The sequence below is a fragment of the Mauremys reevesii genome, linkage group 6 (genome assembly GCF_016161935.1).
Source record: "Mauremys reevesii isolate NIE-2019 linkage group 6, ASM1616193v1, whole genome shotgun sequence".
NCBI lineage: Eukaryota > Metazoa > Chordata > Testudines > Geoemydidae > Mauremys > Mauremys reevesii.
The window spans coordinates 61,868,367-62,012,545 of NC_052628.1; the positions used below are offsets into that span (position 1 = coordinate 61,868,367).

The 144,179-nt window shown below is 40.7% G+C and overlaps 2 protein-coding genes across 10 annotated transcripts; both read right to left on the reverse strand.

Annotated features, from left to right (window-relative positions):
• Positions 1 to 408: 408 nt before the first annotated feature.
• LOC120407428 lies at positions 409 to 61,729 on the reverse strand. The gene is made up of 13 exons (XM_039543066.1): positions 61,675 to 61,729; positions 53,135 to 53,227; positions 49,459 to 52,005; positions 44,972 to 45,163; positions 37,193 to 37,360; positions 36,199 to 36,300; positions 30,230 to 30,340; positions 24,682 to 24,860; positions 9,297 to 9,454; positions 7,195 to 7,237; positions 3,701 to 3,887; positions 1,381 to 1,516; positions 409 to 663 (listed from the first exon to the last, which is right to left on the reverse strand). Exons 2-13 carry the CDS (start codon positions 53,190 to 53,192, stop codon positions 564 to 566), a joined length of 3,981 nt encoding a protein of 1,326 aa, XP_039399000.1. The 5' UTR covers positions 53,193 to 53,227; positions 61,675 to 61,729; the 3' UTR covers positions 409 to 563.
• A 1,271-nt stretch (positions 61,730 to 63,000) lies between these two features.
• NUDT12 (nudix hydrolase 12) lies at positions 63,001 to 93,474 on the reverse strand. Of its 9 annotated transcripts, XM_039545334.1 has the most exons (9): positions 93,287 to 93,328; positions 92,325 to 92,387; positions 90,211 to 90,424; positions 80,032 to 80,609; positions 78,202 to 78,369; positions 72,385 to 72,498; positions 70,078 to 70,122; positions 69,337 to 69,536; positions 63,001 to 65,828 (listed from the first exon to the last, which is right to left on the reverse strand). In XM_039545334.1, exons 3-9 carry the CDS (start codon positions 90,414 to 90,416, stop codon positions 65,718 to 65,720), a joined length of 1,422 nt encoding a protein of 473 aa, XP_039401268.1. In that variant the 5' UTR covers positions 90,417 to 90,424; positions 92,325 to 92,387; positions 93,287 to 93,328; the 3' UTR covers positions 63,001 to 65,717. The 9 variants fall into 9 exon arrangements, with proteins under 9 accessions (XP_039401268.1, XP_039401266.1, XP_039401264.1 ...); XM_039545332.1 differs by lacking the exons at positions 92,325 to 92,387; positions 93,287 to 93,328 and adding an exon at positions 93,332 to 93,474; XM_039545330.1 differs by lacking the exon at positions 92,325 to 92,387 and having other exon boundaries at positions 93,287 to 93,439.
• Between the last annotated feature and the right edge of the window lie 50,705 nt (positions 93,475 to 144,179).

A 144,179-nucleotide genomic window follows, 5' to 3' on the forward strand; every position in this document is an offset into this window, starting at 1 on the left:
GAGCAGGGCCAGGCTGTGACTTTGGTCAGTTTAATAGCCGGGGGGGGGGGCGGCCACACAGGACTAACAGAAAGGAGAGGGGAAAAAAGGAATGCAGCAGGGGGACAGCTGTAACAGACACTGCATAGTAAAGTTTCAAAGCTGTATTAAGTCAATGTTCAGTTGCAAACTTTTGAAAAAAACACCATAATGTTTTGTTCAGAGTTACAAACATTTCAGAGTTACAAATAACCTCAGCTCCTGAGGTGTTTGTATCTGAGGTTCTACTGTACTATGATGCAGCAAGAAGTGTCGTTTATCAATTAAGGCAAAATCCCTGTTCACTGGTAGAAATCCAAAGTGACTCTGCTTAAGTTAGGGGACCATGGACCACAAATAGAAACATAAAAAGACCATCCACAATGCAGGTAACATAAATTAGCTTTTATTTACTAATGTTTACAAAAGATGTGTGGTACATACCACTGCAAAAGGTCACCTGCTGCTAAAATATCATCTGTGTGGGAGATATTGTCTTGAAATGTATTATAAAGAAAAGTATGAAGAAAAACTAGATTTTTTTTTCACATCTTTGTCTCTTCCAGGGGTCGGTTCATGAAGTCTTGAATGGCCTGGTGTAGGGTTACCCATTTATTAACTGAGGTTTTCAAAGCAGTAATCCATCTGAAAGAAAGGAAACACCAACAACTGCCACTGAATGGGTGTCATATGTTCACTTGGAAGATAAACTTCTCCTGAAATTGGTTTTTATAAATCTGTTGTACTGTCACGTCACTAAAAATGCTAATAATAAGTGGACTGGAGAGGTGGGAAGGGAAGAATTGGCTGTAAGAGCAACATATCTGGGCACAAGTTTCCAAATTATTTAATAGCTTCTCATTATAAGTCAAATCCTACAACTTTTAGTCTTAGGGACATCAGTGTGAGTTTTTTTCTGCACCAACACTACAGAATGTAGCCTTTAGAAAATGACCTCATAGGCTATTTTTTTAATTATGATGATCAGTGTTGGAAGTAATTCATCTGTGAGAACTAGAAGTACCTACTTTTCACTTAGTCTGACCTATCATGAAAGGCACTCAGGTGCTTCCATTTAGTATGGTCACCCAAACATCCTTATGTGAGATATCATGACAAGGTTCCTTCTTGAACTGCCGCAATTCAGCCTTGCTATAACTCCAGTGATGACAATAACAGAATTCATGACTCACAGGTGCCAGGATATTTTGCTGCAGTGCGACTAAAGCTAGTGTTACGGAGAGATGAAAGCACACAGGTGAAAACAAAATGGAAAGATGTTAGCAAACATTCTTGAACCACAGTGTTCTTACTTGCTTTAAGAGTTTGGCAAAGAGAAGTGAAACAAAGATCTCAATTTACCGTTTGTTTTCATTTACATTCTCTGCACATAGGTAGAAGGTTTGAAACTCTTCGGATGGGGGTTTCATTTCAATTACAGATCTTCTGGAGCCAAGCGACTGTTCACTTACAGTGTAACCTTGCAGGTAAATCCCACCTAGAGAAAGGGAAACAGCACAAATAGAGAGTTGCATGAACCACTTGTTGGTCTACTATAAACTGCATATGTGCCAAGTTCTTTCCTTCTACTTAGCAACGGAAAGGTTTTTACATTCTCTTTTCAGAGACCTAGGCAGTGATGCTCCCAAAAATCATGCAACAGAGAATTAAAATACACATACATAAAAAATAGTTTGTGAAAAACCATTAATGTCCATTTTTACTTTGAAAAGTGACTGGAGAAATGGCAGTTCCTCAATTGCAATGATTTCCAGATCAAATGTATTCGGTTTACAAGTAAAACAAATATTTGTTTTTCTTATTTGCCAGCCCTGCAATTCAACCTGAGATATGAGAGTCAAATTGAGTTCTTTTAATTTTGCACAGCATCACCTTCAATGAAGGTTCTACAAATCTTTGGATGAAAAACGCTATACAACTGCTTAAAATTTTTTTTATTACAGTCCAAATTTTGCCCTCTGTTACACCTGTGCGCTCCATGGTGTTGCACAGATGAAACTGATCTGTCACTTATTGGAACTTAGTAAATAATTTTGTTGCTACATGAAAAGTATTGAAATCCAGCTCAGTCCCTTCTGGCTGTATTGACTCTACAGGGATAATGGAAATAAAAAGCATTAGAAAGGTACTTATGTCACTTAGGTCAGCAGATATTAATACACAGATAGCTGTTCCTTTGAGTAAGAAAATGCTATTTTTACATAGTCACTTTTCAAAGTGAAACTGGGCACTAGGGCTCTGACTTGAAGTGTCAATAACAGAGATATAAAGTTAAGACTTAAAATGATTATGAGTCTAAATACTCAGAATAGCCTCAACCCATGTTCTACATCCATACACAGAAAATCATTCAGCTAGCTTTCTAAACACACAGGTTTGGGCAAACTTCAAAATGTGGGTGTGTAATTTTGGTCATAAGAATTTAGAAGTTGCTTTTGCAAATGTGGCTCATTTTGTCAAGCACTTTAGACACATCATTTTACCTGCTTTCAAATACTTATTACCTAGTGACATTTTTCAAATTCATGTTGAATTCACCAAATTGTTTTTTCCAACTGAAATACCAAACCCAAACATTCCTTCCCAAAATGAAAACCTTTCATTTTGACATTTTTTTAAACTAACAATTTCAATTGATTTAAAAGGACTTTTCATTTCAAATTTTACTTTAATTTTATTTTAAAAGATTTTTAAAAATCCTCAAAAATGAAATGTTTTGTTCAACCCAAAAGGAAATTTTGAGATTTTCAATTTGCTAGAAAATTTAAAAAGTTTTTGTTTCAGGTCAACCTGAACTGTTCAGCTACTGAACTGAAACATAAGTTTACACAACTCTACTTAAACGTCCCAGGAAGCTGATCCAAAGTTTATCAAAGTTTGTCTTCCAAATTGTGAGTCCTACATTAATAGTCCTACTGACATCATATCAGGTACCAAGGAGACACCAGTTATTACAGTGATAGTGGACACTGTGTTTGTAAGGTACTATCTGCAATAAGAGTGGAACAGTTCAGAAAAGGAGTTAAGGTAGCAAGAGAAGATCCACTACAATGTCGAAGAAAGCTGGTTTGGTTTATTTTAAACAATAGTGTATTTAAAGACCAGAAGGGCATGATGCTGAGCAGTTAGACACAGAACTGACCTCCCAAAATACCTGATAACTAATTCTAGTTCTGCTATTGATTCATTGTATGACTTTGGGCAAGTTTCTGTCTCAGTTTTCAACCTCAGAGAGATGTTGTAAGCACTAGTTATTTCATTGTTGTACAACCCTTTGAAGCTAAAGAGTGCTATATAAATGCTAAAGATGGAAGTTCCACTCCTCCAGTGGATAGAGGTGTTTCCCTGCCTACATAATTGGGAAATACCATAATCACAGGGAAACCCGCTCCAAGCAATAACTCAGGGCAGTTTGCAGCAGAGTGTGCTGTCGGTGCGATGAAGTTAAGGAGCTTGAGCAATTTTTGACCTGCTCTGGCAGGGTGGATCTTGTCACTAACATTCAGCCAATACTGCTTCACTCTCCAACCCTCCAACCCCAATATGCTTTCTGCCAGTAAGGGCACTATTTCACCTTTAGAATAATAAAATACTTGCATTAAAATAGTGTACACTCTTTCATGTTAATATGAATCATTTAAAAACAAACAGTATCACCTACCTATGGCATGTGTGGAGCGAATGCCGGCATAAAAATACAAACAGCCATCCTTCAGAATGCAGTAGTGCTGAGTCCACATGTCCCTGCTTTTATCCAGTTGGTGGAGGAGACCCAGACACTCTGGGTTTTTGATAGCGAGGGGTGGAAGGCTTGTGTTGTGCAGGGTGACATCTACCCATACATGATTCTATAGAGTTAACACAAAATAGTTTCATGAGGAGCATGCTTTTATTCTGCAAAGACATTAGCCCCAAATTCCCTATTCTAAAAATAGCTTTTATTGCCACAGTGATTTGGAATGTCAAGGGTTCTGGAAACGCAATTAACAAGCATATATTTTATAGCAACTACTCGTTTCCTTCTCATTCCTTCTTAAAATAATTATTTGTCTTTTTCTGCACTTCAAGTTTTGCTGGTACTAACAAGAATGGACCAAAGCTGTACTAAGAGGACTATCATGCTAGCTGTTTGGAAGTTGCCTGACTTAATTTCTTCTTATTTATTACTTCAGTTCTCACTGTTGCCAAAGCTGGAACTACCAATCACATCCTGTCCTCAGATACTTGCACATCAACAGGAGTTTCACAGAAGTATCTGAGAACAGAATATGGCAATGAGACTTGGATGAATGCATGACCATGTGCTAGATGTCTGTGACATTTCTAGAAGATGTAAATGTCCAGGTGCTAATATTATAGAACAGGCCAAAGAAAGATAGCAGAGCTAGTAAAAATTAGGAGGAAATATAGAAAAAGGTATTTAATAAGGCTGAACTGCCTAAAATGAGTTTAAACAGGAACCATGTAATTTCCCTCCCTCCCTCTTTTTTTTTTTTCAACTTCTAAAGGACATCTGGATCCAACTTCTACATCTAAACCTAACATGCTTTGTTTAGCTGCAATATCTAATGTTGCGTCAACCTATGTCATTGTCATCTGAATTCCTTGGGGAGAGTGTCTGCAATATCGGTAGCATCCTGCTCTGTTTCTATAGGGGTTTTCTTTTTCACTCAATTGTTATTTCTTTCTCATCCTTGACAAGCCAGAGAGAGAGAGAAAAGAGTTGATGCTATATAGCTAGCTATATTCTTTACTGTGAACAGGAAACCTGCTGGGACTTACTGCAGCAGAGTGCAATAGATAAATGTAGTCTTACACCGTGCATTAGTGGAAAAGATATCGCTATCTAGATTCATTAGGAGGACAGTGTCGGTGTATTAGTGTGTTGAGCCATTGCATTTGAGATGAAGTATTACAGCCCTGTAATATGTTTTTGCTGGTGGTTCTAAAAATTCAGGTACAGCACCTTGAATAGCATTTCAGACAATGCAAAAAAAGCTTCTCTGCAAAGTTCATTTAAAAAAATGGGAGAAAGCAATTAGCTGAAAACAATACTTACTAATGAAACAAGTTGTGCAATGAAATCAGTATATAACCCTCCTACCCAAAAAAGGTTATTGTCTGCTTAGAGACCAAGCTAAAGGTCAAATCAGTTAAAATAAGCACCCAGTAACTTAGAAAACAAGTCTAATAAATGGCTAATTATGCTGTTAGTGGCTGAATCAAAGTAAGGTCTTTCGATTGCAAGAGGTAAGATGGACGTTGATAGCTTAAGGGCTTTTTTTATTATTATGATGTTTCCTATCAAACTAAAGTAAGATTTTTTTTCCTTTTGCTTCTATGGCTTGTTTTCTAAGCTATATTTATTTTTTATTTCTTTGGCTTTGGGTGCATAATTATAATTTTTTGTATTTATTTAATTGACTTTGTTTTCAGGCCCTGTAGATTAATTTGCATTCACACTGGTCAGATTTATTTGGCCCCAAATGTAGGTTTTGTAATAATAAGCTCCTATAACCCCTGAAACCAATAGAAATGTTTCTATTATTGATTTTATTCTAATGGAGATAATTTAAAAAGAAACAACTAAACATTTCCCTTTAATGTTTGCAAAGCCATCCCTGTAGCACACTGATTGGCGAAATGACTCATATGGAGAAATGGACTATAATCTAAAGCCTAACTAACTAATTTAAACTGTGAAAAATAAACAAACAGCATGAATATTGAAAAGTAAATTAGATTTTTTTAAATTCTTCCCTTTTTACTGATCTAGGATGTAATTTTTAACCTAAATAAGAAAATTGTTTTAAATTTTTTATTTATTTTCTTGACAGTGTCCTTTTAAAGACATTTAGATTTTTACCCTAGGCTTAACCCCCAACTTGTGGTCCACTATGACCCCAGATCCCTTTCTGCAGTACTCCTTCCTAGGCAGTCATTTCCCATTTTGTATGTGTGCAACTGATTGTTCCTTCCTAAATGGAGAACTTTGCATTTGTCCTTATTAAATTTCATACTATTTACTTCAGAACATTTCGAATTTTAATCCTATCCTCCAAAGCACTTGCAACCCCTCCCAGCTTGGTATCATCCGCAAACTTTATAAGTGTACTCTCTATGCCATTATCTAAATCATTGATGAAGTGAACAGAATCGGACCCAGAACTGATCCCTGCAGGATCCCACTTATTATGACCTTCCAGCATGACTCTGAACCACTGATAACTACTCTCTGGGAACGGTTTTCCAATCAGTTTTGCACCCACCTTATAGTAGCTTCATCTAGGTTGCATTTCCCTAGTTTATTTATGAGAAGGTCATGCAGGACAGTATCAAAAGCTTTACAAAAATCAAGATATACCATGTCTACCACTTCTCCCCCATCCACAAGGCTTGTTCCTCTATCAAAGAAAGCTGTCAGGTTGGTTTGACATGATTTGTTTTTGACAAATTCATGCTGACTGTTACTTATCACCTTATTGTCTCCTAGATGTTTGCAAATTGATTGCTTAACTATTTGCTCCATTATCTTTCCAGGTACAGAAGTTAAGCTGACTGGGCTGTAATTCCCTGGGTTGTCCTTATTTCCCTTTTTATAGATAGGCACTATATTTGCCCTTTTCCAGTCTTCTGGAATCTCTCCTGTCTTCCATGACAACTCAAAGATAATTGCTAATGGCTCAGGTACCTCCTCAGTCAGCTCCTTGAATATTCTAGGATGCATTTCATCAGGCCCTGGTGACCTGAAGAAATCTAATTTGTCCAAGTAATCTTTAACTTGTTCTTTCCCTATTTTAGCCTCTCTTGATCCTACCTCATTTTAACTGGCATTTACTACATCCAATTCTATACAACTCTGTGAGGTAGAGAAGGATAATGGACACCATTCCACAGATGGGGAAACTGAAACCCAGAAAAAGCAGCAAAGAGTCCTGTGGCACCTTACAGACTAACAGACGTATTGGAGCATGAGCTTTCGTGGGTGAATACCCACTTCATCGGATGCATGTCTTGATACTTGAAACCCAGAGAGATTGAGTTGCCTGCAGCCCCCATTGTGTCAGAGATAGCAGTATCACTCAGGAGTTTCTGTTTCCTAATCTTGTGCTGAATTCACTAAATTAGCTTGCCACCCGAATAATAAAGCATTACCTGATGGACAGGATGCACAGCTTTATCCATAGCCTCCAGCCACCTACAAAATGCCAGAAAAAAAAAAAAAAGAATAGCTTGGCTTGGTACAATGGAATAAATATCCTTCACAGAGTCTTTTAGTTTGCTGATACGGACATCTTTCAAAGACATATGCAGCACTGAGGACCATCCTAGGGCTTGAAAATATATATATACATGCACAGGCTTTGAGCATTATTTACAAGATGGCACTTCTAACTAGCAGCAGAAATAATTTGCCAGCAACAGACTAGGCTTATTATAAGAGCAGCTTATCTGTAGACAAATTAACAATACTTTCTGTTTCTTTGTTACTAGGCTGGGTAGGAGTTGGAAGTAAACTTAAAATACTACAACAAACTGGGTATTTTAAAACAAAAGAAACCGATTTCTGACCAGGTTTTGCAGTTGTTTGGTATGACCATCCCACCACAACTACGCTATGCACACCACATATTGTTGTTATTTCTAGATATATCTACTTGGGAGGTGCTCAGATACTATGATTAGGGTGACCAGAAAAATCGGGATGGGGTGGGGGGTAATAGGAGCCTATATAAGAAAAAGACCCACAAATCTGGACTGTCCCTATAAAATCGGGACATCTGGTCACCTTAACTATGATAACAGCTTCTATGTAAGTACAGAGCTATAGATGGATGAATGGATGGATGGATAGGGCCGTCTCCAGACCACAGCGCGCCAAGCGCGCGCTTGGGGCAGCATTTTGCCGGGAGGGCGGCAGGCGGCTCCGGCGGACCTCCCGCAGGCATGACTGTGGAGGGTCCGCTGGTCCCGCGGCTCCGGTGGAGCATCCGCAGGCATGCCTGCGGGAGGTCCACCAGAGCCGCGGGACCAGCGGACCCTCCGCAGGCATGTCTGCAAGAGGTCCCCCGGAGCTGCGGGACCGGCGACCGCCAGAGCGCGCCCCGTGGCGCGCCGCCCTGCTTGGGGCGGCGGAATTCCTAGAGCTGCCCCTGGATAGAGTGTATCAAAGAATTCATCCTTCATCTCTTTACATTTCTGGAAATACAGAAGAAAGCAAAAAAGCAAGGAAAACTGGTTTTAAACACATCCTAACTTCTCTGACAATAGATGCTAGATTGGCCTAAAATGAGTCAGGCTGTTTGAAAGTGTTGCTTAAAAGAAACATTACCTACATGCTGCTTTTTAAAAACAGTTTTAAACCCTGGGTGGCAGCAGAAGGAAAGCAGTAGATTTCAAAAGCTCCCTAAGATTATATCTATACTGCAGCTGGGAGTGTGCTTCCAAGCTCAGGCAGACAGACACACGCTAGCTCTAAGCTAGTGCACTAAAAACACAATGTGGACAGGGATAGCATGGACAGCCACTTTGCTAGCCATCCGAGTACATCCCTGGGGGAGACCGGGTGGGCTAGCCTGAGCCGCTGCCCTTGCTACCCCCAGCCTCACTGCTATTTTTAGTGCACGACCTTGAGCAGAGCTAGCACGTGTCTGTCTACTTGAGGTGGGAAGCACTCTCCCAGCTACTGTGTAGACAATATTCCCTAATTGAGAGACAAAACCAGTGCTATGGGCAGTGAGACCCAACAGACTCTTGTGGTGGGTTAAAAGTTTTAAATTGGGGTAAAAAACATGAACGCGACAGGGCAAGCAGAGGAGAGGGTAAGGAAGGGACTGTGCTCTTATTCAGTGCTCTGCTGGCCAGAACATTGAGTGACATTATACTTGGGTGTGAAATGATGTATAAACAAGTACAAATCCATGAGAGGATTTACAATTACATTGAAGTAGTGGGATGACAATATGGGGGTAAGAATGTGCGTGCGAGCGTGTGTGTGTGTGGGGGGGGAGGCGGATGATTCTCTCTTAAGGTCACAAAACTCAGGCATGTTTTCACCCAGGGAAATCCTGAATGGCATGAGGACATTATTTGTTCTGAAAACCTGTAGAAAGTGAGAAAGCTGAAAAGTAATTTTTGGGACCTTTCAAAATCAAACCCTCACTTCTATAGGTGTGACAGGTGTCTTTTAGAGAAAATTTTGCACAAAACACCCCCACAAGCTCTAGAAAAAAGAGTTACATAAATAGATTGCTTACCTCTTCATCTCTTGGTTTGAAGTTGCACAAAAGTAGAAAATCTTGTTTCCGGTTTGAGGCACGCATTTAAACACAAATGGTTTACCCAGGCTGCTGTCAACACCAATTTCTGCACCTTCTAACTTTGTTACATCTAGAGGTTTGCACTTTCCTTCATCCTGTAATTGATGAGATAAAGGTGAAGGAAGTTTTGCCAGGTCTGTAGAGCACAATCTTGGGGAATTGAACTGTTTCCTGAAATATAAAAACTGTCACTTTCCCAGGGCCTGGGATAAACTCACGCAGACATTTCCAAATAGAAGTTTGGTGTCAAACTGACATTTGTGCCTCTGAAAATATTCCCCTAATTTTCATATATTGTGGCAGCTGGAGGTTCCAAAAAACCTTCCCTGTAGATTCACTCAAGACAAAATTTTCAAACGTGGCCTCTAAATTTGCCCCTGCAATTTTGCTCTCGCAACCATTTTACGTTATTTCTGCATCTTTGAAACTCTAACTGTGCAGATCTGAGGTACCAAATTCTTGCGCTCTCAAAATCGCGTGCATAAATTAAAAGGGTAGATTGCCGTGCTTTTGAAAATGTGGCCCTTAATGTCAATCTCTAAGTCAGTAGTTTTCCCCATTATCATCAGACAACTTTCAAGAGAGCCCATTTCAAAGTCTTCTGGAGAGTGTTTTAAACCGCTTTGCTTTTTAACTATTACTGGAGCACTGGCAATTGCATAAGATTTGCCAGTGGCAAAATGGAAGCTGACAGTTACTTTTGGAAACATGGGCAGCATTAGTGCTATTAGCATAATGCTCAAATAATGGGATTTTATAAACTAAGAATGCATGAATTATGATGAAATTGCATGACCTTTATCAATAAGGGACAATTATTCAAAAACCACAGAAAGTGCTTATGTTGCATCTGAAAAATATACACTCAAACAAATTCTGGCATGAGCAAAATATCCAGCTATGTGCATAAAATGAGTATTTGTGCATGTAATAATCTCTGGGCACATGTGATTACTCATTTCTACCTGTGCATGCCTTTTTCTGCAGGAGTAAAATAACTACCTAATTTTGAAAAGTAGAATCTAAAAGCATACTCATAAGCACATTTCCCAAATCCTTGTGCTTTTTCCCCTCTCTTTCATAGCATCCAAAGTCAAAGCCAATACAATATCTGAAAGGCATTCCCAACAGTCAGTGCTGTGTGACCTACTTTATAAATAATACTCTCAATCACAAAAACCACACTGAAATATCAGCATAACTGAACGATATGTTCAGGCTCCAAACCTCACCCCTGAATAAGCAGACTTTGCACAAGGAGTTCCACAGGAGTCAGGGTGATGGAATTCTGACTTCAGCTCATGGTTTGTGTCCCCTGTTTCAGCCCACAGGCTAATGGTCTGTACAACTGCTGTGGTAGTGGGGGATAGGCCATAGGATCCATACAGTGGCAGATTCACACCATCCCTCGTCCAACTCCTTTTCTGTGCTATCACAGTGAGCCCATGCAGAACTCCTTCTCACTCTCAGGTGTATGCCCTCTTTTATGGAACCTTGATGGCTGGCTCCCAAGCAATCATTTTCACTCCCTTTCAGCCTTATGTGCCTATAAAGCGGGTGGGTCAGATCTGGGGTTTACGATTCAAAGTAGGATCAAATGTCCTTTGTTACCTCCTAGTTCTGTTTTTGATTAGCCTAGTCCTCCAGCACACAAGTTTTACTGTGATGGTTTCCTTCAACAGTAACTGTAGCATGACTATGCCTCTTTTGGGGCAAATGTATTTTGCCACCGAAGGCACCAATGGCTTATTGTTAGAAAAATATCTTGATATCAGACATCGACCATACCTGGGCCTGGAATTGACCCCACTAATGCTTACTGCAGCAGTGACACATAAACATAACTGCGGTTATGACACATTAACATAACTCTACTGGTAGGTAGAGGTGGAAGTTAAAGGTTCTACCGTTTGTGTTTCATTGAGTTTGTGGAGGGGGGAAATTGTACGGGGCTGAGATTTATGTTCATTCCATTAAGTAGCCAACAGCTCTCTGCAGACCACCAGCAAATGTTCCATAGACCACTAATCCTCCACAGGACATAGTTTGGGGTCCTCTAGGTATAGGGCAGAATGTGTATTCCATGATGCAGGTGAAATAACCCCTCTTGTGGTTATTTATTCTTAGTTGGCCTGAGTTTCGAGGGAACCATTTCACCAAAAAATGAAAGCATTTAGCAAAGTGTATCAGTCAGTAAAAGCAAAGGCTTATTTGAGTCTTAGAAAGAGACCAGTAAAAAAAAAGATGGATGTGGTATCTAACACTTCATTGAATTAATTGGTCAGTAATATAGAGTGCACAGCTACATGTTCTCGAACCAGCCCTATTTTATTTGGTGTAAATACATCCAGTGAGTAAATGACATGCAGAGCATTTTCCAAGTGATTTGCTATGATCAAAGGATTTTGTTTGAATAGAGTCAAATTTACTATTCTAGTTAAGCTGCTTTGTGTAAGAAAAGGAAAGAACTGGAGAGCTAAATGAGCACATTTCATTGCATCTGCAGCAAGTGAACTCAAAATCAACAAAAGGGATAAAAAAGAAAAGATTAAAAATAAGCTATTCAAGAGAAGGCAAATCCTGAGGAGATGGTGCAAAATTAACTTTACAGAGAAAGAAATCGAGTCCTAGAGAAGAAAATATGAAAGGGAACCTGAAATGCAGTCAAAAAATTAAACAGCATTAGAAAAAGGGAAAGTGAGGGACTGGGTGGCTCAGGAGACTAGCAATGAGAAACGTAGGCAGTCATCTCCAGGTCATTGGATCAGATTTGGCTTAGTGGCAATTGGAAAGTACCTTTGCCTGTCATCTCCTCCTAAGTGTCCTCCCATTTTCTGAAACTCAACATGTCAGAAACGGAACTCTTCTTTCCTCCTCAACCATTACCCTTCCCCTCTTTCCCATTATAGCTGACAGTTCCCACCTAGTTCTGCACCTTGGGGTCAGCTTTGACTTCTCCCTATTTTTCTCCAACTTCCAGAGTCTCTCGCTGACTCCTGTTGCTGCTCCCTGTATAACATCTCTAAAATCAGTCCCTTCTTCTTTGCCTTTGCTGCCTAAAATTTCGATTTGAATCTCAATAATTTCTTGGCTGTAGACTCCTCCTCTCTCACCTCCTTTTATCTCTCTTCTATAGGGTGGGGCACACTTTCTGGGAGAGCATGAGACCTACGTTTTCTGTCAATAAATAGAAGACTTTAGTCTCGAGAGCTGTATGCGTGGCACCTTTCACAAATATTAATTTAATGTAAAAATACTTAATTTTTGAAAACAATGGACATCTAAAAAGATAATAAATCTGAGTGAGAGGAAAAATACCTGAGGCAGGCCAGGAGAGAAAAAAAAGGTGAAAAAGTGACTCCAGTTTTCAATCTCCCATGTATACCACATATGAACCATAGCTGCTGCCATCCATGGATACAGACAGGCAGTTTTGTTGCTGTCATATAAACACTAATACGATTAATCTTCAACTCCAGTTTGGGTCCTTTTGCTGCTATTTTTCATGAGGTCTCTGTGTAGCATCAGCAAAAGTTAACTAATGAAAACACTGTTGATTGTTTAGGTTTCCTGTAAGGATCAACTGCAGGATGCATTACCTCATAAGAAGTAATCAGCATTTTACCAGATCAGGCTCAATCAATGGACAGCATTTGGGATAGTCTGAATCAGGACAAGTTATGGATTCGTGTGTGTGAGACTAGTCTCTGGGTAAGAGCATGCAACCTGCTGGTCTGCCAAATGCAACTTATGCATCACATCAGTGAACAGTATTTTTTTTTATTTATCAATGAGAGGAATTCAGAGGAAATGGAGGAGACCAGGGAGTCAGTAGCTTTTTAAACATAAATTGATAAATATGTCCTGTAGCAGTGGGAGGCATGAAAGGTGCACAGAAAGAATCAGATTGTATGCTGTCTGTAAATAATGTGGCAGCTCCCTGACTGTGATGATAAAGCTCTGAGCAAGAATGAAGAACAAATACAAGTGGTATCTCTACAAGCAATGGCTCAGACCTAAATCTATTTATAGCTAAGCCTTTTATATAAAGAGCTTATGCTTAGCAATGAATACCCCAGGCCTATATAAAAGAACAAAGGACTGGATGTTTATCAGACTGAAATGCTGTGAAAGGTCCACACACAGTAAGCAGAAGATTTCTTTCTTGTTACAATAATTGGAATCTGAATATACCGCTCCTCCCCCCCCCCCCAAAAAAAAATTTAGGATAATTTAAAGGACTCTTTCTCTCATTCTGATGCTGTATTCAGTGTATGTGCAATCAACAGAGACCATGTACAATATTGTCTGATTTTCAGATTTCTACAGTTGTACAAACCTGTCATCTCTGTAATGCACAGTCCCAAAATGGAGAGGCGAGGTGGAGGCTGTTTTGGCATTTTGGAAAGTAGAGGGCTACCTATGTTAAAGCTACCTGAAAATTGCTCTGTCCAATTAGGAAGTGATTTCACTTTAGCTTTATTATTCCTAACTGCGTAATTTTCCCCTGTTCTGTACAGCCTGGGAATGGAGTGATGTGTCAAACTCAGATATAAATAAAGCAAAAGAAAGGAGACCTGCATTCATCTGGTCAGAGGCATGTGTCTGTCTATGTGTAAACGTTGCTGATATTGAGCATTGTTCAGACCATAAAGAAACAGAAATTGGATGCTTTTGGAGATGATTTAAAGACAAGTGGCAAGATATTCTGAACAAGAAAGATGTTGGGAGGGTAAATCTACTAACACAGGTATCCCGTAATAAAGACAGCTGCACACTGGCTAGCAACAACCATCCAAGAAACAAAGCAAAACCATTCCACTGAAGAAACCACCATGAATGAGGGGGAGACCTAGATTAGGGTTCTCTCGGTTGGAACAGGTGCTTTATAATTATCTATATGGCATCTAGCTACCACAGAGTTCAATGCATTAAATATATCTTACGTAGGGAAGAGAAGATAAAGATTGAACTATTGAGATGGATTGGCATAGGCTTTGTAATAGAGACAGACATGATACAACATCTTTCACTCAGGCAAGGTGATGCAATACTTGTTTATTAGACTGGGCTCTAATCAACTTTATTGGCTGGAAGGAGATTCTGTTGTTGTGAAATGCACAATCCACTCTTTCTGCTCTCCCCCCCCAATACTCAAGCTGTCACTCAGTCACCCTGTGCCTCAGGGCTTCCTATAGGCACTAAACCTGGGAGCCTACAAAATGCAATTTTTTTTAAAACTGTGCTATATATAGCCATGGTGACTGATACAAAGTGTATTGTCTTCCCCTTCGCTGAGATACTGGGAGTTCAGAGAGACTCCTTAGTGAAGGCAGCAGTGTGCCTACTGCAGGTTTCTCTGTAGCATGTTTCAGAATATTACAACTGTGAAAGAAATATATGGAAGGCCAGAATTGTGAGGTTTGGCCTGCATGTGCCAGAGGATTTAAATGGAAGAGTGGTATCAGTTTTTATTCCTCTGTTTCCATCTTTACTCATGTCCTGGCCCTCCCTAGATCATAGAATTATAGAAATGTATGTAGGGATCAAGATGTCATCTAGTCCAACCCCCCACGCTGAGGCAGGATTAAATATACTTAGACCATCCCTAACAGTATGGGTGCAGCACCCCCTGTCTTGAAGTGGTTTCCATCATATACAGGGTTTACAATTTGGTTCAATGGCTCTCAGCACCTCCACTATAAAAATTGTTCCAGCACCCCACCCTAACAGGTGTCTGTCCAACCTGTTCTTAAAAATCTCCAGTGACAGAGATTCCACAACCTCCCTAGGTAACCTGTTCCACAGCTGAACTATCCTTATAGTTATATTTTTTTCTTAATATCAAATCTAAATCACCCTTGCTGCAAACTAAGCCAATTACCTCTTTTCCTACCCATGCCACTTGTCTTTAAATCATTTCCAAAATTTGTCCCTTTGTTCCAGTCCCAACCAAGACATTAATCCATGTTTTGGTAATTTCCTAGCCTAATTACAAAAGCCTCCTTCTCTCCACTGTCCATTCTGTCCATTTTCCCACCTCCTGTCCATCCAAAATGTTGCCATCAAGATCATCTTCCGTATTTTAAAAAGTCTGATTACAAAGTTCCACACCATTCTGAACTGGTGGCGTTGAGAAAGCAGATGGAATAAATGAAAAGGTAATACAGTATGAGCAAGTGAAGGGCACTAACTCACTCTGGACTATAAATCAAGTGGTCTGTAATTTCTGGAAATGCCAATTAGTTTCTTCTGGAGACATATATAAATGCCACACTTTCACATTTGAGGTCATCTTTGTATCTCCCAGTACACTGCAGTTTGAATTCGTTTGAATTCAGTCTCCATTTCAATTACCTGCCTGTCTCTCTCTCCCTCCTCTTTTCCTACATGTGCTGATGGTAAAACTCTAGGCAGTAGCTATTAAGGACATATCAAGACACTATATATTAGTGTTTTAAGTTCTCTATTTTTTTAAATACATGTTTTCTGTTGGTTTCTCGAAATCCTATAAAGTCCACTCTTTTTCTTTCTAGAATCATGGCACCACATGCTCTATTTTCTTTTAATCTTTTTTATTCTGTGACAAATTGATTATAAGCCCAAATTGTCAAAGTCTTGAATTTGGAAGCTGTTTTCAGTAGTTTAGTAAATTCTTGTATGATCCCCCATCAACATTTTGTTTGTATTCAACTCCAGTGTGTTGAGCTTCTTGTATAATAAATAATTGGAATGACTTCTTCAAATCTGTGAGATCTGTACTCTATTGTTGGTAGAAACCAAACACATTTTCATGATGGGGAAGAAGAATTCCATCCCATCACTTACCCAGGGAATCAAAAATACTGTGTATGTAGTTCATTAACAAAAATATACCAGCTATAAATAGAGGAATACAGATTCCACAGACTTAACATCCTCTGGGATATGTGTGGGTTAATTTGTGCCTAGTACAGTGGGGGAAGAGAGAGTTTAAGGGTCAGATTTGTAGAGGTTTTTAGGTGCCTAAAGATGCAGGTAGGAGCCCAGAGAGATTTTAAAAAGCACTCAGGTGCCTAACTTCCCAGGGGAAGGACCTGGAAGCAATGGATCAGGTTCTCAGCATAAATAATTATAACTCCATTGAAGCCAATGGAGCTGCAGCAATTTATGCTGAGCATCTGGCCCAATGTTCCTACTCTGACCCTGATACTGCAAACATGCCCATGAATAGTCCCTGCTGAATCCAATGAGATTACCACTTGTATAAAGCTACTCATATACATAATTGCTTGCAGAATGTAGGCCAGTGACATCTCTCTGAAGGGAAGACAAAATGGCCTTGCAGGCAATGTGACTGAAATCTATTGCAATACATATAATTTCACATATGTGTGATAGGCGAGAATAAATCTTCAACAACAACCATATGGGCAAATTATTAAATAAACAACTGCATGAACATCAGGGCAATTAGTTTAACTGTTTTTTTAAAAAAAAATTCTGTAGGATGGAAAAGCAAATTTCCGGTTGGATAACTTCAGTATTTGACCCACATGCCTGTAAAATAGAGCTGAAGGAGGACATCAGTGTTTGCTGATATGAACTAAAACAAGAGCTGAGCTCAACAATGCAATCTGTACCCCATCTGGTGTAAACAGAGGATCCGATTCTCTTTTCACTTACCCTGCTGTAAATCTGGAGTAAACTAGTTGAGGTCAGAGGAATTACATCAATGTAAAACTTATATTTTTGTGATCAGAACCTGGCCCTAACTATACTTAGAAATTGGTAAATCCAACTAATTTGTTGGAAGGAGATATGCAAATAGGCCCCAGAAAGTACTTTTGTCCTCTGTGTATTATTTTAAAGAATTCTTACATCCACTAAGTAGAAGAATCTGTCTTCATCAGTGAGCTGAGGCTGAGGACATAATGTTTCATGCTTTATCTTATAGTTGACATGGACATATAACTCTTGAGTAAAAATGAGAGCATAATTTGTAATTCTCTTGGAAAAGAGAGAGGGATGAGCCAGATCTATCTATTGTTCTTCCCTTCTCCTGGCAGAAATAATACCCAGAAGAAATTACACTGCCAAAAGGCCTTATTCAGATCCCACTGACTTCATTTAGAAACTGGATCTATCAAAAAGTGAAGAAGTGCATTATTAGGAACACCAGATTGAAAAGGTACCTATGTTAAGAGCTCTTCAAAGGACCATCAGACCACAAGAAGCAGTTGAGAGGGATTCATGATTTTTAGGTGTTTAAAAATAGTTTAAATAAATAAGTATTACAACATTGTACTTTAAGGTGTTCTTTGGAGTAAAGAAAAAGAGGGAGAGCTGATGGTTGTCAAGAACTGTATGAACTGATGCATCATGTGTCTCTATGGTAAGAAGACTGCTAAGGTAAGAAGATGAATAATAATTATTAATACGAAACATTCATGTGGTGCTCTAAATTTACACACCCTTTCCTAACACAGATAAAAGCATGTTTCCTGTCCCAAAGAGCCTACCATCTAAAAATAAGGTTTGGATTATTCAGATAAGCGTTTTCTTTGAGGCAGTAAACAAGGCAGGGAGGGTTGTGAAAAAGGCAACATTCTTTAAAATAAATCAGGTGGTTAGAGGAAAAATATGGAGTCTTTATGTGGTCAGATACAAATGACAGTAAGAATGAGGTACACTTTCTTGTCACTAGCTCATGTTAGTTAGAACTCTACCTGGTGGAGCTCCCAAGGAGTACTGAGTAGCTGGTTGAGTGAGAAAAGAAGACTGTGTAGAAGCCATGACTACAGTTTCTTTAGTTCCAAAGGGTAGAGATGGGTGAACTGGTTTGGATGAAATAAGAAACTCTCCACATAAAAAAAACAACTGTAACCCAATAATAGTACATAACTCAGTTCAATCCTGGTGAAGGTTTTGATATGGTTTGATACTTTCTTTGTTTGAGGCCAGAAGAAATCATTGGAGGAAGGCTGAGATACTTCTGGATTCCCCTCAACTGGACTAAAGTGGAGTCAGTCTATAAGCCCACCCCAGAAGATGCAAAAGGGGCCTACTAGCCATTCCTGGAAGCAGCGTGGGAGGGTCTATACTGGAAAGCAGTGACTCTGAAAAAGATTTGGTAGCTGTGAACTACCAATGTGATTCTGTGGCCAAAAGAGCTAATGTGATCCTGGGATGCATAAACAGGGGAATCTCAAGTAGGAGTAGAGAGGTTATTTTACTGCTGTATTTGGCCCTGGTGTGGAATACTGTTCAAGAGTTCAAGAGACACGTTCAAGAAGGATGTTGATAAATTGGAGAGGGTTCAGAGAAGAGCCTCTAGAATGATTAAGGGATTAGAAAACCTGCCTTATACTGATAGACTCAAGGAACTCGATCTATTTATCTTAACAAAGAGCAGGTTAAGGGGTGACTTGATTACAGTCTCTAAATATCTACATGGGAAAGAAATATTTAATAATGAACTCTTCAGTCTTGCAGAGTATAACGTGAGCTAATGGCTGTAAATTGAAGCCAGACAAATTCAGACTGAAAATAAGGCATCAGTTTTTGACTGAGGGTAATTAACCATTCAAACAATTTACCAACGGTTGTAGTGGATTATCCATCACTGAAAATTTTTAAATCAAGATTGGATGTTTTTCTAAAAAATATGCTCTAGAGATTATTTTGGGGAAGTTCTATGGGTTGTGTTACACTGGGGGTCTGATTAAATGATCACAATTGTCCCTTCTGGCCTACAGGTCATTGACTGACAGGGCAATGGGGAGGGAAGACATCCTCCCTCTCCCAAGAGCTAGAGAGGGCCTACCATGCTGTTACCTTCCCCTGCTAGATTATTATTATTATTATTTGTATAGTGATGGCTTCTGGAGACCCCAGTCAGGAGAGAGGCCCCATTGTGCTAACAGTTGTACAAACACATAGCTTGACACCCTTCTCCCATGAGGTAAGAATCTATTATGCAAGAAGCAAGGATAACAAAAGAACAGGGGCTCATGAGAGGGTTAACAAAATAAGATCATGCAGTTACATAGGTGAGCTATGTATACAGTTTGATGGGTCAGAATCATTTAGAAGTTTTTTGTTTTATTAATAATTAAATAAAGTCTGCTAGCTCTAATTGCCCTCTAGTGTAACCATTACTAGTTGGTTAGTGTTTGATAGGAATCTCAGTGGAGGTGGAGAAAAAGGCCTATCAGGTTGCCTATTGACAATGCCAGGAGAAAGAAGGTACAGAAGGCTCTCCCTGCAATTGTCAGAGGGGGTAGCAGGCTGCTATAGCTCACGACCAAGAAAGCAGGATCACATAGGAGGAGCCATTGCCTCTTGGGGAAAGGAGTTTTGTGGGGAGGAGGGCTGCAAGACCTTCCAAGGCTGGGATTGTTCAAATGATTATCCAAGCTACAAAAAATAAACCTGGACTCAGACCCTTTTTTGAAGTTTCCCCCCTTACTCTCTGTGAGGTTTGTTCAACTTTCTTCACCGAGAATCCTACTTTATATGCAAACTTCATAAGGATGGTGAATGAAGGTTGTTGCTCCCTTAGTGTAACTACCAGAAGTTAATCAGTCCTGAATAGAGAAATGAATCCTTTCTAGAGTGGTGGCAGCAAAGAGTGGGTGGTTGACTCTGAATATGATCAGTTTCAAATATGAATTTTCAGTGAAAATAAAAATAAACTCTGCTCCAGATATTTCAGGAAGTCCATCCTTTTTTCTTAGAAGCATAGAATCACAGAAGATTATGGTTGGAAGAGACCTCAGGAGGTCATCTAGTCCAACCCCCTGCTCAAAGCAGGAACATCCTCAACTAAATCTTCTCATCATCTTATACTTGTGTTTTGAATGTGAACTCTTGTATCTATGGTGAAAATTTTGAAAAATGATTTTTTTTTGCAACAAGTGCCTGCTTTCCATGGATTTTTTTATTTTTTTTTTGTCAAAAAAAGAATACCTGAACACCAAAATATTTCAGTTTGAATATGCTACCATGGTACCTCATGGGAGTTGTAGTTTGGTTTCCTCATGTCTCCATTCTCCTCTATGGGCTGTGCTTCTCAGTTGAACTATATCTTCCATTATGCACCATAGCCAGGGACTCAGGTTATATATTGCCTCTGCTCAACAAGATGAGAGACTGTGGTGCATTATGGGAGATGTAGTCCAATCCTGAAGCCTAACCTATTCAAATGGAAGCAGGAGGTACCACCACAGCATTTCTGAATCATAATATTTTGATTTCCCCCCACCCCTCGAAAAGGAGAAATTTCCACAGAAATTACTTCCATTTTCTATCTAGGCCTAATATTAATGTAAAAAATGGCTAAACAATAAAGTATCAGAGGGGTAGCCATGTTAGTCTGGTTCTGTAAAAGCATCAAAGAATCCTGTGGCACCTTATAGACTAACAGACGTTTTGCAGCATGAGCTTTCGTGGGTGAATACCCACTTAGTCGAGTGGGTATTCACCCAAGAAAGCTCATGCTGCAAAACGTCTGTTAGTCTATAAGGTGCCACAGGATTCTTTGCTGCTTTTACTAAACAATAAAGTAGACATGCAACATCTTCTGCTACTGCAAGGACAGGTATCAAGTTACTATTGTAACTAGGGTGACCAGGTGTCTGGAACACCCGGTTGAAAAGATCCTGGTGGCTCCGGTCAGCACCACTGACTGGGCCGTTGACTGTCCGGTTGACTGTCTGGTAGCAGGCTCCCTGCTAGCATCTATGCTGTGCGGCTCCCAGGAAGCAGCCGGCATGTCCCCACTCCAGCTCCTAGGCATAGAGTCAGCCTGGGAACTGCAGCCAATGGGAGCTGTGGGAGGGGAGCAGCACCTGTGGATGGGGCAGCGTGCAGAGCTGCCTGGCCCTGCCTCCATGTAGAAGCCAGAGGGGTGACATGGAAAGCGCCATCTGGAGCCTGCACCCCTGAGTCCCCTGGCACCCCAACCCCCGACCCAGCCCTAATCTCCCTCCCACCCTCCAAACTCCTCGATCCCAGCCCAGAACCCTCCTTTACCCCACAACCCTCATCCCTAGGCCCACATCAGAGCCTGCACCCCCACCCAATGCCCTCACACCACTGCATCCCAACCCCTGCCCCAGCCCAGAGACCTCTCCTGCACCCTGAACCCCTCATTTCTGGCCCCAACCCAAAACCCGCACCCCCAGCCCAGAGCCCGTACCTCCTCCCACACCCCAACCCCCTGCCTCAGCCTGGTGCTCCCTCCCATACTCCAAACCCCTTGGCTCCACCCCCAGCCCAGAGCCCCCTCCTACACCCCAAATACCTCATCCCTGGCTCCATCCCATAGCCCACACCCCCAGCCAGAGCCCTCACCCCCTCTTGCATCCCAGCCCACTGCTTCAGCCTGGAGCCCACTCCTGCACTCTGAACTCCTCATTTCTGGCCCCACCCAGAGCCTGCACCCCCAGCCAGAGCCCTCACCCCCTCCTGCACCCCAGCCCCCTGAGCCAGCCCAGTGAAAATGAGCAGGGCCTAGGAGAAGGGGTGGGGCACGGGTGGGGCCTCAGACGAGAGGCGGGGCAGGGGGCAGGGCAAGGATGTTCAGGTTTGTGCGAGTAGAAAGTTGGCAACCCTAATAGTAGCTGTGGCTATGCAAATAAGATAACGTATAGTTAATATGCTAATACTTGTGTTAAGCATGCCCAACAGAGGCCTGAGCAGAATCAAGCTGAGATGACAGCTCATGTAGTTAATAGAAGTGATGTGCCCCTCTCTGACCAATCTACTTCCTGAGTGCTAACTAAATGTTACAACTACTGTAAAGGGGCATTTTAGTCCAGTGCACAAACTCCATTATAAACCTAGATATACAGTACCAAAATCTGTTCTGAGTCACACCAGTTTACGTTGGAGTAATTCAAATTCTTTATGCAAAAGCATAATAAATATCTGCTGTCAGATGTTACCGCATGAAGGTGCAAACTGCACTGGGACCAATGTCCACCAGGAGAATTCAATATAGGTGGTATTTCTTCCACTTGGGGCTCTATGGGAGTTCTGCTAGCTAGTGGAGGCAGCTGAGGAGATGTGCTGATTCATAGCATCTCTCCATCCCCAACTGCTTTGGCAATACGCCTTCCCTGGCCCGCAGTGTACATTTTTTGGCTGGTGGCTGAGGGGTTCTGGTGCTATGTGCTGCTGCATTCCTACTCCCATGAATTGACTTTCCATTACAGGGGCCTATGCCAGGACTATGTTGGTGGAAGCTGGCACAGGCCCTAGAATAAGTTCCCAGAGAAGACTGATGAAGCCTAAAACATAAATTAGTACAAAATGGAGCTAGATTTGTTTCCTTAGAAAAACCAGATTAAGGGTGGCAATTATGCAAGAGAAAAAACCACCTACACAAGAAGATACAATTACGATAGACCAATTAAAAGCATATATGTGTTTGGAGCAGTAGGCTTTTTCCTGTTCCTAAAAGTTCTATACCGTGGGCTCAAGTTAGAATGCTGCAAAAGGGACCACAGTTTCTGGGTGATTGCTTATCTGTCTGAAGCTGACATATTAGTTCTATGTAAAGGACATTTTATAAAATATTTGAGAACATTAGGAACAACTGAGAACATGAAGAGTTTAATTCATCCCTGCTTCATTCCAGTTTTATGTCAGTAGTGCTCCAGTGATTTATCATTCAGGAGGTGTGTAACATACATCTGAGAGAGGGTGCACTGGAGAGGGGAGAAATGGTAGTAATAGGAAAAGCAACTGAAAGGAGGTTGTATGTTAGAGAGTGGGGCTTGCTGTATATTGTATCTTACTATTATTTTCTGCCTGCTATGCCTCTCATTGCACCCCTTACTGTATACATTACACTTACGTTGCACATCCATTGACTGCCAAGTCACTGCGAATTACTCTGATTTATCCCTTGCATCTACTTACAAATATTTTCTGGCCAGCTGACACCATCATTTATGTTATTTGGCCTAGAGACTGCCCTGAGAGTTGGGTTTACTCCAGAGTGAGGGATGGATAGATTCTCAGCTGGTGTAACTCAGCATAGCTCCACAGAGCTAAGGCTCTAGCCCTGAATTTGACCCTCATATCTTCCTGCATTTAATTTTGCTTTAAAAGTGGGGAAACTAATGCTTGAGTTAACTGACGTGTATCTTTTTATAAGCTATGAAGTGTTTTACTATAAAAGGCCAAAAATAGACACACTTAGAAATCAGTATATTTAATTTTGGAAGCATAACTTTCTGCTTGAGTAACTTTGTTGCAAAGTTATATAAGGGAAGGGAGTGGTAACTTGTCATTATATGCAACACCTACTAAAGCGCCTTGCAAATTGTGCTATAATAGGATTGTGTAACAGATGAATTCAGCTGCTCTTCTAGACATAGCAACTCTGAAAAATATCCGTTATCAAAATACTCCATCTGCTGGATACAGGTTGAAATGCAACCATTGGAACCTTTGGGAACTGTCCAGCAGTATTTAAAATATAGAACTTCTGTTATGGTGGTGCTCAGGGTAAGCAGATTTAAAGGAAAACTATAATTTATGTTAAAGATTTTTGAATCTCTTCATATAATTACAAAGAAGAAGAAACTTAGAAGCACTCATATATTTATATTTGACACAAACAGTAAGCCATCATCTTGCCAGTCTGCTGATTTACGCCTAGATTATGCCATTAAGAGACAGCATGTAAGAGTGCGTACAGAGGTCCACACTGCGGTGGAAGTCTTGAGAGAATTTTTGGCCAGTTCAAATATTATCCCTTATGGGGCACCATCTGGCTTTCTTTTTTGGGAGCCTAGTGCTAACTGTGACATAAATCTTGTGCAGTACCTGTACATCCCAGCCTTGCTGTGGCTGGCCCCTCCACAATTTTGCACTTGTGTGCAGAAGTCCCATGCTCATGGCTAATTTTTAAACATATTTATCTCAGTAGGTGGGTCTAGAGCTCCTGCACTTCTAAAATTACCACCTCACTTAATGTCTCTCTGAGCCTGTGTTCTGTCTTTGTTCATAACACACTGTAGAACCCTAACCACAAGATAGAATTAGAATCCACCAAAGCCTAACATTGCTATTCTTGAAGTAATGTCTTCAAAGGAGTTGCATGGGTGTAAACAAAGGTAGAATTTGGCCATGAGCTTGAAGTGAGGGAGCCTCCTGTTAACATCTATGCAGAAAATACCCAAATTCTACCAGGTGATAGCAGTCCTCGGCATTAGATGTCAATATATCTGAGCACACTTCCATTACATGTCTGAGTACAACACTGCTGCACCTCTCCGTTGTAAACTATGGCACTGTTTGCTTTCTCATCACACCCTCGTCTCCTTACCTTCTTGTGTTTGTAGTAGTGAAGGCAGCCATCATGTTTCAGCACAAACCATCTCTTCCTCCAGCCCTTCAGTATCCCTGAGTGAGTTCGCTTGTGCAAATATCCTCGACATGTTGGCCTGGGAGTGTTGGGGCAGCGGCTAATGTCTGATCCAACCAAGAGGGTCAAGATATCAGGGCCTGAAATTTTTCATTACAAATATTTGAGAGTGGAGAAGAAATGGAAATAACAATTAAACTAAACTAAAAAGTGTATCCTCCTTCCTTGTAGAAATGTAAAACAAGGAATGAACAGAAACAAAAAATCTGAACTCATTTTGTACTGGAGACAGCACTGTACCTTCAGGACCCAGTTTCCAAAGAAGCCCCTGAAGTTAGGCCTGCACATTTTTCACGTGTACCTCAATGAGGTTGCAAAGCCTACATTTGAGGGGAAAAGCTGGTAACTGCATATATACCTGAAGGGGACACTTCTAAGTCCAAATCCAGATTTGTGTGCACAAATGTTAGTTCACACAGAAATGTTGTGGGTGCAGCTTAGGAAGCTCCTGTGAAACTTTAGCTTTTAATCTCTTAAATACGTTCCTTGGGAATTCTTTCTTTGCATGTAGGGGTCCTCCTGGATTGCCACAACTTCTGTCTCAACCATCCTCCAGGCTATGGAGTACTGGATATGTGCCCTATGTGCACTGTCCCTGCCCTCCCACCTGCTCCTTAATTGGCTGATGGGAATTGCTCAAAAGTGATGTTAGACTGCTAGGCTAGCTGAAAATACATGTTCATGATCAGATTCTCCTATGCTATTCTATGATACTATTTTACAATAATCATACAATACCTTGATGCTATCAGCACATGCACAAAGACCTGAAATCCTTATTACACAGATGGAACTTCTAAGCAGCACCAGGACAGACAGCAATCCCTAAAAAAACCTTGAAAGCTATGACTATGACACATTTTCATTTGCAAAATGTTTGCTGTTAAGCCTGCATCTTTTTATGGTGACAGTTGATGTTGGAAATACTGCTGTTAAGCCAAAATTCAGACCATGGGGAGTTTTCTTGGGTGAGTTAAACACCCCTCTACCCCATGAACAGGAATTTATCCAGGAAACAGCTGGTGCACACTTAAATTTAACAGTATGAATCAGTCCTCTATATTTAAAGAACTTGCCATGTGTCAAGATAATTTTGACACTGTTTTGTAAAAACATTTCAATTTACTGAATTTTCCTTGAGCCCCTATAAAAATCATATGTGGGAGAATTAAAAAGACTACAGCAGATTGACTCTCAACATGCAAACATGGATGTATTTTGATTTTAGTCACTACTGCTACAGGAAAAATATGAATGATTATTATCACTGACAATTTGTTTCTGCAAAATGCTGTGCCCTGAAGTAACCTTTCTGCTGTCCATACTAGATCTGGGTCCCCAGTAACAAAGATATTGCTAATGGGTGCATAGAGCCAGACTGTGAATTTTCCCCGTGAGGAAACATCAGACATAAATAGCATATTGGTGTCTCAGAGGCCCCTGTCAGCAGACATCTCTCTTTGAGGCATGAGTCCCAAAAGCCATATCACAGAATGTGCTCTTTGTCACATGACATTTTAGCTCAGGTTTTAATGATAGTAGAAGTAGATAATATTAGCATCTAGAGCAAGGATAAAATTGGGGTCTTTTATCTAAACCATATCTTTATCCTGTCATCAGGATATCTTTATTGTACCATCAGGTTCCAACTCCACTCATATCACATCCCTGATGTCAAACTCAGACACCCATAGAAAGTAGAGATAGAATACAAAGTTTGTCTTCTTTCTAAATATTAGGAGAATCAAGCTTGCAGTGTTTTCAGACATCACAGGAGTGGAAATTTTAACACTTGTCTGAGTTCCTTTCTGTGATTTGCTACCTCTCTCTCTCTCTCCTTTTAATTACAGAATGCACTCACTAACAATGAGACATTTGCAAAACATTCTTCTGAAGGGCATAAACAATGCAGACATAAGAACATAAGAATGACCATATTGGGTCAGACCAATGGTCTATCTAGTCCAGTATCTATTTTATGACAGTAGCTGGTGCCAGAGGCTCCAGAGGGAACAAACAGAACTAGGGCAGTTAGTGATCCATCCGCTGTCATCCAGCCTCAGCTTCTGGCAGTCAGAGATTTACGAACCCCCAGAGCATAGGGTTGTGTCCCTGACCGTAACAGCCATTGATGGACCTATCCTTAATAAATTTATCTAATTCTTTTTTGAACCCAGTTATACTTTTGGCCTTCACAGCATCCCCTGGCAACAAGTTCCATAGGTTGACTGTGTGTTATGTGAAGAAATACTTCCTTTTGTTTGTTTTAAACCTGCTGCCTATTAATTTCATTGGGTGACACTTGGTTCTTGTATCATGTGAAGGGGTAAATAACACTTCCTGATTCACTTTCTCCACACCCATCAAGATTTTATAGACCTCTCTCATATCTCTGTTCAGTAGTCTCTTTTCCAAGCTGAACAGCCCCAGGCCTGGTCTACACTAGGTGTTTAAACCGATTTTAGGAGCGTTAAACCGATTTAACGCCGCACCCGTCCACACTAAGAGGCCCATTATATCGATATAAAGGGCTCTTTAAACCGGTTTCTGTACTCCTCCCCAACGAGAGGAGTAGCGCTAATATCGGTATTACCATATCGGATTAGGGTTAGTGTGGCCGCAAATCGATGGTATTGGCCTCCGGGCGGTATCCCACAGTGCACCACTGTGACCGCTCTGGACAGCAATCTGAACTCGGATGCAGTGGCCAGGTAGACAGGAAAAGACCCGCGAACTTTTGAATATCATTTCCTGTTTGCCCAGCGTGGAGCTCCGATCAGCACGGGTGGCAATGCAGTCCCAAATCCAAAAAGAGCTCCAGCATGGACCGTACGGATGTGATCGCTGTATGGGCAGACAAATCTGTTCTATCAGAGCTCTGTTACAGAAGACGAAATTCCAAAGCATTTTTAAAAAATCTCCAGACAGAGGCCACAGCAGGGACTCAGCACACTGCTGCGTGACAAGCGTAACGGAAAGCCAAAGAATCAAATGGACGCTCATGGAGGGAGGGAGGGGGGATTGAGGACTCAAGCTATCCCACAGTTCCTGCAGTCTCCGAAAAGCATTTGCATTCTTGGCTGAGCTCCCAATGCCTGTAGGGTCAAACACATTGTCCGGGGTGGTTCAGGGCATAGCTCGTCAATTTACCCCCCCACGCCACCCCCAGAAGGAAAAGGGAAAAAAATTGTCTCTTGACTCTTTTAAATGTCACCCTATGTGTACTGAATGCTGCTGGTAGACACGATGCTGCGGCACTGAACTGTAGCATCTTCGCCCCCCCTCCTTGGTGGCTGATGGTACAATATGACTGATATCCATCATCATCATCAGCCTTGTGGCAGATGGTGCAGTACAGAAGGACTGGTATCCGTCCTCATCATTAGCCCATGAGTGCTACTACTTCGCAGTAGATGGTACAGAACGGCTGGTAACCGTCTTCATCATAGCAACAAGGGGCTGAGCTCCATCAGCCCCCACCCTTCATGTGTAAAGAAAATATTCTGTTCTGCCTGGACTATCATAGCAGCGGGATGCTGGGCTCCTCTCCCCCACACTGCTTAATGTCCTGTCTGGACTATCATAGCAGCTGGAGGCTGCCTTCCCCTCATTTTATCTCAGTAACAAGTCACTGTTTCTTATTCCTGCATTCTTTATTACTTCATCACACAAATGGGGGGACACTGCAATGGTAGCCCAGGAAGGCTGGGGGAGGAGGGAAGCAACAGGTGGGGTTGTTGCAGGGGCACCCCCTGTGAATGGCATGCAGCTCATCATTTCTGCGGGATCTGACACGGAGCAGCTGTGCTCTCTGGTTCTCTGATACACTGGTTATCTAGTACACCTGCCCCATACTCTAGGCAGGACTGATTCTATTTTTAGATACCATAAAGGAGGGATTGACTCGGGGAGTCATTCCCATTTTTGTCTTTTGCGCCCCCGGCCGACCTCAGCCAGGGGCACCCATGATAGCAGCAGAGAGTACAGTACAGAAGGACTGGTAACCATCATCTCATTGTTAATTTACAATGGAAGCAGATGGTACAGAACGGCTGATAACCATCTCTGCTATCATGCAAAAGCAAATGAATGCTGCTGTGTAGCGCTGCTGAATCACCTCTGTCAGCGGCATCTAGTACACATACGGTGACAGTGACAAAAGGCAAAAAAGGCTCCATGGTTGCCATGCTATGGCGTCTGCCAGGGCAATCCAGGGGAAAAGGGCGCGAAATGATTGTCTGCCGTTGCTTTCCCAGAGGAAGGAGTGACTGATGACATTTACCCAGAACCACCCGCGACAATGATTTTTGCCCCATCAGGCACTGGGATCTCTACCCAGAATTCCAAGGGGCGGAGGAGACTGCGGGAACTATGGGATAGCTACAGAATAGCTACCCACAGTGCAACGCTCCAGAAATCGATGCTAGCCTCGGACCGTGGACGCACACCACCGAATTAATGTGCTTAGTGTGGCCGCGTGCACTCGATTTTATACAATCTGTTTTACTAAACCGGTTTATGTAAAATCGGAATAATCCCGTAGTGTAGACGTACCCCCAGTCTTTTTAATCTTTCCTTGTATAGAAGCTGTTCTGTACCACTAATCATTTTTGTTACCCGTCTTTGTACTTTTTCTAATACTAATATATCTTTTTTGAGATGGGGTGATCAGAACTGCACACAGTATTCAAGGTATGGGTGTACCATGGATTTATATAGTGATATTGCCATATTTTCTGTCTTATTATCTATCCCTTTCCTAATGGTTCCTAACATTCTGTTAGTTTTTTTAATTGCTGCTGCACATTGAATGGATGTTTTCAGAGAACTATCCACAATCATTTCAAGTTCTCTTTCTTCAGTGCTAACAGCTAATATAGACCCCTTCATTTTGTGTATATAGTAGGGATTATGTTTTCCAATGTGCATTACTTTGCATTTATTAACTCTAAATTTTGTCTGCCATTTTGTTGCTCAGTCACCAGGTTTTGTGAGGTCCCTTTGACAGCATACTACCTCCTCAGACAGATCCTTAACTTGTGCCATTTATCTTTTATCCCAATATTTTGTTTGTTTAAACAAAATTATCTGTTTTCAAACAAATATTATAGTCTATTCCAGAAAAGTCCAAAATATGTCATAGCAGCAATATTCTGAAGCAAATTTTTAAAATATTTTTTAAAATCAGCTTCCCTTTTCTCTCATTCTTTAACTGTAAAGAATTTGTTTGGTAAACTGAGTAAATGAGAATAATTTTGCCTGTTTGTCCATTTCCCCATATGTTTTGGCAAGGCCTAGAAAAACAAGCGACTGTACACTCAATTTAGAGGGTCGACATCTTAAATTGCTAATTAAGTTTTCTATGGTGTCTATTCACCATCATGTCCAATTGTTCTCAGCACTGTACAATTATCCTGTCTCATGGAATTAGTGATGAGGTCAAGCTTACCCTTTCTTGCCAGATTTGCAGCTTGTGAATGTGGCATGCTGGTGACGTCCGTTCCATTGACAGCCAACACAATATCCCCCACCTGAAGCCCTGCTTCCTCAGCCGCACTGTCTAGAAGCAAATAGGAAAAAATGATTTTATTTAGGGAAGGTACCACAATGCATATAATTCTGTTACATTAGAAATATTGTTTGTATTTTGAATTATAAACTTCTCTAATATTTAACAGAAATCTTGTTTCTCTTAAATATGAGGGGACTTGACTCCCCGTACCTGCAGATATATATATATTGCAGTAAGTTCAGCCACTCTTCAACACAATTCTTTTGTCATGTGTTCCCTGAGTTCATGAACATATAGAGTCAGATTTTTTTAAGTGGACTATACCTGGTCTGTAAGGTTTTTATTATGCAAAGGACTCTGTGAAGATGCGGGGATCTATCTGTGCTGAGTTCCTTGGAAAGCCTAACTTTGTACCCCTAAAGTCCAACGCCTGTCTCTCTGATATGTATGCATGAAAGCTATCTGGATATGCTAATCTGTATTTTTACATGTGGAAAATCTTGGGCACAAAATCTTGGGCACACAAATTTTAAGGCCCTTTTGAAAGTGCGCGCGCGCACACACACACACACACACAATATTTTACAGCATCTCTCCCTTTACAAGACAGAGTATAGGACTGTTTAGTAGACATTCAATAAAAAATCAACCTCAGAGCAAGTCCATGCTTAGCCTAAGATGATGCATCTTCTCACAGAGATTTTTTCCTCCATTTTAAAAAATTTTGTAATTATTGTACCTTGTCCTGTGGTCATGAAACTATATGAAACACTTCAGAATCAAGAAGCGAAAGGGGGAATTTTTAATTCACTTTCAGATGAAAAATATCATGCTGTGCAAACACTTCCATTTGAGCAAGCCAAAAATGGTTTTAAAAATATTATCATTTTTAATACAGTAGAACTTCTTTTAGATAAAATCTTCATTGTCCAAAATAGGGTTATATCCCTTGCCATGAAACATTTACATAAACATTCACACTCTTACCTGAAATCCCAACCATCAGAATAAATAAAGATCATCTCCTCTACTAGATTGGAATAAATAAGGTTCTGTGGTACTACATATCTAACAAAGGGCTGAGGCAGGGGTGCTGGAACAACTTTTATAGTGGGGGTGTTGGCCATTGAACCAAACTGTAAACCCTCTGTGTAATAGAAACCACTTCAAGCCAGGCACAGCAGCATCCTCAGCACCCCTAGTTCCAGCACAAATGGGCTGAGTGTACTCAAAGGACAGGCTCCCATTGACTGCAACGGGCATTGGATCAGGCTTCAAAATTGTACTCTCTATGCCAATGGCTAAATCCTGCTTGCCTTATTTCTGTCATTACCCCATTGTTTGGGGACTACTTATGTGAGGAAGGCTAACAGGATTCTGTCCTAAATATTTTTAAACCCTTTTTCTTTAAGAGAAAAAGCAACTGACACATGGACAGTAAAATTGTGGCTGCTTCAGAACTGTTATGGGATTACTTATTTGTTTATACATTAGTTCCTGAAAACCACACGTACAAAAGGCTCATGCAAATGCCAGCTCGGAATATAGGATAAGTTATATAAGCAGAAAATATGCTCCACTTAGGTACACTAATGCATGATCACTTAAATTCTACCTACTTGTGTCTCAGACTCATTTTTCTTCTTTTCAGCGTGTAATTAAGCATTCCCAAATGTACCATGCAAAAAGGTTCTTCAGAAAAATCACTCCATGCTCTTATTGTTGAAAATATGTATAATTTTAAATTACCCAAGCACCATCATTTAGTAAATGTGAGCCTACAATATATTTCAGAGGCTGTTTATAAGCAGTGGGGAGCAAATTAGAAGGTTAATGGTAAGTAGTAGACACAGCAGTACCATGAGTCTCTACCAATTTCAGAAAAATAAACTCAGATTATAGATCAGCTGTGTATAAAATGGCAACTCAGCCATTTTGAGTTGTATCAGGCTAGAAGATGCCATACAAGATTTTACCAGTTGAAAGGTGATTTAAGCCCACCCCTCTCCATCAGTCTTCTATTTCAAATGTTAAAAAAAAATCATAAGGGTTTCACATGCTATTCCTTAATACAATTAGTCACATTTTGAAGAAACAGAAATATAAAGCAATCTGGCCTTAAAGACTAGTCGCTTTTTTTTTTTTTTTTGGCAAACAACAAAAGTGTTTAAAAAAACCAACTCAATAGCAGAGATAGATAATTTACAGTAGCTATTTAATTTTTCAATTTATTTTGCTATACACAGTATTAGTGTTACTTCTCTATGTATTATCTGTGTTGTATGTATTCTTCAGGCCAAAACTGTCCCCTCATCCTAGCCCAGATACCTTATATAAACTCTTATTTTGGGTTACATTCACTGATAGAAGAGGCCAGGAGGAATGTTTCTGCAGAGCAGAAGCAGGCGGAGCTATTTAATACCAGAGAGAAGCAGCATCTCCTCTTATTCTCCCCTTGTTGGGTAAGAGCAGAGGTGACTAACTTTGCATGTGTGGCAACATGAATTCTTTGATTCCCAGCCTAGTGTCACAGCTGGGGCGTGAGTGGCCAGAGAGACCTAGCCATTAGAGCCAGAGTCTGCAGTCACAAAACAGGAGTCAGGAGGGTCAGGATGCTAGGGGAGCCGGAGCAGGAAGCACAGGGCACATAGCCCAGAACAGGGTGGAGCACAGATGTTTGAACAGCTTCCTGTTCCTTCCTGCTGCTGTCTTAAGTAGGGCCAGCAGACCAATCAGCTGCTCTGGGGCTCCACCAATAGGTCTGCAGGGGCAGAGCCTCATAGTGGGGCTGGGTTCATGGGGCCCAGGTAAGCAAGTACCTGCAGGCTACCAGATGGAGTGTGGGACCATGGCTCCTCTTTTAAATCCTGCAGACCTGAGTCTGAGTCCCACAGATCATGACACCTTGCAACCCTTTATGGCAACTAGCTGTTCCTAGATATGTCGCTACATTTCCACTACTTCTAGCAATGATAGGCGCAAGTGGTAACTTGACATTTCTGCTAAAATTATCAGTAGTGAAATTATTAGCAATTCTGACATTTAGTTTTGTCATCATTCTGGTTCAGAGTTAACACCCCCTTGATAGAAGTGTAAGCAGCTTACAGTTCTCTCAAAATGACTGTTTCAAAATTACATCAGTGTCATTTTACACCTGATTAATACTGTCAAGGTAATCTTCACAACAATCACAGCTAGTGATTCCATTTTTAAAAAGAATGGAAGCTTAGCTCTGGAGTAAAATTACATGGCAATTTCTGGAAATAGGGCAATTATGGGGCCATTTGAACCACCGTATAATCATGTTATATATGGAGTCCTGTGTGTATGTGATTCAAAAGTCAAGTTTTCCTAGGCTTGCAATGTTGTCTAGCATTTGACCACTGACAGGACATATTAATGGTACATATAACATATAGATAAACAAAGTTATGATTTTCTAGGAGGTCTACTGAAAAAGTCATATTTATTTACTTGCATACTATGTTAGGAGATCATGAGATAAATTCTAGACAATATTGCAAAGGAAGTGTAATATAAATTATCCATTTCTAACATATTACTTTTTTCCCCACTGGATAAGCCTGTCCTTTGTATGGGAAGCTCTTCTACTCTGAAGGTTTTATTTTTAACATTTAATAAGCAGAACATTTACTCTGAGGCAACAGGCTAGAATGACTTTTAGAACTGAGCAGATGCTTCATGCACAAAGCATGACTGATATATAAATCTAACTATTCAGACCTTAAGGCTTTGTCGGGGTTTCTGACTGAAGTCTTAAAGCCAGTAAGTTTTTGACCTTTTCTGCTATGTTCATGGTTCTGTGCATCCATTCTCTATACTCCATTTCTTTCTAGCAATCCTGATTTTTTTCTCCAGTGCAGTTTTAGTATGATACTGTTTGGTAGCACTACACAGATTGACTTGAAATTTACTTTTTAAGGGTTCTGTATGGTCTACAGATTTGCAGCCCTCTGAGGATCAAACTCTAAAGTCCATATAAACTGGCTGCATGTCGGGCCATCATATTCAGGAGACAAGACAGTTTGGGACATAAGGCCAGGAAAAAAGCCCAGCTGTACAGTTATTCTTGGTTAGGGCTTGTCTACACTTACATTTTATAGTGCTCTAACTTGCTGGTTCAGGGGGGTGAAAAAGCGCCAGTGTGGACAGGCTCTGAGCACTGGGAGCTGTGCTCCCAGCACTCGGCGCTTTCCCCTCATGGAGGTGGATTACCAGGAGTGCTGGGAGAGCGTGACCACACTCACACTTTAAAGTGCTCCTGTGGCAGCGCTTTGAAGTTTCTAGTGTAGACGTAGGCTGTGGCTACACTTGCAGATGTAGAGTGCTGGGAGTTAAACTAGCCCTTGGAGACAGCAGCAGGGAAAGCGCTGCCGTGTGTTCACACTGTCAGCTGCAAGCGCAGTGGCGTGGCCACATTAGCAGCTCTTGCAACGCCACAGAGAGCAGTGCATTGCGGTAGCTATCCCAGTGTGCAAGTGGCTGCAACGTGCTTTTCAAATGGGTGGGGGAGTGTGACAGGAAGTGTGTTGTGTGTATGTGGGGGGAGAGACAGTGGTGTTTTGGGGGGCACAGAGTGTGTCAGCATGCTGTCTTGTAAGTTCAGACAGCAGCAGCGGGAAGGGGGAAACTCCGACATCAGCCCCCACCCTCCGCCTCTCTCTCTCACACACACGCACACGCACAAATGCCTGCCTCTGCAGCAGGAGCATTCCACAGTAATGGTTTGCTTTGTGTCCTGGAGCAGATAAGCATGCTGGTTGTCAGAAACGGAGCTTTGAAAGGGGGTATCTACATGCCTGCAGCTGAATTCAAAACAATGACGAGAGTGGCCACTTGACTTCAAGGGATTATGGGATGTTTCCAGAGGCCAATCACAGCGCAGTAATACAATACATCGTCCACACTGACACCTGGGCATTTCAGCCAGGGCGCAGCAAGCTCTATGCTTCTCGTGGACGTGGATTACCAGAGGTGCTCCAGCCGTGTAGTCCAGGCGCTCTAAGTGCCTTGCCAGTATGGACACCTCAGGAGTTAGGGTGCCCGGGACTGATTTAATGCACTCTAATTTGCAAGTGTAGCCAAGCCCATAGTCTCCCTCCATGCTACTGGGGCCACACAAACAGGGGATGGTAATATACCCAGGGCCAGAATAACATTTATCGTGTGGCTCTACCTATATGTGGGAGGAGCAGGAACAGATACTGGATATTCTCTCTTTTCCCCCTGAGTTTCTGCTGTTTCATGTGGGAATAAGGACCCTCTTCTGTGCCTCTTCTGGTGGCTGGAGGAACTCCTACATTCTTGTGGAGTAAGGAGCTACCCACTGCCAAACTGATGTTTGTGCTACGAGCACAGTGGGCAGGACTTGCACAATTAAAGGAATTTTTTCTCCTGTCCCTTGTTAGGCCTTTTGCAGCTAGACTTCACCGTTCCTTGACTTGTTTTTGTGTGCATCTCCTCTTTGGGATTCTTGCCTGAATGGAAGGCAACTGGGGAAGATCTGTCCCGTGCTATAAATTGGGGGAATGTTTTTATCATAATCAGTGCATCTTCTATGTCAGTCCCAAGGGTTTAGTTGCCATTTATGGCAGTCAGACTAGCAGACTTTCAGACCCCATCTTTGGGAAGAGGGTTGATTCAGGCAACTACATACAGCAGAAACTGGCTTTATTTGGCCACTTCTCAAGGGGAAGAATTCCTTCCAAATAAGGAGGATGATAGCATCTGTGCTGTGAGACTTGTGGAGCTCCCAGCTGACTAGATCCCTTAGATAGCTTGCCACAATCAATTCATGGATCTTGTTAGCTTGTTTTACTGAGTACTATGTAAGTCACTTTGGTATATTTTCATAATAGAAATTAACATGTACAGGCACCACTTACTAGTATCCACTTCAGTCACAAGGATGGGCTTTGAGAACTGGATTCGGAATCCCCAGGGGTAATCACCAGTTCCTTTTGCGATCCTCACTGTTCGTTCACGAACTGTAAAGTAAGGAAAAGGATTGACCTCAAAGACTCCCTTTATCTTTGCAAATCAAACCCAGTTGAACAAATAGACACACACTTTTAAAGCTTGCCATTGAAGTTTTCAGTTTCAACAAAATATGGGCTGAATTCTTGAACAAATATAACTCCATCTCTTCCCAGGGCTATCATTCTTTTTTCATGCGGAAAACCTATTTATCTTCCGATGATGTGTCCCTTCTTCCTTTTCGTGGCTATCTTTTCCCCTCCTTTCTCATCCATAACCCCCAGCCTGACTCTTCACGACCTTGATCCTACGTTGGGAGCTGCCAGCACAGATCCTTAAGCCCATATGGACTGCCTTTAAAGTCAGTGGAATTCAGCATTGATACAGGAACCAGCCTCAATGCGAGATCAGGATCTAAACTTCTATTCAAATCCAAACCTGTCTCCTCAATAGCAATTGAAAAGGGATAGCGTTAAGTGGAACTTACACATCTCAGAAGGTCTGATTCATTAGGAAATGTCATACTGATGAGTGGATTAAAAATATCCTAGAATGCACTCCTTAGAACTTCAGCTTTTAGTGGCTTGATTCCTTCATCAAGTATTTGTTTAATGGGAACCCATATTAAATTATTTATGATAGCTTCAAAGGTTACTTTACATTCAGGCAAATTGACTCTCTGTGTGTTAAAGGAGGGTAGACACTGCAATAAATATTTTAAATGGTGCGCTTTGGGAGACATTCTAAACGTTTATGCCTTATTGGATTCCTCCGCTTTCTGCCCTCAGCATCAGTGTTTGGGGCCCTGCCCATCGCTGGAGTTCTCTCAGCATGACCATACAGCCACAAAACACCTAGACACACTGTGAGGACACTTTGTACTTGTAAGGTTAGAATGCTTACCTGCCACTGGCCTAGGCCTTTTGCTGAGACATCTAGGGCTATTATCCGGACTGCTGTCATCCCCTCTGAAAACCCACGAAGCTGAATGAAAGTTCTCTGTGTAGAAACCTCTCTCCTCATTTTCACTACGGAGACTCAGATCCACTGAACAGGCTTCCTCTGAGTTTACTGGGAAGATACAAATGGGAATAATTTAGTTTCACTGCCAAATTAAAAAAATGCCATATGTGTAAAAGGAGTGACAGCAAAGGATGGAGAATACTTGACACTTTATCATGCGAGAATGAGGATGGAAAAGGAAAAGGATTTTAAAAAATAAAGTTGTGTTGTTTTTTATTCTTTGTTTATGTATAAAGACATTCTGAAAGGTTTTTAATTTTTCTTGTGTCAGGCAGGATGGGATTAGTTCATAGAAAAGACAAAGTAAGGGACAGGGGACATTGAAATCTGGGGGGGGAGGGGAATATATGAGAAAGAGGGTGAAGCTGACTATGAGTGGAAGGGTGCGGGAGAGGGAATTGGAGCAAACAGCCAATCAGCAAAGGAGAAAGAATGTCCAAATGTACTATAACAGGGGTCGGCAACCTTAAGCACATGGCCCATCAGTGGAAATCTCCGGCGTTGACCATCCTCAGGCACAGCGCCCCACAGCTCCCAGTGGCCATGATTTGCTGTTCCCAGCCAATGACTGCCTAGGAAGGAGTACTGCAGAAAGTACTGCCTAGCTGCGAAATGACTGCCTAGGTAGGAGTACTGCGGAAAGAGATCTGCGGGTCATAGTGGATCACAAGCTAAATATGAGTCAACAGTGTAACTCTGTTGCAAAAAGAAGCGAACACCATTCTGGGATGTATTAGCAGGAGTGTTGTAAGCAAGACACAAGAAGTAATTCTTCTACTCTACTCCGCGCTGATTAGGCCTCAACTGGAGTATTGTGTCCAGTTCTGGGCACCACATTTCAGGAAAGATGTGGATAAACTGGAGAAAGTCCAGAGAAGAGCAAAAAAAAAATGATTAAAGGTCTAGAGAACATGACATATGAGGGAAGAATTAAAAAATTGGGTTTGTTTAGTCTGGAAAAGAGAAGACTGAGACGGGACATGAGAACAGTTTTCAAGTACATAAAAGCTTGTTACAAGGAGGAGGGGAAAAATTTGTTCTTCTTAACCTCTGAGGATAGGACAAGAAGCAATGGGCTTAAATTGCAGCAAGGGAGGTTTAGGTTGGACATTATGAAAAACTTCCTAACTGTCAGAGTGGTAAGCACTGTAATAAATTGCCTAGGGAGGATGTGGAATCTCCATCATTGTCTAACCTACTCTTAAAAATCTCCAAACACCTGTCAGAGATGGTCTACATTATACTTAGTCCTGCCTTGAGTGCAGGGGACTGGACTAGATGATCTCTCAAGGTCCCTTCCAGTTCTATGATTCATTTCAATTGTGCTGGCTTACAGAACAGGTCTGAATTTGGCCTATTATGTGCACATCTTTCTCTGCAGTCTTATTGGTTAGGAAACTGAGTACAGTTTCTGGAAATTTGGTATTATGATTCAGTACTGGAGGTGCTTGGAAACTGCAAAACAGCAGGAGTGTGTGGGAAGGAAAAATCAGGAGCTAAAATAAGTGTCATCACTCAAACAATGATTGAAACGTTTGACTGCCTGTTATATTTTTAGTGCTGTTGTAGCCATGTTGGTCCCAGGATATTAGAGACAAGGTGGGTGATGTAATATATTTTATTGAACCAACTTCTGTCAGTGGGAAAGACAAGCTTTTGAATTTACACAGACCTTTTGTTCAGGTCTGGGAAATGTACTCAGGGTGTACTCATTTCCGAGACCTGAAGAAGAGGTCTGTCTAAGGGCAAAAGCTTGTCTCTCTCACCATCAGAAGTTGGACCAGTGAAAGATATTTTTAAAAGATATCACTCACCTTGTCTTGCTATTATAATTTTGGCTCTTTTACACAGATAAATCATTATATTTACTTGAAAAGTCCTATACATATAGGTTTATACTCTGTATATTTACTTTGTTGCTTTTACAGATCCAGACTAACACGGCTACCCCTCTGATACTTGTATATTTACTGACTGTTACATGTTAGTCCAAATTTGAATAAGTTTTGAATTGGACTCAGTGTTACATTTGTACTCGTGCAGGTTTCATAAAAATATAATTAATGACTCTCACACATAGTATATCCCACTCCAAGTCAATACATTTCTGTGATGACTTCTGCTGATCCTTCTTATTAAAAAACACAGCAGATTTATAAATACATATTGTAAGTGGCGTATTACAGTACACAGTATTTTTTATGTGACTGTCTTCTTGTGTCAGATTTTTGTTGCCTTCTCTTAAGTAATACACAACAACATTACTTTGATTGTGGAATGCCAAAAATAACAATACACATTGACCCACAAGCACACACCAACTTACCTTTGTGTTCTCCTCTTGACCACTGATTGCCCATGTGTAATCAGTACATTATCTCTGTGAAAATCCTGAGATTCTGAGCCTTTAAAGCATAGTGATCGTTATTTATGTTCCATTGGATAATGTGTTAAAATAGGGAGTTTCTTAGGAACAGATCTGATTATGTGGATGAGTGATTCACTGGTCATTCAGTTACAAAGACAGCACTAATCAGCATATTGTTACATAAGCTGCAACATAAAATCTGTGTTGAAGTCTTATGAACTAGCAAGATATTATTTATGTATATGGCATAGCTGAATATACAGGACTGTGCTTAACTTCTTTAACATGGTAGAATATGAACTATTGATTGTGGTGTATCGAAAACAATGTTAAAATCATAAACTATCACTTTAAATTCTCAGGAGGTTTCCTGGTCCTGCTTGCAGGCTATGGGACTCTGTAAGGAAGCGTATGAGCCAGGGCTTCAGCAGTCATTCTGCAAAGAGCTAGTCTAGAGCAAGGTGGGGTGAGTTGTGCCTCTCTGCTTTACAGAATAGATATGAGATGTGTGTGTTAGGGGTCTGGATTAAAAAATGAATTCAGTACTTGTGAAAGATGCCAGAATGGGACAGCTCTGAAAACTGTAGTTTTAGTCACAAAACAGGGAGAACATGGGCAGCAGAGAGCAATCTTTACCAAACTGATACATCAAAATGGGGGAATCTTGAGTAGGGAAGTTAGATTACCTGTGTGTATCTGGCTTGAGAATACTATGTCCAGTATTTATGTCCACACTTCAAAAAGGATGTTGAAAAATTGTAGAAGGTTCAGAGAACAGCCACAAGAATGATTAAAGAATTTGAAAACATATCTTATCGTGAAGGAACTAAGGAGCTCAATCTGTTTAGTTCAACAAAATAAAGGTTGAAGGGTGACTTGATCAAAGCCTAGAAGTACTTACAGGGGGATCAGAAATTTGATAATAGAGGACTCTTCAATGTCTGGAAGTTGAGGCTAGAGAAATTAACCCTAGAAATAAGGTGCAATTTTTAACAGTGATGTTGATTAAGCATTGGAACAATTTATCAAGGATTGAGATGGATTATGCATCACAGGACATTTTAAAATCAATATTGGATGTTTTTCTAAAAGCCATGCTCTAGTTTACTGCAACTACTGGACTTGAAGCAGGAATTAATTCAGGGAAGTCTGGTGGCCTGTGTTATACAGGCAGGGGCGGCTCTAGACACCAGCGCGCCAAGCAGGCGCTTGGGGCGGCCGTTTCCCGGGGGGGCGGCATTTGGCTCCGGTGGAGCTCCCGCCGGCATGCCTGCGGCAGGTCCACCGGAGCCCGGGACGAGCGGACCTGCCGCAGGCATGACTGCGGCGGGTCCCGTCTTCCCGCGGCTCCGGTGGACCTGCCGCAGGCATGCCGGCAGGAGCTCAACCGGAGCCGCGGGAAGAGGGGACCCGCCGCGGGACCGGGGAAGGGCGGCGCAGCGCTCCGCGCTGCTTGGGGCAGCCCAATTTCTAGAGCCGCCCCTGTATACAGGAGGTAAGACTAAACAATCACAATGGTCTCTTCTAGCCTTATAGTCTATAAATCTGTGAAAATTCTAGCTGTGACCTGGAGGGTATTCCCACAGGATGGAAGGATAATCTGCATGCTAATTCTATCTTTGGCTTCTCTACTGAACCTGCCAAAAAGTTGCCAATTAGTGCAAACTGTGATAGTGATTTTTGTAAAGTGGACATCTATCTACTAGGTAATGAGACAACTAATTCATTTCTCAGAGACACTCGCACAGCCATCAGATGAGGTAGTAGAAATGTTGTACAAACTGACTATCCCCCAAATATTCAATTTTCTATGGACTTCATTGGGAGGTTTTCACATAGGAGGGTCATGTGCAGAACACTCAACCCTTACTCTTTCAAATACCAGGCAGTTTGTCCACTGAACCCTTTTAACAAGTGGCAATATCCCATATCTACACCAATACCACTGATGTGCTAATATCCAATGCTTCTGTGTGGAGAATTGTTTCATATTTCTTCAGTAAGATAACAAAGTGCCACAAAATGATTTGCATTCTAGAACAGTCTCACTGACTGTATACAATGTTGGGCTGTATATTTAAAGATGTTATTATGGAATAGTCCCACGTAAAATGACAACGAGTCATAGTCCATCCAGCAGAAAACAGCTGAACTAATTCAGGCATATTTAAGAGATAAGAGCAGGGTTTGCCTTTTTTAGCATGTATTTGGGGACAGAGTCACATGCACCTGTCATTTCAGAATTGAAAATACAAAAATTAGATTTTTCTTCCTCAGTTTATGTTCAGCAAGTTATTTACCAGATGTATGTTACTCAGCATTTTCTTTAGCTCTGACAGATTGATTAACTGTGTTTACAGATGTAAAAGCATCATATCTACCATTTTGTTATGCAGAAAATTTGAGTTGAGCAAGACTAACAGTTTGAAGAGCACCAGATGTAACTCTGGACTGTAAAGTTGTCATTTTAAAGCACATCTTAGGTTGATAGCATTTCCTGAGTCTAAAAATGAAGGATAACTTAGGCCACACACTAAACAACTGCCCTACCTGCTGGACTGGATATTTTATGTGTTATGTAGATTTTTGGCAATAGTTCATATTTAATTATTAAGATTGTAGTAGCATTCAAAGTGCACTAAAAGCTTCCCAAACACAAGTGAAGACATAGTGAAGAAGAAGGCCATATTCTGTGTTCCATTCCTGTCCCGCTCACATTACCCTGATGGTAGTAAATGGGCTATATACCTGAGGGGACCAGCCCTAGGAGAAATTCCACAGGTGGTGCAGAATTGCAGGAATGGCTCTACACCACTCTCCATCACAGCATACCAAGAGTGGGTTAAGGAAGGAGGGGGCTGATCCAAGAGCATGCTGCACTTTGGCTCTTAATTACTGAAACGGCCAGTGGGGTACATCACAGACAAGTACAAGTTAGAATTGTTCTGAGTGCATATACCAGAGAATGGGCTAAGAATACAGTGAAGGGCAATGATGGCTTAATGACACATTTCTCCCACCAAATCTATTCCTGAACCAAATAGAGTTTGGGATTAATAGACTCTAGCCGACAACAGTTAGTCTAAAAATACGGAATATTCATAATTAAGTGGGTCAGAGTCACTCATGGGTTCCACAGGCAACAGGCAGGGAGAAACAGGGTCAGGACACTTGATGGCAAAAAATTAGCCTGGAGGAAGCATCAGTAGTGCAAGGCTCCTGCAACCCCGGTTCCAGTAAGTTGCAGTTTTGGATGTTTGTTCCTCTTGAAATTGGAGTGTATTTGATCTATTGAACATTACAATATACACATGATCAATTCCCACTGAAACCAATGAAAGTTCTGCAGGCAAATTTTGCCCTGCTATGTCTGCTTATAGATTGTTGTGGTTCTTTTACTCAGGAGATTTGTAATAGATACCTTCACGTATCTTCAGAGCTAGTTTGGATCTAGCCTAGGTTGGTAACAGCTTGCAGTTGCTACTATATGACAGCTTTTGATGGTCTATGTAAAATGAGTTAGTCATCTCAGTCCAGTTCTTAGTAGATTCTAAGACTCACTGACTTTTCACTTCCAGCAATTATCCCTTCAGTACAAAATCTGTAGATACAACATAAGCAGTGGCAGAGTTTATTCGGTGAATAAACTGAAGACATCAGTCCAAGGGCTATCAATCTTTTATGAGTACTTTCAGTAAATTCATTTTAGTAAGCCAGCAACCAAAACAACCCCAATGACAAGTATTTCTGCTGAAAGTGGAGCAGTGTGTTCTGCATGTGGATAAAAATTTCAGTTCTTTAAAAGGATAAAAAGTTCATTTACCTGTTAAGACAGTTTGTTTAAATTAGCTAATATGACAAACAGAGGCAAAACCAGTGTTGCGTGAGAAGTACAACATATGTTGTTTCCTAGCTGGGGAATCCATCTGCATGAAGCATAAATTCATTAAACAGCTCAACTTGAAAATTCTGCCCAAAGAAAATTCTGAGACAAAGAGCCAATGAGTTTGATGTACTCTGAAACATGTGAAAAGGTGACAAATTTCTTAATGAGACAGTGTGATGGGAGACTGTCTTCCTAGACCATGTCTCCTAATGGTTAGAGCACTGGCTAGTCATACCACTTTGTGGGTTCAAGTCCACGGGTTGTCGGTAGGAGAACCCAAGCTTTCCTGTTCCTCCAGGTTTCATCCCAGGGCCCTGGGGCATGCAGTTCAGGTGTGCAACCTAGACCAGGGTATCACCAAGACTAATCTCTGGGTTACAGCCTACAACTTGTCCTCCCAGGAGGGGGTCAGGAGGTTCCCTTCTCATGAGGAGATACTCTGCTGTCTCTTTTGCCATGCTTGTGGTTCTGAGTTGAGGTCTGCTTCTGGAGGTGTGGGTCTCCCACTAGATTCCTGCAGGAGCTACCAATGCAGGCCTGCTCCCTTGGACTGACTGCCCTAACTGGGTTGTACTGTGCCCTTTTAAGCTCTACCTTCATTGAAAGCATGCCCAGCAGGCATGGCTGGGCAGAGTCTCTTGTGACCAGAACTGCTCCTTGTTCCCCAGTGTAGGGTTGGTATACCCGCCAGTTACAGGAATAGCTGTTCCAAGAGCAGAGGGACAGTGAAGGGCAATCCAGGTAGCAGGTCTTAGGAAAAAGGGCTTGATGAATGAATATAAGGATTATAGTGATGGGAAGAGGACAAGAGCAAGAATTCTACATTATACATTTAGGACCAGACTCTGCCACCATGCCCCTTGTGGAGCAAGCCCCACTGACTTTTTAATAAGACTACTTACAGTTCAACTCAATGTGAGAAAGAGTGGGAAAATCTGGCCCTTAAACAGGTTTTTTGTTCCTCTGTCATTCAGAGCAATGACAGAGGCGCCTACCTCATATGAGGGGGAAGAAGGAAACATAGCTCAGTTGAATCAGATATAATCAAAAGAAGTTTGGGAAGCCATACTTCTTGTATCTATTAATATGATTTATGTTTGTAACCTCAGTCATAATCCTGGTGAAAATAGAACTAGAGAAAAGCCTCAGGATCAGGAAGTTATTTCTGGTTTACAGTGTGTACCCAATTAAGGATTAGACAGACATCCAAAATGAATGAAAAATTCAATTTAGAGGACAGTATCAATACACTCAGCAGTGTATTCTTCAGCAGTGAACAATAGAACCTCTCATGGGGTACATGGGCTATGCAATCTGAAGATGAAAACTCCTTGGCTGATAGTTCTGATGGCAGTGTAAGTCACAGAAGAGAAGAGGTACAATTGCAAGACCATTATGTACTTACTTGATATCTCAGTGATAGTGCTGTTTATGGAGCTTCCTCCTGTTGAACTGCACTTTTTACTGTCTTTGAATTGCTTCCGTTGCCGGGCCCATCGGTCTATTGTTTCTTCCTGGGAGCTATCACTGGCTCTTGTATCTTTTAACACTGGTTCACCGGGTAGCTCTATGGTCTTATTCACTTCTGACTTCAAATCTAAATTAAGATCAGATTTTATCTGAGAGCTAGATATGTGAGATATAACAGTTCTTTTACAAAATGTTCTGTCAATTATACCTTTTAAAAATTGAGCTTTTCCTCATTATAAATGATGAAATAATGTATATAACAATAGTCTATTTGCAAATATATGAGAGACATAAAATCAAAATAGCAAATAGCATTTTAAATAGTCATGGGCCACATTTAAAAAAAGATATCCAAGACTTATATGAAAACAATGTGTGTGTGTAATTGCTATGCTTGTATACATAAAGCAGATTGTGCATGCAGATGGCTAGTTAAGCACCTACATAGCCATCTGCCTGGATAATCCCTCAATTTGCAAACACAAACATGTTAATTGCATGTGCAAAGGAATCTGTGCATTTCTGTGTATGTGTAAAGCATGTCTCAGGTGCCCTTATTTAAAAATTTGGCCTTAGAAATATAATTAGGAGAAAAAGCAGTTAAGAAGATGATACAAAACTCAAATTAGAATACTTCCATATTAATTTATTTCTAAGCAAATTATAAATGTAGTAGTACTACTTTATTGCTATTTCAGACATTAAAAACAAATCTAGAAATAAAGACCCTGGGTAGATTCATTTCCATAAGTGCAAGGGGTGCTAGCTGCATCCATTTACACCTGGGAGGACAAAGATGTCTGAGCAGAGAGGGCAGGTAGGATTACCAGGAGAGGGTAGCACTAGGGAGACTTAATCTAGCTGTAACTCCACTGGGGATGAGCTGAATGACTGCCTCTTCCAAGCACCATTGTCCCAACAGCCTCTTTACATGCTTCTACATCCCTGAATGATCAAGGTTTATGCCACTGTGCCTCTATTCCAGACAGACATTCTTCCGCTGAGTGGCAGGAAACTAAATTCTTCTAGGATAGCTTGTTTAGTGGCAAATGATGGGAATATTTTTGATATAAATTAATGTTTGAAAAAACTTTCCCCCCATACATTTTATATCCTTAAAATGATAATTTAGTTTCAATAACATTTTGAAAACAACTATTCAAATTAAGGAAGCTTTTTTCTGTGTGGCATACTTTAAAGATAACATGTTATCTGGAACGCTGACGCTCAATATATTTATTAGAGCCATCATTTCATTTCAACATTTTAAATTGAAATGGGATGATTTGACATTCCTGAACTGAACTGGTTTGGTTTGTTGAACCAAATCAAAATGTTTAGTGTCGGATTGATTCAATATTAAACTACGTCTGCCGGAGCCATTGTGGTACATCACGTCAGCTGTACTTCATGTGCTTCACACCCCCATTCTCTTCTCTGGGTTGGTCTCCCTGGCCAGACTATATGTTCCATGATGAATTGAAATCACTGATATCCCATGATGCATTGTTGCAGCTCATTCAGAGGAAAGACTACATTTCATCATATGATCTCCAACCTGAGATCCCCACCCCAGAAGGAGAATAGGGGCATGAGTTACCATGGCAGTTGAGGCAGGCAGACACAGATTAATGTTGAATTGACTCAAAATGAAATGTGTTGATTTGGTTTGACAAAACAAAATGTTTTGATTTGAATAATCTGATCTGAAACTAAATATTTTCTTTCAATTTTTCCAACAGAATTTTTTTTTTGGAGGGGAAGGTTGGGAGGCACAAAATGTCATTTTCCTACAGAAATTTTGATTTTGCAGAAACCATAATTTCCATTGATATTTTTTGATGGAACATTCACAAGCAGCTTTAATATTTATGTTATAAAAATTGATACACCTTGGTTTTCATGTACAGTATGGATGCCGAATGATGAAATATTAATATTAAACAAACAAAAACAAGGATATTTCCCCATAACCAGACTTTGTTGTACCTAGCCATTGGTGCACATGCTACTCTTCATTAGTGCGTATTACAACATTGGATGGTGGTATCTTTTCTATGTCATGGAGGTACAACAACACTAGATTATGGTGGTGGTGGGTTGTTTCTTTCTTCTTCTTTTTTTTTAACTTTGGCAGGCCACCATGGGTTTAAGGACAAATATAGTAATTCACTTATTCAAAGTTTTGCCAGGAAACATGGGAACTGCTGCTTTGTTTCAATGGTGATCTATAAATAAAATCCTGCTGCTACCAGGACAAGTAAATAAAACTAGAGGAAACATATTACTGGAATTTTATATGGCCTGGACTTTTTTTTCTCCTCCCTCTTTTCTCTCTCTTTTTTTTTCATTGAAACTGCCATGTGCGTCCCTTTCAAGTACCATTCTGTTGTGGGTATGGCAAGCCACACACTGCCTCTCTATCTGCAGACTGTTCAATGAAATGGCTGCACTTGGCCAGTTGCCGGATGGAGCAGGATGTTGCCATATCCTAAAATGACTAAGAGCCTGATTCTGTGACCCTTATTTATGCTATATAGTATCTTACTCCACAGTAAAATCAATGGAAGCACTTGCAGATTAGGATACTATTCCTCGAAAATGTATGTGGTAGAATCAGGATCTTAAGAATTATTTTGGATTCAAAGAAGAAAGAAAAGGTCATGCTTTTCAGGCCATTCAAAAGGACTTCTAACGACCGAATGTGTGGCCCTGAGGCAATTTTGTCTATGTGTTTTTGGGGTATTATTTCAAACAAATTCAGGGGAGGGCAAAGTTGTGTCAGCATATAGAACATTACATTGTATCCTGCAATGTTGGGAGACTGGGTAGGAGGGTGGTGGAAGACATGCTGAAACACATAAACCTATGAAAAGTCAAGGGACGGGCAACTGCCCTCTTCCCCATGGCAACTGAGACTCCTGATATGTTTACACAATACAGATGTAGTGTAATTCACTATCAAAAATCTGTGTTAAAAAGAACTATGGTTGAATGTATATTTCACTGGAATCTAGGGTGATCAGATAGCAAGAGTGAAAAATCAGGACCGTGTGTGTGTAATAGATCCCTATATAAGAAAAAGCCCTGAATATTGGGACTGCCCCTATAAAATCAGGACATCTGGTCACCCTACTGGAGTCCCCCCTACAAATATATTACATTTTCTTTACAAAAATCTAAACCTTAAAAATACCTCCCTAAACATTAATAATGTCTGGAAATGAATGGTTAAGGGATCCAGTCAGTTTCCTCTTCTCATATAATACTTCACTACTATCAGCTCCCTGATTTACCCTTGTCACCAAACAATCGCTTGGCTCCCCTCTCTTGTTTTGGTCTGTAATGGAATGTTAATTTTATATAGGGCACTATTTTCAACAGTGCATTGCACTGGCCTAACGCCAGTAAAACTCTCAGTGGCCTTCCTCTGGTCCCATTAACATCAGTGAAAGTTTTACCATTAACTTCAATGGGCACAGAGTTAGGCCAATGCTGAGCATTTTGAAAATCTAATTTTAAGTGTGTAAAGTTATATATATCTAGAAAAATTTAAAATAGAATTAAGGAGGGACCATGGTAACCACATTGGGAGTTATAAAATTAAACAAAAATAAATGTCAGCTGAATTTCCTAAGGATGATCTATATATAGTTGGTAACAACTCAAAACTGTTAAGGAAAGGGACTAGAAAACTCATTCTTTTACATTGCTATGATACAATTTTTGTTTTGTTTTTTTAATTGTTTAATTGTTACCTAGGTATTCTTATGGGATGTATGGATGGTAGAAAGGAAGATAAATAGGAAATTTCAGAACAGATGCAGCATCTTGTTTAAAAAAATATTTCTCTGTACCCCATTTTCTCAGATAGGTAGAGAGAGGCAGAAGGGAAGTCAAATGATTTGATTAAGGTCATCTAATGTGCTGAAGGTTCAGCCAAGATTAGAACCAGGATGTGCCCGGCTTTCAGTCTTTTGCTGAGGTCACTAGACCACATGCATCTTTAAACATACTTACATGGTTTCTAAATACAGTACAGAGCTCTGAGGACATGTCTCATGGCACCTATATTAACCCTGCTCTGGTATTTGCTTTACTTACTTGGAGGATCACATTGGTACACTGTTTTGTTAGAATATGTCAAACTCTGTGTAGCAAAGCTGTTTTAAAGTGTTCTTTTGTTAATAAACTACTGGCCTGCCTGATTCTACAGAGAAGGGAGTGGTGAACAGAGTACAATCAAATAACTAAACATATCACCAGGGAGATGACGGAACGAAATTAAGAAGCAGGATGACCCTTGTATATTAATAATTCACCTCTGTTTTTTCCAAGCTATCAGTCACTAAAACACGAAGGGCTTAGCATATGCAGCATATGCAAAAGTATTAATAATGCAGAGAATTCTGGAATGCTTACCTTTTTGACTAATCTGCTTTCTTGGTGACATTGGTGTGTCTGTGTTCTGGCAACAATCCTTTGTCTCACATTTTTTCTCCGTTTCTTCAGAGTTGGATTTAACTAACTGCTCTATCTGACATGCTACAGGCTCTGTTCTTAAATGATCAGATAATTGGCTTGTTATCTCTTGTTCACTGCAAAGGTTCTCTTTTGTTTCTTTGGTAAATGTACCCTCAGTGAAAACTTGCTTATCTTCAGGATGTATTGAGGAGCTGGACATTGAAGTAATATGTGTGGAATCATCATGGAAATTGGTTTCATCAGGAATATTCCCGGATATGTCCCGGATCTCAGAAAAGCTCTGTAATTCATTATCTATATCTGACTCCTCAGCATCCAACAAAGGGGACATAAATGATTTTTCTCGTATGCTGCAGGGTAGCTTAGGCTCATTTTTTATCCCAGAGCCATAAGAATCAGCTATCCCCTTACTGTCGCCTTGAATGATAAGCCTTCGTTCTCGCTCTCCAGTTATTACAGTCATCACTGATCCTTTCCGTTTCTTTATTGTTACCCCAGGCTCTGTAGTAGCTGGATGAACATACTTTCTTGGCTGTAAAGCTGAATGTTGACTTTGGACACAGTCTATGGCTACTGTATTGGCCATACTTTTGTCACTAACATGGTCATTTGAAGGGTTTCTGGAAGAAGGGACTTGAAATATCAGGGCTTTATTCTGTACTTCAACATGGCCTTGTACAGCAAAGTGATGATCACTCTCTAGTGTCTCCTCATCAAAACCACTTTCTGTAAACTCAGTGTGTTCATCACATAGAGCAAGGTTCTGCAGAGGCTCTGAGTATCTATGCTCCAGTTTCTGTTCTACACTTGAATTGATGCTGGAATGAAATGTTTCCACTAATGTCTCTTCCATTTCTTTACAGTCCCCTATATAGTCTTCATAGTGAGTCAAGAAGAAAGCATCATCTATACTTCCTTCCGGCTCAGAATGGTAAATGGTCATGTCATGATTGTAGGAGGTGAAGGCATATTGATAAGATTTGAGAGCTCTCAGACTGCTGAATGATGTGAAGCTGGAACACTTACAAAGTTCTGTACAGCTGGTATGAGTCTGAGTATTCTTGCTGTAAACATCTACTGCTTTGGCCTGCTTGGGCAGTACTTTTAAGGATAAAGATGGCAATGAATAAAAGCCAGAATCCCTTCTGTGGTGAACTGGTGACAATACATCAGTGGTGGCATCTGGAAAAGACTTTCTTCTAACTGCTTTTGGCTCCTGGTGTGACGCTAACATAGTATTCCTTATGTCAATGAGACTATTGTTTCTTTTTTGCCCTGCTTCACTGGTCTCATCAATAGGTTCCTTACCAAAGCTTTTTTCACTTGAACCATTAGTATCTAAATGACAACCCCCATTATAAGTAAATTCTGAGAAAATTATCTTGTCTTTACAGAAATCTTCCTTTTCACTGGCAAGATCTTCAGTCCCAGGTTCCTTCTGTTTACAGATATGATTTCCTTCCTCCCAAGCTGGTAAGACTGCAGGCAAGGTGTCAAGTTCTTTTCTATCACTAATTGGGAGTAAGGATGCAACTTCTGTAGTGGTATCTAAACATATTTCTTTGCTGTCAGCAAACTCTTCAGGTGGAGGAAGAAGTAGATACCAGTCTGGACATGTATAGTTTGTAAATGACTCTTCCTTTTCATGAAGGCTAAAATCTGACTCATAATCAGTGCTGCAGGATACCTCTGTTACAGAATAGTCTGTATCATTGGAATAAGTGTTTCCATATTTCCTGTTGCAAGTTTTGCCACGTGTCTGTGTGTGTTCCCCTGGTTCCATATGAATTATTGGATCTTGCTTTCCATTGTTGTATTTCATTTTAATTTCCTTTCCTACAATGCTTACTTTCAGTGAGGTATTCTTGTTGCTGGCAATTTGTATTTTGTGTTTAGAAGATGCCTTGTAATTCTCATTGTCATCTATAGAATGGTCAGTTGATGGATCCTGACACTTATGGCACTTAGAGTAGTGGCTTTTCTGATATTTCTTGTCACGATAGCACTTTCTGTTCTTTGGACATTTCCTTTTCTCAATTACAAGGCTTGTTCCAGAATCAAATAAGCCCGTCTTAATTTCTACATTCATATGAAAACCACCACATTTTAATTCTGCGGTAATTACTTCACTTGCCAAATCAAAGGGTTCTGCAGAGCTTGGGTTGTGCTTCAGTGTAATTTTTCCTGTTGATAAGGCTTCTGATTCACTGAAGGTTACCACTGCTAGGACCTCTTCCTGCTGATGAAAGAATGCTGGTGGAGAGCAATCTTTTTCCTTCCCTCCTTCTTTTTCACTGTCATCTGTATTTTCTTGGTCTTTATCTTCACATGCACCTGAGTTATTCTGTTGCCCAGTCATTGGTGTACAAGAGTGATCTTTCCTGTTTTCTTCGGACCTCTCCATGTCCACTGGGTCCTCATCTGCTTTATTTTTAAGGCCTGTTACATTTTGCTGGCATTTACAAATCGCTGGCAAATGTTCATCTAAATTGGAAAAAAGGAAGAAAGGCTTTTGCAGTGGTCTATGTAAGCAGCATCTTGAAATGTATTATAAGGCCTTACAGTGTTTTTCATATTCAGTGCTTATGTCACTGACGGACTATACTTCAGAAATACTGTATATATCATAAGAACTGACCTATTTTTCTTCTTTTTAGTATTGATTGACTACACATTTTATTTAAGTGTTAATTGTTTTATAATATAAAGCCAAGTAAACAGTATATCTCACACTAAGAATCAGCCTACCCACATGAAATTAGTAAGAACCATACAATTTTGTCTTTAAAATGCTCACACATGAGATTTTACACAGGACAAATGTACTATGCTATAACATGTTCATTTAGAAAGATCTGCTTTTCTTTCTCTCTCCCCCTGGGATATTTGTTCCTCTCCTCAGCACACACTGTAACAATCAATATCCTATTGCATGGTTGCAATTTTGGGTACATTACATGGGAGTTGTACTTATTATAATCCTTTTACAGATGAGCAAACAAGGGGATTAATTAATTTAGCCAAGGTCACACAGCAAGTCAGTAGCAAAGTACCCAGGCATTATAATGTTCTAACTATTAGACAATACTGTTTCCCAATGGGAGTTGTACTGTGCAAGATTTCATGTGTAAATTACATGAAAATCTGTTTTGTTTGAGCCCTTTTCAAATAGATTTTAAATAGCAAGGACAATAGATTAACCAGGATTAGTTCAGCTATTACACTTTATTAATTTCAGAAATATATTGTTCTCATTTTTGTCCATACTATAATTTCTACACACAATAAGTCTGAAATAAATTTGGGACATTTAAACACCACCACCTATGCCTGCGCATTCCCAGAAAGAGACAAGTTAGCAACACAACAAGAAATCCAGTCTCAGGAAGCAATCACCTCTGTTTATAATTATTTAATATGGATGTCTTGGCATAAGCAGAAAACTAATAGCCCAAGCAGGAAATAGCTTTAGGGAACTAAGATGCACTGATATCTGTTTTTAATCTTGTTTTAATTATGTTGCCATAACTCAAGTATTTCTAGAAAATGTCTGGAAAATGACCAGCTGGGACGCTTGTGATATACATTCAAACTAACCATTTCATGAACTTACATTCTCTGGCATCTGAGCTTTTTCTGCCCTTGCAGCTTTTTCTTCTCTTTCTGCTCATTTCTGAGACCGGAGGACATCCAGATTTTTACTTTCCTGGGTGGGAAAAAACAAAAATAAAAACCATTGAATTATTAAAATTATTCCCTATTCAACTGCAAGGTTGCTTTCTGTTCTCTAACTTGGCTTCTCTTCCTGAGTCCATAAGCCCACTGACTGGAATTCTGAATTGAAAATAGGAGCTTGAGCATCTAGTTGTTTCACTTGGTCATTCAGGGCTAGGGTGACAAGATGTCCCAATTTTAGGGTTTTTTTCTTATATAGGCTCCTATTACCCCCCCGCCCATCCCTATTTTTCACACTTGCTGTCTGGTCACCCTATTAGATGCTAAGGATGCAGATAGGGCCTAGTCGGATTTTCAGAGGCAAAGTCACAATCTGATACCTGGTTCCTCCCTTGTTTTAGGATGTATGGTGGAAATAACTCTCACCAGCCTCATACCTGGTGCAGCTTACTTCCTCATCTGTGCTGGGGGTGCAGTGGAGGTGGGAGGGCTGAGCCAAAGCTCCATCCACTCCTTGCCCTTTTGTATTGCTCTCCCACCAAGGCTGCTACCCACAATGTCCACGCAAGGGAACAAGAGAACAACTTACATCACCGAGTGCGTATGCAGTGTAGTTATAACCCTTTTTGGACTCACACAGGAAAATGATAAAAGACAAAAACACCCTATCACCTGTGGGTGAACACTTTTCACAAAGCGATCATTCCATATCTGACCTATTAATCCTCATCTTCAAAGGACCCTTGCACAACACTTTCAAAAGACGAGCCTGTGAGCTCTGCTAGACACTAAAAAATCATGAACTGAACAGACACACTGGATTTATGGCTTATTAAAACAATCTGTAACCCCCTTTTAGTTCTATAACTGCAGAGGTGTTAACAAGCCACTCTACCTTGAATGACCCTTTAAAATATGTGCTAACTACACCTTGCATTGTGCTATGAAGCCCTACCTTTCCCAGATCTGAAGAAGAGTTCTGTGTAGTTCCACAGCTTCTCTCTCTTTCTTACTAAGGCCTTGGCTACACTGGCGCTTTACAGCACTGCAACTTTCTCGCTCAGGGGTGTGAAAAAACACCCCCCGAGTGCAGCAAGTTACAGCTCTGTAAAGCGCCAGTGTAAACAGTGCCCCAGCGCTGGGAGTGTGGCTCCCAGCGATGTAAGCTAATCCCCTCGGGGAGGTGGAGTACATGCAGCGCTGGGAGAGAGAGCTCTCTCCCAGCGCTGGTGCCGCAACCACACTCACACTTCAAAGCGCTGCCGTGGCAGTGCTCCCGCGGCAGCGCTTTGGAGTTTCGAGTGTAGCCAAGCCCTAACAGAAGTTGGTCTAATAAAAGATATTACCTCACCCACCTTGTCTAGTCACATAAGACAGCACACAACTGAGCCACCAACAAATTAAAAACCCTTGTGAGAAGCAGTACCCATCTTCCCATAGAAACGTCTCCTGCAGCCTTCAAAGCATACTTTGTCTGTGTTTTGTAAAGTGCTGTGCACATCAAGAGTGCCCTATAAATAAACAATAAATGCATTTATCAACAATTAAAATCCTATGTAATTTGAGTATGGCCTTGTAAATTGCCAATGTAGTTGTTGGTGCTTACACTGCCTGGTGGCCACTGTTTAGTGATGAGGTTTGTATGAAGGCTTAGAAAACATATTGGTTAAAAACTTGAGATTGTTAGGGCAAGTATTGACATTAGCGCTGGAATACAATATTTTATGATGCAAGCTGAGTTTGAGAAAGCAGTTGTGCAGTGAATATATTGCTTTCTGATGGGGCATTTCAGCCATATCATTTGTTTGATGTGCTATTTAAAGAGTGCTCTTTTTTTTTAAATGAACATTTTATCAGACAAGGATATGATGCTCTGTAGTTCAAACAAAACAAAACAAAACAAAATGCTGAATACGAGCTGTGCGCACACATATAGAATCACCTCCTCTCCTGATGTAAAACTTGCTAAATGTAAGATTAGATTTCAAGTTAAGGCTAGTTTGGTGTGTCAAACAAAAGAGAGTGCTGCTCACAATTCATCGGGGTGCAGCTCCATTACAAAGTAGAAGTTTCATTTGCAAGGTCCTTTCAGGGTTTTTGGGGATTTTTGTTTTTTTTGGGGGGAAGAATTTTCTAAATCTTTCCCTACAGGAAGTGTCACTGCCTGGGTGTATTATGCTCTGGGTGTATAAGCTTAATTCAACAAATATCACTACTAGGGAGGAAGTGTGGCCAAGTGGATAGTGCACTAAACAGGCACTCTATTCTCAGTTATTTTTCAAGCTTCATCATGCAATAGTGGTATCAACCAGTAGAGATTGCCATGGTTTGGCCTAATGGCAACTCTAATTCCTTCTTGATGAAGCTAGAGATTTTGGCTTGTGGTTTAAGGCTAGGGCCCTGTTCTGGGTGGCCCAGATGGTTAAAATTGGCTTGGTGGCTTCTTTCCCTGACAAGGAAAGCTGGATTATTGTGTGATTTAGTCAGGGTAATTGGCTACAGCTACCCCTTTGTGATAAAGGCTATGCTTGTTTATCAATTTACATCTGTGCATTGTTATTTATTAAAGTTGTGGACTCTGTGTCTCTGTTCGATCCCCGGGGGTCAGAAAACAATTGGCAAGTAAATCCTAAAAAGCACATACATGATCCACAGTAATGTTGCTATTTCTACTACTTCTTCTGATATTATTTATGCTTCTCCCCCCCACCCCCCGCTTCATTGCTTCAGGTAAGAGAATAGGCAAAGGTGACTGCTGGGTGTCTTTTCCTTCACAGATTTTTCACTGTGCTTCTTCTCACGTTATTTTTTCCTTTCACTGTACCAGTGTACCTACTTGTTTTTTGTTGGTTCCACATCTTAGATTTGTAAATTTTGATGAGAATTAGCAGTCTTATCACCTTTAATCCTTAGTCACATGAGCAGTCCCATTGATTGCAGTAAAGATTACTTGAAGGGATAAGGATTGCAAGATAAGACCCTTAACTAGGACTCAATTCTGTACATTGCTGTGAACTTCCTATGAGACACTGAGCATTGACAACTTTCATCAGCTCAAATGGGAGTTAAGGGTGCTCAGCAGTTTGCAGGATTGAGCCTGAGATGTACTGGCAAAGAGCTCTACGTACTAAGGTTATTCCTGATATAAGCAGCAGCACTCTGGCTGGCTCAGAATAAGTGACTAGTATTTATATCTCCTTAACTAACAGACATGAGTGAAAGATTATCCACAACCATAAAGCTAATTAAAGCTTCGGTCCATATCTTTGTTGTGAATACCATTCTAGTTCCTGTTCATAAGGGGCAATGTATTTAATTACTTCTTACAAGCCTTGGTATTAACTCTCTTAGACAAAAGAAACAGTCTTAACAACATATATTTTTGAGATCCCGCTGTTCTTTGTTAGGTATGAATTGCTGTAAGAATTTTTTTTTCTTGTTTAACTGGTAGTAGGAATTTAAATTTTAGGCTGTGGAACACAGTTAAATCTATTTTATTATGTTTTAAAAACATGAACTTCTTCAAAATAGCAGTAAATATTAAAAACATGTAGTGAGGTGACATTACAATAATGGTCATTGGCTTAAAAGGAAAAAAGATAGAGGAAATTAAAGAAAAATATGGAGGAACAAAGCATAGTGTAATAATATGTAACCAGAGAAGAAACAATGAATCAGTATTAATTTTTTTATAGCAGTGAAGAAAAATACCTTTGTAAAATGTTTAACATTCTTTCAGGATAAAAATTAGCTTCAAAGTAGTGTACATTCTTTTTTGTAATTAATTATAGTTATGTTTTAGATGGCCTAGCTGTAGCCATAATACACACGGCAATGTTACATTGAACAGTCCTATTCAATCCTTTAGCTAAAATGTTTCACATTCCAGAAACATATAATGCTGACACTAGTCAGCTCTCCTAGCTACCCAAAATGTCATTGCTAAAATCACCTGCCTCTCATCCTTCTTTCCTCTACCATATGAATCTCTTACCAGGCCTTAAATAATTTCCTGTCTTCAAATTCAACATCCTTGTCTTCACATTCAAGGACCTACATAAATGTATCCCTATCTACTTCTCTTTCTCATTGCCTTATATTTCCTCTCTCACTCCCTAAGCTCCTCAATATCCTCTCTCTCCTTACTGTTGTGTTCATCTTCTTTTCTAACTTGTCTTTGCTCCTTGTAACATGTTGTCAACTACGTTTGGAACAGTCGGTCACTGCTTGTTTCCCAAGTATCCTCTCTCTCTCTCCTTCCTCCTTCAAAGTCATTCTTAAAACCCACATTGTTCCTGAATACTTCCTATGTTGCTCTCCCCACCCAAAATCAGTTGATCTCTACACCCATTTTTGTTCTGTTGCATCTTGTCTGTATTCAGATTTAGAGAGCAGATCTTGTCCTTCATCTTGTAAAGTGCCATGTACATTGATTGTACTCTACTACTAACATTGATAACCTTACAGATAACTCTAATTAGGGGCAAATCAGTCCATCAAGTTATGTAGGCAGAGAGATTCATATCCTTGATACCTTTCATATTTTCTCGCCTCCTTCCACACTGCCTTTTATTCTAGGAATGCTCTTCCAACATCTAGCTGTTCACCAAACCATCACTGTCAGCTCATTTAAATCACTCCTAAATACCCATTTCTGCAGGATGGCCTGCAAAAAGAATTTTTTTTTATGTTAAATGCACAAACTCACACACCCAAGACAAAACACATGTGCTGCCAAGACATGTAGGCCTTACTTAAGTAATTTTTTTTTCTTATCTCTTGCCTCTACTGCTCTACACTTTATTCCCACTTATATTGTATGCTCGCCGAAGAGAAGAGAAGAGAAGAGACCTGGCTTTCTTTAAAATATCTTCAGTGGAGTGCCTAGAACACTCACTGGTACTATAAAATCACCACAAAAGAAATGGGAGGCAAAGCAAATGGGTGAGACCTTTGTTCAACAAGACCCTGAAACATTTCACAAAACATGAAAATAATTTGCTCACAGAAATACAGCCTCCACTTAGAACTCTTCAACAATTTGAAGCATCCAACAACACTACGTGCTGGTTCAGAACAGGCAATAAACAAGAATAGCATATCCAAATGAAAGTGTAGGAATGGGAATTATTCTCAGACTGAGGTCAGGCCAACACATCATGATTAACACTTCTATCCATATGAAATATCCCATGGGATTTTTAATAGCCAAAGATATTTGGGTCTTGGTTTTCCATCTCACCCAAAACAAGGTACCTCCCACTGCACAGTGCCTCTCAACACCATACTGAATTGCAGGAAAGAGTACTACCTACAGAATTAATAACATCACTTATGTAGCACATAGGGTTTGTCCAGAGGTCCCCCAAACAAATTACTCGAACTTAGCGTGGCTAATACTGTAACAAAATGAAAATGGAATAACCTAACATCAGACTGATAGTGTGAAACAGATTTAGATTGGCAGCTTGGAAGCTGGTTGTGCCAAACTGATGGTAGCTTTCATGTAGTCCTTCACACAGAGCCAAATCCCTTCATAGTATTAAGAGCTGAAAGTAGAAGTTATTTCAATGTTACAAAGAGGCCTTTATTTTAACTGAGAATTAGAAGTAGTTTAAATATAGGCAACATTATATATAAAATTATACTTGGGCTGTCACTGGGGGGGCAGTGATAGGAAAGGGAAGACTTTTTTTCCCTTTCTTTTTAAGAAAGGAAAAAGACCTAGCTTCAGCTTTCAATTGTTCATCATCTCTGACCAAGCCACTTCTGACATTTTCTGTTGTGAAAGCTAAATATATGCTCCGAGTCCCCTTTACTACTAAGCCAAGCTGACTTTTTCTTAAATTATTTTGAAACTTTGTGGGGAAAAAAAAGATTAAGAAATCATACATATCAAGGGCACCATGTCTTGCCCATGGCAAGGTGTGGAGACCCATTTTAGCCCTGCATCACAAGACTTAGCCTTTGCATAAATTTGAAAACATACATCTCCCTTCATGGTATAAAAGAATGAAATCAATAAAAATACCTCCCCGCCAGCCTTCAAACATTCCATAAACAGAGCTCCTGTTGACTTTAATGGGAGTTCTGTACATTGAAGGTTCTGGGATGGGGCTTCTAACATTTTCCAGTGACCAATATTAGTTCAGAAGAATGACAGATGTTCATAGTACCATTACTGTATATATGCCTTGTAACTGACTTAAAGGGCTTCTGCACTTAGCTTAATTAAAAAAAAAAAAGGTTATGTTAAGTTCCTTGCCTTACACATCCTCCATTATATTGAATCAATTTTTTTTGTAAAAGTTCTGTCAGCTTAATAAATTTTTCGCTGCATTTCTTTTTTCCGTCTTTTGCCATTTTTGTCTCAGAACTCTTGGCACTATCCTGCTCCCAATGAAGTCAATGGAAAGACTCCTAATGGCTTAAGTGGGAGCAGGATTAGTTCCTTTTGATGAAAATGAGTTTGTCAAAGCTCCTAGGGTATTTGTGGTACTGCACAGGTGTTTTATAGTAACTTTTATATTCATTTTTGCTTGGCAGATAATCCTTGATAATAAAGCATGATCCCAGAGAGCTGCCAGGTCAGGCGATCCTTTGGCAGGACAGAAGGATGTGAAATTATTAGTAGCTGTAGGCTAAATCTTCATCAACTTTAATAAGGGAGAGCATGATTGCTGTAACAGTGGCCTGCTCAGCCAGTCACAAATGGGGCACCCATAGCGTCAGCCAGCTCTGGCTTTGAACACCTCAAATGCTTCAGTGACAGTGAGGCTGTTCTGCAAAATGGGCCACAGACCCAAAACACATTGTGACCTCCCGAGTGTAGTTACTAATATTATGGGTAAAGGATTGTCTGGTTTATTTGGTTCAGTTGGTTACTCACTAAAAGCTACTGTCTATTTGACTTCCAAACCATTGGTGTCTACTGTAACCAGGCACTTAGCAAGTGTCCATTTTATTTTCCTTCCAACCATAACATGCATATTGTTAATCTTAAATCTTTTCCTGATTACACTTACAATTCACAAGTCCCACAGAAAAAGACTGTGCAATGCTTGCACACTGTCAGTTACAATTTTCTTTGTATGAGAGTCAGGTTGTCATTTACCAGAGATTATTGTGACTATTGAACACAGCAAAATAACATTATGATTCTAAGTTAAAAAAAAAAGACAAAAAAAAGACCAAACAATTTTAGATAAAATACAACAGTTAAAACTCCATCCTGGTAGCTTGTGGCACCACAGCTCCTGCAATATCCTCAAGGCTCTCATTCCCTAAGCCAGAGCAGCTCAGGTACATTATACAGCACCTTCTGCCCATGGAGCCGCACTGATGTAAACTTCTGGGGTCACTCTCTGGAGTGTCTGTATGGGACAGGATTCAAAGGTGAGTGAGGGTGATGATCATGATAGAATGCAGTGGTGTTTAATATTTAAGAGGCCTGCCTGAATTGACTTTTAGTTCAGTCTAGATATGTTGAGAAAACACCTGTTTCTTGATTAAATTTTTTTTATTAGGATTAATGATAGTGCTTGTCTTCTTATACAGGAGTGGGGAAACACTTCCTCTAAAGAGGTTAAATAGGCAGAGAAAAGAGTTGACAAGAAAATATATAACCAGTTTTAGTTAACTTACCTTCATATATTGCTGAGTTGGTAAACTAGTAACCAACTCTGCAGTGCAACAGGCACTGCTGGTTAAGCATTGCACCTCTCCACTCTACCTGAATCAGTCCTCACAGCCACCATCCGTCACTCCTATACAGATATACTTCCTTCAGAAAAGTGCTCAGGTAGTATTACAGATGAGGGCAATATAAATAACTGGGCAGATGGCCTTTAGCTTGTTATGCCGTCTGCTATGCAAAGTATTTGTATATTAGAATTAAGTCTCATATATAAAATATCAGATTTAACACCAGGAAACAAAATCTACTCAAAATATCTGATGCTATTTAGCAAACCTTCATTCACATTTAATTCACAATATTAAATTACTCACTCAAATGTAATTGATTCCTTAAATTGAACTTTTTTTCTTATTATGTAGAATTACTATAGAATTTCCATATTTTATAAAGTTGGTTGGAAGGAAAATATGAATATGAGTTACAATAATTATATAGCTACACAATCCATTGTGGACATTTAGGCCAGTTATTTTAAAACACAAAAGATGTTTATAGACGCATTTACTGTCATATGAGCCATTTTTCTTAGCTGTTCACATTCCCCATGTGTTAACACAGAAGCTTCACGAGTTTTCTAAGATAAAGGACATGCTGGGATCTTGTTGGAGCTAAACAGGCTAACAAGTTAAAACATTTTTTCCCTTTGCACTTATCCCTTTCTGTACTCAGTCCAGGTCAGCAAGAATAGTATAACTATAGACATGTATCGTTCCAATTACTGAAGGAAAAAGACACCACTGGTGGCTAAAATAAAATAGGAAAAACAATAAACAACTCACCTGGGTATATTTTATCAACTGTCCATCTTTTCTGGAAAGTCTGGGTCAATACAATTAGTTACATTAAAAATAAAGATAAGAGGAGAGGCAGAATTGTTCAGTGTGTTGGCCTGCTCCACTTCTTTTGATTTCTATTTCTGTCCCTTAAGCACAGAATCTGATTAGTATATCTAATTCCATGCTGCATCAGGAATGGTCTACCTTTAATCAGCCTATTAGCATCCACCTTCTTTTTCCTTCACATATTTTACAGATTGAAAGATAAGAATTAGAGATGTCTTTGTCACTATTCAAACTTTTAAGATATTTATATAGAAAATTATCATACAAAATTCAACTTTTGATAGTTATTCACCATGTTAAAATGTGCATCTCACCAAAATTTGCAAATTGAAACTACTGACATTTTATTTTTCACAAATTTACATCTTCACTATAATATATTGAAGTTACAAGAAATATGCTTAAGGGAAGGGTCCTGGTACACATTAAATATTTAGTTTTTGTATACAAATGTCACTTCTGAAGCCTCAGGTCATATTTTTAATGTGAGTTTATCCTGATTGCTCAGTGTTTCCTCATATATTTATGTTCTATTGTTTTGTCTATTTTTGACATTTATACATCCAGTATATATATATTGCATGCATTATATTTCTATGTTTATAATTATAAGGTATTTTATACAGGATAAACATTAATAGTAATCAATGTAAAAGCGATTAGGAAATAAAAAGTATTTATGTCCTCTGAAACAGCCCTTCTGTTCGCACATTTCCATACAATCCCAAATGCTTTTCAGTTTGCTTTTGTATCAAAATGAAAGTGTTTTAAACAAACTCCAAGGAGGTTTCTTTCGTTTCATACATTGAGCCATAGAGATGCATCCTTATTGGGATTGAAGCAAAACCACTAAACAGTATTAGTAGTTCAACAGACGGTATTATTCTCTCTCCATCAGCACTGATTCAATGCACTGTCATGGTTCTCAGGAATACTCTGCTGGTGTAAGTGCACTCTACTGAATGAGACACAAAACATTAAAATCGGTCTAATCTTGGTCAAATTCCAATTTGAGTAATTATATTCTGTCTACTTTAATTCCCCATGCTAAATTTCAGTTGTGTTCATTCCTAATGTGCTGCGGTGCAGCATTTCATGCAAGAGGTGGTAGCATTTTAGTTAGCTGGTCCATATATTTGCAAATAACTATTCTTAAGAAAATTATTATATATGCGGAGCAGATATTTTTCAAAAAAATTCAAAATGAAGATTCCAGCAATAACTAAGAGGCAGCAGAATACAAAGAAAGCCATGGCAAACAGCTAGCTAAAATAGCCTTTATTTCCCATAATAACATACAAGTATTAATGTTTCATTCCAGTCATGTTTGATAAATTAGTTAGAGTGAATGTAGCCTTTTTGACAGATCAGCACCTTCTTGAAATGTACAACTTTTGGGATGAAGAGACGTGATAGTCATTTACATGTAGTAGAGAAGAGGGTTAAAAAGGCCTGTCAGTTTAACATTTATATAATGTAATATTTTAAAAAATAAATGTTCTCATATGTTACAAATAAAACCAGAGAGGATTAAAACTGAAAGATTATTAAACCATTACTTTGTTTTTCACAATTTACCTTTCATTGTCTTTGGGGGAAGAAATACAAAAATAGTGTAAGTGACTAGAAAATAATGAGTTTTTTAAGGTTCTTTTACAGTAGTACATGGATTCTCAAATTTTTCAGAGTGTGGTCTGCATCTTAAGAAAGAGATTGTCTTGTGGACGCCCGCCTATGAGCTTCACTATTCATTCTATCCCTATGGCAACTAACATGAAAAACTATTATTAGGAAAGGACTGTACATCCATATTTTTAGCTGCTTAATGTGATAAGTGATTTGTCTTTACCATGTCTACATTTGCTCTTCACTTCTTCTCCCCCCTCCCATCTATTCCAGTCTCTCCCCTGGCTTATTATTCTCCTGCCCATGCTTACCTAATCATTTAGTCCTCCTCTCTGCTTCACATGCTGCCTATTATTCTTTTGCTTCTCTGAACATGCTGCTATCTGATTCCCTTCTCTCCACCCTCCTGTCAATAGGAGCAGCAGTTCCATAGGTGACACTTGGTTCCAGTCCTACTGGTGGCTCGGGCCCCTGAAAGCATTTCCTATATTCTCTCCACTTGTGTAGCAGAAGTTCCTAGTGTAGGCAGATAGTCTAGCTCACACTCCTCTCTTCCAGATGATTTAACAGACATCCAGGTTCTTCAACAGAAGATGCAGCTGGAATAAAGGTCAGCAACATATGACTTGTTAGCTCCCTGTGAGCCACCAGAAGTGGTGCCTGGACCACAGTTTGAGAACCACTCTGATAATAGTAAAATACTGCAGTGTTTGCATTGCAAACAATGCACAGGAAAATTTATTTCTACTGGGATTTGAAAGAGGCCATTCAAATATTCCTGTTGGACTCAGACTCTTTAATCAATGAAAGAGCCACTTACGTCAAGTTTGGTCTCACATTTTCTACAAAGACATCTAATTTACTCTGAATAAGTGAATCCCATAAAGCAATACACTATTTCTATGTTTGAATCTTATATAATTACAATTTCTTCAGGTCATTTGCATTTCTCTTCAGACCACTACATTCTCTGTGTAATCAGTTTATTAAATAAAAATCTTTCCAGTATGATGCTTGCTAGTAGCAACGTATCGGTGCCCTTTTTCTATGTTGCTCCTAAGCGGCTATTGCTGTTACTAGGAGTGTTGTCTGACCAAAGGCGTATGAAGTGTTAAGGGTGTTTCAGAAGGGGTGGGGCACAAAATCTGAAACAGTACTGTAAATTACTAATGTTAAACATATATCAATAAATTTATATTTTATTGTTTAAAAATGCTGTCTTCTCTTCATTACATTTAGATTTGGTATATTTAAGTTACCTAACATTTTTGATTATATATTACTTATATAAACAGCATTCCTTAACGTCTCAAATTTTAAAAAACACTATTTTGTATTTAGATGAAATGTCATTAATTCTTGTGTCTTTTTTGTCTAGTTTAATCTACTTGTCTTCTGAAGTCTCTAGACTAATTTGCACTGACCAAAGAAGCCAATCAACTGCAATCTTGTTTGCTGTCTACCAGTCAACAAGTCTGTGGCTGCTTATAACAGTATCTAATATTTAGGCTTCTGTAGCAGCCATCCTCACCCACATTTATTGCAAACACAATATTGCAAAAGGCCTTTAAAATACTGTTTGGACAATACGTTAATGAGTTGACAGGATCCACATAAGATTGCTGGCTCAAACTCTAGCATCAGCAACACTAATCATATAAGATATAAAAAGCATTACACACCTAACTTCTAATGAATGTACTACCAGCATGTGATACCTGTTGCTAATAGAGCTTCTAGAATTAAATCCAAATATTGCTGCTATAATGTAATGCTAAGTGTTCCTTGGGGTAGAGGGGAGTGACGAACGGCCAAAAGTGAGGGGAGCGTGGAAAAGGGAGGGAGGATAAAAAAGGGAAAGAGAGGAAGGTATAGAACAAGAAAGAGGAAACAGGAGAGAAAAAGGAAAAACAAACAACAAACTTACAGGTAAACACAGAGGAAAAGAATCTCAGACATAGCAGGCATAATCAGCAGAGTTGTCACAACTTACACCAGGGCTGATTTTAACCTAATGTCTCAAACAAAAATAGTAGATCTAGAAGAGCTCAGACAAGTGCTGGAAAATAAAAGGAGGGATAGTGAAGGGCAGAATAACCTGATTATAAAAATACCTTCAAAATGATTCTTTAATGTTGACTTTTTTGTTTGGGGTAATCAGTGGGCGACTGTCCTACTCCAACAAATTTCTTAAAAGAATCACTGAGTGCAAGTATATCTCAGTAGTCAAAGGACTAAGAAACTCAAGAACTACTGTGGTCACCACTTCACTAAATGACCAATTATTTCAAATTTATTTACATTAGCAGTCACTGGAAACAGTAATTTAACTCAAAGAACTCAGTTCCTTGAATTTAAAGATTAGCATTCATTCCAATCCAGTGTTTTATCAACTGGTGTGCAATAGCTCGACTCGGTGGCACAAAGAACGAACGCTGGTTTCCTTTAATGAGAACGTCCACGACCTGCAATACATACAGATTTTGTTTTGGTAAATTAATCTTATAAACACACAGAATCTATCATTTTATGAAAATAGGAATTTCCATACTGGAGTGATCTAGTGGTCTTCTCCAAGTCCAGTATCATTTCTCTGATGGAGGCCATTACCAGATGCATCAGAGGAAGGTGCAAGAAAAAAGAGGGAAGGCTTTTTAACCCATCAGGCAGCAAGTGAATTATGCCCTAAAGCCTGCAAGCTTATTATTCTAAAGTAACTGTGTACACTCTCACTAACCATATACATGACTAATCTTTTTGTGTAGCAGATTGCTACGGCAGGAATCACCAGATGGCACTGTTACACTATTCTACAAGTTCTTTTTCTTTGCGTGTGAACAAGCTTTTAGTCTGGGAAGAAAATGCTGTGTTGTTTATTTTTCTGATACAAATTTTTAGGGAGCTGTGGTAAGCAGTAATGGAATTTGCTAATTAAATTCTTGAGGCAGAGTTGTTCCTGAAAAGTAGGTATTTGTGTTTGGGCTGAGATCCCTAGAAAAAGGGACTACCCCACATGCTGTTTGTGACCATCTGTGTTCAAAACCTGCATATACTGTTTAAAATAAACAAGTTACTCTAAGAATATATCCAGACTCCATGCCACTGATTTCTTCTTTAATGGGAAACTGATTTGCAAAGCCCCAACATTTGCTACTGTTCTGAAAGATGCGTGACAATATTAAGATCTTGGCCTAACGGTCGCTCGGGGCAATGAGCTGCAGAGATTATATGGTGTATTTATTAAAAGCATTTATTTTTATCAATTTTAAATTTGCTGTCTATTTTTATGAATGGCTCCCTTGGTTTTGTATTATGAGAAACAGTAATGAGGTGCTCCTGATTTACTTTCTCTATATCATTCATTAATTTATACTTCTATCATGCCCTCTCTCATTTGTATTTTCCTTAAACTGAACAATCCTTTTCAATCTTTCCTAACATGGAAGACTTTTTGTGCTTCTAGCCACTTTCACTGCTTGTCTTAGTACGACTTTCTATTCTGTTGTTATCTTTCTTCTGGTGGAATGACAGAACTTGAACACAGTCCAGTTGAGGGTGTATCTTTGATATATATAGTGGCATTATAATATTTTTTTTATTATTTTTTATTTCATTCTTTTTTCTACCATTTGGAATGTGAGGCATTGACCTCCAATGAGGACTGAGAAGATTTTCAGAGATGGAATTTTCACTGAATTCTCTGCAACGTGGTCACATTTAATTTAAAACCCAGAAATGTGTACGTTAGTTAAAATTACTCCTTCCAATGTGCATTACCTTACAATTACAGTAAGACAGTCACATAGTACCATCACCTTATAAAATTGTGATTTACATTCTATGGACATATTTGCACTATTTTAAAACTAGTTTCTGGTAGATTCTTTATAATTAAGGATAAGATATTGTCATGGAAGTCATGGATCCTGTGACTTTCAGAGACTTCCATGACATTTTCTGCTTCAGCCCTGTGCCCTAGGGTGGTGGGGGTCCTGGAGCTGTCAGCATCCCCGCTCCCCCCGTTATTTTTAGTAAAAGGTCACTGTTTACTTTTACTAAAAATAACTGTGACAAAATCTTAACCTTATTTATAATACACAAATCTCTTACAACATGTAAAGCCAAATTCAGAACTGGTGTAAGGCTGTGAAACTTCACTGAAAGTTTACATTTGCCCCATAATCTTTCAATCATCTTTTGAGAAATCGCTATTGTATTTAAAGTATCCGGTTCATCCTACTTTCTGCTTTATGAAAATAATTGGCAAACAGATATCTGAAGTTAGGCTTCTAAATAAAAGTGGCCTGATTTTCAAAGGTGCTGAGCACTTGCACCTCCCCTTGACTTTCATAAAATTTGTGGGAGCTCAGCACGTCTGAAAATCAGGCCACTCTTATTCAGTGCCTATATACAGGTTTAAGAACCTAATTTTAGACACTCCCTTTTGAAAAATTTGAAAATAAATTATTCTCCATTTCCATTACAAATTTAGACAGAAAAACAAAAGAAAGTAATGCACAGGAAGGCTAGGTTTAGGCCCTATGTATAGTAGAATTCTAATTTACTGAACTCTGATAACCCTAACTTGCCTATTCACTAACTACAGCATGTTGCCTTGTAAAAATGGAGGTTCACATACAATTTCAGTACATGGGGAGTTGAGCTGCATGTTTCACTCCTGCACAACTTAGGTAATACAGAAGACTGAAACCAGCAAGAAAATTTACAGTCTGAAGACAGGAGAATCCCAATATACTAAATTTCTGATTATTCAGACTGAAATGGAGATGAGTAGGTGATTCAGATAACTGAAGTACTGTTGTATTACTCAGACTGCATTGGATGCATACATGTGTTTTTCAATAAACTTTATTTTAATTTCTATCATGACAATAGAGGATATAGTCCCCTTCCCCCCATCCCCAGTCCTGTTTTAATATGCTAATAAAACACATGACTGTTAGCATATAAATGCTGTCCTGATGCTACACACTGACTCCTCCTTACTTCAGATAGTGAAGAATTCCATAATAAAAATAGAGCAGGGATCTGTAGGAGATGGAAGTGAAAGCAATATGAAGGTGGAAAAGAATGCACATATCTTTCCCCTTAACTTATTTCCATGCTTTTAAGGTTTTAGGTGGAGGGATATGGCCTGCTGCCACCTTCATTGTTGCTGAATGTAGTTTTTGTTTGTTATTTATACAAATGTATAGACACACATTTGCTTTACTTGTATAAGACAATAGGGACCCGACTGCAAAGTACTTGCCATTTAAAGTTTATATAACAATGTAAATGCTAACTGACAGAAAAGGTGGCAGAAGGAATTCAGCAACAACAACAACAAAAAAGCCTCATGTAATTTGTTTTATAGTTATATTTAAAATTCCATCCATTGTGATTTTCATTAGTTTTCTAGTTTTACCCATTTAGACTCTGATCCTGGAGTGTGCTGCACAGTACACAGGGCATGCCCATGCACAGTGAATTGGATGACTGGGGCCTACAACTGTATGAAAAAAATATGCCAAAAAATAACAAATTCTCTTTTTTAAATCTGTAAAAAAAAGTACAAGTATTTCTAATTTTTTTTTTTTAGAAAAAGCTCAAAAATGAATGCTACTTAACAATTCTCTTATCTAGATCCAAACAAAACTCAAGGAAGTAAATAGAAAGGTATTAGAATAACTAACAATAGATACTGCCCAAAGAGAAGCACTGAATAGTTAAGCATGGCAACAATGTCTTGAAATGGGCTTGCAGTGGGCACAGCATTCATCACACAGTTTTTTATAAGTCGCTCTCTTTCTCTGGCTATGTGTAATTTACAATTACAATGTAATCACTGTATGATGTGGTGCGTATAAACACCTATTCAACTTGCTGAAAAAGGGTGCATTCCTATTGTACACCAGAACCGATATAGTCACAGAACAATCAATGAGAGAAAGAAATTAAATTGAACTTTACCTGTTCTCTAGTGAACCAACGGGCATCCTCTATTTCATTCTTGTCGACTCTAATTTCTGTAGACACTGCAACAGCTAAGCAACCAATCATTAGGGAGGAGGGCATTGGCCATGGTTGACAAGAGACATACTGAACATGGCCAATTTTGACTCCACTTTCCTCCTCTACTTCTCTTCGAACAGCATCTTCTATTGTTTCCCCTAATCAAACAGGGCAAAGAACAAGCATCTGATGAAAATTCTCCAAGCAAGGATTACATTCTGTGCTTTGAACTGACTCAAAAGATTTAAAATTGCCTTGAACAATTATCTACAGGGGTCCAGTTCCCAGGGTAGGACACAGATCTGAAGAATGAGAAGCAGAAGTGTAATAAAAGAAAGGCAGGCAACAAAGCAACATTTTCAAAATGAATAAAAATAAAATAAAAACTATACAAATATCAGAATGTCAACATCATAATGTGTATTTCCTATGTAAAGCTACCATTACTCCTTGAAATTACTATGCAAAATGTATAGAAAATAACACACACCTTACCTCAAATTAACTTTGAAACAAATAATCATTTGCTCACTATAACAGGTAAATAATTTTGTTAACTTTAATTTAAGGTTTGTACTATGACTATAATAGTGGAATGTTACAGTTTAAAATTTAACTAAGCCTTTCAAAGTATGACAATCAACAGTAAAAAGATGGTGGATATTCAAATACACTCAAACACATGCCTACATTACCCACTCTGACACATTCTTCCTCTCTTCAAGGAGCCTCCTTTGCACCTCACAACATATAAAGAAACACAAAACAGACACCAAATTCCTCTAACTCAAATTGTAATGAAAAACTTTAACTCCACCCTCAGGAATATTAATATTTATACACTGTTGGTATATGTGCACTGGATAGGTTTATAATATATTATTTGTACATGGGAAATGGCTGAAGTCAGTTAAATTTTTCCTTAATTTTCCTACCTTCTGGCTCTTATTTTTGAAAATCTTGGCCTACATATTTTAGGATTCTAGTACCCTACATAAGTCCCATAAAAGGAGGAGTTTTGTTCAAAGGATGAGTTGTCAGGTATGATTAAAACATGAATAAATGTCACTTTTATCCTGGAAGATCTCTAGCATAAAGAAATACACCACTTTTCTGCCAAACTGAATGGTGACCAGTACCTCTTGGTACAGTAATATAAAACTCAGAATTCTAGCTCTATTACATCTTGACAGTGCCTCTTGCTACTTTTCTTTTGTGGCTAATATTCAATTATTTTCTTCCATCTTTGCTTTAGATATGCAAGTGACATCTTCCCTGCCCGAATTAAATAATAACACAGGCATTACTGTTATATAAGATAACTCCTAATCTCTTCCTTAAATTATGTGGTCAAAGGCTCCTTAAAGTAGATAACCCATGCATCAACATAGGGTCTTATCTGCAGATATTTCCAAAATTCCCTTCTCTGAAGTTTCAACTGGATCTGCAGTCACTGGAATTTCTCTCAGGCAGATCTTAATATACTGTGCATCTTTCGTGTTTTCTATTCTGACTAGTAAGAGGATAGCCCATTAATGCAGAAGGTTGAGTTCAACCAACTAGGCGCTTAGCTGCCAGATAAGAGGCTGTCTTTTCACAATTTATGTTTGTTCTCCAACACTTGATTGTTAAAAGGTTTCTCAAGTAAATAATTAGCTGATGGGTGAACCTGGAAGAGTTAGGAAGCTCACTGGTTGTTTATCCAAACTAGCCAAATCTCTTTGATAAGCAAAACTGGTATGAAGATAGCATGAAAATATGCTGGCTCATGAGATTTCCAATAATACAGTCTTTAATTCAGCCTGGAAATACTCTGATAACAGGTGTCCTTGTATTTCAGAACTTTATGTCCACTCAAAACCAAAAAGTGCAAAGAGGTACAACAATGAAAAATACAAGGGAAGGTGGAACAAGTGAGGAAGTGAAAAAAAAATCTGAACTTTTACAACCTCTAAAATAATATTTGAGTCAATTCTTATTTTATCTGAACCAGTTCATTCAACCATATAGCAGAAGTCAGTCACACAGAGAATTTTTGGGCCTAGCTATGCATTATGGTCTCTTTAGTGAATAAGACACATTAGAGTAAGTGTTTAAAGAAATAATTTTTGCCCCTTTTTTCCAAAACAAAGGAAAGTCAATGATTTTGTGATTTAAATCACAGTTGTGGATAGTGACAAAAAACAAGTAATTCAATATTAAGCCTTAATCTCTGTCCTTAACATGTGCAGCCAAGTGCCCTCCTTCTCCCCTGCTGTTCATTTGTACCAAAACCTCATAGTAGTGAATGAGTACAGTTTATTTGTACTAAATTCTCTAGACAATAACGGAAAAGAGGTTTCAGCTGAAAGGGATGCCAACAAACTGAAAATCTCATTTCTGTCTGAAAATTTTGTACCCACTATAATTATGTTACTACCTGAGACTATTATTGCTGAAAACAGCTAGCAGAAAAAAGTATCTTCGCTTTACCTTGTGCATTTTACAAAGCTTTTTCAACTTTCACTGTTCCTCTGTACAGTCAATTAGGCCTTGATTCTGCAAAAACTTAAGCACATGCTAAATTTTAAGCATGAGTAGTCATGCTGAGTTCAATTTCAGTTTCTTCCTGGCCAAAAATATCCTCATAAATACCATGAGGGGAACAGAAAGAAATCCTTATATAGATGCGTTAAGATTTTTTTTTTTAAACTTAGGGCCTGGGATGATCTATCATAAAATGGAATTTTTTGAAATTAACCTAAACAAATATTCAAGTTGACAAATGTTCCTTTAAAAAAAATCAACTGCCAATATGTAAGGTGTGTGGAATATTTATTATAAAACATGCCAAATAGATAATATAAACATTTAGTTGACCTATTGTGGATCAAACTTCTGACACTCTTTTCAAAGTACAGCACTGTTTAAAATCAATTTGCAGGAAAATCCTTTTGAAAAGCTCCAGGGTAAGCTGGGATAGAAATACAAAATGAATTGACATCAAAGCCATGAAGAAAATCTCACCAGGCTCTACAAATCCAGCAAGGCAGGTAAACATGCCAGGAGGAAACCTCTTCTGCCTGCCTAAAAGGCACTGGTTCCCATCTGGATGAAGGACTTGCATTATCACTACAGGATCTGGAATGCACGTGAAAGAAATATATTTAAATTTTTGGGGACTCAAAATATAGTAACAAATTGCAGGCATGTACAATTCTTTGTTCAATATTCATGGTGTAAATACAGATATAGTATAGTTACGAGCTTGAAAGTCCAATTCTGTAGATGTCCCAACTCAGGTATTATCAGGGTGTGTTTTTTAACAAGATCTCTATTCACCTGTTTTTGTAATACACAGGCCTAATGGGGGTACTTAACTAGCCAACGTTCGAGAGCCAAGATAGAAATTACTTGCAACTGCATGCAATTTGTAGAAGTACCCACAGCATTAACCTAGTTACATATCCAACAGAAAGCAACAATTTCAGCAGCAAGAATGATAAGCCATCACCTTTTCCTCAGTCACAGATCTGTGGGATGTATTTCCAAATGAAAAACACTATAAAAGAGCTAGATATTATTATTATTATTATAATGACCTAAATGTTGTCATGTTTTTTCATTTTTACCCTTTTATTTCCTTCTCTTGGTTTCTAGTTCTCATTTTCTCCTTTGGATTTTTTATCCATTTTCCCTCTCCTCTCCCTGTATGTCTCTTTTTCTTTCTTTTAATTTTCTGTTTTGTTTTCTCCCCTTTCCATCAGTCATATCTACATTGAGCCTCTCCCCTTTTTCTATACAGTCTTCGGTTATCTCTTTGCCTTCTTGGTTGCCTCTCTCTCATTTAACCATCCTAATATCTAGGTTTTCTTTTTGCCTTCCCTTTCTCTCTCTCTCTCTGCCTTGGTATTCATCCTACTTGCTTTATCTTCCCTGCCTCACTGATCCTTCTTCTTGTATTTCCCCCTCTGTTAGAATGACTGATTTATCAATCTCACTAGGCAAATGCTTCTCAAAGATTGGTGTCTTATTCAAAAAGTACCTGCCATGGAGCACATTGTAGTATTTCAAATCCTGCTGGCTACCAGCTTTTTTAGAAAAAGGTACCACAAACAAATGTTGGCTCAGCAATTTTTCATTTAATCTTACTCCTTTTCTTAGTGCGTTCTGCTGCAGACTGTAAAAAAAAATTACTAATGATTTTAGTAAGTTGCACTGCAGTCCACAGAGCACAAGAGACAAGTGGAGCAGGTAGGATTAATAAAAAGGAGAAGCAACAGACAAAAGGAGAGAGAGAAGGGCCAGACAGACAACATACTATGATTGGGAGGGACACACTACAGAGTGAGGGGAAAGAAAAAGAGGTCAAAGGGTGAAGTATACAAGAAAAAAGATGGTGAGACAATGGAATGAGAGGAAAGATACAGTAACTCAAGCTTTTGAAAGGCTAAGGAGAGGAAGTATGGTCCAGTGATTAAGAAAGTAGCTTAGGATTTGGGAGACTAGGGTTCAAGTCCCTGCTCTACCACAGACTTCCTGTGTGATTTTGGGCACATCACTTAGCCTCTATGTGCCTTAGTTCTCCACCTGCAAAACAGGGATAATAGTACTTCCTTCCTCATAAAGGTGTTGTGAGGATCTAAAGACTGCGAGGTGCTTAGATACTAAGGTAATTGGGGCCATTTAACGAACGTAAATGGATTAAAAAAAAAGCATAAATTTCAAGAAAATATATTCTACATATAGTAAAGGGCCAACAGGGAAAGAGAGAGATTAAGAAGGAAAAATATGATGTCATGGCATAGGTAGGAAAGCTGTTTACTTGTTTAATTTACTTTGAATGTTTTATATTTCCCTGGCAGAAAGTCCACAACTCTGTAACTGGAAAGAAAGGACAGAATTCTCTCATTTGTTACCTACAGGCATGTGTCTTTTTATATGACAAGGGTTTCAGGAGCAGGCAATTTCCCCCCTGAATTTTACCTGTTTGTTACAAAAGCTTGCTACTTAAAATAGTTTCTTTAGTCTTTGAAGTATCCTCTATATTGCACAGCTGTCCCTAGTTTACGGTACAGTTCTAAACATCTTTTTCAAGTAAATGAAATAACCACCTTTTGCACAATATGTACAACATTCAGAATGTCAAGCAAAACAATTCTATAAATGAACCTTTACAGTAAAAAGATGTTAGATTATGGATTTTGGCACAAGATTCTCAAACAACTTTCCAAGTGCAGATGTTACATGGATAACAAAAGAAAAGATTCCAGCTCCATGAGATCTCTTGTCAGGGTCACCATTTATCATGGATTTTCTAGAACTGTTGCAGTTTTTATGGGGCGACCTGAATTAAGCACTGATTGCAGAATCATTTTACTGTCTTAAAAATTATTTCAGACTGTAAGATGTAAGCACATTGTGATGCCACACTGGAATGTTATCTGTATTGGAGTAACACCTAGACTAGAGTCTGAGGCCTTTTGTATGTAGCACTGAACAAGTACATAATACAAAGACAGTCCCTGCCTTGAAGGGTTTACAGTCTAAGTACCAGACCACAGACAGCAGGTAGATAAAAGAAACAGATGGCACAAGGAAATAATAGCATGGAATAAAGGCATGAAAGAGAGTGCTCGCAGTGGAAATGGTTGCCTAAGCACGGCAGAATTTTTTTTGTAAGTAACATGGCAGACGAGTTTTTAAAAGGATTTGAAGAAGGATGATGAGGTGGCTTTGTGGATATCTATGGCAAGCCCTTCTTATGATGAAAGACTGCATGAGAGAAAGCTGAATGTTCTTGATGGAAAATTTAAAAAAACAGGACAACCAAAACTGGCATCTTTTGCAGAATGAAAGCTTGCATCAATGTCCCTATATCATCTAAGAGAAGACAGGCTGGGCAGGGTTAGGCCATGAAGGCCCTTAAAAGTAAAGAAAACTAGCTTATGACCGATGCAGTGGAGAAAGGGGAGCCAGTGGAGGAACACAGAGAGATGCGTCATGTGGTCAAAGCAATGTCCCATAAAATGACTGTTGCATCATCATTTGGAATGGACGTAAGTGGGAATAGATAGGATTTGTCAAGGCCAGAGTGAAGGAGGATGCAATAATCAAGACCTGAGATGATGAGGGCCCGGATGCTGTGTGGATGAAGAGGAGAATGTTAATGTTATTTTAATCATTTGCTTACATTGTTGTAACATAGGATTTTTAGTGCTCTGCACAGCAACCAAGAGGCTGAAGTTGAATTAAAACTTTTTTTTTTTGTCATGCACAACTCAAAGAAAGACAGAGAAGCGTGGACTACTTTACCTTGAATAAAACCGACAGAGTGGGGTCTGGGGAGACAATTGAAAAAAAGACTTGGAGGGACTGAGTGAAGAGGATGGGAGAATTAAAAGAGATTAAGGTACATGAATACAGTGAAGTAAGTAGTGAATAATAAGATCATGTGAATAAGATAATGGAGCAAACAAAAATCAAATAATCAATTTGTAAGCACCTAAAAGATAATAAGCTAAGTAACAGGCAACATGGATTTGTCAAGAACAAATCATGTTAAACCAACCTTCTTTGACAGGGTAACAAGCCTTGTGGATGGGGGTGGGGAGCGGGTTCTGATGCTGTATGATTGAATATGACCATTTATACCACTGTTATGCATTTGAAACAAATCTTGTACAAAGTATATCACTTAAGGTGTCAATACAGAAGTTATGATTTGCTAAATAAGATTATCCTGTTTAAATCCATGTGAAGTTATGAATATTGGCTATGTATCTGTATCTCAAATACATTTGTTCCTGGGGTAACAACAAGAAGGTAGCTTGCATCCAGTCTTGCCAGCCCACTGTGAGTGGACTAGTCAAGCTTGATGGCCCATTAAGGACACTTCACTCTAACAGTGGGCCATAGAAGAAACTCATCCTGCCCAATAAGCCTTTCTGAGGATGCCTCAGCAAGTATATGGGTAATGGCTGCCCATGTGAGTCATCAAAGCATGTAAGGATATGTGATATGCTCATGTGACTCTGGACTCCATCTTGAGCCAGTATAACTTTCCAGGCATGGCAAAGAGTGTAAAAGACCCCTGAGATATCTCCATTTTGCCTTTCCTGCCCTGATTCTCTGGAGTATGGACTTACAACAGAACAGAGCATATTAAACTATGGACTGAGGACTTTCCAATCTTTTGGAAATTACCAGGGAGACTTTACAAACTAGCAGTCTATTCCATTCATTGCTTCAAACATAATATAAGGACTTTGCAACTATTTGTATGTATATGATCTATTAACCATTTTTAACTCCTGTCTTTTTTCTTTTATTAATAAACCCTTAGATTTTAGTTACTAAAGGATTAGCAGCAGCATGATTATTGGGACACATCTGAGTTATATATTTACCTGGCCGTGTGGCTGACCTCTTGGGATTAGAGGACTCTATAGGTGATGAAACTGATTTTAAGTAACCATTCATCATAGAGGCCAGTGTCTGGGTGGTAAGACAATGGCTGGAATGCCTAAGGAGACTGAATCTGAGACTTCCTGTTAACCAGCGTGGTGAGACAGAAGTTTACTTTTGTTACTGGCGTGGTATAATAAGAATAGAATAACCACCAGTTTGGGGTGAGTATGCCCTATTTCTCAGCGGTTTGTCCTGAACCTGGTATTCTCAGCTGTGACCCACTGAGGCATGCTGACAACTGTCTCATCTGACGTTCTCATAAGCATACTAGAGAAATATAGCTTACACAAACCTACTATAAGGTGGGCACACAGCTGACTGGAAAACTGTACTCAGAGAGTAGTTATCAATGGTTCATAATCAAGCTGGAAGGAAATATTGTGTTGGTTCCCACAGCGATCTGTCCTGGGTCTGGTTCTAGTCAATTTCTTAATAAATGATTTGGATAATGGCATAGAAAGTATATATGTAAAGTTTGTGGATGACACCAAGCTGGGAGGGGCTCGAAGACAGGACTGGAATAAGAAATGGTCTGAAATAAATAAGATGAAATTCAATAAGGACAAATGCAAAGTATTGCTCTTAGGAAAGAATAATCAGTTGCACAAATACCAAACAGGAAATGACTGGCTAAGGAGTATTGCAGAAAAGGATCTGGGGGCTATAGTGGATCACAAACTAAATAAGAGTAAAAAATGTAATACTGTTACAAATGCAAATACATTCTGTGATGTATAGCAGGAGTGCTGCAAAAAACACATTAGAAGTATTTTTTTTTCTCCTCTGCTCATCATTGATAAGTCCTCAACTGGAGTAGTGTGTCCAGTTCTGGGCCTCACACTTTGGGAAAGATGTGAACAAACTGGAAAAAGTCCAGAGGAGAATAACAAAAATGATTAAAGGTCTAGAAACCAAAACCTATGAGGAAAGACTGAAAAAACTGGGTTTGTTTAATCTGGAGAAGAGAAGACTGAGGAGGGCACATGATAAGTCTCAAATAGGTAAAAGAATGGTATAAAAAGGAAGGTGATAAATTGTTCTCCTAATCCATTAAGGGCAGGACAAAAAGTATGGGTTTAAATTGCAACAAGGAAAATTTAAATTAGGCATTAGGAAAAATTTCCTAACTGTAGGGGCAGGTAAGCACTGGAACAAATTACCTAAGGAGTTTGTGGAATCTCTGTCATTGGAGGTTTTTAAAGAACAAAGTTAGACAAACAACTATAAGGGATAGTCTAGATAATACTTAATCCTGCCTCAGTGCAGGGGATTGGACTAGATGGCCTATCAAGATTCTTTCCAATCCTACATTTCTGATTCTATGATACAAGCCAGTTTTCTTCATCCAATTGTTTATTTTTATGATATTCTTACCAACTCTTGGGTACGATGTATTGTGAACACCTTGGAGACTGGGACAGTCTTCTTTTAAGCAGGTCGTCTTGTAGCCTCCTTCTTCAATCTTGGTTGCACTGCCACATGTTGGACAGAATTGGTATCGGTTATGCCATGCTAGAACAGATCTGGCCTGGGCTACTACTCCTTTAAAAGAATGCACCAAAATGAGAAGAGTCACATAAAATCAAATTACAAGCTTTATAATCTTTTAAAATATATAGCACAACAAGAAAATTATCGTAATTCAACAGGAAAATCACACTAAAACCACACTTTTAAAATGTCCTCTTGATAATCTCATATTGTTCAAATTCCCTTATCTATTTTCCCTTGTAACTATGTTAATTTAAGGCCTGCATTGTCCTGAACCCTGTGCAGTCATTTACACTAGTGCAGGACATAAGAGTTTCAGGGTAACTGTACCTCTATTCCCCCTCTCGTGATCTCTAGATAGCATCCACTTAAGGTTTCAGCTCCCATCAAGCACCTCTTTTGGAGGGAGACCTGTGTCTCTCTCCCTCCTGACCAGGAGTTTTAAGACTGTACAGCTCCCTGCCTTACACTGCAAAATCCCAAGCAAGCCAGACTGCCTAAAAGCCAGTGCCTGTGCTTTGCTGTCTCTTCAAGTGCTATAAACAGTGTATTTATTGCCAGCAGCTGCAAATTATACCAGGTATCGGAGGGGTAGGTGTGTTAGTCTGGATCTGTAAAAAGCAACAAAGAGTCCTGTGGCACCTTATCGACTAACAGACATATTGGAGCATACGCTTTCGTGGGTGAATACCCACTGCGAAAGCTTATGCTCCAATATGTCTGTTAGTCTATAAGGTGCCACAGGACTCTTTGTTGCAAATTATACCAGAGATTTTTTCTAGGCAAGCACATTTATCCTTAAGGTAAAAGCATTACAGAGAAAACATAAAGAAAACACTACACATATTAGGGACTCACCCATCAGTCTTATGGGGCCCTAGCAGGCCAGACTTTCCAATCCTTCTGCAAGGATTGGGGCCCATCTTGGATATAAGGTCCTGTCTGTGTGCTGATTCAGAAAGATGGTCCTGAGTTAATTTAAACTCAGTCTTTTTATATTAAAAGTTCTTTGTTTGTCTGTTGGTTTCTGAAAAACCCTGTCTGAACCAGTATATGAAAGCCTTCCCCGGAGGTAGTACTTCTCTGGGGGGGGGGGTGTTTATAATTAAGTGATTCACCTTAATCACTCCCTATTGTTTTTAGTTCCTGGGGAGCAGTAGGAACCCTCCCCACTTAGAGGTAAATAAAATCCCCGGGCCAGGGTTACATAAACCACTCATACACTTAATGCAACATGTTCCCCACAGATATTGCATACAGTTGCAATATTATTGTCTGGTTTTACAGACATTAGTATCTTTCAACTGTGTATGCAAATTTTTACACAACCAGTTGTAACTAGTGAAAAAATCAGGTCATGGATCTCTAATTAAAACCCCTGGAAACAACGGAATTTGCCTGTACTAGCTGGCTGTCATTTTTTAATTCAATCTTTCTATAAAAAACGTTGCACCTTTTATGTGAGGATCGCAATGCATACTTCAAACAAACAACAAAACTCTTCTATGTGGAAGATATATATTATTACAGCTTATTATGGGCATCACGGAAGCACACAAATTGGGTAGGGATTTGCTTAAGATCATGCAACTAATCAGTAGGAGAGGGGCAAATAGGAGCCAATACAGAAGCCCTTCCACGGCCCTTCTCCCACTCCCCATTTGCTCTTTTCTGACTAGACAATTGCTAAAAGTTACATTTTGGACATCTTACCAGCTTCTTTTTCAGGCAACTGCAGCAGAGCAGGCATTGGAGGATGAAGAAAATAACAGTCTTCATGCTTCTGTTTAAACTGTTCAGCAAAGGTAGAATCTATGCTGAGGGCAAACCAAGCAACTAGTCCATCTTCTTCTTCCTTCAGAATTCCTCCATTCAGAGTAGCCAACTGAAGTTCTACTCCAAGAAAAATCAAGGTGACTTTTTCAGTCTGGCTCATGTATTCCTTTACATCCTTGTGGCACAGCCTGCAAAGCCTGACTTCAGGCTGCTGGGAACCATCTCCCCCTCCACTCAAAGTGACCAATGGGTTTAAATTTGAGAAAAGGATGTATACTGTGGCTGGATGGTTTTGTTTTGTGTTTAACCATTTAGAATCTGTTCTTTTATCACTCCTTCTATCCAGAAGTGTCCTGCTAAAATAATTTTCATACTCTATTGTATCGTTTGGCAGGAAAAAAGGCTTCTGTCCACCCTTAACATTTGCTAGTAAATTAGCTATATGCTTATACCCCCAAAATTTAGCAATGTCTAGTGCAGTCTGGCTCGATTTATTGACAATGGACCTGTCACACCTATAAACAGAAAAGAAAAATGATGGTTACCATAGTGACTGTGATTCTGTAAGAGTCTTGCTGGAGCAGATTCTCACTGTGAGATACATCCACACCACCACTGAGTTTTGGGGATCTTTAGAAAAGTAGTCCCAACTGGGGCCATGTATGTACTCTTTCAAAGCAATGAACATTTAGAAATGTGATCATAAAATGACCTTATGTTCCTAATACCTTCATTCCCTCCTGCTAAATCCAACTGTTGGAGTCTTAGATTCTAAGGCCAGAAGGGACCACTATGATCATTTAGTCTGACCTCTTGTTTAACAGCCACAGAACTTCTTCAAAATATTTCCTATAGCATACCTTTTAGAAAAACATCCAAATATTATTTTAAAATCGCCAGGATGGAGAATCGACCATGATCCACGGTTAATTGTTCCAATAGTTAATAACCCTCATTGTTAAAAATGTACACCTTGTTTCCAGTTGAATTTGTCTAGCCACTGGATCATGTTATGCCTTTCTCTGGTAGACTGAAAAGCTCATTATCAAATATTTATTCCCCAGGTAGGCACTCATAAGCCTGGTCTACACTAGGCGTTTAAATCGGTTTTAGGAGCGTAAAACCGATTTAACGCCACAACCGTCCACACTAGGAGGCACCTTATATCGATTTTAATGGCTCTTTAAATCGGTTTCTGTACTCCTCCCCGAGGAGAGGAGTAGTGCTAATATCGGGATTAACATATCGGAATAGGGTTAGTGTGGCCGCAAATCGACGGTATTGGCCTCCGGGCGGTATCCCACAGTGCACCACTGACCGCTCTGGACAGCATTCTCAACTCGGATGCACTGGCCAGGTAGACAGGAAAAGCCCCGCGAACTTTTGAAATTCATTTCCTGTTTGGCCAGCGTGGAGAGCTCATCATCACAGGTGACCACGCACAGCTCATCAGCACAGTTAACAATGCAGTCTCCTGAGAATCGAAAAAGAGCCCCAGCATGGACCGCTCGGGAGGTACTGGATCTGATCGCTATATGGGGAGAGGATTCAGTGCTAACAGAACTGCGCTCCAAAAGACGAAATGAAAAAGTATTTGAAAGAATTTCTAAGGCTATGACGGATAAAGGCCACTGCAGGGACTCAGTGCAGTGCAGAGTGAAAGTTAAGGAGCTCAGACAAGCCTACCAGAAAACCAAAGAAGCAAACGGAAGGTCCGGGGCAGGTCGAAAAACATGCCGCTTCTATGCTGAGCTGCATGCAATTTTAGGGGCTGTGCCACAAGTACCCACCCTGACCGTGGATTCCGAGGTGGGGGTTGTAATCTCTGCCATGTCTGAGGATTATGCAGACGGGGAAGATGAAGATGAAGAAGAAGAGGAAGACCTAGCAGAGAGCACACAGCACTCCGTGACCCCCAGCAGCCAGGAGCTTTTTATCACCCTGACGGAATTACCCTGCTCCCAGCCCTCACAAGCAACTATTCCAGACAATGACGCCATGGAAGGGAGCTCTGGTGAGTGTACCTTTGCAAATAGCAAACATTGTTTTTTAAGCAAGCCTTTTTTAATGATTGATTTGCCCTGAGGACTTGGGATGCATTCGCAGACAGTATAGTTACTTAGAAAAGTTTGTTAACATGTCCGGGGATTGAGAGGAAATCCTCCAGGGTCATCTCGATGAAGCGCTCCTGTAGGTACTCCAGAAGCCTTTGCAGAAGGTTTCTGGGCAAGGCATCCTTGTTCCGCCCACCATAGTAGGACACTTTACCAAGCCATGCATGTAGCAAGTAATCAGGTATCATTGCGTGGCAAAGCATAGCAGCGTATGGTCCCGGTGACTGCTGGCATTCAAGAAGCATCCGCTCTTTATCTTGTTCTGTTATCCTCAGCAAAGTGATATCGTTCAGGATAACCTGGTTAAAAATCAGGAATTTAAGTAAGGGGGGTGGCCATTTTTCTACTGGGTTCATGGAATGCAGCAGCTTAAAAAAAAACACTTTCCTGCACGTAGCGAAGCGGGGGGAGGGGAGGAGTGAAATGCCGATGATCTTTTCTGTTTGGTCACCGGCGATCTTCCCCAAGCTACCAGACACACAGTGGGTGGGGGGGAGGTGGAAGGTTGTTGATTAGCAGGGAGCTAGCGTGGTATTAGCCATGCGTTGGGGGGGAGGGGTAAATCACTGAGACAGTGGCTTACCATGGCCGCATGCAAGCTGAATTCTGATGCCTGGACCTGTGTCTGTGAGATCTGTAACTCCAGAGCTGCAAGCACTCACTATTAAGATGAAAAATGCAACCTTGTAGGGAAATCACATGTGCTAGGTGAATAGTGATGTTCACTGTGAAACAGTATAACCATTGTTCTGTAAAATGTATCTTTCTAAATATTTATCTCCCTCATGCAGCTGCAAATTTTTCAACCATCCCTCCTCCATCCCAAAGGCTAGCACAGATAAGGCGGAGGAAAAAGAAGAAGCGAGATGAGATGTTCTCGGATATTATGGAAGTTACACGCAATGAAAGAGCTCATCTGAATGAGTGGAAGGACGTGGTTTCAAATTACAGGAAAGAGGCCAGTGAACGTGAGGACAGGAGGGACAACCGAGATGAGAGGTGGCGGCAGGAAGACCGGCAGGAAAATCAGAGGTTGCGGCAGGAAGATCAGCAGTGGCGGGATGCAACTCTGGGGCTGCTGCGTGATCAAACTGACATGCTCCGGCGTCTTGTGGAGCTTCAGGAACGGCAGCAGGATCACAGAGTGCCGCTGCAGCCCCTGTATAACCACCCTCCCCTCACCATGTTCCTTAGCCTCCTCACCCAGACGTAAGAACGCGTGGGGAGGCCTGCACCCGCCCACTCCACCCCCGTGGACAGCCCAACCAGAATGATGTCATTACTCTGAATTTTTTTTTTTAAATGGCCTTCTCCATCCCTCCTATCCTCCTCCCAAAGCACACCCTTACTTCTCTCCCTCTTTTTATAATGAATCAATAAAGAATTCATGCTTTTTAAATGAGAGTGACTTTATTTGCATAAGTAAGCTGTACTCGAAGGGGGAGGGGGAGTTGCTTACAGGGACTGAGTCAATCAAGGGGGTTGGGTGTTCATCCACAAACACAGCAGTCACACTGTACCCTGGCCATTGATGAAGCTCGTTTTCAAAGCTTCTCTGATGCGCACCGCTTCCTGGTGTGCTCTTCTAATCTCCCTGGTGTCTGGCTGCGCGTAATCAGCGGCCAGGTGATTTGCCTCAGCCTCCCACCCCACCATAAAGGTCTCCCCCTTACTCTCACAGAGATTGTGGAGAATACAGCAAGCAGCAATAACATAGGGGACATTGGTTTGGCTGAGGTCTGAGCGAGTCAGTAATGTGCGCCAGCACGCCTTTAAACGGCCAAATGCACATTCCACCACCATTCTGCACTTGCTCAGCCTGTAATTGAACAGATCCTGACCACTGTCCAGGCTGCCTGTGTATGGCTTCATGAGCCATGGCATCAAGGGGTAGGCTGGGTCCCCCAGGATAACGACAGGCATTTCAACATCCCCAACTGTTATTTTCTGGTCTGGGAAGTAATTCCCTTGCTGCAGCCGTTTAAACAGAGTAGTGCTTCTGAATACGCGAGCGTCATGAACCCTCCCTGGCCATCCCACGTGGATGTTTGTGAAACGTCCCTTGTGATCCACCAGTGCATGCAGCACCATTGAAAAGTACCCCTTCCGGTTTACGTACTGGGTGCCCTGGTGCTGCGGTGCCAAGATAGGGATATGGGTTCCATCTATCGCCTCCCCACAGTTAGGGAATCCCAGTGCAGCAAAGCCATCCACTATGGCCTGCACGTTTCCCAGAGTCACAACCTTTCGTAGCAGCAGCTTAGTGATTGCTTTGGCTACTTGCATCACAGCAGCCCCCACAGTATATTTTCCTACTCCAAATTGATTCCCGACTGACCGGTAGCTGTCTGGCGTTGCAAGCTTCCACAGGGCTATCGCCACTCGCTTCTCTACTGTGAGGGCTGCTCTCATCTTGGTATTATGGCGTTTCAGGGCAGGGGCAAGCAAGTCACAAAGTTCCATGAAAGTGCCCTTACGCATGCGAAAGTTTCGCAGCCACTGGGAATCGTCCCACACCTGCAACACAATGCGGTCCCACCAGTCAGTGCTTGTTTCCCGGGCCCAAAATCGGCGTTCAATGGATAGAATCTGCCCCATTACCATCAGGATCTCCAAAGCGCTGGGGCCCGCGGTTTGAGAGAATTCTGTGTCTACGTCCTCATCACTGTCATCGCCGCGCTGCCGTATCCGCCTCGGTTCGAAGGTCCTGGTTCAGCATATACTGCACGAGAGTGCACGAGGTGTTTAAAACATCCACGATTGCGGTATTGATCTGAGCAGGGTCCATGCTTGCTGTGCTATGGCGTCTGCACAGTTCACCAAGCAAAAAAGGCGCGAAACGGTTGTCTGCCGCTTTCAGGGAGGGAGGGAGGGAGGGGTGAGGCTGTACCCAGAACCACCCGCGAAAATGATTTTTGCCCCATCAGGCACTGGGATCTCAACCCGGAAATGCCAAGGGGCGGGGGAGGCTGCGGGAACTATGGGATAACTACCCACAGTGCAACGCTCCAGAAATCGACGCTAGCCTCGGACCATGGACGCACACCACCGATTTAATGTGTTTAGTGTGCCCGCGCGCACTCGATTTTATAAAATCTGTTTTACAAAACCGGTTTATGCAAATTCGGAATAGTCCCGTAGTGTAGACGTACCCATAGACAGTAATCAAGTCACCCTGTAACTTTCTCTCTATTAATCTAAACAGATTGAGCTGCCTGATCTATAGAGACAGGTTTTTCTAACCCTTTAATCACTCTTGTGGCTCTTTTCTGAACCCTCTCTAATTTATCAACAACCTTCTTGAATTGGACACAGATTTCCAGCAGTGGTCACATCTATGCCCAATACAGAGGTAAAATAACTTCTCTACTTGTACTCGTGTCACAGGACAGTAGAAGTCTGAGAAAACCTGTAACTACCTAATTAACTTTAATGCAACACAACATCAGAAATTAAGGGAGTCCTGGATCAAAACCCAGAAATTGCTCCAGGCCTAGAGAGAATAGATTCCCCTGCAGAAGGGGAAGAACTAAGATGGACCACCCAGCCCTTTTATAGCTTTGGCTCTGAACATTCAGTGCTGCAAGAGGGAGCTCCTGCAGCTGTAGTGGGCAATGCTTTCTAGAAGGATCCCAAAGATCAATGGTACTAAAAGGCATATTCCACAAGTGAGAATATGCAGAGGAAACAACATCAAAGAAGAATCAGGGAAATAGCCTGTTAGCAAAACATTTCTACTTTCAAGAAAATATTTTTGTTTGTAATCACTCTACTTTTCTTGCCTAATTCATTCAAAGAAGAAACATTTCAGCCTTAGTGGCATCACAATGGACTATCTTGGAAACAAGTGTGACACTCAGGGTACATCCATACTTACGGCCGGGTCGACGGGTAGCGTTTGACTTCTCGGAGTTCGAACTATCGCGTCTAATCTAGACGCGATAGTTCGAACTCCGAACGCGCTCCCGTTGACTCCGGAACTCCACCACCGCGAATGGCGGTGGCAGAGTCGACGGGGGAGCCACGGACTTCGATCCTGCGGCGTCTGGACAGGTAAGAAGTTCGAACTAAGGTAGTTCGACTTCAGCTACGATATTCGCATAGCTGAAGTCGCATACCTTAGTTCAACCCCCCACCCTAGTGTAGACCAGGCCTCAGAAGAGGCAAAGATTCTGGAACCCTTTCTCAGAGGTCTGCAGAATGAGCATTTTAAAATCTGGCTTTGGGCGAAGAGATGATCCACAGAAATCTCTCTCTCTTACAGAGCTGTCCACAGAATGAAAGAGCTGGAGAAACACTGCTGTAAGGCATATATTAAACTATTCATAAAAAATGTTAGAATACTTGGGATTTCAGTGCATATAATCTGTTTCAGACTAGGAGGAAAAGATCACAAGCATAAATAATACGAAACCAATCCATACTCTCATACAATTTGACTTGTGAACTTTCCTTTTCCAATTAGGATTACTTGTTCATTCAGGGACAAATTCCACCCTCACATATTGACATGCAACACCAGTTCTCTCAACTGGGAGCTAAGCACATGCCCTAACAATCATCTTCTATGGGGAAAATCTGATCCTCACTTTGTAAAATGTTTCAAGTTTAAAATATTTTCTTATAAACCAATTTTAAAATCACTGAACAACAGCATGCTGTGAATTCTTATATTGAAAATAGCAATTTTGGTAAACAGAAAGTTCTGAAATACTATGATTGGGAAGTTAGGAAAAGAATGCAGTTGTTTTTGTAAATACAAACCCTGGTGGATGATGGACAACAGCATTACCATAAATCACGAAAAAAAATAGTAGATATTGGGTCAGATTCACCTGTATGTTCCAACTGCTTTGTATTTCTCCATGGGCTATTTTCTGTTGGTACTGATGCTTGCTTATAACAATCAGTGGGGAATTTATAGTAAAGATTGGATTGGGAATTTTTTTTTTAAACAATGTAAAACAAAATTATTTAATCTTGTAATTCTACTTCCCTGAAGCTTTCACTTTTAAGAAATCTCAGTTCTGAGTTTTAGCTCCTTAGCAAGAGACTGACAAAACTTCCCTAACTCTTAAGGTTTTTTACCTTTGAGGGTAATGGGGCAGAGTGAGAGTAAGCCCCCTATTTATCATGTTTAGCTCAAATGCTGCCCCTCTGAATATTTCAATAAACTCCTTTGACTGCTTGGAAAGCAACACTCAGAGAAAAAAAGCCAATTCAAGATGAAAATATGCGCCTCAGAAAAATGAAAATAAAAGTGGAAGAAAAAATACTTCATAGATTAGTAGACTTTAAGACCAGAAGGGGCCATTAAGATCATCCAGTCTAACAGACAGGCCAGAGTATTTCACCCCATGAGTCCTGCCTTAAGTCCACTAATTTGTGACTGAATTTGAGCACCTTTTAGAAAGACATCCAATCTCGATTCAGACTTCAAGTGATCGAGAATATACATCCAGGGTAGTCCATTATTTTTTGTCAAGGTCCAAATTTCTTGGTCAAGGTATAGTCAAGGTCCAAACTCCAGAGAAAATAATAAAAATGATAAGTAAATATTTGAGGACCTTTCAAAAAGCCTCTGGCAGTCCAGATTTTGGCCCGTGATTCACCTGACAACTCTAAGCCACACCTTTAGTAGTCTGTTAATTAGTCTCACTGTTATAAATTTGCCCCTTATTTCCAGTTTTATTTTTTCTAGCTTCAACTTCCAACCATTGGATCTTGTTGTGCCTTGTCTGTTAGACAAAGAGCTCCATCTTCTGCCTGAGTAGGTATCTGTAGATTGCGATCAAGTTGCCTCTTACCCATCTCTTCAATAAGATAAATAGACTGAAATCCCTTGAGGCTCAATTTTGCATGTTTCAAATAATTCTTGTAGCCTTAAAACTCCCTTTAATTCTTCAATATCTTTTTTGTGTGGAAACAAAACTGGATACAGAATTCCAGTAGTGATCTCACCAATGTTCTATACAGATGTAATAACGCCTTACTCTTCATTTATACCTCCAACGATCATATTAGTCCAGGGGTGGGCAAACTACGGCCCACAGGCTGGATCTGGCCCATGGGATTGCCAGCCCCGAGCCCCTAACCCCCTGCCTTGAGCCCGCTGCCGCACCCCAGCCCCCTGCCGCATCCCACACTCCAACCCGCTGCCCTGAGCCCTCTGCCACACCCCTCCTGTGCCCCAACCCCCTGCTGAGCCCCCTCCCTCAGTCTGCACCCCTCCTGCACCCCTGCCCTGAGCCCCTCCTGCACTCCACACCCCTCCTGCACCCCAACCCTCTGCCCTGAGCCCCCTGCCACACCCCGCACCTCTCCTCCACCCCAACCCCCTGCCCTGAGCCTCTGAGCCCCTTCCTGCACACCGCACCGCCTCCCACATCCCGCACTTCCTCCCACACCCCAGTCCTACATTCATGGCCCTGCATTCAATTTTCCCACCCAGATGTGGCCCTCAGGCCAAAAAGTTTGCCCACCTTTGTGTTAGTCCCTCTTGCCATAGCATCACACTAGGAGCCCATATTCAATTCATTATCTAACAAGACTCTAAGTCGTTTTCAGAATCACTGCTTTCGAGAATCCTGTAAATATGATTTTCATTCTCTGTGACTTGATGTGATCTTGCATTTGGATACATTAAAACACACTGTTTGTACCCAGCTTATCAATCAATCCAGATTGCTCAGTATTAGTGATCTTGTCTGTCATTTTTTACCTCAAAGAAGGTATCCTCCAAACTCTAAGGCAGGTGTAAGGTTTCCCATCATAAAGAACACACATTGTTGCTTGAGGCAATCCAGTAGTAGGAGAGGGCCTCAGTCCATGATGGGCAAAGAGGGTGTAATGAGTTAAAAAAAGATGTGGACAGACCACCACTGAGTTTGGCCAATTTGTGGCGGCCAAAATGGTCCCTTGGGGCTGTGGATAGCTTTGTGCAAATTATAGAAGCCATCAGATGACTTATTTAGCCAGGGATTGGATCAGGTATGGTTGGTTCCAGGAATGGGGGAACAAAAAGGTGACAAAGTCAACTTTGCTTCCTTCTGCTCTGATGCAAAGTACAGCTCAATTGCATTAGAAAATCTGTCCCTTACTCAGGCTTTAGTTTTGAGGGTTTTATACTTCATAGCATTCTAGTCCAGCTTTGTGTTGGATTTACAATAGTATGCCTGGGGTGTCCAAACAAGAGCTTTGAGGCAATCTTTATGTTCCTTCAATGCTCACAATGTTAGCAGCCATATCTAGCAGTACTGTGGTTGACTTGAAGGCAGACAACACAACATACATGGTAGTCAGTCTTTGACATTGGTTTGGTGTGCTGGCACGGTATGAAGATGTTACATGGTTTTCCTTTCTCCTTAGAAGCCACACTTAGAAGGCAGTGGTGCACAGAGGGAAGAGTTGAACCAGCTGAGAAGTAAGTGCCATGTGACAAAACAAAGAAATTCAGCATCAAGTAGTATTAAGATCCTCTAATAAAAGGCATGGCACAGTAGTGCCCTAATTCCAGTGAGAACAGTGCTCGCACTGGAGTACTAAGAAATACAAGTAAAAGAAAATACCATAGAAGTACTGAGGTACTAGTCAACAACTGTGCCAAGAAAAGCACTGAAACAAAACTGTTTGCAATACAATAAAAAGGCAAGTGCTGGATTAGAGTTAAGGCTTTGAGGAAAAAATAACTGGAATATTTAGATTTATTAAATTTAATATATTCAACTTATACATGCAAGGGGAGTTGTGCAATGGTCAGTTTAGGGCATGGCTCATGCTTTACCCTGTTACCACTACTCTCAGGAATGAAAATAACCTTACGCGATAGGAGAGTTCCACCAGTTTGGCATGAGGAACTGAGTAAGATCCCAACACAGGAGGTAACTTCAGAGAAGAAAGATGTTCATATGGATCTGTATATAGTGGTCATTGAGAGACACTGATCAACGGGGCAGGAAGGGTACAATTAGATCCTAAGTAAAGGATCCTCTAACTTTCTTACCCTTTTTCAAGAAGAATTTGTACAATCTCAAAGTGTCCATTTCTGGCAGCATACATCAAGGCTGTCCAACCATTCTCAGCAACTTCATTGATAAGGGATGGAGAATGACTGCATAGCGCTGTCAACCTGATCTTGTCTCCAGTAGCAGCAAAACTGTGCAGTTGAGAAATCATTTGGTGCCTGGGGTTCCTTTCAGTGTTTGTCATTGTCTTACCTATGTTAAAAAAAACCAGAAATATGTCTGAACAAAATTTGGATTTTATATTATTTAAAAAAGAAAGAATAAAGAAAAAATATAACTTGTAGAACAACAAAACTCACCCACAATTATCACCAGGAAAAATGATACAATCGTAACAATGTCATGTGTAGTATGAAATTTAAGAAAATCAATTAAATTCAATGTTGATAAATGTCAAGTAATGTACACTAGAAAATATATTCCAAACATACAAAATAATGGGGCCCAAATTAGCTGTTACAGATGAAGAAAGAGATCTTGAAGTCATTGTGGATAATTCTCTGAAAACCTCTGCTCAACATGCAGCAACAAGTCAAAAAAGCTAACAGATTGTTAAGAACCATTAGGAAAGGGATGGATAATAGAGTAAGTATCATAACACCACTATATAAATCCATGGTATGCCCATACTTTGAATACTGCATAAGTTCTGGTTGCCTCATTTCAAAAAAGATATATTAGTATTGGAAAATATACACAGAAGGGCAACAAAAATGATCCGGGGGTATGCAACAGCTTAAATTTGAGGCGAGATTAACGAGACTGGACCTGTTTATTTTAGAAGAGATGACTAAGTGGGGATATGACAGAGGTCTATAAAATTCTGAATGGTGTGGAGAAAGTGAATATGGAAGTGTTATTTACCCTTTCATATAACACAAGAACTAGGGGTCACCCAATGAAATTAATAGGCAGCACGTTTAAAACAAACATAAGAAAGTACTTCTTCATACAACCCAGTCAACCTATGGAGCTCACTGCCAGGGGATGTTGTGAAGGCCAAAAGTATAACTGGTTCAAAAAAGAATTAAGTAAGGAGGTGGATAGATCCATCAATGGCTATTATCCAGGATGGTCAGGTCAGGGATGCAACCTCATGCTTTGGGTGTCCCTAAGCATCGGACTGCCAGAAGCTATGACTGGATGACATGGGATGGATCACTTGATAAATTGCCGTGTTCTACTCATACCCTCTGAAGCATCTGGCACCAGTCACTGTTGAAAGACAGGATACTGTGCTAGATGGACCACTGGTCTGACCAAGTATGGCCATTAATTTCTAATGAAATTGTCATCACCAAGCAAGTTTCTTTATATCAAAACTCACATGACAAAAATCTCTTTCCTTACACATTTTCCTCCAGGAAAGAAAACTAGCTTTCCGAGAGACCTGAAGATTCAGTGAATTGAAGGTAAACACTGGTGCTCAAATAACAACAGACACCATCAAATACTTCTTGACTGTCTTGGAAGCTGAGACAGAAGACACAGCAGTGAAGGGCCAGGAGTGCCCCCCCTGCTGGCACCACAGTCCCAGCAGCTGAGGGGGGAAGAGAGTTGGCTGTGGACTCAACCCCCCCTCCCCTAATCAAGCTATGAACGTCTGGTGTGGCCAAAGGAGCTGGCCCATGCAGCCAGGGCTGTGGACAGCTCTGCTGGTGGGGGAAGCAGTGCAGTCTGGGGTGGAGGGGGTATCCCAGGAGCCATGCAGGAAGTGGGGGAGATGAGGGGCGGTCTGGGGATCCACATGCATGGATGGTCACAGAAATGGAACCATTTCACTCAGAGGTGGTCCCCTTTACTTAGATTGTCAGAAAGGCACATTGACAGGTCAATTTGGAAGCTTGCACAATCATTGCCTCGCTCTGAACATGCAGGACTTTCAAAGCACTAAACAGCTAATCCAACAACTCTCACTAGCACTAAATTTATTATATATATAGTTTTATAGCTCCAAGAAAAAAAATAAAGTTTCAGCCTCAGATTTACCAATAACAAATCTAGATTCTCTATATGTTAAATGAAAACAATGAAGTTCAGAATTGCGTGTGGTCTCTAGTGTATATATAAAAATATATATTTTAAGACATACTTTAATTGCCATGTTAAAAGGCTCAATGACAGGCCACAGAGGATGCATCCTCCTGGATACCAACTGTGAAGGATAATGGAATAAAATAAACCACCCTGGACCAAGGCTTAGAATCATAGGACTGGAAGGGACCTCAAGAGGTCATCTAGTCCTCAAGAGATCATCTAGTCCAGGCCACCTCACAAACACCTCTTACTAATTTCATTTTGCTAGTGTGCCACACAATATGAAAAAAAATACTCTCAGAAAAATATACTTGAGATAAACTTTTTACCAAGTCTAAAAAACATATTTAAAAAACATTAAAGATGAAAATATTGATACATGTACCTATTCAGGAAAGAGCACAAAATCAATCGTGTATCGTGATCAATCTATGTGGTTTATTAAAAATATTTCTGGTCATGTTTCTATGAAAACAATATCTATTTCTCCCATGTTCACACCTTGCCAGCCCCTTTGTACAGGCCAATGAAATGGGAACAGAAGGTGCTAACCCCCCCAACCTTACTCTTAAAGAAGGAAGACAGGACTTGGGCTTCCTTCCAGGGGGGATGGGACAGAGCAGGATGAGAACCACGGGGACAGAGTCCGTTCCTGGTCTTGTTGAGGCTGCCCAGGAGAGGTGACAGCCGCACCTCGCTGGCAGCTGCGTGACAACCGTTTTTTCAGCAGGGCAAACCCACGTGCCCGCGCTGCACCAGCCAGGTTTCCGTTAGGCAGTTTCTGGTCCGATAACCGCTGAGGCGGAACGGTCCGGCTACGAGCCCCCAGGAGCCTGAGGAGGGGGCGCGCCGGGCCTGCAGCGGCGCGAAGGGCCGCACTGCTGAGAGGCGAGCGGCGGCTCACATGAGGGCGGGGCTGGGACGGTGGGAGCCTCAGGCCCCCCAGCACGGGCGGGAAGGCAGAGGGGCGGGTTCGGGGCGCTGGACAAACCCCGCTCCCCGGGGCGCTGCCGTTACCGTTATGGAGGAGGCGGGCGCAAGCGGAAGAGAAACAAATCTCACCACGGCCCGCTTCCGGTCGGGCAAAACAGAAGCGCCCGCACTTCCGGCGGCTCGCGCGCTGCATCCTGGGAGCCGCAGTTGGTGCCGGCCGGACTGGGGCGGTGTAGCCGCGCTGCGCGCGCCCAGTTGCCCACCGGCCGCAGGCCCCGAGTCCGTTTCAGTCACAGCTCGGGCGCCTCGAGCTTGGTTAGTGCAGGGCCGGGGGCGGAAGCCTGGCTGCCCCGAGCCTGGTCTGTGCCCTCAGGCCCGGTCCTGCCATGTGCGCCCTGCCCGCTGGCGAGTGCGCATGGCGCCTGGCTCAGCCCTGTGCCTTGCCCCGCAGTAGGTGCTGCTGGGCACTGGGGCCTGGAGCCGCACAGGGACTTGGAGGTTGCAACACTGAGCATTATGCTTAGAAAACATCAGAGGAGCGGCCCTGTTAGCTGCAAAGCCTGAGTTGGGAGCCTCGGCTCCCCCCATGCAATGAATGGGGAGAGTTGGGCATCTAATTATTAGGGTTGCCAGTTTTGTTTGGATGTATTCCTGGAGATTTAACCATGTGACATAATCTTGAATTCCTAGCGGGCTGGCAACCCTACTAAGAATGGGATTAACAGAAACCAGCATGCTAGGTGGGGAGCTGCCTCAACTAGCCAAGGGGAGATGCTGGCGAGAGGGGTGTGTGACAAGCCCTTCCTCTTGCACTGAGTGAGGCACCTAAGTTGTGGCTGGCAGGAAGTGTTTGTCTCTGTTAGGGATCCACAGGCTAGGAACCCTTCTATTGAAGTCAGATGATATAGGCACCTAAACCATTTCTTGTGAGAATGAGTTAGATGCCTGCCTTGCTCCACACAAAATGGCTGAGGCGGGAGGAGGTGATGCTGCTGTCCACCTTATAACTTTTAGACTAGTGGTTAGAGCACGGACCTGGGACATCAGGTCAATTCTCCCTTGTGTCTTATGAGAAGAAAATAGGTAGGAAACTCCTCTTCTAAAAGAGTGTTGTAACCACTGAGCTATGGATTATTCTGATGAGGCCCCCTCCTGTTAAAACTCTCTCCTGTTAAAACTGTTCCACTGTGTACAAATAATAAAAGAGTCACTGGTGCAGGAGGACTGGACACTGCATCTCACACCTTGCAAGTGGTCATGCTAACCCCAAATGTACAGATTCATATTCTCGCTTTAATGACTGTCTTTGGCCTAATGACTTAAGTATTTATCCAAGGAGCAACAGCTTCATCAGGAAAGATCTTGAGTACCCAACGTTAGAATAGCTATAGCTCCATAAGAGGTGGAGAGACAGCTCTTCAAATCCATCCTCCTATCAGTCAGAGAGGGAAATTGAACCCAGGTTTTTCTCATCCCAGATGACTCCTTTAACCACTAGGCTGAAAGTGGTAAGGTGGATACCATCTTCTCCTTTGGTTAGATTTTGAATGGGACCGGATTTGGTATGTGGCCCCTAAATATGCCAGCTGGATGGGCCCTTCTGCCAATTTTTCCTTGTTCCTGGATTGCAGTGGGACTTAATGGGGAAATAGGGATCCAGACACCTAGAGTGAGACAGCAGTGCACATGTTCAGGGGCAAATATGTAGGCACCTAAGGAATTTTTTACAATGGAAATTTAGGTGCCAAGTGAGTTTAGGCACTTACAGGATTAGGTGGCAGCTGAGCAGGGATTTTGTCAATTGCAGTGGTGTCTAAATCTGATTTAGGCATCTTGCTTCACATTACAGAGGACTAGATGTAAAAGCAAAGTTTATTCTTAAAAAATAATTGAGTTAATTACAGAGCAGTATGTCCAGTGCTATGCAAATTATTTAAGTAGTCAACATTAATGGTTAAATGTTACATGCTTCATTATAAATGATTTAGTGAACATATTAAGTAGTTCAAAAATGTGTGTGTTTCTTAAGTATTTACAATTGCCCGATAGGCTTTCAAGTCCCTGCTGAGTATTGCAAGGCACTGAATTGTGCTACTGGTCAGTAAAGTAGCATCAGTATCAAGCAAATACTACAGCTTGGAATATTAGGCACAGTTTAATAGGCTTTAAGTTGTTAATGTTCCTTTTGGCTATACCTTTATTATCCCACGCATGTGGCAACTTGAATGGGATGGGAGTATAGCTAAATGAACTCATACCTCAACACTCAACCTGTGAGACTCTACATTTCTCTTGCTCTTAAAATAGCTGATTTATGTTCTCTTAGGGTACAAACACACAAAAATCATTCATATCAATGGTAATTTTATCTGAGTTGAATTTATTTTACTATGTGTTTTAGGATTTTTCTTCTTGCAAGTGCATGCTAATATACCTATATATGTTAAACTACCCCAGTCTCAGTTTATTTCTAAATAAATACTTAGAATTTGTTATTTTGGCTATGTCTACACTATGCAGCTTTTAGCAACACGGCTGTGTCAGATACAGCAGTGCTGCTAAAGGCATGCAGCATAGCCGCTGTCTGTCAGCAGGAAAGAGCTCTCCTGACAAAAAACTTCCACCCCCAGTGAGCGGTGTTTCTGCATTTGCTTTGTTGGCAGGAGAGTGCTCTTGCCAACAAAGCGCTGTTCACCCCAGTGCTTGTCATCAGCAAAACTTGTGTCTTTTGGGGGTGTGTGTGTTTTTTAAATCACTTCTGAAAGACAAGTTTTGTCGTTCTGTTGCCAGTTTAGACAAACTGCCTTAGTGCCATATTCTGGGCCCCTGGGCAAAGCCTGAATAAATAGGCCTTGGACTATAGATCTGTGTGGAAGATGCATGTATGAAATCCTCCTCGCAAATGGTATGGAATGCACATCAGAATCTGTTAGGCCCTATGAACCTCCTCCCTGATTTATAATTGCAGACCGAACCTTTATCTCCCATGGTCTACCTGAATTCCCCCATTCTGTCTTGCTGAAGAGAACTGCTGTTGAACAGTTCCCCTGAATGACCTCTCCATGGACAAATCTCCTCCCCCAGTAGAAAGGAACTGTGGCAATTGTACAGTCATTAAGGGCCTTCCTTACTTACACAGGGGTAGGTAGCAGGATTTGGGTCTTAAATCATAAGCTTTTGGGGAAGGGGAGGGAGAGGCAGATTTTGCTGTTAGTTATGACCAGTATCTTAGCTGTTATAAGAATCTATGTACCACTCTTTGCTGCTTTTACAGATCCAGACTAACATGGCTACCCCTCTGATACTCTGTACCACAGTAATGCTATATAGATAATGATATTTCATTTTGTTGTGTATTTAATAAATTAGCCACCATGACACAGGAATGTGCCTGAAATGGAGCAAAATTAACGTCACTTGAAAGATTTTTGTGCACATGTTGAGGTTAATTGATACAATAAATTCATCATCGAGTTGTACACATTTCATGTCAGTTACTTGGCTTGATTTCTTCTGAATATTTAGACTAAATAGCTCTTCAGTGGCTTTATTGTATTTTAATCCATTTAATGTAAAGTATTACAAAACTGACTGTAGCACTTCAGTTACCATATTCAAATTGAGTCAGTATATTTAGTCCAAATACTTACCCCTGTGAAGCTCTGATTCCCCACTTCTTTTTACATTCGACTCCCTTTGTTTATATTTGTATGAATGTTAATGAGGGTTTAAAATGTTATTTAATCATGTGTTTAGGCTTTAAAATAATTTTATTACTATTATTAGATATGGACGTGAACAGGAAAAATCAAAACTACGCACTCGCTCTAATGAATTTTTAGGGGAGGTCAGATTAAAATCTCTGGCTACACACCCATCTCTACACTTTTGGTTCTATGTTGTATCCAAACCAGAAGGGGTCTCTTTCCTGGGTCTGATTGGACACGTCCTATGCTGGTAGAAATATTGCAAAAATAGCTTGTTTGATTTCATCTATTACAAATCCTAGAGCCTACACTTAATCCAGATGCAAACTGCATCCTCCTAGCTCTAGTTGTTAATATTTTCAGGCAGTTTTAAGTACTGTATGTATGTCTTTGAATGCACACAAAAGCAGACTACATATGTATTTTTGATCTCCTATGCTTTTGCCTTTAAATTTGACTTGAGTGTGATTGCAACACCTAATCTTTCACCTGGAGAGAGACAAAGCAGTTCCTTTCAAGAGTAGTGAGTGCTCAGTGTATTCTTTAAATTGGCTGGCAGGGAATGTTGCCCAGGCAATGCAGTCAGTGACCCTCTACTGAGCAAGTATCTGCAATGCACATTAATTCCTTCCACCCAGTGATTGAGAGCTCTGCATCTTCTACATTCTGCAGTGCATGGAATCCTGCCTGTTGCACTGTAGGGACAGATGATTTAATATTTAAAACCACAGGGCTTTTGCCTTGCTATGTATTTTCTATTTCTATGTACTGGTTAATTTATTATTAGAGAATAGTAATGTGTTGCTGAATCACAGAAGTAAATGTTGGGAATGTATATCTGGAAATAACTTTTTAAAAAGAGATTTCTTCATGCTGATTGAAGGGTACCTGGCATCCTGAGAGTTTCACTGTATTATCTTCCAGTACTCCAGAGTCAGACAAATTATGGAGAGAAAGCTTGTCCTCTGCTAGTGCAGGGAGGAAACAATACATACAAGTGGGTAAAACACATTTGTTTTATAAATAAATATAAAATTGTGTGATGTGTCTGATTACGTAGATTCAGAGTTGGTATTAGAAAAAGCGTGAAATGTGATATTTATTGGCTAACAAAAAATAGAGGAAAAGATGAATAAATCACATCCTAGCCTGAATAAAGTCTCAGAGTTGGAGTCAGATTACAGACAAAAATGTCTTTTGAAGTTATTCAGACTCATTCTGAAACAGCAGCAAAATCATGAAAGGTTTGCCAGTTCCACATTTGGGTCTGTATTGCATTCTTATTACCTCATTTTAACATCTTTTACAGCAATTCATTTTCCCCAAGGGTTACCACACTAGGTGAAGGCTAAAAGGCAGCTTTCATTACAAGTTCATTGAAAGTGAAGAAAAAGTAATAACGATGGATCTGGGAAAGGAGTATGTTGCCAAGCCTTTTGGTTTTTGTACAGTGCATTATAATGGATTAATCTTTTAACACTTTGGCTTCAGCTCAGAACTGTAAGGCATACCTAGGGATTTAAGGCTGTATGAGGCAGGTGGAAATCAGTATGATCGGACTGGAATTCTTGAATAGTGATTGTAATGCCCCAGAATAATCCTCTCGGTGTTTCTAACCATGACTGTGCTATAATCAAAGTAGACACAGTCCCCACAGACTCCATCCTAAGAACTGATGCTTGCTGGCATAGGACATGTAGGGTCTGATCCAAAGTCCACTAAAGACAACAGGTATCTTTTTACTGAGTTCAGATTAGGTCCTTAGAGATTTTCAGTTAGTTCAGTGGAAGACCTTTTAGCAAAGTTGGATGTATTCAATAAAACTGCTTATTCCCTCAGTCAACTAAGTGGTATTAATGGAAGGCTTTTTGTTAGCTTTGACACAACCATGACATTCCATTCTTGACAAGATAGACTGAATCAAATATCATTTCAGTTGGTTATTTCTTTGTTTCCTTGTATGAAAGGCATTGCTGTGTCGAAACCTTGGCCTTTTGACTGTCTTATCTATTTAATAATGATAAATATATTTGACTTCTATAGGCACCACATTTTAGGCAGGGCTGGTCACTTCTAATCTTCCTAAAAAGATTAGGATTAATAAATAGTTTGAATGGAGCATAAAACAAAATTAACCCCAAAACTTGCACATATTTGATTGAATTGTTATTTTAAAAGGAAGTAGGTACAAGTGCTGACGTTTTAATGTAGAGGATCAGCATCTGGCATGAAAGTTGGTAAAAGACAAACCCATTAATAAACTGCAACACCAATGTAAATATCTAATTTTTGCATGACTATTGGCTGCAAAGTTCCAATCACATGACGGTATCCAGTATTGTAACATCAGCCAAAAATTAGAGAGCAGGTGGATACTAAAACTTCCTTGCCCTTCCTTAATACCTGAACAAGCTCCCTTTCTAATAGCCCCTCCCTCCCATACCATCTCTTTTCTCTGGGTACTTGTTCAGATACCATAGTCTACCTACTTCCCGAAAGTGGCACCTCTGTCATTACAGTATTAATCATATCAGTAACCTACATAAATTATTAGAATACTCAATATTTGCAGTATCACACACAAAACTATATTTAAAGATTATTAAGGTTGCATAGTCAAGCACTCAACTGTTAGGAAATGCCAGAATTAAAATTGTCTGTACAACCTTAACTTGGCCCTTTTGTTGTGTGTTCACATTATGATGCAGTCTTTAATGATTTGACTATTTTTTCCAAACAACCCCTGCCATATGAACTCTGCCCTGACGATGAGTTAGGACTGTGTTGTGAAAAAAAGCTGTTGTCTGTAAGACTCCTGCCTCATTTATTGTAGAAGTTGTAGCATGCGTATGTAGTATAATGGGCAGGGGACTGCAGAGAGAGAGAGACTCACGGTTAAGGCAGTCAAATGCTAGCGCAGAGAAGTGGATTCTGTCCCTCTCTCTGACAGATTTCAATCCACTTAAAGCCTCCACAGATTCCTCATGCAGTCACCCCCTCTCTAGCTCCTTTTCTCACCCCTCCCTGGTTTCTTGCCCTAGACTCTTTACTCAGCCAGTCCCAGTCCCCACCCCAGCTCCTTGTCAGATCTCTCTCACCTTCCCACTCCTGGTAGTGTTCTCCCCCTACTGGTTCCCAGTACCCTTGCTCAGCCAGATCCCAGATTCTCATCCCTGGCTCCCAGTCTTATAAGTATCCTTGGCAAGCCAGCCAGTCCCAGTCTCCCTTCATCCCCTCCACCCAGCTCCCAGTCTCCCCTGCAAAATCCCAGTCAGTTTCTCTCCTCCCTCCCCAGTTTTCCCAGGCTCTGTGTCCCAAACTTCTTTCACTGCCTCCCCATCCAGGTCCCCTGTGCATTTGAGTCAGGTAGGTCCCTGCTGGTGTGTGGAGGAGGAAAGGGGGGCTGGGTACTGATAGAGGAGGGACAGTCTTCCTGCTCTTAATTCTAGTGCCTGGCCCCATTCTGGCCTGAAGCAACTGGGAGCAATTACAGGGAAAGTCCAGCTTTGTCCCTGTAGCGCTGGGTTAGAGCATACTCACTCTGTGAGGATGGCATATGTAGTCTGGTCGCACATAGGACATGTTAGGGGCTGGAGGATGTTCAGTGTGCATGGATTCTTTGGAGAGTTAGCTGCTAAACTCTGCAAAGTTTCTCTGTGTGTGCATACTGAGATTTTTTTCAAAGGCATAACCTGACCAAAATTTGGCAGATTTTCACAGAAACAGCAAGAGGCACATTCTTAACAGGAGGTCCACCTCCTTCCATCCTTGCTCCAAAAAATGGGGGCACTAAAGCTTCTCGAAGAAAAATGTCACAGCATTACAAAACATTTTTCCTTAGCTTTATTCTTATAAATGGCTGAACTGTTTTGGCTGAAGCTTTCAAAAAAATACTCAGCCTGAGACAGACACCCAGCATGGAAAAAAAAAATTTAGCCCAAGCAGTTACAGTTTGGGAAATCTATAAGCAACTGAAAACATGGAAAGTGCTAGAGAATATTGATAAACAAAGGAAGTGCTAAAATTGTAGCTTGTAATTGTACTACATATAAAAGAGTAAAGTTATACATTGAAGTAAGAGAAAAGAACTACTAGCAGCTCTCAAAAATGGAGTTATAGTGTACAATAAAAATAAGCCTTCAAAATTAAAAGAAATGTGACTAAAGCAAAAATTAATCTTCAAAGCTAACAATGTAAGGTTTACTTGTGAATGTTATGCGGTTTTATAATTTATCATATACTATTATTACTCATTTAATAGAGACTTTACTTATATCTATCCACTTGTATTGCGTTTGTCATCATAGTATCAGATTTTTTTGTAACTTTGATTTACTGGCTGGCTGAATTAATGTGTTACTTGTATCTTTAAGCTGCTAGTGGAGTTTACATGTTATTTGTATATCAGTATTGCATGCCAGCAGGTGGTCATCATTATGTTATCATACATTTAAATAACTGTTAGTGCCTAGAACTTTTTGTATGGGTAACTTTTTGTTAAATCTAAATAAATACATAAGTTATCAAATTCAGAGGGTTGTCATACATTCTAGTGCTCCTCTACAATGTATGCACATTTGCCTCATGCAACCTCAACTGTTAGGTGTTTTATGATGGAAATTAGCTGTATTTTTATAGTGTTTTAAAGTGATTTTCATTATTTGAGTGTTGCCTATTATATTACTGTTGCCACTGGATTCTTATGAAATACGCCTAAGTGTATTCAGTATGATGATTTAACCCGTAGTCCGTCACTTTCTAGAACACCATTCAAGGCTTCATTGAGCTGCCTTATGTGCTTGTGCAGGGTAGGATGATTACTTAATCCCCCATACTGGATGTGTGTCAGTCCCCCCACTACTCTCTGTACCAAGAGTGCTGGAACAATTTTTATAGCGGGGATGCCGAGAGTCATTTAACCAAACTGTAAACCATGTATATGATGGAAGCCACTTCAAACCATGGGGTGCAGCTGCACCTCCAGTTCTAGCAACAATGTTCTGTACCAAGGTTAACTACCTTCTAGTTGCACACTCATGGTAGGGGGTAACTTCACAGGCACGCTTCCTCTGTTAGCCCCCTCTTGCAGGCTCCTTACAAGTTCCACACAGTCTAATTTGTGGCTAACAGTGCCCCCACCTAGGACTAGTTTAATAACAGAAATGGTTCAAACAATCAGAGTCCCAACACAAAAGTTCACACTCAGACCTGGTTCTTCTGCCACACACAGAGCTCTTCTTCTGTCCCAGTCTGCTTCACCCAAAATTGCCAGTCTCAGCCTTTCCTGATTGGAGTTCAGCTCTGAGCCCTAATTTACATCCACCCTGTTTCCAACCTAGGATGCAGACTGTGGACGAGGCTTAATTGGCTGTTCCAGTCCGCAGCCTGAGTGGTTGCAACAATGCAGAAATTTGGCTCAGTCTAATCTTCACAATGTGACTGTAGGGCAGCAATGTGGATGGTCAAGCATGTGGTGGAGGAGGGCACAATTAGATGGGCGGGTGGCTGCAACACCTTGCTATCCTTGATGATGCAGCAGTTAGATTGCTGAACAATCTATATATCAACTTGTGACTCATACAAAAGTGGTCTCTTATTCAGGGTTTGTGTTAACTCTGAAATCTTGCTGTAAAAGTGATAATAGAATATGATTACAATTACATTGTATTGTAATGCATATGCACAGGGGAACATAATTATGCTGTGACAATAGTGCTTGATGGTCAAACCAGGGCTCTCTGGATCTAAAAATGTGCGCCTCTCCTGCTAGAGCTAAAGGATCAGCACTGCTAGCTTGGAGACAGTAGCTGATTCATAACTTCTATATGTGATCTAGCTGCTAGAGGTGGACAAAAAACCCAAACAAACCCACACTATTTGCATAGTACTCTTAGCTTTTGTATTTCTAGACTTCTGATTGCTTAGCTGAGCAAATTTAATACTGCCCTAATACAGTTTATGCATGTACTATGTAAACCTAAAACAGTATTACATTGTTCTCTATATTGCCTTAATACATAACATAGGCTAAATTTTCAAAGAAGAGTCCAGTGAGTGCAATTACAAATGTATGCAAGTATATATTATGCCTGCATTGGTGCATACAGGCTGACATTGGAGGCAAAAATGGGAAATTGTGCATGCAAATGAGTAGTTAGCTACACAGTTACCTGATTTGTCCATGCATATATCAAGTTGTATGGGTGCAAAAGATGCAACAGCATTTTAAAAAAAAATAATTTTCCTGAGAAGCTTATGGATGTGATATAGATATACAATGGACTCTACTACAGTGTCCTTTAAAAAATTGCTACTGTATGATACATTATGGTTAAGCCAGTGATGCTGGGGAAATCAGAAGTAAATTTTCTTACTTCATCTGACAAATTTTTAATGCACAGATTTTAATAATTGTACTTAATTTCCTTGTTTCAATTGAAGCCCCTTCTCCTCCCCACAAACATGGAGGATGGTTGAATACAGTGCTGTCCTTAGGCATAGGTAGCATATGCAGCTGCTGTAGGGCACCTGAAAATTTGGGGCACCACTGGGTCTTAGTGTCCGCCCCCTGCCGTTTCCTATCCCTGTTCTGACCCTTCCTGTAGGCTCCCACAGCTGGCTGCTGCAGCCTGGTGACTCTTACTCCAGAGGGGATCTAGTAATGTAAAAGTGAAAAGCCTTCCAGACCTATTAGCACAATACTGAAACTGTTAAAGAGCCATTCAAGTGGTAATGAAGCCATTTAATAGGCATTTGCCAACCTCCAGGTATATCCTGTCAGTTTCTGAATTTACTGACAAAACAGTTGTGCATGGCTGTAATATTTACTCAGAACACACTAGTCCGCAGGATCTTAGTTTAAAATTTGCTTTAAAATATTTCATTAGTGAGTTGGTGAAGACTATAAAAATCACGTCTCTGAAAAAAAAAAAAAGTCCTTGCATAGATTTTTAGATGCATAATCATCTTTAGCCTTAAATGCTTGGATCTTCAGACATAGTTTTTAAAGTAAATCCTTCAAAAGACCACCCTTATCTAAAATACACATTTTAATTACTATAGTAAAAAAAACAAAACAAAAAAAACCCACACACAACTTGCTTCCAAGGTCTTCCTGTCCATCCTTTTCTCCCTTCACTCCCCGCTCCCCTGGTGAAGAGAGCCCTTAAAGGGACAATACCCCTTTTCTTCCAGATAGCTGGACAAAGTTTCCCTTTTACTCCTGATTATCTGATGAAATAGTTTTAAGAGAACCTTCCAGCAAAATCAGTACCTAGTAAGATGTAAAATCCTTTGGTATGCCTAAAAATCTTTGGAAACATTTTTTAAAGTTGGTGAAATTTCATAAATATGTCTAAACCTCTGATTAATTTAAATCAACGTCTTTGTTTCAGTGAGTTAAATACGTAGTAGTCAAATGATTACTTTATGAAGGCTTGAGTTCATTTAAAAAATAAAATCAACTTAGAAATACTGATTAAGAAAATGTAAAACAGAAGAGCTGCATATGTATTCCATAATATTTAATGTTGTATTCAGCAAGACAGCTGACTCCCCTTACTACATAGTTTTCGCAAATAAATCTGCCAAATTTCAGGGCATATCAAAAAACCTGTGACTGACATTTTTATTCCCAAGTTTAGTGCTTTTAATTTGGTACCTTCTTCATGTCTAGTCTTCACCCATCTGGCATGCAGTGGAAAACATGCTCCATTTTCTTTAGAAAAATTGCAGAAGAGTGTTTTTTCAAATGTCATTTGCTTCATTTGGGTTCAGGGATTTGGCTGGAAGGGGGTGAGCAGGGTGGGGGAGGGAAGAGAAAAGGGAGACAGTGGGGAAAGGGCAGGGCCTGGGTGGAGCAAGAGTGGAGTATGGGTGGGGCCACAGGCAGAAGTAGTGGGCTGGGGAGCTAGCCTCCCCAAGCGGCAGCTTCACCCACCGCTCATGAAAGCGGGTAAGAGCTCCAGCACACCCAGTGCATGCTTCTTAGGCAGGGGCCGTATTCACAGAACTGAATGTGCCAGCACTGTTCATTCTGCGTGAGGGAGAAGGTACGGGAGTCTCTGCGGGGAACTGTGACTCTCTGCTATAATGAGGTGGGCTGGGCGTCTTGGTATCCTTTGCTGCCTCGTCCCTTCCCCGTGGGCTTAATACAGGCAATATTCTGCTAAAATAAGAACTCAGGATAGATGGTGCAGGGGAAACTATTAATCTCAAACTCAGTTTAGGTGGGTAAGAGGCATTTCAGCTTAACTTTTAAATACAGTGCACTTCTTGCATGAATTGTTCAGTGTTACATTAGCATTAAAAAGTTTAACAATCCAATGACATGGCCTGAGAAATAAAAATCCTACTATATCCTCCTAATATATTTGTTTACTTTTATCAGGGTTGGCTTTAGTCACATCTTATTTCTATAATTTAAGGGTTATTTATGGCCTTGCTTTACTCTTCAAAAGTTTTAAATTTTGTTTATATACACACACGTGTGTGTGTGTGTGTGTATATATATATATATATATATATATACATACACATACACATACATACACACTTTTTTTTTTACACAAACACTCAAGAACCACATAAAATTACAAGTACCAGAAAACAGGCTTTTTAATATGTTTTTTCTGTTTAATCATCTGCAAAAACAGGAGAGACAAAGATTGTCACATAGCCGCTGCCAGTGGAATCTGGAACAATGAGTGGTGTTTAAAAGGTTTGAAAAAAAAATCAATATAGATGATGCTTGTTCCTTATTGATTAGGCCAGTTTAACAATGCAATATTGGTGTTCAAAAACTAGTCAGCTGAAAACCAAAAATAATATCAACAGCAGGTGGCAGTGCTAGCAAACTTGTGTGTCTGTGTAATCAGCCAGGACTGGGAATATAACAGCTCAATCCAGAAATGAGTTAATTTATTTTGCATAGAGCCAAAGTCATGTGATATCTTAGTAAATGACTAACTAGACTCTAGTTACAGCAGTTGTTTCAAAAGTTATTCAGTGCTGAAAATGTACACTGATAAGGAAAGTATATGCACCTAACAAGACTCTTATCCTGAGTTCTTTCAACAAGTTATTGTTGATCAGCTGTATCTATAAAATACAAAGCTTGATTCATTGCTTGCTTTTAAAGTATAATTGATTGTTAACTCTGAAAGGAAGTATCAAAAATAATCAGAGCTGGGGCTCTGAAATTTGGGTCTCAGAGCCCTGGGTCCAACCTAAGCCTGAATGTTTACACTGCTGTTTTTAACCCTGTAAGTGAGCCCCAGGAGCCCGAGTCAGTTGACCTGAGTTCTGAGACATGCTGCCCTGGGCTTTTTTTGGGTGCAATGTACACGTACCATCTGTCTACAGCCTTGGTTCATTACATGCATGGGAATTAAATACATTTCTGTTTTAATTAAAAGATTTATTTTTCTTGCTTCTCTATGCATACACAAGGAAAGTCATGGGTATCTCACATTGGTGAGAACTAGGAATAATTTGATTGAGTTACACCACTGTGAGTAGAATTAACACCCTTTGGCATGCACTGGGCAGTTCATTCCTCTCAGACCTGACGTCTCATGCTGTCTGCTGACACAGGCAGACATCCCTTTTATAAATTACAACCAAGAGGACTAAAATTCCTTTTTAAAAACTGAAAGCTGATTCTCTAGTGTTATCAACTAACTCCAGAAGCCAGAGGTCTAGCAATGGAACCAATAGTTTCTATGCCTTGATCTAGCCCTATCTTAGTAATTGGTAATAGAGTATGGTAAGAGAAGTGTAACAGCTGCATACTATACAAGAGGAATAGTTTCTAAATTGAAAATCTTTCAAGGTGATTTTCCACAAGGTGTCAGCAGGTTTTTAAAGTTTAATATTCATCTTGAATTCAGCTTCACATAAGTTATGTTAAAAATTATGAATGGTAAACAAACAGTGTAATAGGCCCCTGATGGTTTGTATGTGATTGCTATTTATAGAAGTAAAATGGAAAGCCAAGCAAGTCACCATTTCATAAAGAGGCTCAGGTCATCTTCAAAACTAAGCTACTGGCCTCAAAACGTCTGACTTTATCAAGTTTGGCCTGTGGTAATCTACGTTTTAAATTAAAGCACAGCTCATTCCAAATCAATATAATGAATTGATTTGTACACATTTCAAGTAGAACTGCTTTCTTTGGATTTTGAGTATTGAATGTGCACTGCAGTTAAAGCATCTTTTCTGCATAATTAAATCTATATTTGTTGGCTTTTTCATTGAGTTGAAATGGAGTTTAAAAGGCAGAAATGTAAGGTAAAGCAAAAATTATGCACCCCCCCATTATTTAGTCTCTCTTTAAGGTGCTGATGTAATATTTTTTTCTTCTGTAAAAAATAAAAGCTGGAAAAGGAGTATTCTATGTTTTGATTTAATTTGCTAGAACTCTTAACTGTTTCAAGGGAGCAGAAAGCCTCTTTCAGTGGAATTGTCATGGTGCCCAAAGGACATTGTGTTATGCTGGTGCTCAGCATCTTCCAGGCCAGGCTCCTTTGAGTAGTGATGCCTTTGCTTAGAAATGGGGCACTGAGTGGTAATGTGATACAATTTTTACGCAGTACTATGGGATAAACAATAGATGGTAAAGGAATGACTTTTCTTTTAGTGGTTATGGAACGATTTAGGTGTTGATCTCCTGTAGGGGTGAAAGGGATCATAGGATCCAATGATATGGGTGACTATGAATTGGTATGAACCAAAATCAGTGGTCAGTATTATCAGAGCTTTGCTAAGGCAAAACCTGGATAAGTGTCTGATCTGTTAATAAACTTATGAATCTGACTCCTTCAGCATGATTATTTGTGTTTAGTAATGCCCAGGGGATCCAGTCAGAACGGGGTCCCCACTGTGCAAACATTTTTAGAGATGGCCCCTGCCCTGAAGAGCTTATAATTTAAAAAGACAAAGAACAGGCAAAGGAAGGTGGAACAGGATACTACATGCAAACAAAGGGATGACTGGCACATATGTAGTTAGTTGACTTTTATCAAGTTTGTTTTCCCTGTCCCCCAGGAGACAAGAAACATTAAGATGGGAAAAAGGGAAACAGTTAAAAAACCAATATACATATATATTTGATATAACTAGTGAGACACTGACCATCTGTAATTAGTATCACTATCTAAACACACCTACTCACACAATCTGATGTCTATACTATCTGAGCCTTTGTACTAGAATCTGTATTCACAGGAAACACTAACATATATTCTGTTTTTAAAATGTCTATGTAAATTGTTTAGCTAAAAACAGACACAAAAGAGTACTTGCTATAGGAAAGCTTTTTCTACTTTAATTGTTACTATAAAGAGCCCTTTTAGAAGATGGTGAGAAAAAAGTTAGGGTAAAATAAGTTAATGTACTCTGTGAATATCTCTAGCTGTGTTTAAAACAGGTAAGGATTTTTAAGTTATGCATTTGCACTGATTGGAACAAGAATGTGGGAATGTTCTAAGGAAGGTGAAGTAGTTGGTAAATATTTGTATAAACACTAATTACTAAATTTGTTGTATAGACCATTACATTGTATTGCTATATAGCAGAGAAAAATATCAGATGCCTGATAGACTCTGGAAATAAAAAAAGCTTCATGTGGAAGTGTAAGATTTTTCCTATAAGCAAAAAGAGGTTAACTGCTACATTACAATTCTCAACAGAAGTAAATCAGCATAACTCCACTGAATTCAATGGAGCTACACCAGTGTTCTGGGCTTTGAGATGAAAAGTGACTAAAAAAAACCTCTTCTTTGATTATAGAAGAGCAAATATTGTGTTAATGTGGAAATGGAGTCTGTGACTTCCATTACAGTAGCATTCTTACCAAAGCACACACTATCTTCACATTAATACCATCACGACCAGCTACTTATATTAAAGTATTGTGGCCTTAATTAAAAATTCCTCTTCTAAATGTGCTCTGTTATTGTATGGCACGAACTATAGTAGAGCTATAAAACATAAGTAAAGACACAAATATGTTAAATAAAAGCTCAGTGCTGCTATGTGCATTTTGCCCTGCAGTCTTGCCAACAGAGTCCTCTTGAAGACCTAGAAATATATATTTACCACTAGAGGGTGCACACTGGCCAGGTATTGCAGAAAAGAACAAACATTGCTCCGTGGATTTTTGTAAGGAGCTGAGAGAAACATGTCTGAGGAACCCTAAATGTTTAACATTTCAAGAGGCATTCAAAGGTTTCTAGAAAAATTTTCTGAGCATTTGTCTGAGCCTACAGCAGAGTTTACTCAGGGCAACTTTAAGGTTAGCTTTCTTTCAGTTTCTTCTGAAAAACAAGTTGTCATTGTGTTCATTCTTGCAAAGCTAAAATATGTTTGAAACTTTAAGATTGTAGAGTCAATAAAGAGTTCTATTTACACTTTGATAGTTTCAGGTATTGCTCTTTCTTAAAATCTGAGCCTTGTAGGACTATTGGCTGAACTACAAGTAATCACTGAAAGTTCACTTACCTTTCATATTATACCATTGACCTAAGAAATCCTTAGCAAGAACTGCACTTCCCCTGGGGAGTAGAGATTAAGTGCACCATAGAATCATAGAATATCAGGGCTGGAAGGAACCTCAGGAGGTCATCTAGTCCAACCCCCTGCTGAAAGGAGGACCAGTCCCCAGATAGCTTTTTGCCTCAAATCCCTAAATGGCCCCCTCAAGGATTGAACTCACAATCCTGGGTTTAGCAGGCCAAATTTGGTAGCATTGGGAATCAAAGGATATAATAATTGAGGCAGAAGTTTATGTACCATGAATATTTTTGCTTTGAAATTTTCAAGTACTGAGAAGATTCGATTGTTCAGTCTAGTTCTTTTAATCTATTGCGTGAACTCCTTATCCTTGCTTCAAGCCTTGTGTACTGTGCAAAAAGTCAGGAGACCTGTAAAGAGGCCCTAAAAGCCCCATGTCCAGCTGTAATTGTGAGGAATAGCCATTAGGCTGCCTTCTGAAAACATTCCTGCAAGCCCTAGCAATGGGAGCCTGCCAGGGGTAGGGCTAGATGCAGAAGGGATGTGTGGGAGGGTGGGGCTGCCACACACAGGACTGCTATGATTCCAAGTAGTGCTGGGGCCTATAGGGCAGCCGGAGGAGGTTTCTGTAACAAACAGGCCCTGAAGGCTGTCTCCAGCCCCCAGAGCACCCAGGATCATGTCTTAAAGCTACCTTAGCCCTGTCTTCCCTCGGGCTGCGAATTCAGGGCTGCACCTCTTTTGGTGTGTCTACACTGCAGCTGGGAGCATGTTTGTACTCAGATGGCTAGCCCAAGCTGCTGCTTGTGCTACTCCCAGCTACGCTGCTATTTTTCATGCACTAATTTAAGCAGAGCTAGAATGCTCTGTGAGGCATACTCATAACAGCAGTGTAGACAATCTTAGAAGGGCACCATTGAATCTCATCATAAGCTCTAGGCTTTAATTATATCTATTTTCCAAAATAGATAAATTAAAAATAACCCACTTTTCATTCTTCTGACATGCTGGTCTGGATTCAGAGGCATAGGTAACAAATAGATGTTAATTTTGCCAACAATTCCAGTTTACCAAGTATAGTGCTTACTACCATGAATATTCCAAGTGACTTCAATGGGACGTCATCTGATAGTAAATGTTCAGAGGATTGTGCTCTTAATGATGAAGAGCCAGATTTTCAAAAGAGCTCAGGTCCCAAAAATTCTCATTGTCCGATCTTTTAATTAGGGTTGCTAGGTATCTGGGTTTTTGGACCGGAACACCCAGTTGAAAAGGGACCCTGGTGGCTCTGGTGTGCTGACCAGGCTGTTAAATCCAGTTGGCACGGGACTGGCAGCCTCCTTACCCAGCTCTGCATAGCTCCCGGAAGCAGTGCCATGTCCCTCGGCTCCTAGGCAGAGGGACAGCCAGGGGGAACTCCGTGCGCTGCCCCTGTCCTGGGCACTGGCTCTGTAACTCCAATTGGATGGGAACTGTAGCACTCAGAGCCCCCAGTTTCCCCTGCACCTAGGAGCCAGGGGACAATGTCACGATTTCCAGGAGCCACCTGAGTGAGGTAAGCACCATTCGGAGACTGCACCCCCGCCCACATTCCAACCCCCGCCCCAGGGGTTAGTAGAACTTGAGTTGCAGACTCTGGCTTTGTTAACCTAGGGCTTGATCCCCCTTCCACTCCCAAACTCCTTTCTGGAGCCCACACCCCAACCCCCCACCTGTGCTCCAGTCCCCTGCCACAGCTCAGAACCCCATCCCGCACTCCAAACCCCTCATACCAGAGCCTGCACCCCCAGGCCAGAGCCCAACCCTCTGCCTCAGCCCACAGCCGCCTCTCACACCCTGAACCCCTCGTTTCTGGCCCTTCCTCAGAGCCTGCACCCCCTGCCAGAGCTCTCATCCCATCCTGCACCCCAACTCCTGCCCCAGCCTGGTGAAAGTGAACAAGCGAGGATGGGGGAAGAGCAAGCAATAGAGGGAGGGGGGATGGAGTGAGCAGGAGCTGGGGCCTCAGAAAAGGGGCAGGGCAGAGGCAGGGCCTCAGAGCAGTGGGTTCGGTTTTGTGTGATTAGAGAGTTGGTAGCCCTACTTTTAAGGTATAAGGTCAGGGCTGGCTCCAGGCACCAGCGCAGCAAGCTGGTGCTTGGGGCAGCCCATGGAAGGGGTGGCACGTTTGGATCTTCGGTGGCGGGTGTCTCAGTCCCTCTCGGAGGGAAGGACAGGCCACTGAATTGCTGCCAAAGAATGAAGCAGCGCAGTAGAGCAGCTACCAAAGTGCCGCCAATTGCAGCTTTTATTTATTTTTTCTCTTCACCGCAATCGGCGGCAAAAAAGCTGGAGCCAGCCCTGTATAAGGTTGTCTAAGCAGGGAAGTCTATTGCACAGATTTAGCAAATAGCAATACACAAGCGTAGGTGCTGTGATCCTTTTAAATATTTATCTGAACTTAATTTGTGTTCCAGAAGCATCTGTTTGTGTGTATATATATTAAACACAGTAAAAAGGTAATCCTCCCCAGTTATCTGCTTTCAACCTTTAATGAAAAAAGAATGTCACTAATTGATTAAAATGTAAGTTACAAAAGAAAAATCTTTGTTAAATGTCTGATAAATCTGGCCCTAAATGTCATGTTGCATCACAGTGGTTTTGATCATGTTGGCTTATGGAAGGCATTTTCCTTCTTAATTTTTTTGATTTTTGTTACAGATCACGGAAGGTGTCAGTTTTGTATTTTCTTTATCTTTTGACTACTAACATTCTTGTTGGTAGAAATAAAGTAGGTACCCCTAGCCAGCCCTAGGATGTATGAATTCTGTGGTTTTTTGTAGTACCCTGTTGTGGGGCAAGTACACCCCATCACCCTTTGGGGCAGAGGGAAGGGTGTTATAGCCCCATGGCTGAGGCCAGAGTCAATATGGCTGCCCATCTTAGTCAGAGCTGTGTGGCCAAACAATCACTGGGGAACCAGGGTAAGGAGACCCAGGCCCTCCTTGCTCCACCAGATCCCAACCCAGAGCCCTGATAGCAGCACACAGATTCACTCTAGGAAAGTGGGGATCCATCTGAAACACACTGCCTTTGTCTCAGTTCCACAACTGAGACTACATCTAGTTCCCCTGGGTTACTTCCTACCTGGATTTCCAGCATTAATGTCCACAAGCCTTCTGGGCCTCTGGGATCATTGGCTTGCAAACCTCCTGATGACTCCATCCCCTCTTGGGCTTCAGCAGGCAGCCACGTAACCACCTGGGGCTTGGCCTCTGCAATCTGGGGCTCCAGCAGCTCCCAGGAGGGAGCCTGCAATGTGCATCCTCTCTCCTCAGCAGTCCACCCCAAATAAGCTGTGCTGCTCCCTTTTATACTGAGGCTTCAGTTTGAGCATGCTCAGCAGTGGCAAGGGGGGACGGTTCCTTTGCCCACAATGAAGGGTTAACCCCTTCTTCTCCAGTGTGGGGCAAATACACCTGTCACAAAGCCATTTTCCTATGGTACTCATAGTTGTCTAAAATAGTAGGACTGGGTGCATCAGCTGTAAAATTTTCCTCTTAGAGTATGCCTATACTGCAATACAAACCCTGGGTTAGTAGAACTTGAGTTAGCAGACCTTGGGTTTGTTAACCTAGGATTTGAGCATCTACACTCATTTGAAATCCTAGGTTATGAATTATTGAACCCTATGTCTCAACCTTAGACTCCAGTCTCTACATGGCATTATGCAGACCTGAGTACAGCCACCCATAGCCCAGATTTCCTAGCGACCTCTCAAAATGTGGCTGCTCTAGCCCTTTGTTAGTGGTGCAATGTGAGAAAACTTGATTGTCTTCCAAACTTGAGTGTCCAGAGGGCAAAGGAAGTCAGCCCATGGGATTGTGGAATACTTTTGGTGCTCTCCCAGAGCATGAGTCCAGAGGGGCTGTATCTACACTGCAAAGCAATATGGCTTGAACCTTGGTCCCAGCTTGACTTAGGCTTGGACCCTCCATGCCTGTGAGGTTCTGGGACCCTGGGTCCAAGCCCTGAGTTAGTACAATTTGTGTGTAGGTGGAAGGAGGGTTAGACTTGAGCCTGAGTTCAGACCCTGGGGTTACACTGCATTGTAGACATACTCTTAGCCTAGAAGGCTGAAATTAACATATAGAGATATACCTATCTCATAGAACTGGAAGGGACCTTGAAGGTCATTGAGTCCAGTCCCCTGCCTTCACTAGCAGGACCAAGTACTGATTTTGCCCCAGATCTCTAAATGGCCCCCTCAACGATTGAGCTCACAACCCTGGGTTTAGGAGGCCAATGCTCACCAAACTGGGGCCCCGATTATCCTCTCCCACAGAGAAACCTACAAGACGGGATAATCTAAGGGAGAAAATATCTATGGAAAAACACTTTCCCAACTTTGTCCTGTCAGGGAGGGGTAGTTACCATAGGGCCTACCCTTAAATCCATCTGGCCCCTGGGAATCAGTGGGAGTTACTGATGTCCTTTCCTACTCACTGGCTCTGGCCCTTGACTGGCCTTCCTTGTCTCCAGTTCCTAGGCAGGTTGGTTCCATGGGAGCCCTGGTACCAGGCCTTCCCTGGAAGTGGCTATCCCCAGAAGCAGGGAGTGCTGTAAAAAACTTTAACAGACCAGCAGACTTTATTATCTTTTTTGACTAGTTTCTGTAGGGCCCCACCTCTTCCTGGCACTCCAACCTCTGGCCAGATGAATTCACACTCCCTTCCCCAGCGTGAAGCCCACACTGCACAGAGGTCTCACCAGAGTCTGAAAGAAAGAGGGATGATAGTGTGGAGTTGCCCATCTTCTCCTTCCACGCTGAAAGGGTTCACTACTGGCTCTGGGGAATGGATGGAGGAATGAGTGGTGGGAGACTTCTAACAGGGATAAATAAAAGGGGATTAAAGTCAGGAGCTTGGTGGATTGCAGGAGTTTGGTGGATCATATCTGCTTATCTCTAGTTTAGAGGCAGACTATGTTTAGTTCTTCTTCTCCAGATATAGGTTGGTGGCTGTTGCTTTGCTGCAGAAGTAAATGCTGCCCATTTGACTTCCAAAGCCAAAGTGCACTGAAAGGACCAGGGAAGAAACTGAGAATTTAGAATGGTGATATTTGGTGGTGGTGGTGGGGCGGGGTCATGCTGAGAACTCAGTTGAGGAAGAGGGAGTGTTACACCGCCATGCGTGTTAGACATAAAGTCATGATTCAGCTGCAGTTTTATGTCACACTTAAGAATTAATGATTAAGGACTCAATTCAAGATGTTTGAACATTCTAACAGACAGACAAAAAATTATAACAATTTGATTTCACATTTTTAATTTTTAAAAAGTTCATACAATAGGAATATTCTTATGATAATCAATTAATTACATTTGTAAGTTACCTTTAAATAATCCACATGAGAATTTAGTGGTATAAAAGATGCTATAATGTCCCTGAAGAAGGAAGCCCTCTATTTACCTACAGAAAGGAGGGCCACGGTGAAGGCTTCCCCTTACTGTGCCTAAACTCTGAGCTGAGAGTGATTTATTTCCCAAGTGCATTAATTCTTTGTCCGTGCTACTGAGACTGCCAGCAGTTGTAACTCACACCAGTCATGGTGGATTTCTTGATATGGAATGGACACCTGCGTCACCGAATTCATTTAATATAAAACCCCAACCATAAACTGGATGGTAGTGACATTTAGTCATTATCACTCTCAAGTGGATTTGAACTTGTCACCTCGAGGAGAAAAGCAGTAGATGCAATTACCCAGCTTTCTGAGCCATTCAGTTCCTTCTCTTTTGTAACCTGCTTCAGTTTCAAACTACAGGTTTTTATTAAACAGTCAGTTAAGGACTATTAATAATACACCCCATTTTATCAAGTGTACAGAGCACAGTTTTGGGGAGGGGCAGAGGGAAGATCAAAGCAGGACACACATTTTCAACATTAAAAAAATGATTGAAATAGAATCAAGAAAATGCCTCTTCGCTGTGACATTGTTTATTTCCTGCTCATTGATTTGGGAGGTCAGAGGGAGAAAGTATTTCTTGTTCTCTTCTGAAAAGAATCAGTGGCTGTCCTCTTACAGTCTTTCTTTCTTTTTTTTTCTTAAAGTTATGATTTGTGTTGAAGTGCTTTAGCGGATGCGGAATAACAGAAAATGGAGAACAGCTGTCAGGGAAGTTATTTAGGGAAAATAAGAGGAGGGAGGAACACCTGGATACCCTTCTTCTCCCCAGCTTTTATTCATAGCCCCCTTTCTGCCTTTCATCTGGTCACATCTGTTTCTCACCATTGGTGTTTCTCTCACTCCTGCCATCGAATCCTTGTGCAGAGCTTTCAGTGGCAGGCAGTAGATGATCGAGAGTGGGGAAAGATTGGCATGGCAGCTAAAAAAGGCCTGGAAAACTGAAGGGCCCCCTGCAGAGGCCCCTATACACTGCATTGGTGTTTAGGGACTGCCTGAGAACAGTAAGTGGTAGAATTCCATTGGTACAGGAGCAACGTAGAGATTATATAATGAACCCTAAGTTGCTTCTCCTCTCAAGCCTTGCTGTAAGTGGTGTGGAGGACAGACTGGGGTGAGGACTAGCAGGAGGACCAGTGTCTAAGCACTCTGGGGATTTGGACTGCTGCACAGCTCATAGGCAGACCTAGGAGGTTGCCATAAATTAGAGTAGCTCAGAATCTAGACTGAGTAAAGGTGATCTAAAACCATCCTTTCCTACTTACCCTTGGGCAGCCTCTCTCAAGAGGCTAGTACAGAGTCTAGACCAAAGGGGTCAGCCCACATGGGGGCAAAATATGAGAAGGGTGAGGAGTTTGCACAAAATCTATGACTCCATTCTTAAAAAAATACTATCAGACCTGCACCTGGCAGGAAAGTGTGTCACTCAGCAGGGCACGTGGCTGCTTTGCCAAATGGCTGAACAACCTGAGACTGGACTCTATGTATCTGGGTTAGAAGAAACTCCAAGACAGGAAACTCTTTTTGTTATATTTCTGGTGTTTAGTTAAGAGTAGTTCTTTTCCTGGTACCTTAAAATTCTCCCTGAGAAACCGGCATGACTCTGACAGTGTGGGGCTTCTTTGGCTGAGCTGCTGTGCCAGTACAAAGTAGAATACTTTGAGAACACTGTCTGTAGCATTACTGTACTTCATGCAGAAAATCACATCTACAATAGCTGTGTTGCATGTATACATAATGACAACACATTTTGTTTTTAATGCACTTGTTAGAAACGTGACTCATCACACCACACCATTTGTAAACCAATAGATATCACCATGTGCTAACAAGTCAAGTTAGCGTTTGCAAGATGATGGTGTAACAGATAAATTACTAGTGTGAAAATTGCATTGGAATGGAATGGAATATAGCAGTGACAACCACTACAGCAAAAGTCATTTCAGTAACAAGTAAAGGCCATCTGGCCTACATACCTGCCCTTTTATAGCCTATTTTAATTCCACCTTTCTACTTTTTCAATCTCTGCCTTCTACAGAAATCCATACATGTCTCTTGACCTCATTTACACTAATTTATTTACTCTCCAAAAGCACTAACAGCCTTACTCTGCAAGATACTAAACAGCCCATAACCAATAAGATGAGGGTGCTTAGCACCTGACAGGATAAGACCTCAAGTATTGTTCCGCTGAGAGCTGGTAAGCATCTGCTGTGTTGCACTGCAGAGGCAGATGTATTTCACCGATGGGTGAAGTGATCCCTAAATATCCTTTTCCAACCTCACAGGGATGTTGTCAGGATGAATTAGCAAACTATTCTGAAATGTTTTGAGATCTTTGGGTGTAATGTGTTATACAAATGCAAAGTATTATTATGATTGCTATTAATAAGAATTACTAATGCCAATAAGTAGGCAAAGGATTTTGGTGAATGAGTTTGATATAATTTCACTGTGTTAAAAGCTATTAAGATGTGGCTCCATAGCTCCTTGAAAGAGTAACACAATTTACAAGGCTATATGTAAAAAAATAGGTAATAACATCTTTACTAAATACATTTAATATCCATTTTGTTTTTAAAATGTACATATTACACATGATTTGCCTAAAACTAAAGGGTCATTCACTGATTGCTCATAATTTTTATTAACCATGAATATGGTCAAAATATCTAAAGTGCATTATGATTAATGAGGAGAAGCAGGTGAAAAATTTTTGACCTTCGGCCCCCTTAACTAAACCTGCTACTACCAACAGCTTTAACATTTTTGTATTAAACTACCCATTGCAAACTTGTTACAGCACAATTTAAATGTAATGCTATTATAAATGAACTCTGCATTAAGAATGGAAACTGGAATGGAGCCAATCTTTCCTCACAGATCCTGAGTGTTGAGGTTTCTGATGGAAGCTGCAATCTCCAGTCCTAGGCTGCCGGTCGCCTCATGTAAAGCAGCAGTTATGCTTTCTTTGGTGAGAATAAGAACTCTCCTTTCTGTGTAGGCTTGCCCTGAAAACATGGGTGTTCTTTGCAGTTGTAACTGTTTCTCCTCTCTGTAAGAATAAAATAAAGCAGAAAAGAACATCTCTAAGAGCATAAACAAAGGGGGAACATGAAGGAGCTTTTAAGTGGTTTTTATTTTACAGAAGGACAAGTGCACAAAAGATGAAATTTGCTGCTGGCACAGGTAGTCAATCGCATTGAGTTCAGCAGAGTTAGACCAACAATACATGTTACCTGAAGTGTTAGTATGTATAGTAGACACAAAGTTTTTTCTCATAATTAAAACCTAGGCAAACTAGGGGTGTGAGGGTGTATTATGGTTATCATTGCAGTTATATTTCATTATACACAATGATGTAGATGGGAGTTCTGCATGTGCAGGGAAAACTGGCTTCGCCTATATTTAGGGTGACCAGATGTCCTGATTTTATAGGGACAGTCCCGATTTTTGGGTCTTTTTCTTATATAGGCTCCTATTACCCCCCACCCCCTGTCCCGATTTTTCACACTTGCTGTCTGGTCACCCTACCTATATTGTGCTATTAGGTATTTGTTAATTCGCAAAAGAGAGCATTACCAAATTGGATTACATGAGGGCAGCCAAAGAGTTTCAGTAGCTTTTTATTTTCCAAACAGGTAATAATTAAATTCCAGACTATGAAATATAGCCAGTCTTTGAATTAGGGTTGCCAACTTTCTAATCGCACAAAACCAAACACCCTTGCCCTGCCCTGCCCCTTCTCTGAGGCCCCTCCCCCGCTCACTCCATCTCCTCTCCTTCCATCACTCGCTCTCCTCCACCCTCACTCAATTTCACTGAGCTGGAGCAGGAAGTTGGGGTACTGGAGGGGGGTTCAGGCTCTGGGGTAGGGTCAGGGATTAGTATGGGGTGCAGGAGGAGGCTCAGAACTGTGGTACGGGGTTGGGGCATGGGGAGAGATTCGGGGTGCAGACTCTGGGAGGGAGTTTGGGTGCGGGAGGGGGCTCAGGGCTGAGGTAGGGGGTTGAGGTGCAGGCTCTGGGAGGGAGTTATGGTATGGGAGGGGGTTCTGACGTGGTGCAGGGAGTTGGGGTGTGGGTGGGGGTGTGGGGTGCAGCTTCTGAGAGGGAGTTTGGGTGTGGGAGGGGGCTCAGAGATGGGATATGGGGGTCAGGGTGCGGGCTCCAGCTGGGCGGTGCTTATCTTAAGTGGCTTCCAGAAGTGGCTGGCATGTCTGACTCTTAGGTGGAGGGGCCAGACAGCTCTTCGCACTGCCCACACCTGCAGACGCCGCCCCCACAGCTCCCATTGGCTGCAGTTCCCAGACAATGGGAGCTGTGGAGCTGGTGCTCAGGGCAGGGGCAAAGCGTGGGACCCCCGGGGCCACCCCTGTGCCTAGGAGCTGGACATGCTGGCTGCTTCCAGGAGCCATTTGGAGGCAGGGTAGGCAGAGAGCCTGCTGTAGCCACACTGCACTGCCAACCGGACTTTTAGTGGCCTGGTCAGCAGTGCTGACCGGAGCTGCCAGGGTCCCTTTTCGACCAGGCGTTCCAGTCGAAAACCGGATGCCTGGCAACCCTACTTTGAACATTCTGGAAGTTTTAAAGTACTTTCATAAAGGGCCACATTTACGCAGCTTGAAGGCAAGAATAACCCAAAGCATACAAAGGGAGGCCTCAGGGTGCACAGATGGGAAGATTTATATGGTATATTCCCTCTATCATCTTGTAGCTGCCTCTTTTCCACGCAGCCTCTGTGCAGGAGTTCTGTTTGTGTGCCCAATGTGCTGGTCACTAGCTAGCAGAGTGGAGAAGTCAAGGGAATGGCTGCTCCAGATGGCATGTTTCCCTCACAGGATAACAGAACTTGCAGTGCCCTTAGCAGCACCAATTCCCTCTCAACTTTGACAGGTTGTGGAAGGTTTTTGGTGAGTCTGTGGTGGACAGCATGGAAGTGGAAGGATTTCTGTACTGGGCTTGAGAGCTGCTATGTTCTCTGTGCATATTCCTGGCCTTGAAGGACTTGGTCCTTGCCATGCACTGTTCCTTCAGTTCTCTTCCCATCCCCCTTAGGAGAAGATAATTTTGACTTCAGTAGAACTATTCTGACTTTTACTATCCTCTAAGTTTATACTTCTTGTCCATTAGGAGGAAATTCCAGATCACAGTGCAACCAGAATGGTATATGGCATGGCAGGAGGAAGGACAGGTTTCAGAAAGGCATATTGCACCCCTTGTGCATAATGGAGTACAGCTTGATAGGACCATCTTTATGTAAGGGGACTGTTGCCCTTTGGGGTGTTTTTGGCTGCTGCTCCCAGCACTAAAAGGGGGGGTTTGATGGCAAATCAGGACCCTGAGACTGACAGTCCCAGGAACAATGGCGTGGGTCCCGTCCTCCGTGTGTGAGGAGAATGTGCGGAGTCAGACAGAGTGGGGCCGAGCTAAGGAGGAAGGGGGGGGCCCAAGCTGCTGGAGAGAAGAGAGCCCCAGCCAGATCCAGAAGGGCCAGAGCAGAGGGCCAGAGAGCCAGGTGCACATCCCAGGGAGGGCCAGCCAAGGGCTGGGAGCAGCAAGGGCCCAGAGAGCCAGGTGTAGTGCAAGGGGGGGCAGGCAAGGGGGGGGGGGGGGGGGGACCTGTGAAGGGCTGGGGCTGGCAAGGGAAGAGGGGGGCCAGGCTGAGGGGGGGGGGGGGGGGGGGGGGGCTGGCACTGGAAGAAGACCACGTCACCACCATTTCAAGTGTCCACCCCACAGCATCCCTGCAGCACAGCCAGGGCCTGAGAAGGAGGCCTGGCCTACAAGGAACAGACTGCAAGTGCTTTGATGTCCAGAGAGATGTTGTGTATGTTTCCTGCCACAGAGCAGGGTGATGTGTTTCCCTGTAACCGTTCCATTTTATTCTTATTTTTTTTTTAAAAATTGATTGTTAAGTACACAACTTGTATTTGCTTTAAATTATGGAATAATCAGTGGGTCAGGAGGTGCCCAGTGCAGAGAGGTACCCCTGAGTGGGACACCTTAGCCCCTGTCTAGGGTGGCCCACAGCAGGGTGGGGGGGCCCCCCCCAGGAATCCTGGGCAGTCTTGTGGGGGGGGGGAACTGAGAACCAAACAGGAGGGGTCCTCCAGGGGGGGAGGGCCTCTGGGGAAAGAGGAGACTCAGCAACTCAGATCAGCCCACTAGCACACTTACACAGAAGCCACAAAGCCAGAAAAGTTCCCTCCCCACCATTCCCATCCCCCACATTTATTCCACTGTGAAGCAGCATTTAGGGGTTTTGGCAGTGGCCATTTCACCTCTGGGGAGGATCATGTTGTTGAAGGGAGGGGAAGGAATGTTATGGGATTTGGGCACCTAGCTCCTTTATGTCCTTTTGAAAATCCTAGCCTAAGTCTTTTAAATCAAGTAGTCAAACACTTGAGCATTATACAGAGATACTGGTGATGTTTAATTGACTAGTGATCAGGGCTGGTTCTAGGGGCAGGCGAGCAGAGTGGTTGTTCTGGGTGCCAACTTCCAGGGTGTTCCAGACTGCTGTGCTGCTCATCTTTATTTTATTTTGTGTGTGTGTGTTTTCTGCTCTGATGGTCTGGTTGTTTTCTGTTTTGCTGATGATTGGTTGGATTTTTTTGGTTGCCCCCAGGGAAGAGGGCACCAAAAATGTTTTCCACCTTGGCCAGCAAAATGGATAGGGTAGTTCTTGCCTGTGATATTCAGATGGTCAGACTAGGTGAGCCAATGATCTCTACTGACCTTAAACGCTAGGCTCATCCTTTCAGTCCTGAAGGTCCCAGATGGGCTTGGTTACACTTTGAACCTGTGTTCCTAAATAATAGAGGAGAGAAGAAACAGACACAACAATTCATTCATAGATATTGCTAGAGCACTTTGGTCATTCAAGGAGATCCTGTTTCTTTTAATTCTTGACAAATGTACTGTGGTTTGTTGTCTTTTTCGTGTCATCAATTCCATTTCTTTTGAGTTCCAGTCATACCACCCTTTTGTGCCAATTCTCCAGCCCGTAAGTACTTGAACTGTACTTTATGAGTAGTCCTTTGACAGCTCCTGCATAGGTAAGTATTGCTCAGTGGGAGTAATGGTTGGAGAATCTGTCCCTTTATCTACACTATGACACAAAACTATTGCTGCTACTGAAGCAGCTTTTAAAATATAATTGTTTCCATATAAACATAAGTTCTTAAGAAGATTTGTTTTCTGAATATATTCAGAAAATGCAATAGTTTACTGAACTTTCAGATTCTCCATCACATCCTCATTCTTTTCTAAGATGGAGCTAACAGTGGCTTTTTTTTGTCCTGACCTCTAATTCACTGATACACTTTCTCCTCCTAGCAATTTAAGGCACTGCAAACAAAAGATGCTTTGCCATGTGTTGAATCTGTCAAGCCTTTAACTAGTTTCTCCTCAGGTGTCCATTGAAGATGAAGCAGGTTTGAACAAATGTGTCTTGGGGACTATTTGTTAGCTAATTTTTCATCTGAGTTTCCAGCTGCACCAGCAAACTGAGTAAGGAAAAAAGAAGGTGATTTTTAAGACAAATCCTTTCTGAAATGGAATCAGCAATATAGTGCTTGCGATAGATGTTTGTGATAAATTATTTTCACCAATTATCATCTTTTTCTTTGCTTTGTTACCTATACATTTATTTAAGATAGTCAGCAACACAATATAACTAAAGATACAGGCAAAGTTCTTTAAAAGCAGATTTTTCTGTCATCTCTTGGAGATTCCTCATGATGGCTGCCCCCTTTTTTCTGTTCCACTCATTTATATATCTTTTGCATAAAGCAGGAATCCTTTGTCCCTCTCTGGGTTCCCACCCCCTCCTTCTCAATGGAAAAGCACCAGGTTAAAGATGGATTCCAGTTCAGGTGACATGATCGCATGTCACTGTAAAACTTCATTACCCACTTGCCAGCACACACGTATACAGGGAGACTTACAAGTAAAACAGCCATCTGCAGACAATTGTCCTAGTTAATGGAAGTCATCAGGATTCCAAACCACCATTAGTGGCCCACACTTTGCATAATTACAATAGGCCTCAGAGTTAAATTTCATATTTCTAGTTTCAGATATGAGAGTGATACATTTATACAAATAGGATGATCACACTCAGTAGATTTTAAGCTTTATAATGATACCTTACAAGGGACCTTTTGCATGAAGCATATTCCAGTTACATTATATTTAAACTCATGAGCATATTTTCATAAAATCATATACAGTGCAACGTCACAGGTTCCTCAAGGACAAAGTTGGGATGTGTGTGGAAATTTGCACTTCTGCTGCTCCTGTTGTACCTGTTCTGTGGATGTCTCATCTCCAGGGCTGTCAACCCAGCACCTTTCACAAACTCTAAAATACACTTATTTATTTAGCTATATTTCAGAAGCTTTAACAAGTGACTTAACTCCGTGTTTTGACTTTAATAAAAGGATTTCCCCTTTTTCTCTTGGGTTTTCTTAACTCTGTCAGTGAAGATACAAGTGAGATTTGAGCTTTCCATGTCACAGGTCCTCTTGCACATTGAAACTAAGTTACGGAGGCAGAAGCAGTCATATTTCAAGGCTGTAGTGTCACAGTGCTATTATGAAATTTTTCTCATTATAGACCTGTGACTATGAACCAACAGTCTTGCTTCTTCGAATCAGGTGATTTTAAGGCAGAGTTTATATAGGCCTAGCTCTTCAATGAAATGGGAAGCAACATCAGACTGTTGCAACTTCAAATCAGACACTGAATTACAAGGCACAGCCTTGAAACCACATTGAATTTTAAATAAAGAATAAAAACAAGTGAAAACAAATACAGATTTGGGCCCTGATTGAGGAAAACACTTAAGTACATGCTTAAAGCTAAACAGGTATTTAAGTGCTTTCTTGAAGTGGGGACTAAGCTGAGAAAACTATAGTCTCTTGCCAAACCTTTTTCATAGTCTTCTAACTGACTTCATATATTGTTCAGAGCACTCTGAGTTAATAAAAAAAGTTGTCTTATGAGAACACCTCCCTGTAGTAATGTCTATGATGTACTATTGCCAAGTTTAAATTATTTAGAATAGAAATCCTGTACAGAGGTAATAAAACTACCAGTAATAAATTCAGGGACAGTATAAAACATTTTATGATCAGTTCAGGAAGATAGTATTTCTGATAATTTTTCTGAGAAAATGAGAAAAGAATAAGATGAATTGCAGAATGGGAAGGGTTTGGACTTTGGAAAGACAGAATTTCCTTTGGACTGTTTGGAATCTGATTCAAAGTTCCTTCAGTATGCCAGTTTGTTTTAATATTGTATACTTCCATTTTTGCTTATGAATTTATAATGAGTTTTATAGTTTGTACTTCTTATTTTGCTAACATGTAGCGATTAATATCTGCCATATAATAAATGTTTGGGGAAGGCTAACTTATATTGTTTTACCATTCCTGACATATCTCTGTATTTGTACTGGGTGGTAGATCTTTTAGAGAAATTGATGGTGTTACAATTCCAATGCACATTATGTAAAGAACTCAAGTTGAAATGAACGTACTTCTTGAGACAAAAACTTGTCATCTTGAGGCTAGTGAAACTGATATAAGTGCTGTGCATCCTATGTGAAGTAGCAGCTTAATATGCAACAAGTACGTATTTCTTGAACAATGGGAGTTTCATTTTTTCAATCTAATGGATAAAATGCTTACTATTATAGGCTTTTTGCCAACTTTTTCAATCTAAATATATCTACCTTCATAAACAGGAGATTTTTGAGAGAAGAATGTTCAGAGCCCAATTGATGCTCATGCTTTATGGATTGCAAAGATGAAGTAGGAGATATAAAAAGATTAAAGTTAAAATGGAGGTAGATTCCTGAAGGCAAACAAAGGCATGAAAAAAATGCAAAAAGCTTTCAAGGTTAAACTCAGTGGTAATTCCTAAAGCTAAATGGGTTTAAAGCCTCCTTTGTTTTGAATCACCATCACTTGTAAAGACTGTCATACAGACAGGCTTTGGTTAATTGTGAATGTTGATGCAGGTATTCTCACAAGGAAAGATGGATTAAATAAAAAAGCCAACAGCGTATTAACATTTTACTTTTTATTTAGTGTTAGCTCAAAATGTTTTTTTCCTTGAATTTTTGGAGCAATAACCCAGGCTTTTAAAAAAAATATTCTGGGTTTTGAATAACTGGCTTTAATTTACTGTCTTACCAGTTATGTACAGATACCATAACAATTTATGAAGGACTATACTGCTAGATTTCAGAGATTTTATTTGGTATTACAAATATTGATGCCCTTTTAAAGGTAAGAATTATAATCAGAATAGAATAAGAATGCCATACCATTTAGTGCAATTCTAGACAGGCCAGGACTTAGGGGAGCAAGGAGCAAAAGGTTAGAACTACGGTTGCCAAGCTAAAGTGTGTGATTTACAGAAACAATCACTGCCCTATTCACTGGATCTGAGTTTTAGTATCATCAGAGCTCCTCTTTTCTGAACATCCATAATTAAAAAAAAAATAATTTATTGAATTATATGCAATACTTCATAAAGAGCTGAAAAATATCCAATTGTAAATATGTCTGCATAAAAATCAGCATAAGTATTAGCATGCATAGCACATTATTGATAAAACACAAATAGCTTTAGAACACTTCTGAAAAATTCTCAGTTTGTATTTGGCATTCAGAACAGTGAATTGTTACACAATGGAATAGATTTCAGTTGTGAATTCCTTGCACACCCCAATGGGAGTTTTGGGTGTGCAAAGAATACAAGATCAGGGTGACATTTTTATCAGTGTATAATGAATGTATCTTCTGCCTCGCACTATTATAATCATAACATGTATTATTTGCTGTAGAAATGGACAGAGGATATAAACATTTATTCAGACAGTTGTCTCATAATATTTGTTTTGTTTGTACTGATTAACCAGAAAAAATAATTGCTGGATTAACTTTCTTCATTGTGGCACTTGTAGTAATTGACAGTGAATTCAAATTAAGCATCTTGTCTGTTGGCCAATGTTGTACCCATTATTCTATGTATATATGTATTAACTATAAGTGTCTGTTTAATCCCTTTCTAACTTCTCCTGTATCTAGTATATTTTTAATAATAACTTGTATTGCAGTGGCACTATTCACACAACTATAAATTAAAGTCTGTGGATATTTCATTGGTAAATATTTATTTTCATAGGTTTATAAGTTAGCTGTAAAAATGTCTCTGAAAATAAATTTGGCATTGAAGACATAGGCTTGGGAACAATGTTTTTTCAGAAATGAGTCAGTTCATCCATTAAGGATTTTGAAGTCCTTTGTTTGAAATGGAATGGCTTCATATGCTAAAACCATCTGCCATTTTATGACAGTAAAACAGGAGGAAAAGGTATGTTTTCTATGTTAAGGTGTCTTCTAAGTTTGCATTTCTAAAAGTAAAATACACGTGCACATAGAGAGAAGAATAAACTTTTAAGGGACATATTCTTCCCTCTGATGTACACTGTAGTTCCCTTATCTAACATGGGGCAGATCCTCCATTGGAATTAATTGTTAGAGCTCCATTGAAGTCAATGGAACTATGACAATTTATACTAGCTGAAGATCTGTCTGCTGCTGTTCATTTCCCACACAGTCTGCAGAGGTTCCCTGATGTATATCATAAGATCAGGGAAGTCTGAGGAGGCAAGGACCTATCAGGTCATCCACTCCATTTCTACTCCAATGGACCATTGCTTTCTATGAGATACTTTTTAGTGTTCTATCTAATTTTGAGTGTCTTACGTAATGTGGTTTCCTCAACTTCCTTTGGTGAGCCAACAATGGAACCAGGCAGGCTGGGAACTGGGATAAGGAGGCTAGAAGACAGTGTGAAATTCAGGAAAAAGAGGCCAAGTGACAAGCAGTGAGGTGATTAGGAAGTGGGAGAACCAGCAGGATTTTAGTTTATGGGGAAGTAGCAGAGCCAGGGTGCAGGAGACCTGAGAGGACAAAGAGTCCTGAGAAAGCAGCTCGTCATGGAGTAATTTGAAATAAACTGTTGCAGCTAAGGTGCCTCAGACACAGGCGAATTAGCAAGGGAGAGGGGGTCAGTGTGATCTAATGGTGCATTAGGCCCAAAGGAGAGAGGCTGAAGGGTTGTTAAAGGAGTAGTTATAAATACACCAGGATGGTAAGGTGGTATTGTAACCTAATTGTCACCCAAGGGATGCAGCCAGAAAGCAGGAAATGTGAGGCAACTGCTACAGCTCAATGACAACATCAAGACTCCCCCAATGACACAACAGACAATGGGATTGAAACTAGGCAGGAGACATACAGGCCAATAAGTAATTGCCTCCTAATACAGATGCTTGGCCTGAGGAGCCCCTGGAGGTGAGGTTACCCTTATTGTCATCTATATAACTGCCACCTGGAGCCTAAATTAGGAACTACTGTGTTCATCTATTGTAACTGACTAAGTGCTTGTCTACACTACCCACCGGATTGGCGGACAGCGATAAATCCAGAGGGGATTGATTTATTGTGTCTAGTATAGACACGATAAATCGACTGATGAGTGCTCTCCCGTTGACTCCGGTACTCCACCAGAACGAGAAGCACAAGTGGAGTCGACAGGAGAGTGTCAGCTGTCGACTTACATCAGTGAAGATCTAAGTAAGTAGATCTAAATATGTAAGAAGATCTAAGTAAGTAGATCTAAATATGTTGACTTCAGCTATGCTTTCACGTAGCTGAAGTTGTGTATCTTAGATCAACCCCACGCGGTAGTATAGACAAGCCCTAAGCAATTGTAGCTAAGGTACTTGCACCCATTTCTTTCTATTATCCCTAATAAACAGTCTTTTAATTATCGGAGGGGTAGCCGTGTTAGTCTGGATCTGTAAAAGCAGCATCCGACGACGTGGGTATTCACTCACGAAAGCTCATGTTCCAAAACATCTGTTAGTCTATATGGTGCCACAGGATCCTTTGCTGCTTTTACAGTCTTTTAATTGGAGCTGGGCTTATGATATACCATATATGCAACCAAGTATCTAAAGATCTGATATACCATAGCACTCCAGCGACCCCTTAGGCAAGCCCAATTACATAGTTATTGACTATGAAGGATGAACAACTCCATGAGAATTCTGAATTCTGAATGTGCATAAAAGATCCACACAGTGGAAGAATAGGAGAATTTTGCCATTTGTTATTAGGACAATGTTATGGTCCACACTAACCACTCGAGCACCCCTTGGTAACAGGGCAGGATGTTGAAGGAAATTTATTTTCCACACCTCCTGCTTGTCATCTGCCTTTGTGTATGCAATGTTGTTGTAGCTGTGTGAGTCTACAGGATATTAGAGAGGAAAGGTGGGTAAGATAATATCTTTCATTGGCACAAGCTTTCAGGCTTACACAGGAAAAACACCTCTGTGTGAGCTCAAAAGCTTGTCTCTCTCACCAACAGAAACTGGTCCAATAAAAGATATTACCTGACCTATCTTGTCTCTCTAATGTGCCTTTGTGCACAGTTCAGCCCTCTGGGAGGGCTGAGAGAAGCATCTAAGTCTAGGCAACAGAAACTTCAAATAAGTGTCCAGTAAGTATCTCAACTGCTCTGCCCTTCTTTTGGGTTGTGTCTTCAGTTGACTCCTTAGCTACTCCAGAGTCTTCCCCCAGCTCCAGCCTTGAGCACTGGCTCCTCAGACTGCAGATCTCTGAGGTATCAGTTCTCCTTCAGCACCTCAAGCCCCTTCACAGGAATCCCTCTGCTCACTGAAATTCCTCCTTTCTGACAGAACTCGCGCCATTCTATGGGACTCATGTGTCCATTAAATTATCACCTGTTGCCTCTTAATCCCACCTCTTTAGCTGAGAAGCAGCTAATTAATTACAGCACAGGTGCAGTAGGTGTAACTAACTGGCTTTTAATCCCCTTTCAGCCCATGATGGGTTTCACCACAACAGAGTTGGATTTTGCACTTTTAATTAAAAATACCATTATTCATGTGAAAAACAATCATTATTAAAAATATTCTCACATGTAGATTAGCCTTGCCATAAATTGCTAAGTAATGTAGAATGTTAATGTAATTACCTTTTTACAATGCAGATCTGGGCATAAATATGGCTTCACTCACAAGTGAAAATTAGTTTTGTGATATCTATTTAGTCCTTAGTGAATATCTGTCCAGATAACAGAACCACAATACCAGATAACTTATGTCAGTCTCTGCACAGGAGAGGTCCAGATCTGGAATAGCAGGGGTGTGATAGGTCAGGAATGAAATACATTGGCAGAGCTCTGCAGGGAAGCTTCTGTAGCATCTGCTAGTACTATGGCATTTTTAACCAGTGCTATCAATTCCTTACTTCAACAAATATACTAAAAATTCACCCTGAACTTGAAAACAAAACAAAACCTCAAAACAAAAAAACCTAACCTTCCTTATGTTCTTATATAAAGGAATGAAAGATTTTAAAAAATTGATTATATTCGTAGATGAAGAAAGTACCAATGCGACTGCAGTATAAAAGTATAATATACATCTTTGTGGCTAAAACTATTTTTGAAGAGAACAAACAGTTTGAAGATAAAAATGTACACTCTACAAGAAATTGTGCATGAAAGATAAACTCCATTGGGTGCATTGATGTGGACACAGTGGCAAAATGAGGACAGACACATAAATGAAATTAAGCGGCAGGCCACAACTTTTATTAAATTTTAACAGAAGGGTGGGAGTGCTACCTGCCCATCACCTCTACTCTTTTATACCAGACATTTAATTGGTTCCAGTGTGGGGGTTATATGGCTCCTTCCCATATAACTTGTAACTGCCACAAGGGTTACAAGGGTCCTTACCATATAACCCATAATGTAAGGTAGGGTCTCCTCAGCCTACCCCTCAGGATTCAGCTCTCTCTGAGTCCTAGCATGGGGGGCAGAGGGTGCAGCAGGGTAGGGACCTTGGCCCACAAGGGCTACAAGGCCTGACCTCGGCCCACGAAGGCCACAAGATCTCACCCCTATCACATGAGCTGAGGCCCCTCACCAGATCCCATGTCTTTTACCTCTGGGAACCATTCATTTTATTCTCTTCACTGCACTGGAAACTGACCATAAGTCAGTTGCGATGAATAAACAACAGTACCTCAGTTAGGTATTAAGCACATTCCTACTTAACACACTGTGGCTTGAAGGTGCTGTGAGGAATGCAAAAAATTGCCTTGCTGTCTGCCAATTAGCCCATGGGAGAAAAAATTCCTTCCTGGCCCCCTAAACAGGTGATTGGCTAGACCCAGAGCATTTGTCAGGCTAGGTTCCCACTCCTAGTTCAGGTGGGTAGAGTGGGCTGCTGGAATGGAGATGAAAGAGACTCCACATGGCCCCTGCCTTGGGCTAAATCCTGGGAGCTGGTGAATGCTGGCCAATCAGCACCTCTGTCCCCAAGCTGGCCAATGGGTGCCAGAGACTCCTGGTGGAGGAGTTACCTTTTGTCCCTTGGCAAGGGTCTCCCTCCCTTGCTACTGGGACTGACCCTCTTTCATCGCCAGCCCCATCAATTTCCTCACCCATTGATGTAGATGGGTGGCATTTATCAGTTCTTTTCTCTTCTCTGAATTGTGGTCAATATCCAACATAAGAAAGGAGCATTTAGGATTGCAATAGTCTAATAAATCAACTCAATATTACCTGATTTATATGGTTTTATAGAGTGTGTTGTCTCATATCGTCATGTCAGTTTTTTCAATGAAATATAAGGTTCATTAAGCTGTCTTTTTTGTAGAAGGTTTTGAGATCTACCATTCATATGAATGAGGATCTACATTTATTCTTTATCCTAGTTAAAGAATACGATTATGTTTTAGAGGATTAATATTTTGAATATCCTTGAATCCAAGTTAAAGTAAGACAAGACTAACAGACACTTGTATGTGTGTGTGCTAAAATCAGTGTCAAAATTAAAATTTGTCTAGGCAAGAATTGGAGAGTATTAATGACAAAATATCTAGCCCTCTGCCAGATTCATCTATGTGGCACAAGGAATCACTGTAATGAATATAAAAATTACCATAAATACATTTGGCAAGAAAGTATAACTGACCACAGTTCTTGTTAAGCAGCTTATTACTAATGACTCATTACTAATGACAAACATGGATGAATAAAAAGAACAGAACACCATACTTCCTAATTTACATATTGCAATATAAGGGTATAATGGGAGAAAATAACTAATAACTATTATTCTATTGAGGTGTTAATTATTTCAAGATACGTGGCTCATATTTTAAACAGTACTGTCAATTTCTTACATCAACAACTACTAAAAAATCAGTCCAAACTTAACTTCTGCTCCTTATATTTATACATATTTCTGGGACAACAAGCTAACTTTTAATATTAGTCATCATAACAATAAAGTACAGTCATACTATATGAAAATAACAGTTATACTGTATAGAATACATAGCTATTCTGAAGCTGTGCCCATGTTTGTTCATCTTAGTACCTGAGGTACAAGCCCTACAAGGCAGAATTTAAGATTAAGTGGAGTAGTATTATACAAGATTTAACTATAGAGTCACTAAGTATGAAGAGTGGAGGAGGCAGCAGTTTGGATATCAAATCTGTCGCTGGAAATATTTTAGGATGGAAGGAGGAGATTGTTGGAAGCATAATATGTATTATATTAATTTTGTATAATCTATAAATCAGTGACCTGGAAGAATGACAGTTGGAAGACTCAGTACAATGGAAGAAAGTAATATAGTTCAGCACATTTTAGATAAACTAGGAACATGGGCAGATGAGAGGATTATGCCACTCAAGGGAAAGAAATGTTCGGAACAACAATGTGGTTTAGGACAAATGAAAGAAGAGGGAATATAACCACTGCAATCTCAAAACTGGAGAAGGATCTGAGGGTAGTGATTGATGAAATCTTAACAGCAGTAAAAAGCAAACAAAATTCTAGGATGCATAAATAGAGGTATCAAATGTAACATGGGAAAGGTATTCTAGCCCATGAGGCTACATTTGGAGTACTGTGCATGGTTCTGTGTGCACTTTAATATAACAAATCATTATAAAAATGGAAAAATTAGGAAAATATAGCAGATGGCAACCAAATACAGCAGATGGCAACCAAAATACAAGGACTCGAGGAACTTGGTTAGTCTTAAAAAGTGAGTCTATATTCTTTTGAAAAGAGAAGATTACAAGGATACCTCAAGGAGATACAGGATACAATTTCTGAAAATGCAGTAGGTTATTTGTCCTAGAGTATCAGAGGGGTAGCCGTGTTAGTCTGGATCTGTAAAAGCAACAAAGAATCCTGTGGCACCTTATAGACTAACAGACGTTTTGCAGCATGAGCTTTCGTGGGTGAATACCCACTTCTTCAGATGCAAGTGCTAGAGTAAGGGCTTAGAACAAAGACACATGAGTTTAAATTAAGGAAGTCAGGCAACTAAAAGCTTTTAGATTGAATTCTTTTGTACAGTCTTTGTATTACACAGCATAAACTACCAAGAGCAGCAGTACAAACAACTAGTACCAAGAGATTACACACATCACATAGTAAGTCCACTGAGAAAAGGAGAGACTTTCTTGTATTCTATGTTTCTTAACTTGGACAGCAATTTGCAATCCAACCTAATAATTTCTGAGAACTAACCAAAAGCAATTCTTTCTGTAGCTACAGCTAATTTCTGACTCTCCCTGCACACACATTTGGAGTTGGGGATGTGTTCATATGTGACATTTATGCAGGTCATATGACTAAAGCATTCTCAAAACTACAATACCCACATGGGGAAATAAGGAAACAGATCAACAGAGCCAGACGTGTACCCAGAAGCCTCCTACTGCAAGACAAACCCAAGAAAGAAACTTGACTCTACTGGCCATGGACTCTACTGGCCATCACATACAGTCCCCAGCTAAAACCCCTCCAACGCATCATCAGGGATCTACAACCCATCCTGGACAATGATCCCACACTTTCACAGGCCTTGGGTGGCAGGCCAGTCCTCGCCCACAGACAACCTGCCAACCTGAAGCATATTCTCACCAGTAACTGCACAATGCACCATAGTAACTCTAACTCAGTAACCAATCCATGCAACAAACCTCGATGCCAACTCTGCCCACATATCTACACCAGCGACGCCATCACAGGACCTAACCAGGATCCTCACCATCACTGGTTCATTCACCTGCACGTCCACCAATGTAATATATGCCATCATATGCCAGCAATGCCCCTCTGCTATGTACATCGGCCAAACTGGACAGTCTCTAAGGAAAAGGATAAATGGACACAAATCAGATATTAGGAATGGCAATATACAAAAACCTGTAGGAGAACACTTCAACCTCCCTGGCCACACAATAGCAGAGCTTAAGGTGGCCATCCTGCAGCAAAAAAACTTCAGGACCAGATTTCAAAGAGAAACTGCTGAGCTTAAGTTCATCTGCAAATTTGACACCATCAGCTCAGGATTAAACAAAGACTGTGAATGGCTTGCCAACTACAGAACCAGTTTCTCCTCCCTTGGTTTTCACACCTCATCTACTAGAAGAGGGCCTCATCCTCCCTGATTGAACTAACCTTGTTATCTCTAGCCTGCTTCTTGCTTGCTTATATATACCTGCCCCTGGAAATTTCCACTACATGCATCCAACTAAGTGGGTATTCACCCATGAAAGCTCATGCTCCAAAACGTCTGTTAGTCTATAAGGTGCCACAGGACTCTTTGCTGCATAAATTAAATGCACTTCATATGTTTCTTTGGGGTTTTATATATGATTGCAAAAGAATCAGAGAAGTAAATGCCTGTATTGTTATTAAGAGAAAGGAATTAATTAAAAATGTCAGTTTCTTTTGATGAGTTCAGGGTTGTAGGTTTGGGGTTTATTCCTTAGCAACATGCTGTAAGCATGATTTCTACCTTATTTGTACATGTCTTTTTATTTGGTTGCAACCCCCATTGTTTTTAATGTTTAGCTTAGAAAAACAAAGCACAAATATTTCAGGTAAGTATGAGAGCTGACATGATAGATCCTTTTTAGAATTCATGGTCTGACTGGATAAATAGGGATTTTGGCACTTTTTGAAAATGCATATCATTTACTCAGTAGACTGTAATAGCTTCAAAAGAGTCATTACAGTCTGTCAGTTAAATATGTATTTTAGGCAATTTTTTAAATGACTGAAATGGCTCTTTTAGAGTAATAAAAATCCAAAATGTAATGAGAATACATGGAAAAAAGGAAAGATTCACACCACTTTTAGAGCTAGTAAAACATAATTTCCTACCCATTGAAAGTCGGTATAGGACCTGCAGTATTTTACCCTACCACTGGTCTTATTCACAGTCACTTATCTCAGAAGTTGAATTGCTATTTACAGTCTTAGACAATATCATTGATCAATTTGAATTATTATATAACCTGTACATTGCCATTTGAATGTATGACGTGCTTCTTTCAACAGAGTGGCACTAGGACTTCCAGTATCTGCTATTCAAATGATTATCACAGTTCTCATGTTTTATTCAAATGAGTAATGCAGACTGAACAGAACCAGCCTAGCTCTTGATTGCACATAATGGGGCAAATTCAGCCCTGAATTACTTTGCCTTTGCTTTCATTGCCTTCTGTGGGATATAAATCAGGAGGTGAATTGGCCATATGGATGGCAATAAATTGGATAAACCCTTTTAAAAAACATATATTATAATCTACACAGCTGAAGGATCAGTTCAGCTCCTTTGCATCCTTTCAGGTAAATAACAAGTTTTAAGAATAGCTGAACTTAATATGCATAACAAGCATTTGCAAAATTACAATGAAAATTTTCCAGCTTAGGTACAACATCTATTGGCCTGCCATTTTATCATGATGACTGATGATAACTAAAAGGTAATGATATTTTACTTCCCTGTAAAAAAAAAAAAAGTACTTGACCTGGATGAATGGATAAGTAGAATTTTGAAAGACTGATTTGTAATATAATAGCTTCTATTTGTTTGGAGGTGCCATTCTGATCTACTGAGTGCATTCTAATTTAGGATATGAGGGCTGATTCTGCAAGAGGGAGGAAAGGGACATGGAAAGAAGCCACTTTTACAGTTGATCTTCCAGAAAAAAGTTGGTGGCAGAAACACGATCTACACAAATCACAGAAAGCAAAGACATTCTGAACAAGTGTAGTCATAGATACATAATGACAGCTCTGGAAGAGTTGTTTGTGGGGTGTAAATTCAGGACATCTGGCTCTAAAAGTAGAAGCGTCTACTGCCTGAGATAAAGAAGCAGGTTCATTATCTTGGGGACAGTAGCAAGTTCTTGAACCTTTATATGTGGGCTAGCTACTCTGGGGAAACAAAGAGCTACTCTCTGGTTAAGACCAACAGCTTATAGGATGCACCTGTATATAACCTTCAAATTGGGGCTATACCATGAAGGAACAAGATAGCCCTCAGTATTTACTGTTCCATAGTAATTGTGGTAACCATTAATTGTCCTTTTCTAAGTATAGGAAGACACAACAATGGCCATAGCTACCTGGAAAGAGAAATTCTGGGTGTGTAAAGGTGCCCAATATATCTTGTAATTTCTTTTAGGCAAGGTAATGACTAAGGAAAGCTATTAGGGAATATTGTCAGTGACATTGTAAACTTTATTTGTTCTCACTGTAATGAGAACTCTGTGTAAAGAATTTAACAATATAGGTAATCAGGAATTTTGAACACTAGTATTTTACAAGAGTGCCAGTAAAGGCCATAAATAAGCCTCCTATGGTAGGGAAATGATAAAACTAATGGTATGAAATCAAAAATGTTGTAAGGAAATGCTTAATGATGAAAAGTTAAGATAAATTTGTCATTTTCTCATATGTTGAATATTCATCACAAACTCTATGCAGCTGTATTTCAGAATGCTGAGGGCTGTTGTTTGTACATAAAGTAGATTATATGTGTAACTTACACGCTGAACTAGCTATTGCAAGTCAGCACAATAAATCTTGCTTTGCTTTTTTCAGACAGATATTTTTCTCTGACCTTGTACTCAAACACCAAATAGCGAATGTCAAGTGATTCATATGTAGATTACCATTTAAAAAACAATAAGCAACAACTAGAGAAGAAGACTGGTCTCATGTTTAAAATCATGAAACTCCAAGTTAAGTGATTTGGATTCTAGTTCTGCCACAGACTTGTTGCGTAACCTAGACTGAGACTGTCCCACAAACTTGCTGTGTAGCCTTTGGCAAGTTTTGCCATCTGTAAAAGGGGGGCTATTCTAATTACACAGGCCCCAGTTCAGGAAAACATTTAGGGCCAGATTTTCCAAGATATTTAGGCATCTAAAGATATAGCTAGATGCTTTGAAAATCCCACTAGGCACTTAACTCTCATTGAAAAATTGATCTGTTTAGGTTCTTCTGAAAATCAACCAGATGCCTATTTACATCTTTAGGTGCCTAAATATCTTGGAAAATCAGGGCCTTAGCAAATGCTTAAGTCCCATTGACTTGACAATGGGCCTTAAGCACATGCCAAGAGTTAAGCATATGCAGAAATGTTTTCCCGTATGGGGTTTTAATTAAGCATGTCCTTAAGTATTTTGCTGAATGAATTGGGACCCTAATTTCCAGGGTGTTTGTGAGCTAGCGAACAGGAGCAGCTAACAGGGGAGTTTTGTGAGGGACTCTCAAGGTGAAGGAGGAGCGGTTATGTGACCCTTGGGGTAAGTTTGTTTGTGTATGTGTGTTTGTGTTTGTTGTGGTGTGCTTGCTGCTGGACTGAAATATACCGTGTGGTCTGTTTGTTTGGGGGACCGTGTGCTGACCGTGTAGGTGCTGAGCCTAGCGGCCTGGTAGGCAAGGCTGAGAGCTTCTTAACAAGACTCTGATCCGTAAACCCTTTAGCACCCATCAACCCTTAACCAGGGGGCAGGGCTACTCAGGAAGACCAGGGCTTTAAAAAGCCCCCTCCTAAGCAACCAGAAGAGCTAGTGAACAGGTGCGGCTAAAAGGGGAGTTTTGTGAGGGAATTTACAGGGTGGGTGTGAGGGGGGCTACATACCTTTAACATTTCTTAAACTTAAGCCAAAAAACATCCCCTGATAAAAACAAAACAACAACAAAGGAACCAGCTGTTGGAGTAAAAAGAGAATGCAGGCAGAAGTCCAGTGGTCTATCTAATTTATTGCACCCAATGCAGCATGTATGATTACCTGCCCTATGGGCAGGTGACGTATGTGTGCATTTGGTGCAAGGAGCTCCTGGCCCTCAGAGACAATGTACAGGCTTTGGAGGCCAGGGTGGCTGAGCTGGAGGAGCTAAGGGAGACCGAGAGGTACATAGATGAGACTTTCCGAGACACAGTAGAATGGTCCCACCCTCGATCTGACAGCCTTTGTGCTATTGAGGAGGCTGAAAGCCTCAGGGAAGTAGAATGTCCAACTGGAGCAGAGGGAAACGATCCCATAGTTGGGACACTCCTTCCAGATGATGTTGTGATATCCTCTTGCACTGAGGATACCTCTCTGGAGGAGGGAACTCCAGTTATTAAGAAGAGGCAGGTATTAGTAATGGGCAATTCGATCATTAGAAACATAGATAGGTGGGTTGCAATGACGGGGAGAACCGCATGGTGACTTGCCTGCCTGGTACAAAGATTGTGGATCTCTTGAGATATCTAGATAGACATATGTGTAGTGCTGGGGAAGAGCTGGTGGTCATGGTACATGTAGGTACCAATGACGTAGGGAAGGATAGGAGAGAGGTTCTGGAGGCCAAATTTAGGCTGCTAGGTAAGAGATTGAAGTCCAGGACCTCCATGATAGCATTCTCTGAAATGTTTCCAGTTCCACGTGCAGGGCCAGTTAGACAGGTAGAACTGTAGGGTCTCAATGCATGGATGAGATGTTGGTGTATGGAGGAGGGGATTAAATTTATTAGGAAAGGGAAAAGGGGGAGCCTATACAGGAAGGATGGGCTCCACCTAAACCAAAATGGAACCAGATTTCTGGCACTTAAAATTAAAAAGGTCGTAGAGCAGTTTTTAAATTAAGGGCTGGGGGAAAGCCGACAGGTGCAGAGGAGCACATGGTTCGGACAGAGGCATCCCTTAGGGGAGGATCTATTAATGGAGATTCTCTATATCCTAGTAAGGAGGAGAGTATGGAAGATAAAATACAGGTAGGATTTGATGAGAAACAGGCAAATGAAAAAAAGTCTCATTCAATTACATCATGTAATGGGAGACAGCTAAAAAGTGACAAGTTTTTAAAGTGCTTATATACCAGTGCTAGACGTCTAAATAATAAGATGGGTGAACTAGAGTGCCTCGTATTAAATGAGGATATTGAAATAATAGGCATCACAGAAACTTGGTGGAATGAGGATAATCAGTGGGACACAGTAATACCAGGGTACAAAATATATCGGAAGGACAGAACAGGTCGTGCTGCTGGGGGAATGGCACCATATGTGAAAGAAAGTGTAGAATCAAATGCAGTAAAAATCTTAAATGAACAAAACTGTACCATAGAATCTCTGTGGATAGTAATTCCATGCTCAGATAATAAGAATTTAGCAGTAGGGATATATTACCAACCACCTGACCAGGATGGTGATAGTGTCTGTGAAATGCTCAGGGAGATTAGAGAGGCTATTAAAATAAAAAAAACTCAACAATAATGAGGGATTTCAATTATCCCCGTATTGACTGGGTACGTCACCTCAGGATGGGATGCAGAGATAAAGTTTCTTGACACCTTAAATGACTGCTTCTTGGAGCAGCTAGTCCTGGAACTCACAAGAGGAGATGCAATTCTTGATTTAGTCCTAAGTGAAGCACAGGATGAGGTCCAAGAGGTGAATATAGCTGGACCGCTTCATAGTGACCATAATATAATTAAATTTAACATCCCTGTGGCAGGGAAAGCACCCCAGTGGCCCAACACTGTAGCATTTAATTTCAGAAGCAGGAACTACACAAAAATGAGGAGGTCAGTTAAACAGAAATTAAAAGGTACAGCACCAAAATTAAAATCCCTGCAAGCTGCATGGAAACTTTTAAAGATACCATAATAGAGGCTCAAATTATACCCAAAATTAAAAAACATAGTAAGAGAACCAAAAAAGAGCCACCGTGGTTAAACAACAAAATAAAAGAAGCAGTGAGAGGCAAAAAGGCATCCTTTAAAAAGTGGAAGTTAAATCCTAGTGAGGAAAATAGAAAGTAGCATAAACTCTGGCAAATGAAGTGTAAAAATATAAATATAAATATAAATAGGAAGGCTAAAAAAGTATTTGAAGTACAGATAGCCAAAAACTCAAAAAGTAATAGCAAAATTTTTTATAAGTACATCAGAAGCAGGAGCCTGCTAAACCACCAGTGGGGCCAGTGGACGATCGAGATGCTAAAGGAGCACTCAAGGACGATAAAGCCACTGTGGAGAAACTAAATGAATTATTTGCATTGGTCTTCACAGTTGAGGATCTGAGGGAGATTCCCAAATCTGAGCCATGCTTTTTTAGGTGACAAATCTGAGGAACTGTCCCAGATTGAGGTGTCATTATAAGAGGTTTTGGAACAAACTGGTAAACTAAACAGTAATAAGTCATCAGGACGAGATGGTATTCACACAAGAGTTCTGAAGGAACTCAAATGTGAAATTGAAGGACTACTAACTGTAGTCTGTAACCTATCATTTAAATCAGCTTCTGTACCAAATGACTGGAGAATAGCTTTTGTGACGCCAGTTTTTAAAAAGGGCTCCAGAGGTGACCCCGACAATTACAGGCTGGTAAGCCTGGCTTGAGTACCTGACAAACTGGTTGAAACTATAGTAAAGAACAAAATTGTCAGACACATAGATGAACATAATTTGTTGGGGAATAGTTAACATGATTTTTGTAAAGGGAAATCATACGTCTTTGAAGGGGTCAAGAAGCATGTGGACAAGAGGGATCCAGTGGATATAGTGTATTTAGATTTTCAGTCGTGGGATAAGAGGGAAGGTTCTCTCATGGATTGGTAACTGGTTAAAAGATAGGAAAGAAAGGGTAGGAATAAATGGTCAGTTTTCAGAATGAAGAGAGGTAAATAGTGGTATCCCCCAGGTTCTGTTCTGGGACCAGTCCTATTCAACATGTCCATAAGTGATCTGGAAAAAGGGGTAAACAGTGAGGTGGCAAAATTTGCAGATGATACAAAACTACTCAAGATAGTTAAGTCCCAGGCAGACTGCGAAGAGCTACAAAAGGATCTCTCAAAACTGGGTGACTGGGCAACAAAATGGCAGATTAAATTCAATGTTGGCAAATGCAAAGTAATTGGAAAACATAATCCCAACTATACATATAAAATGATGGAGTCTAAATTAGCTGTTACCACTCAAGAAAGAGATCTTGGAGTCATTGTGGACAGTTCTCTGAAAACATCCACTCAATGTGCAGCGACAGTCAAAAAAGCTAACAGAATGTTGGAAATCATTAAGAAAGGGATAGATAATAAAACAGAAAATATCATATTACCTCTATATAAATCCATGGTACTCCCACATCTTGAATACTGTGTGTAGATGTATTTTTTGAGACCCCATCTCAAAAAAGATATATTATAATTGGAAAAGGTTCAGAAAAGGGCAACAAAAATGATTAGGGGTATGGAATGGCTGCCATATGAGGAGAGATTAGTAAGACTGGGACTTTTCAGCTTGGAAAAGAGACGACTAAGAGGGAACATGATAGAGGTCTATAAAATCATGACTGATGTGAGGTAAATAAGGAAGTGTTATTTAGTTCTTCTCATAACGCAAGAACTAGGGGCCACCAAATGAAATTAATAGGCAGCAGGTTTAAAACAAACAAAAGGAAGTATTTTTTCACACAATGCACAGTCAATCTGTGGAACTCTTTGCCGGAGGATGTTGTGAAGGCCAAGACTGTAACAGGGTTCAAAAAAGAACTAGATAAATTCATGGAGGACAGGTCCATCAATGGCTATTAGCCAGGATGGGCAGGGATGGTGTCCCTAGCCTCTGTTTGCCAGAAGCTGGGAATGGGTGACAGGGGATAGATCACTTGATAATTACCTGTTCTGTTCATTCCCTTTGGGGCACCTGGCATTGGCCACTGTTGGAAGACAAGACACCGGGCTAGATGGACCTTTGGTCTGACCCAGTATGGCCATTCTTATGTTCTTAATTCACTCATGCTTGTAAAGAGCTGTTGTATCCTCAAATGGAGGGCAATATAAGTATGGATTGGTTTTTTTTCTGTATATTTAGCAGTGACTAAAAGCCTGACTCTGTAATAAGGCACTGAATGGGCAAGATATTTAAGCATGCTGAGTGCAATAAATTCACATGCTTAAAGTTACACATGTACCTAAGTACCTTGCTGAATTGGGGTCCTAATTAACAACACAATGATAAACTAAAGTCCTGTAAACCACCCAAAGTTTACAGATATGTAACCTTGAAAGTTATACTTGCAGTATTTATTATTTTAGTTTTGAAGCTTAAGTGACAAGTTAATTAAAATACTTTATTTAATGTCAGTGCTTGATTAGTGTACAATAATCATATTTAAGTTCATTGTTAAATGACCTAGTTTTGACAAAGCAATGAATAAACTAAGAAGAGCATGTGCCTAAGCATCCTTAATGATAAAATGTTTCAGCTCTATGAGTAACACAACTGTTTACAACTGATAATAAAATTTAGAATGTAAATAATTTCAAACCACTAAGTGGATATGTTTACCTCATTAAAGAGCCACAATGATGTACAATATGGAATACAAGTAAAAAGATTAAGGTGTTGGAATATATTTGCTAACAATTTTAATATGGGTCAGTCAAGGAGGACTCATTAATCTCCTGGGCAGAAATTCTAAATATTGCCTATACTGTGTTATTAATCTCCATTTTTCCTAAGAGAATAATTCAACCAGTTAGTTTTACATTTGAGTACACATTTATAAATCTACCAGATAAGGTGCTGTGGTAACATTTATTTATTGCTTTGCTAAGATTTATCTGCTTTCCCTTTTAAGCTAGAAATTCTGAAGGGCCATTCATTAGAACTATGCTGTTTTATACCAGCTGAATATGTTCCCCTATTTTCTTTTGACTGTATACCAAATTCTGCTCTAAGGTAAACACCAAGAAACCCGATTTCAGTCTTTGGATTTGCCTGAGTGTAACTGAATGCAAAATTTGACCCCGTTTTTCAATGTAGAATTATGCCAGGGCTGAGTCCTTGCAATTCAAGGAGGTTTTTTTCTTTTTTTTCCCCTACAGTGGGAAATTACATTAAATGAAAGTAGCCCTGCCTACTTCTCCATGCAGAATTCCAACAGATTATGGGCCTGAGTCTTGAATTGTTCTACATGTAGAACTTTTATTGAATTAATGGGAAGTTCTGTGCTTGAAACAGCTCAGGGCAGCCCTGTATGCAGTATAGGCTAGATTTTTCAAAGATGCTCAATTCCATAGGAGCATATGAAAGAGATGCCACCATATTTTCTTAAGTCTTCAGCTCCTACGGTTCTCAGCTGTTGGGAGCTGAGTCTTTTGAACATCGGAACCCAATTGTGGGTACCAAGCACTTTAGAAAATGTTGTCCTGTTTATGTGTGTGACTATAGACACATCCTACACACTTCTGAAATAATATTTGTACAAAATATGCCTCATGGGGTATCGTATGAAAGCTAACAACATGATGCTGTTAGCAACTAGAAGGTGCAGACTTCTAGCTTAAAAGGGAAAGCAGATAAATCTTAGCAAAGCAATAAATAAATGTTACCACAGCACCTTATCTGGTAGATTTATAAATGTGTACTCAAATGTAAAACTAACTGGTTTTACAATTAATATAATTGTAAAATACAGGTATTACTGTTATATGAGAAGTTATGAATTCCCTCTGAATTATGTTACTAGAACATGTTTAGGACTAGACAGTCTAGCCTAGGTAAAAGTGATAAACAGCTCTGTCCTAGACAAAGGAATGTGGGCTTACCTTCATTGACATATTAGCAATAAGCAAAGCAATCGAGCTAAGCTGGTGGGGGGCTATCATTTTCCTGAACTCAAGAAACAGAGAATTAGCATGGCTTCTGCACCCCAAAGCATAGGCGCTGACTCCGTTGGTGCTCCTGGGCTGAGGCACCCATGGGAAAAATTAGTGGGTGCTCTGCACCCACCAGCAGCCAAACTCCCCTCCCCACCCCCACACCCCACCTCACCTCCGCCTCTGCCTCCTCCCCTGAGTGTGCTGCATCCCCGCTCCTCTGCCTACCTCCCACCACCTGCCGCTGCCAAACAGCTGTTTGGTGGCATAGCAAGCTCTGGGAGAGAGTGGGGAGGAGTGGGAACGTGGCATGCTCAGGGGAGGAGGTGGGGCCAGGGCGGGGATTTGGGGAAGGAGTCGGAATTGGGGCAGGGAGGGAGAGGAGTTGGGGCAGGGACTTTGGGGAAGGGGTTGGAATGGGGGTGGGGCAGGGGCAGGAGGGGGCAGGGCAGGGGGCAGATGGGGGTCGAGCACCGGCGTGAGCAGAAGTCTGCACCTATGCCCCAAAGAGACACAGGAGACTGAATCCCCAAGCGACCTTCTTGTAATTGTATCTCTTTGCAAATATACGGAACAGAGAGAGACTCCATCTTTATCCTTCAACATAGGAAACAAAAAAAACAACTGATTTGATCTCTGTGGTGGATCCTGGCCAGGCCAGAAGGAGACTGTGAGTGAGAGAAATCAAAGACTGTATCTTGGTATGATAAGTTGTAGGCTTTTTAGATGTGTGTTTTCACTTTTATTTGCTTGTAACCATCTCTACCTTTATCTCTTTTGATTGGTGTCCCCTAATCCATGCTGTTTTGTTCATAAACTTGTTTTTGCTTTCATTATAAATCTTCAGTGCTGTGTAAGTTCAGTAAAATGTGTATTTCTAGAGAGCTAACAGGTTGGGGTGTTTTACTGTCTCTGTAAAGGAAGAGAACCTAACACTCTCTCTGTGAGGGTCCAGTGTGAGGGACTGATCTCTGCAGTAGGATGATTTTGGGGTGAATTTGGGACTGGAAGGGTATTAAGGTCGGCCTACAAGGAATAACCAGGTTGCACAAAGCCAGGGTGAGGCTTTCTGGGCTGCTGGAAGGCTATTGGGGTCAGGGCTCTGAACCAAAGCTGCCCAGCCACAGGAACCCTTTACTGCCCTGGGTGAACCCCGAAACATCACAGTGTGCCTGTACAAATAACAAAAACTATCCGGAGGGTGTACATTAGGAAG

What these genes read in the sequence shown, in the direction of transcription:
- LOC120407428 (XM_039543066.1), bottom strand. Translation starts at nt 53,192, where the DNA reads ATGAGCAGAAAGAGAAGAAAAAGCTGCAAGGGCAGAAAAAGCTCAGAT. An exon ending in AAGCTCAGATGCCAGAGAAT is followed by an intron (nt 52,006 to 53,134) that starts GTAAGTTCATGA and finishes TTTCCAATTTAG; the next exon opens with ATGAACATTTGCCAGCGATT. An exon ending in TGTGACTGAAGTGGATACTA is followed by an intron (nt 30,341 to 36,198) that starts GTAAGTGGTGCC and finishes ATTTGCTTCTAG; the next exon opens with ACAGTGCGGCTGAGGAAGCA.
- NUDT12 (XM_039545330.1), bottom strand. Translation starts at nt 93,395, where the DNA reads ATGCAGCGCGCGAGCCGCCGGAAGTGCGGGCGCTTCTGTTTTGCCCGA. An exon ending in CAAATTCTTCTTGAAAAAGG is followed by an intron (nt 80,610 to 90,210) that starts GTAAGAAAGTTA and finishes TTCTGTTTATAG; the next exon opens with GTGTGACAGGTCCATTGTCA. An exon ending in GAGAGGAAGAATGTGTCAGA is followed by an intron (nt 69,537 to 70,077) that starts GTGGGTAATGTA and finishes CTGTTTGATTAG; the next exon opens with GGGAAACAATAGAAGATGCT.